The sequence below is a fragment of the Betta splendens genome, chromosome 22, assembly GCF_900634795.4.
Source record: "Betta splendens chromosome 22, fBetSpl5.4, whole genome shotgun sequence".
Lineage (NCBI taxonomy): Eukaryota > Metazoa > Chordata > Actinopteri > Anabantiformes > Osphronemidae > Betta > Betta splendens.
The window spans coordinates 16,386,657-16,515,557 of record NC_040900.2 but is presented as its reverse complement, the minus strand read 5'-3'; the positions used below and the strand labels follow the sequence as shown (position 1 = coordinate 16,515,557).

At 41.3% G+C, this 128,901-nt stretch overlaps 2 protein-coding genes and 4 long non-coding RNA genes across 13 annotated transcripts; 1 reads left to right on the top strand and 5 right to left on the bottom strand.

Moving 5' to 3' along the window:
• Window positions 1-8,465: 8,465 nt before the first annotated feature.
• On the bottom strand, window positions 8,466-19,739 carry LOC114849123 (uncharacterized). The gene is made up of 3 exons (XR_008693588.1): window positions 9,053-19,739; window positions 8,929-8,973; window positions 8,466-8,843 (listed from the first exon to the last, which is right to left on the bottom strand). It is a non-coding gene; the product is annotated as an uncharacterized LOC114849123 (long non-coding RNA).
• Window positions 19,740-23,224: 3,485 nt separating this feature from the next.
• Window positions 23,225-30,226, bottom strand: LOC129603569 (uncharacterized). Its single transcript, XR_008693591.1, has 4 exons — window positions 27,041-30,226; window positions 26,278-26,453; window positions 26,134-26,185; window positions 23,225-25,965 (listed from the first exon to the last, which is right to left on the bottom strand). It is a non-coding gene; the product is annotated as an uncharacterized LOC129603569 (long non-coding RNA).
• Window positions 30,227-34,759: 4,533 nt separating this feature from the next.
• On the bottom strand, window positions 34,760-70,701 carry pals1a (protein associated with LIN7 1, MAGUK p55 family member a). The gene is made up of 17 exons (XM_029138955.3): window positions 70,491-70,701; window positions 64,891-65,183; window positions 64,526-64,697; window positions 64,229-64,329; window positions 45,129-45,236; window positions 44,934-45,011; window positions 44,302-44,442; window positions 43,523-43,684; window positions 39,881-39,958; window positions 39,481-39,664; window positions 39,314-39,385; window positions 39,165-39,239; window positions 37,406-37,573; window positions 37,211-37,300; window positions 36,955-37,067; window positions 36,775-36,885; window positions 34,760-36,682 (listed from the first exon to the last, which is right to left on the bottom strand). The coding sequence occupies exons 2-17, from the start codon at window positions 65,059-65,061 to the stop codon at window positions 36,506-36,508; spliced, it is 2,001 nt and encodes a 666-aa protein (XP_028994788.1). The 5' UTR covers window positions 65,062-65,183; window positions 70,491-70,701; the 3' UTR covers window positions 34,760-36,505.
• An 8,322-nt stretch (window positions 70,702-79,023) lies between these two features.
• Window positions 79,024-113,765, bottom strand: gphna (gephyrin a). Of its 8 annotated transcripts, none has more exons than XM_055505515.1 (24): window positions 113,480-113,765; window positions 110,637-110,715; window positions 110,492-110,549; window positions 109,252-109,365; window positions 109,045-109,139; window positions 108,893-108,959; window positions 108,504-108,794; window positions 107,855-107,956; window positions 104,399-104,536; window positions 101,440-101,482; window positions 99,714-99,851; window positions 99,456-99,548; window positions 98,977-99,032; window positions 91,158-91,277; window positions 91,006-91,064; window positions 90,746-90,899; window positions 90,448-90,569; window positions 89,928-90,015; window positions 89,713-89,786; window positions 88,171-88,235; window positions 85,434-85,537; window positions 85,131-85,227; window positions 84,240-84,378; window positions 79,024-81,032 (listed from the first exon to the last, which is right to left on the bottom strand). In XM_055505515.1, exons 1-23 carry the CDS (start codon window positions 113,763-113,765, stop codon window positions 84,245-84,247), a joined length of 2,577 nt encoding a protein of 858 aa, XP_055361490.1. In that variant the 3' UTR covers window positions 79,024-81,032; window positions 84,240-84,244. The 8 variants fall into 8 exon arrangements, 7 of the variants coding, with proteins under 7 accessions (XP_055361490.1, XP_055361488.1, XP_055361489.1 ...); XM_055505513.1 differs by lacking the exon at window positions 79,024-81,032 and adding an exon at window positions 81,198-84,158; XM_055505514.1 differs by lacking the exon at window positions 79,024-81,032 and adding an exon at window positions 81,198-81,877.
• On the bottom strand, window positions 91,341-98,970 carry LOC129603570 (uncharacterized). The gene is made up of 2 exons (XR_008693592.1): window positions 95,389-98,970; window positions 91,341-95,302 (listed from the first exon to the last, which is right to left on the bottom strand). It is a non-coding gene; the product is annotated as an uncharacterized LOC129603570 (long non-coding RNA).
• Window positions 113,766-113,887: 122 nt separating the features above from the next.
• On the top strand, window positions 113,888-116,935 carry LOC129603567 (uncharacterized). Its single transcript, XR_008693587.1, has 2 exons — window positions 113,888-114,665; window positions 115,059-116,935. It is a non-coding gene; the product is annotated as an uncharacterized LOC129603567 (long non-coding RNA).
• The last annotated feature ends 11,966 nt before the right edge of the window (window positions 116,936-128,901 follow it).

Genomic DNA, 128,901 nt, shown 5'->3' with positions numbered 1-128,901 from the left:
TTCTTGTACTTTTATAATAATCTTGACGTAATCTGAGTATTTTAGTGCATTTTTTGTGACGACGTGTCTGCACTGTAATTAGGAGTGGTCAAGCTGGTCACGGTGTGTAAAGACCGCGGCTGCTTTGTTTATTAAAAAATAAAAAAGGGGGGAGTTGTGAATTGAGGCGCGGTCTCTGAATTGGGTGTGGAGGCGTCAGCCGTGTGCCTCTTCTGTTGTTTACGCTCCAGAGAGAGAGAAGAGTGTGTGTGTATGTGTTTTACTGCTCAGAGCATTAAGCTCAAGGGTGTGTGTGTGAGTGTGCATTGGAGAGACATAGACACATAGTTGGCAGACTGAAGTAAAGCCTTATTCTTGCTCCTATTATTACTATTAGTGTAATGGACAGCAGCTAAACTTCAAAACGTTTACTACGTTGGTTGAAGGGGAAGGAATTTTACTGTAACGCTAACGCTTCTAAATTGGCTCAGTCGTCAGCCGTGTGCTTCTCTAAGAGCAGAATCAGACTGGAAGTACAAAGACAAACAGAGTACTTACGAGCCTCCATCTGTCTGAGGCTCCTCCTCACCCCTCCCCTGAGTTTTCACCAACTTTTCAGATCAGATGTATGTATGTATAGACTATTGGTGCCTGGTTAGTATTAGGTGAGAATAAATGTTAGTAATACACCAGGTGAGAATAGAACCACAGAAGGGGTTTTTGCGACGTACATGCTAGTGGACTAGTAGTGGTCTGCAGCGTGTTGGTTATACTTTATGTCAGTGTGTATTGGTGGGATTTAGCTTCTACCTTTTCATTTTCAGTTTCCATTTTTGTCTGGTTCTAGGTTAACTAGATTATTTGGGCAAAGTTAATAAACATTCCTCCATTTATATAAAAGGTCTTTCTGCTCACGCGTCTGTAGCACCTGCATTCTCATGAGCAAGACCACCAATTGTGACCTAATGAGGGTTAGGCACAGCATGTGACATCACTATCACGTTAAATCAAGTGTTTCAATTATGCTGATTTTGTGTAAACCTAGTAATATAAACAAAGCACATGATCAACTCCAATAAGACGCTTATAATTTTTCTTCAGTAGTTGCTCTGAAGTGGGCGTTTCTGCAGTGGTTTGGTTTATCTTTGCATCAGACTTACTCTTTTATTCAGAACAAATCAAAACTTATCAGCTCAACAGTCACTAGGAATGATTATCGGGCCAGTTGCTTAAAACAGAGGTAAAACCAAGATACCCAGAAAGGAAGAGCGTCTAATTACAATTTAACTGGTTAATATTTATGTTGCTTTTCACTAACTATGGGTTGTAAAGACAGGGAACTTACTTCAGTTATGAACACTGATTGAGAGTAGTTCAGTTACAAGTATAATTAGGTGTAATTAGGAGTTGAAATAATATCTTCAGTAAAGATACATATTTAATAATGAGATCTGTGGATGGGAACATGTCTTCAGTCGAGGTGTTGATGAAAGAAATTCAGAAATGCTCAGACAAATGGAGCAAGCGGACACATGAATCCACGTCGCCCTGGCCTTCAGAGGGGACATTTGATCTGAGGCAGTGTGCAGAGATGCAGGGTTTTATAAAAACCTATAAGATAAAAGACAAATCTGTAAAGCGAGGCCTTAAACGGGAAAGAGAAAATGCAGTGTTGCAATTGTTTATTAACTGTGCAAAAATGATGAGCAAAAAGACGACTCAATGTGGGGATAATCAATTTAATCAGATCTCTAAAACTAAGTCTCTTTCAGATGCATCCCAGATGAATGCAGAAGAATCAAAACCTTTACGGACGAAGAAGCCAGTTCACCCTGTAGCTGATCTAGAAGGGACAGACAGGGCAGTGAAAAGGGATGAGTTGTTAGAACTGCCCGACATTTATTTAAAAACAGAGAAAATCTCAATTGGAAATTCCTGCAGTGAAAGTGATCTGCGTGACAGAGCAGGTAGATCACTGTGGGCTGAGTCAGATGAGGAATCAGTGTGTGTGGGTGACGAACGGGTAAATGAGGTTTCTGATGGATTTCCTCTGCTGGTCGAAGAGGCAAAGCGTCAAAATCTGCCCTGGCCTTCAAGACCAGATCAGAATGATCTGACTGAAACTGTTGGACTTTGCAACTTGTCACTAGACCAAATAACTGAGCATGTGATTCATGCTGTTGAGCTGCGTCAGAAGCAGGCAAAGGAGGCAGTGAAAGAAGCAACACGCCAGCAGCAGCGAAAAGAGGGGGAGAAAAGAGAGAGGAGGATGGTGTCTGCTCAACCAGCCAGCGTGCCTCAGACCCCACCTACACCACCAGGCATGGCCACACCTCAGGTGATGTACATTCTACCAGGAGGGTGGACAAGACGACCTCCTATAAGGAGAGGAGGGTTCCCTGCAGACAAAGGCAGAGGAACAGGAGGCAGCCACAAAGGAGGCGTGAGATGCTACTGCTGTGGGAAGACTGGTCACGTAAGAAGCCACTGCTTTGATTGGCTACGAGGCTCACGAGGAGTGCCCAGACCAAAGGGGTCCGCTGATCAATGTGGAGTCCACTCAACTGGGTACTAGAGAGGACCAGACACCTGCAGGATTCATGAACTTTGTTGATGGGCTCCATCAAAAGCCAAAAAGCCAGATGCCTCTGAATCTGTGACTTCACCTTGATGCACACTTTAGTACTTTGAGACTCAGACAAATATCTAAAATTGGGAAACAAAATAAACAAGTCGGGCTGGTCAAAATAGCTCAGTCCTTAAACCTGCCAAAAGAGTCAAAAATGAAAAATATGCCAATTTTACTAGGCAAGGGAAAGACAAAGGTATAGAGAATATTTCAAGATAAAGTTCCCAATTCAATCACTCTGCTGACAAATGCTCCGTCTGATGCTCAGTGGTTGACGGTGTTAAAAACAATGTGAATGTGAAGTATGTGGATGAAGACACTGTGTGCACCAGACTTTGAGACATGCCTCAGTCCATCTCTCCAACTAACACTAACTGTAGACAGTTGTCTCATGGTATTGGTAAAGACTCATTCACATTAGTGAGGTAAGAAAGTTTCACTAGACAAGCCGCAACACTGTAGGAAGTGCCTCCCACATACCATAAAGTGAGTGAAGTATCTGAGGAGGTCAATCAGCTAAAAAGGGAATTTGAGGAGAGTGTAAATGTTTCCATCATACAGTAAACAGCAGTTTGATCCCTACAGTACGTAAGCTAGCATAACGCATCATGCTCTCGTGTGTTACAGAAAACATCAAACTTTAAAGTGACTAAAACCAGACGTGCATTTTACTGCTACTGTGCCAGTTCTCCAATAGACAGAAAAACCAAACCATTCAGAACCTGCAAGGTGTAACTGTTGCAACAATGCTTAGTCTTCTATAGTACAGTATTGTGATGCTATGGATTGTGGTGCTGCAAGCAGCTACAGTTCACTACACTACACTTAGTATTTGCACAGTCCGTCTACTGTTTAAGCGAGGCTGCAGTTTTAATGATCACCTTGACATGTTTTGATGAGGTTCCACTTAGTTCTTATCATCGCTATCATTAATATATTCCAACAGAGCAGAAGACACATTTAGCAAATGTGTAAACCAGGTCTCAGTTAATTTTTTCTTTCCATTCTTTTGCTAAACAGTTGACATAGATGTCATCAGTCTGCAGGCCTTAAACAAATGTTACAGGGCTGTGGTGTTCTTTACGGCATAGAAGGAGGAGGTCTGGGGAAGAGACTGAGCAGCAACAGTGACGGTGCTTTATCCTCCAAGAGGGGTGACTGTATATGGGTTTATAGGGACTTTCTTTAATAGGTTACAATACTTCAGTTATCGTCCACAGCTATTTTGTTATCACTACAAATTCTGACAGTCACAGGGGAATTATAATTAGATGTAACAATAATTGTGGGGTTGTTTGAATTTCTAGGGTATAGCTTTGCGTTTCCAACAGTTAAGTAGGTTGTGTTATGTCCATGTGTCATTTCTGATAGTTTGTGAGGATTCAGCTTATTTAGTCTTTACGTTAATTTTGTCATAAAGTCACTTAATGCATGCATTCGCAATGCGTCTTGAATTTAAAAAGGTTTCCTACAACGCAATGATTCTGTGTTCATAATGAGATTAGTTCGTGTTGATGTTATAGTTATTAAGGTCTAAACATGAGGAACATAAGGTCTTGTTTCTCCTATTGACATTGTCCTTAAGTTCACTCAGTTTATTCAGGGATTGATGATGATCCCTGGTAAGGATAAATACGTAGGATAAATAAGAGTAGGAAATTACTTTTAAGGGTTTTGCTAGTGTTCTTTTATCCATCCATCTTAATTTAATGATTTAATCGGCTTCAAATTCAATTGACAGTTATCTGTCTATTGAGGGGGGAAAATGTATTGTAAAAAATTGTTTTGATTATTGCTTTATGACGGTCCCTAGTAACTGGGGAACTTGTGTGTGTGGCATCTGCTGTGAGAATGGACTATTCTGTTTCTGTTGTGTTTTATCCCAAGTTGGTGAACTTAATCCATGGGAGAAAGGTTGTGGTCGAGTTGGCACAAAATTTGATTTGTTATATACTGTAAATAGCTTACGCTATAGAGGAGTATGATCTCACAGCGGGACTCATTGTGGAGTGATAGGAAAAGTGACAGGAGCAGGGTATGTCAGGAAGGAAAGGAGTTAAGGGAAGTCGAAGAGTGAATGAAAAGGGAAGTGTAAATGTGATAATGACAATAGAGGGATGAAAAAGTACTGTGAACATTGCATTTTAGTGTGTAGCTTGTAAAAATATGCCGAACGCATAGACTAATATTGCACGAAGCTTTGCTTGACGAAATGGTGTTTAATGCATCAACCAAGTTTCTATGTGAAACAGATGATTAATATACGCAGGAAAGCTGTGTTGTTCCATTGCAGGAAAGAAGAGGACAAAGAAGATCAAACTCCGGATCACTGATGGGCCCTGAGTGACACTGCTGACTCCTTTAGCAGAACAAGGTCACAGGCTAGCCTTTCTAAATTATAGTTCTCATAGAGCAAGAGTCACTCTCTTAGCTCACGTGCACGACAAAAACCCTGAGCTCATGACATGACTGACAGATACTGTATATGCTCTGCGGACTGACTATGACACATGTCGATGATGTTTCTTGTTGTTGATTTTATATAATGAGGGTTTAACAATTTTCATTCTGCATCTCAGTGTGTTGTTGTCCACAGGAAGCTCACATTAACAACTTCAACCCTTCCCTCTACACAGAGCAGCAATGGAGAAAATGTGTCAACTAATTTTCTAAACTAATTTTTTTCCCTAACCAACTTCTCTCCTACTCTTAACCTCCATCCACAGGTTACTTCAGTATCAGAGGAGGGTGTGTCTTATGATCTGCTACAACTGTGGGTTTTTATATTCTCTGATCTTTTGATTTCTACAGCGACGACCTGGAACAAAAGCAAACTATATGTTCTGTTCAGCCTAACCCTAACCCTAGCTCTGTAGGATGGTTTATGCTGCACTATAGTGCAGATCTTTCTTCCTCTCAGCTATCAGCTCTCAGGTCACAGCTGGAGCACCAGTCTGAGGGGGACAGAGGATGGTGCAGCAGAAGTGTGCTGGAGCCCTGAACGGTCCAGAAATGAGGGACTCTGTGTTCAACGTGAAGGCAAGCTGGGCCAACTGGGTCGCTAGCAGAAAGGCAGGGCATCAGATGAGGTCCTAGGACAACGCAGAGGGTGCAGTGCCACAGCTTCCAGTACAACCGTGACGGACGAAGGAGGAGTCGATGGAGCCGAAGGAGCTGATGGAGAGTCCAATATATTGCAATTCCAGCTACACCAACAATCCTCACCCACCTAACATTGTGGGGCTGCGCTGACCAACACGGCTATAGGGTGTGGGCGGAGCGCCGCCCTTAGCTGCATCGTTGATATACACTGATGTTTGAATTTGCCCGTGCATGAGCTGAATTGCAGATGCTGGACGAAGTGAGAGCACAGACCTTCATGATTAACTGTGGTCGGTGTGGAGTCTGTGAAGAATCTGTTGTGATAAAGAGGACACTTATGTAGAAGGAGAACTGTGAGGTTTGTTACTGAATGTACTTGTTTACAGGCAGCGTGGGAGGATCACCTGTTGGAGCTGAAAGAAGAGCTTAGGTGTTCTATTCACCACAGATTTTGTGAATCTTTAACTTTGCTGTGTCATCTTAATGTTGAAGTTCATGTCTATTTAATATAATGCAGCATGATGAGTCAAAGAGGAGCTTTCTTGGCCGCTCGCTTTCAAGATTGATGGGCATTAAAATGCCCATGAGGAGGGGATTTGTAGTATATTTATGTATCATATCATATATTATTATATAGGTAGTGAACAATCTGTTCGGGTCAGGTTAAGATGCAGTGACTGTTCCTCAACCCTTGCAGTTTGGCAGGGTCGTTGTCTGGGGAGCATCTGGGATAGACTCCAGGAAACAGACATTTACATTTACTTTTAGCAGTAAAATTGATCATTGCTTATGAGAGAAGTACAGAGAGTAGATGGGTTCGTGTGGGGTGGGGTGAAAGAGTTTGCTTAAACTGGGTTCGCAGAATCTGTTGCGTAAACTGTTTATTCGAGCTGTTCCTAAGGAAATATTCAAAATGTCACGCCGACCTGGGAAAGGAACTGGGAGGTTGATGGTGGGCCAGATGCAGCTGGAGCTGGACAGATAACACGGCCCAGCGCCAGGACTTTCCAAGTAGCCGAGAAAAACATCTACACGTCCTTATTTGGACATGTGGAAAGACTTTAGGTGGTGGTTAAAAGCAGGCCTTCACAGGCTGGGGTTTTCAGAGCGCTTCGCAGAGGGTCCGCTGGTAGCACACAGCGGACCTTTTCCGACCTCTCGGTTCTCTCTGCAGAGGAACAAGCAGGTGAATTCGGTCTCTGCCTCTCTTGCTATTACTCTTTTGTAATCATTATCTGATTGTTTTAATTTGTCATGTATAATAAATTTGTATGCTATTGATTTAAACTTCTAAGTTGAGTTCTTGTGAAATCTCTGTCGTGGTCTAAGAGAAGAGAAAATACACGACAAAAGTGCAGGCATTCTTTAGACCGTAATAATGATTCTCGAGAAGAAACATGTATAAAGGTTTACCAGGCCGCTGCTTTGCAGTGTGAAACGTGTTGAGGTGCTTCAAATCTGTTCTGTAAAAGATTACAATCCGACGCTGAACAAGCTCTTCAAACTTCTCCACGTCCGTGAAACACACCGGCGTCTGCGCGGTTAAACCGGCCCGTTGCTGAAGATCGCTCCCCCTCCTTTCAGCCTCGGCGTCTGTGATTCCTGGATAGAGCAGATGCGCCAGGTTGATGGCAAAACAGAGCTCATTATTCCGATTGTTGACAATGTACATGAACCTCTGCTTCTTTTGAACAATTTCGCAGTCTAGGGTCTTTGCCAACAGCCTTTTACCACCCCCTCGGGGGTTGCGCACCACCTGAATCACCAGCTCCAAGCTGCCGTCCGTCAACACTTCCATATTGGACTGAACAGCGCCGTCCAGCAGGTCCTGAAATTGGGAAAAATCCACGCCGTCCGCGACTGACACAACAGCGGCCGCTTGTGATCGCAGCATGCCCCCCCTGAGCTCGAGCTGGATAACGTCGCCTTGCTGAGTCTGATTTAAAGCCTGCTGCACCAGCTCGGCAACATTCCCCATAACAGTCCCGTAAAAGTGTCCGTAATCAACCTTGTCCGTCTGCCCGACATTAAGCAGTCATCTTATTTCAAAGTTATTGAAACTGTTTCTGGTTACAATCCTGGTTTCATCGGAGGCCCCGCTTCCCCTCTGCGCCGCGACACGCGTCGGGGGTCCGTTGGGGGGTGCTTCCGGGTTGCCGCTCTGCTCGGAGGGGCTCCTTCCATAGCATCGTCATTGTCTCCGCACTCGGGTGCGCCCTCCTCTGACGGGAGTTCATTATTTCTCTGGCTGGGATTTTGCAGTCTTTCAATGAAGAGGTTTACAGACTGTTCTAATCGATCAAAATCAGAAACATACTCATCACCCCCGCTAGGAAAGTCATAGTCGCGATTCGGGGAGTAGACCGGAGACACACTTCCGACTCTTGCCACCAAATCATTGACCAATTCATCCAACCGATCAAAATGCTCGGTGGTTATGTTCACACCCCGAAACCCTCTTTGGCCATTGGATATCAAAGTTAACACATCCTCTAATTCGGCTTGTAAATCATTGAGATCAGAGTTTTCATCAGCCATCTTGTTGTTTAATATTTAAATGAGTGACAGCACAGTTTTCACATCAGCGTGCGGAGCAAATCATTCATCATCAGACTCCTCTCAATAACATTCCAGACGACGCTCTCAAATCTGTGCTCAACTGCCCTATTGAAGAGCAGCCTCGATCCTCGGAACCGCCTCCTCCCTCGTAGTCCCGGACGAGCGGAATCTGATTGAAAACACTCTCGAGTTAGTCACAGGCCATAGAAACAACCCTCTTTAAAAAAAAAAAAAGAAAGAAACTTACCGGAACGACCCCTTGGAAGAGGAGTCCCCGGACGACGCACGGGGGTTCGCCTCGCCTGTTCCAGGACGCGCTGCTCAGCTAGAAGCACAGGGGCCCCGCTCTCGGAAGTTGAAGGCTCCACGCTCGGCTGTCTGGACAGCACGTGCTCCAGCTCGCCGATTAGACACTCCTCTTCAGGGCTCCGCGGTTCTTGTTGTTGTTGTTCTTTTTGTTCTTGCGGTTGCTGCGGCGGCTCCGCGGTGGATGGCGGCGCATTGACGACGCACTCGCCGGCAGTAAATATCTCTCCGGGGTCCGGTGACACCTCCAGAAGAGCGTCGTCTAATACTGCGTGAATAAAAAGGAGAGTTTATTTCAACAGAACCGGCGGAATAAAAACGATATAATCATGCTTCACAATATCCATACTCACCGTCGAGACTGTGATCGGTCCGTGGCGGCTGATGGATCTCAGCGTCTTTTTTCAGAAAAAATAAAACAGCCGTTATGGTCAGCACGCTCAAATGTTAATCGGCTTATATTATGTAATAACTGACCGACGAATCTAAGGGCCTCTCCGGTTGGGAAGGCGTTGAATGCTTGTTGAGCCGCCTGGTGCCTATACTGCAGTTGGAATTGTTGGCTCTGGCGACGCTGTGGCTTGAGATGCAGGAGCTGACGCGGACGAAATTTGTTAGCGCATATTTTCAGGAGAATCAAAGAAATGAGAGTCTTCGGAGCTTTACCTCGAATCATACCGCTGCTTCAACGTCCGACGAGGATCTAGCGTGAAGGCCTGGGTTCGATTCTGACGCTTCAACTCCGCCTATATTTATACCAGGTTTCTCCGTAAAAGTCACCCAGAAACTGATCAAATGGTTTTACAACAGCCCCTGGGGACACCCTCACACCTCTTGTTTCGCATAACAAATCAACATAGTGTTACAACATAATATTTCCAAGGAGGGCTCCCCCCGAACACTCCTGCGGTGTAACGGGTTAAAGCGGTATTTTTGTATTATCATGTTTCGATCGGTATTATAACGCTGTGTTTTTTAACTGTTCTCCCGGCGCCTGGTGGAATCGCCTTATTGCACCGGGGGTGAAGATGTTTACATTCTCACTCCTACATGCGAGGGAGCCATGCTGTCAGAAGGGATGGGGCATCGAGTTTCAAAGACGTGATGCATTAGCTTTATGACTTTAGGGGTTGTGGGATCAGATAGGGTAAAAAGCAGATGCGGACCATAAATAATTGGTCAGTCAAACACAACATTAAATGTCGGCGCTTAATGGGCGTCAGAATCTTAAGGGGAATATTTCCAAGGAGGGCTCCCCCGAACACTCCTGCGGTGTAACGGGTTAAAGCGGTATTTTTGTATAATCATGTTTCGATCAGTATTATAGCGCTGTGTTTTTTAACCGTTCTCCCGGCGCCTGGTGGAATTGTCTTATTGCACCGGGGGTGAAGATGTTTACATTCTCACTCCTACATGTGAGGGTGCCATGCTGTCAGAAGGGATGTGGCACCGAGTTTCAAAGACGTGATGCATTAGCTTTATGACTTTAGGGGTTGTGGGATCAGATAGGGTAAAAAGCAGATGCGGACCATAAATAATTGGTCAGTCAAACACAACATTAAATGTCGGCGCTTAAGGGGCGACAGAATCTTAAGGGGGGTGAGAGGTTGTTTGTTGAGTTAAGTTGAATGATCTCTTTCCCTCTATTACAGCGTGTGTGTGTGTGTGTGTGTGTGTGTGTGTGTGTGTGTGTGTGTGTGTGTGTGTGTGTGTGTGTGTGCGCACGTGCGTGCGTTTGTGTGTGTGTGTGTGTGTGTGTGTGTGTGTGTGTGTGTGTGTGTGTGTGTGTGTGTGCCGAAAATGCCGTATGACTGCAGACCGAGAGGACTCCTCTGACCAACAGCACAGAGGACTATCATCGATGTAAGGGTATATGCTTTGCAAGTTGCAGATGTTGCTGTTGTACACCAGCAGCGCACTCTAATACTGCATATGCATTTGTTTCAAAATCTGTACTTTCTAAAACAACGCAGGCCCACTTGAGGCCTAATCAGGTTTATGACTTTGAGTCTGTTGAGGGATCATATAGGAAATAGCCAGAGACCGGGGGTAAAAGGCAGACGCGGACCATAAACAATTGGTCGGTCAAACACAACATTAAATGTCGGCGCTTAATGTGCGACCGAACCTTAAGGGGGTGAGAATGATTTTTTCCCCTATTACACCGCGTGTGTGTGTGTGTGTGTGTGTGTGCTTCATTGCATACATGTGGCGGATGTTGCTGTTGTACACCAGCAGTGCACTCTAATACTGCATATGCATTTGTTTCAAAACCTGTTCTTTCTAAAACAACGCAGGGCCGACTTGACGCATAAATCCAGACGGGGGAAGGAGGACTGTAGAAGGATACCAGGCCACCGCAGGCCTGTGAACTCAGATACACACGCAGAGGAATGCGACACCCCAGTGATACAGAGAGCACAGTCTAAAGAAGGATACACAGAAAGCACCACTGGCTCATATATATAATATATCTGCATACATACTGGCGTTCGATGATCACATCGCCCTTTAACACGGTGGATTAAAGTTCAGCGGACCTATGACTCTCGGGTTCAAAGAACAGGTACACTTTGACTTTCGGTGTTAAAGTTCAAGTGCACTTTAACATTCGAGGTTGAAGATCAAGTGCACTCTAACATGGCAAGTTCAACGGTGAAAAGATCAAGTGACCTTTGACCTAGAGCTGTCAAAAACAAAGTTGATCGAAAGTGGGGTATATAATCTCTCACAGGTCTTTGTCCTGTATGTTGATGCGCCCACCCCCACAGTCAGCGCTTACCTTTACAACGGGACTGATAGCCCCGCCCACTTTTATTTATCAGACAGATATAAAAGTGGGAATAACGAAACAAACGGGATGTAAAGTAAAACGCTTTGAAGAGTTTTGTCTACATCAAAGCGGGCAAATCACATGTGAACATTTTATTTTTTTTTTTGTAAATAAAAATAATGTTTGCCCTGTTCAAACCTGGGGAATAAAAACGATTCTGATTGTGAAAGCGGCTGATCAACTTCGTAGGAACACATTTCATATGGTACAGGTGAAAGGGAGACTAACAACCCAACGCAGCCGAGGCTGTAGCAGCAGAGAAACGCAGATCTTTGTCCTGCGTGTTGATGTGTGTTTCCCCTTCCCCCAGTGTCCCTGCTCTGGGACGTGAAATACCATAAGAAGAGCGTTTTAAAAAAAGTCCAGTGAAAGGTTTTGGCGTCTCACAGCTACGTAGGTGCAGTGATCACGCGCCCGATCTCCCATGGAGCTTTTCTTTGTCTCGGTATTTTACACCTATTGACCGAGTGGAGACAATATTTTAATGTCTCTGTGCCAATATGTAGTAGGGGATGGGGTTCGAAGTTTGCTTTTGGAACTGAATCAGCATCAGACGCCGTAACTTGCGCGAAGCGAGTTCCAAATGCACTGTATTGCCTGTGTAATAAAACACTGTTTTTCTGCAGATATTGTGGTAAATGTCATTACGGTAAAGTATAATAATGCAGCTTCCAACTGGGATCAGATCAGGGGACTCTGCCGGTGTGCGCACGCAGCTGATTCATTCCGCCTCCAGACAGGCTCTTGCAGCGACAAGTTTGGGGTCATTGTCCTGGAAAAAACGATGTCGTGTTTCAAAATACTTTCTAATATATGGACCCACTGTGCGTTTGATTATGGACTCCTCGAAAAACTGTCTATCCATAATCCCCTCGAAAATAATCATCGGTCCTGGTGCCCACCTAGAAATCATTCCCCAAACGTGGCGTTTGAGGGGATGATTAGGTCGTGGTTTGGAAACCAAGTGTCCTTTCTCTGCAAAGCTCATTCTGGCAAAATGCTCCAATGCCACAGTCGATTCGTTTTTCCCCAAAACGAGAAAAAAGGAAACGACTTTAAATCCATTAATGTGTCTGGTTTTGAAAACACCGTTTTCAGCTCGTTTATTCGTTTTTAACACGCTGCTTTGAATAAATGCCGTTTGTCCTTTTTAAACGAGATGCTGGGGGTTTCTCGTTACAACACGAAGTTACTGGACTTACTGGGAGCGTGTCCACACACATTAACAGGTCCTCCGGGTTCAAAATGTTCTACAACAACGTGTTTTCTCGTCTTCCCAGCTTTTATTCTGGAGGGGAAAATCAAACCGTTAAAACGTACACGGACCCGACACTTAAACACAAGGACATACTGTATAAAGACAGCAGCGACATCAGCAACTGACAACAAACACTAGCGCGTATTGACAACTTGATCCAAGTCATCTGCCTATGAATAAGCGGCTCCTCAGCACCATCGTTGGAACGTCACATCACTGTCATACATTTCCGGTTAAGCTCTACCTGGACACATCATCTGTCATTCAGGCTCTTACGTTTTATTCAGAATCAGAGCAAACTATAGGTCATTATAGAATTAGTTTTTCGTTGTCTGCTTTTTTCTCAAAACGAAAAATCAGCTTTAAATCCAACTCCGTGCGTTGTGTCGAAAAAAACAACACTTGAATTCCCTTAATTAATAATACGAGCTGAAACGAAAACCAAGTTTGTTTTTTATTTTTTCCTCATGATCAACAAACCAGAAGACGAGTATAAATATACATATAAAATACATTTATAACACAGATTGATGAATAAATATAGATTCCTATTTTATGTTATTATACTTATATTATTCTATTGGATTGGCTGAAGGAGGGACTGTGTCTCTCGGCCGGCCTGGAAACTGTAAAAACATCAGCAGCTTCGGCAATTGACAACAAACACTAGCCCACACTAGCGAGCAAAGACGCATAATAATCTATAATATTTAAAAATGAACTACTCTATATTTAATGATACAATTCCATGACATCGTTTTTTGTGCTTAATGTGCAGACACAGATAGGAATTAACAATTGGACCTCCCATCTTTGCGCCAACTGGTGGTTAACACGAGACTAGCACCCTGATTTTTTTCAGGTGGCTGCAGGATTAAAAATCCTTAGTCGGGGACGCACCCGTGGCGCGCTGGCGACGCGCACGTACTGCGGTAAAAAAGGTGGTCGCTTTGAAGTGCTACGACTGTACAACTGAGTTTTACATCTTGCTGTTGCCCTACTTGTGATTTGAACCTGAGACTTTATGCTTCAGAGTTAAGGCCCTTATCCACTGAGCCAAGTAGCTACTGATGGGTTTACATGGCTACATTACACATCCTAGCGTCAATGGAAAAAATCTAGTTTGTTTTAATAGAGAGAAGAAAAAGCTTCATATTTCCAAAAGTATAAAAGATATGACTAAGAAAACTAATAGCACACTTCTCCTTGAAGTAGTGGAGGAAGTGAGGAATTGAATGCATAGCTGCATATATCTAAATATCTGTTTTGCATATATGCATAATACTTTCATGCAATATATATAATTTTGTGATTTTTCTACTGCCTTACCAGAGTCTGCAATATCAGAGTCAAATACTCATGACAACAGTGGTTTAAATCTTTCTTCTGAAGAAGTAAGATTCAAGACAGGTTTCGAACCATGAACGCCAACATTATGGGCCATGCCGTCTTGCCACTGGGCCAAACTGTCTGCTTAATTTTCTGTTAAGAGTGGCTGTGTAGATCCTACCTCAAAAACTAAAACTTTCTAAAAGTTCTTCATTTATGATATTGATTACTAATACAGCAATACAGATAAAACTCACTTTATCTGGGAAATGCAGGTATTGAATCTCCCACTCCAGAGTCAAGGACTTAATCCATTGAGCTACTGGACATAACAGCTGCAGCATGACTTGGCTGAAGAGTGTCCTCTAGATGAAAAGAACTCCTTTGTCTTTTTCACGTGTTTATTTTATTAAACAAAGACTTGAGAGTTGCAACAGTCAGTTTCAAATGGAGGAAACTTGCTGAAATTAAAGAACTGCTGAAAATCAAGGAAGTGTGTAAAGGTTTGCTTCGTTAGTTGAAATACAGCCAACTGTATCAAAATAGCTAAATATTGTAAGTAAATAGTTTTGATTTTCAGGAGCTGAATAAGTAGCTTAACGTTTTGAAAATATTTACAACAGCTGAAATTTGATTCAGAACAAATATTTGAATTTAAATTGTTAAAATTTAAAGGTTTGAAGTAAATGTGTGCAGGTAATTGCTGAACAGTAAAATAGTTTCAGTAACTAGTCATAATTAACTAGTCAAATGCAGAAAAGTGATATTTAGGCTAAAGATTTAGATTGGTGCTTTTATTTTGAAAGGAATTTGAGCATATAACTAATTTGAGCATTAAGCATATAGCTCACTTTATCTGGGAAATACAAATATTTATATAATTGTGTGATTGCATAAACATGCCAAACATATTGCCGAATTGCTGAAAGCAGCATAAGCACTGAAAACAGCTGAAAGCGGCTGAGGAATTTAATGCATAGCTGCATATATCTAAAAATCTGTTTTGCATATATTCTTCATCATTTCAAGCAAAGTTTTTAATTTCACTGGTGCCTTAGTCAGGACTTGAACCAGAGTCTTCACAGGGAGAGTCAAACACTTGACCACTGAGCCACAGTAATTGCAGGCAAAACAAGTCTAAGCAGCACTATACATACTATTTGAAAAACTACTAAACTTAATGTTTTGCTGAAGGATTGCTGAAAGTGTCTGAAACATTGAAAACATACTTTGAAATAGCTAAAAAGCTGAATTCATAGATAAATATATCTAACGATTTGTTTTTCAAGGAGAACTGTATGTGCACAAAGGAAAAAAATGGTGAAATTTAAGGTAAAAAACTAATATTTATTACTACACAAGCTTTACATTTGAGGTTTATGTTGTGAACAACTTAGTTTCACATCTTGCAGTTGCCCCAATTGGGAATTGAACCTGAGACTGCAGTCTTAAAAGTCAAGTACCTTATCTACTGAGCCAAAGGAGCTACTTCCATTTTTGTCATGGCGGCATTACACATCCTACAGTCAATGGTAGAAATCCTGTTTGTTTTCATAGCGAGAAGAAAAAGCTTAATATTTCCAAAAGTAAAAAAGTTATGACTAAGAAAACTAATGGCACACTTCTCCTCAAAAAGCTGAACACTTTGATATATGAACAGTTTCTGTAGCTCAAAGCATGTAGGAGGAGTTAGGTGCCAACGATTGTAGAAAGGACGTAAAAAGAAAATATCAATGCTAACACTAGATAAAGCATTTCCATAGGAAAATGCACAGTGAATGCTTCCATGCTGAATGTATTCCTGAAGAATTGCTGAAAGTAGCTTAAGCACTTAAAACAGCTAGAAGCAGCTGAGGAATTGAATGCATAGCTGCATATATCTAAAAAACTGTTTTGCATATATTCTTAATTATTTCATGTAATACATATGATTTCCCCGCTGCCTTAGTCAGGAACCAGAGTCTTCAAAGTCAGATTCAATGCCACAGTAACTGCTGACAGTACAACTAAGCAGTTTGATTTGAAAAACTACTAAACTGAATGTTTTGCTGAAGGATTGCTGAAAGTAGCTGAAACATTAAAAACATTGTTTGAAATAGCAGAAAAGTTGAATTCATAGTAAATATATCTAACGATTAGTTTTTTTGAAAAGAGCTGTTTGTGCACAAAAAACATAAATTTAATATAAGCAATTACTATTTACTTCTACTACTTTACAACCATTACATTAGAGGTGTGTGTTTCTGTAAACAACTAAGTTTTACATCTTGCTGTTGTCCTAAGTGGGACTTGAACATGGGACTGTCGGCTTCAGAGTCAAGCACCTCATCCACTGAGCCAAAGGAGCTACTGCATCCATCGCAAATGGCTACATTACACATCCTAGTGTCAATACAATTCATGCAATACATACAAATTCACAGCTGCCTTAGGCTGGACTTGAACCAGCATCTACCACATCAGAGTCAAGCACTTAACCAACTTACTTTCACATCTTGCAGTTGCCTCAATTGGGAGTTGAACCTGAGACTGCACGCGTCAGAGTCATATATTCTACTTTACAACCATTACATTAGAGGTGTGTTGTTCAGTAAACATTTAAGTTTTACATCTTGATGTTGCCCTAAGTGGGACTTGAACATGGAACTGTAGGCTTCAGAGTGAAGCACCTTATCCACTGAGCCAAAGGAGCTACTGCAAGTAGATTACATGGCTACATTACATTTAATAACAATAATAATTTCATGAACAACATATGATTTCACTGATGCCTTAGTCAGGATTTGAACCAGAGTCTAAAAGATAAGAGTGAAACACTTAACCACTGAGCTACAGTAGCTGCTGACAATGCATGTCTGAAACATTGAAAACATAGTTTGAAATAGCTGAAAAGTTCAATGCATAGATTAATATATCTAAAGATTAGTTTTTCAAGAAGAGCTGTATGTGCACCAAGGAAACAAAAATGGTTGAATTTAAGGTAAAGAAATACTATTTACTTCTACTGCTTTACAACCATTACATTAAAGGTTTATGTTGCAATAAGTTAGTTTCACACCTTGTGATTGCCCTAAAGCACTGGAACAGCTGGAAGCTCCTGAGGAATTTAATGCACAGCTGCATATATCTATAGAACTTTTTTCCAAATATTTTCATGCAAAATATATGACTTTGTGAATTTAGTGCTGCCTCGAAAACGACTCGAACCAGAGTATTCAAGGTCGGAGTCAAACACTCAACCACTGAGCCACAGTAACTGTTGAGAGTAGAACTCTAAGCATCACTATACATACTATATGAAAAACTACTAAACTGAATGTTTTGCTGAAGAATTGCTGAAAGTAGCTGAAACATTGAAAACATAGTTTGAAATAGCTGAAAAGTTGAATGCAAAAATAAATATATCTAAAGTTTTTTTTTTTTTTAAAGAGCTGTATGTGCACAAAGGAAACAAAAACGCTTGAATTTAAGCCATTATTATTTCCTTCTAATGCTTTACATTCGAGGTGTATGTTTCTGTAAATAAATTCACCTACATGGGATTTGAACCTGAGATGGTAGGCTTTAGAGTCAAGGCTTTTATCCACTGAGCCAAAGGACCAACTGAGATCATCTTACATGGCAACATTACACATCCTAGTGTCAATGGTAAAAATCTACTTTGTTTTATTGGGAAAAGAAAAAGCTTCATATTTCCAAAAGTATAAAACATATGACTAAGAAAACTAATAGCACACTTCTCCTTGAAAAGCTGAACATTTTGATATTTGAACGGTTTCTGTAGCTCAAAGCATGTAGGAGGAGTTAGGTACCAACGACGATCAATCGTTGCAATTTCAAGTTTAACATATTGTAGTGGCTCACAGCAGTTAGTCCCACCCTAAGCCGCTAAGGCTTCTGGGTAAAACAAACTTTCTTGTGTTTGTACTCTTATAGTTAAAGTTAGGATTCAGAAAATTTTATAACTTTGGTAAAATTAATTTAGCATCTCGTTCATGTATGGTTGTAATGTGTTCTTTTTGTTTTTGTTCTTTTTTGTGTGGAGTGAGGGGATTGCGTGTGGGAGTTACCATCAACAAGAAAGTTTGTTAGATGTGTGAAAAACAAATGTGGCTTGCTTTATACAAAGGGAGCTTACCTAGAGTTGCAATTGTTCTTTGTCTAATCTGAGCAACTGAGACATGAATGATTTAACCTATAGATAAGTATCGGATTTAACTATACATATAGTTAGTTGGCCTTGCTTGCTTCTTGTCTGGCAAGAGGAACTCTTACATTATTGTTTTTTTTTTTTCAATGTTGCTGTAGTAAAGTAAATTAAGGTTTACCCTGGGTCAAATGTGCATAGTTTAATACAAAATATTGCAATAATGCTTTTCTGCTATATTAGCAGAAGGACGAAGCATAACATCAGTCTGTGATTAAAAAATAATTTAATTAAAATATAAAACAAATTAAAAAAAATATTGCATTTAAATTTAAAGATTACTCTCTTGTGTCAGTATGAAGAGCCTAATCCAAAGATTGTCCATTATTTATTGCAATGGTCACTCCTATTAACACCACGTTCTGTCATGGTGCATCACCCACAATGCATTGTGCTATAAATATGCATATATTGTTGAATGCTTGTTGAATGCTGCCCCATAACTATATGAAAGACCAGATAGTTTGAAAAAGCTTAATGTCTACAACTGCTCTTATGGGGAATCAACAGTGCAATGAACTCATCAGTTCACTGAGCATAGAGAGTGTGACTTGTAAGGGCTCCACAGGCAGGAACCTCCACTGCTCAGCACAAAGAGCTGGAGTAAGGCTGATTTCCAAACCAGGTTAACAGGCTTGTTACACCAAAACCATAAAGATTATCACAAAAATAACTTCACTTTATGAATCCCAAGGCTCTAGCTGTGAAATCTCCCACTCAACTAGATGCAATACACACCAATGGAAAAGCCGAGAATTCCTAAAAAAACACCCTATGCTTAAACTGCTATAACTCAGAATCTGTTAAAGATATCGAGAAGCTAAACAAGACATTAATAGTTGAATAGTTGAAGATTGTTTTGCAGTTTAAATGGTGTCTGTAGCTTTAAGTGTGTTGAAGTAGTTAAAGCTGAAAGTAGACAAAGTTGAAGAGGATTTGAAATCCCTCTTCCATTCATTTCAATGGGGAAAAAAAGTTGAAAAAAGTTTAATAACTTGAAAAATATGAAACTTATGAATGAGAAAAATAATAGCACACTTAAAAAGCTGAACATTTTGATATTGGAATGTTTTTTGTAGCTCAAAGGATGCAGGAGTAGTTAGGTGCGGATAAACGTACGGAAGAACTAAAATAATAACTAGATAAAGCATTTCCATAGAAAATGCACAGTGAATGCTTCCATGCTAAATGTATTGCTGAAGAATTACTGAAAGTAGCTTAAGCACTTGAGACAGCTGAAGCAATCTTTCTTCTGAATAATGTTTAAAGACTTGCTTGAGCCGGGTTTCGAACCAGAAATTCCTGTAGTACTTTCTCGCCATTGGGCCAAACTATCTGCTTAAGTCACTGCTTAAAGTGGCTGTATAGACCTTACTTTGAAAAGTAAAACTTTCTAAAAGTTCTTCATTTATGATATAGATTACTAAGATGTAATGTAACACTAGTGTTACATTAAGGATATAACTCACTTCATCTGGGAAATACAAATATTTATGCAATAAGGTGATTGCATAAACATGCCTCAGACAGGAATGGAACCCAGACCTCCCACTCTAGAGTCAAGGACTTAAACCATTGAGCTACTGGACATGACAGCTGCAGGACGACTTGGCTTGAGAGTTGCAACAATCCTAAAACGCTAAAGCTAAAGCGAATGAGAATATTTTAATACAAAATCATGCATCAATCATTGCAATTTCAATTTTAACATATTGTAGTGGCTCACAGCAGTTAGTCCCGCCTTGACTAAGGTTTCTGGGTAAAACAACCTTTCTTGTGTTTGTAGTCTTATAGTTTAAAGTTAGGATTCAAAAAATTTTATAACTTTGGTAAAATTAATTTAGCATCTCGTTCATTTATGGTTGTAATGTGTTTTTTTTTTTGTTTTTGTTATTTTTCATGTGGCACACCGTGAGTGAGGGGATTGTGAGTGGGAGTGACCATCAACGAGCACTGATTTGTTTAATGTGTGTAAAACAAACGTGCCTAGCGCTATACAAAGTGAGCTCACAAAGAGGGGCTGTTGTTGAGTGTCTCTCTGCCTGCAAAGTCTAATTTGTTTAATTGCGACATGAAGGATTTTTTCTACAGATAAATACAGGTATTACTGGACAGTCATCAATTGGCCCTGCTTCTTGCCTGATATGAGGGACTCTTAGATTATTTTTTTTGAATGTTGCTGTAGTCTTGTATAGTGTTACCCTGAGCAAACTGTGCATAGTTTTATACAATATATTGCAATAATGCTTTTTCTACTGTATAAGCAGAAGGATAAAGCAGAAAATGATTGTGATTAAAAAAATAATTTAATTAAAAAAAAAATTAAAAATAATCTATGTAAATATAAAGATTACTCTCTTATGTCAATATGAAGAGCCTAATCCAATAATTGTTCATTATTCATTGCAAGGGTCACTCCTATTAACACCACGTTCTGTTATGGTGCATTACCCACAATGCATTGAAACACTTTTCCATTCATTTCAATGGGATAAAAAAGTTGAAAAAAGCTTAATAACTTGAAAATTATGAAACATATGAATGAGAAAAATAATAGCACACTTCTCCTTAAAAAGCTGAACATTTTGATATTCGAATGGTTTCTGTAGCTCGAACGATGCGAGCGGAGTTAGATGCAGAAAAACGTACGGAAGAACTAAAGATACTAATAATAATAATAACTAGATAAAGCATTTCCATAAGAAAATGCACAGTGAATGCTTCCAAGCTGAAAATATTCCTAAGGAGTTGCTGAAAGTAGCTGAAACATTTAAAACAGATGAAAATAGCTCAAGCATGTAAAGCATAGTTAAATGTATCTAAGGAGAAATAGGAATTGATTAAACAGTGCTGAATATTTGCAGAAGAAGCTGAAGTAGTTGAATTTCATATGGAGGAAACGCAACAAAGATTTGTTGAAATTAACGAATTTCTGAAAATCAAGGAAGTGTGTAAAGGTCTGCTTAATTTGTTGCAATATAGCCAAATGTATCAAAATGGCTAAGTATTGTAATTAAATAGTTTTGATTTCAAGAGCTGAATGAGTAGCTAAACATTTTGGAAATATTTAATACGGCTTAAATTTGCTCCAGAACAAGTATTTGAAGTTAAATTGATAAAAGCTGAAGCTTTGAAGGAAGTGTGTGCAGATAATTGCAAAAAAAAATAGTTTCATTAACTAGTTATAATTAACTAGTCAAATGAACAAAAGCGATATTTAGGCTAAAGAATTAGATTGGTGCTTTTATTTTGAAAGTAATTTGAGGAAGTTTCCATTAAGTAGTCCTACATACCAAAAAAAACCGTCAAAAGCAGTAATCAAAAAGGTTTCGAGCTTAGTCACACTAAAACTTTAGTACTCTTATTTTGAAATGATTTACAGGAAGCTTGTGTGAGTAACTGTTAAATTGTTTCATTAGCTAGTAATAATAAACCAGTAATTACTTATTAACTCATTGCCAATTAATAATTGACCATTTAAAAGCAAAAATTATTCTATTAAAGCTAAAAAATTTGGTTTAATGCTTTTATTTTAAAATGATTAAGAGATGTGTGTGTTTATAGCTAAACTTTAAAATAGTCTCATTACTTTCATTCAAAAACAGAATTTATGCTTTTAAAGCTAAAAATTTGTATTGGTACTTTTATTTTAAAAGGATATTGAGGACACCTGTGCAGGTAATTTCTAAACATTAAGATTGTCTTATCATCTAGTCACAATACAGCAGCTAAACGCAGAAATATTGCCATTTTAGCTAAAAATCTGGAATGGGGCTTTTATTTTGAAAGGATTTGGAGAAGCTGTGTGTATTAGTCTAAATAACTAGTCATAATAAACCTGTTGAAAGCAGAAATATTGCTATCTTTAGCTAAAAATTCAGGATTGGGGCTTTTATTTTAAAAGGATGTGGAGAAGCTGTGTGTGCTTAATAGCTAAACTGTAAAACAGTCACAATAACCAGTCACAATTACCCATTCAAAAGCATAAATAGTCCTGTTAAAGCTAAAAATTTAGATTGGTGCTTTTATTTTGAAAGAATATGGAAAAGGCCAGTGCAGGTATTTGCTAAACATTATTTTAGTCTAAATAACTAGTCATAATAAACCTGTTGAAAGCAGAACTATTGTTATCTTTAGCGAAAGATCAGGATTGGGGCTTTTATTTTGAAAGGATGTAGAGGGGCTGTGTGTGCTTAATAACTAAACTGTATAACAGTTACACTAACCAGTCATGATTACCAATTCAAAAGCACAAATAGTGCTATTAAAGCTAAAAATCTGGATTGGTGCTTTTATTTTGAAAGGATATGGAAAAGGCCTTTGCAGGTATTTGTTAAACAGTATATTAGTCTAATTAACTAGTCATAATAAACCTGTTCAAAGCAGAATTATTACTATCTTTACCGAAAGAGCAGGATTGGGGCTTTTATTTTGAAAGGATGTGGAGAAGCTGTGTGTGCTTAATAGCTAAAATATAAAATACTCTCATTAACTAGTCACAATTGTCCATTCAAAAGCATAAATAGTCCTATTAAAGCTAAAAGTTGGAATAGTGATTTTATTTTGAAAGATTCAGAGGAAGTGTCTGATTACTAAATTTAATACGTTACGTTTTATTTACTAAAAAATCAAACAGTGTAATGAAGTAATCAATAATATGCATAGAGCTGAGTAAAAACTGTGTCTGTAGTGAAGAGTTAAAGACAAAACTTCTATCTTTAAAAAGCGTGCCCTCGCACTCTAGCTGTGACATAACGCACTCTAGCTCACGTAATACACACTAATGGACAAGCTGAGAAACAAACCAGTTGAAATCAGAAATATTGCTATATTATATCTAATTAACAATTTGTAATAATCAGTTGAAACATTACTTAAACAAGCTAATAAGTTGAATGTAAAGCTGATTGGATCTGCAAAACAAAAGGTGCAAGCCAAGGACTGAAGCCATTGAACCACAGTATATACTGTACTTGAAAAAGGACCCACTGTAGCTGAAGAGCTGTCTCCACATGGAGAGAGATGTGTGTGTGTGTGTGTGTGTGTGTGTGTGTGTGTGTGTGTGTGTGTGTGTGTGTGTGTGTGTGTGTGTGTGTGTGTGTGTGTGAATATAACATATTTATTGGTTCAGTAAACGACTTGAGAGTTGCAACAGTCCCAAAACGGTGGACCTAAAGCAAATGAGAAAATTTTATTACAAACTCATGCATCAATCATTGCAATTTCAAGTTTACCATATTGTAGTGGCTCACAGCTATAAGTCCCGCCCTGTTTTACCCATAAGGCTTATGGGTAAAACAACCGTTCTTGTGTTTGTAGTGTTTAAGCTAAAGTTAGGATTCAAAAAATGTTATGACTTTGGTGAAATTAATTCAGTATTTTGTTAATTTATGCTTGTAATGTGTTCTTTTTGTTTTTGTTTGTTTTTGTCTGGTACACCGTGAGTGAGGGAGTGACCATCAATGAGCAGTGCTTTGTTGGGTGCATGAAAAAAAAAAAGGCTCTCTACTAAGAAAGCACATCAAGAGGTGGTATTGTTTCAAGTCTCTTTGTCTGCACAGTCTAATCTGAGCACCTGCAACATGAACGTTTCCCCCTGTAGAATAAATGTAGGAATTAACTGGACAGCCAGTTAATTGGTCGCGCTTGCTGTATGAAAAGAAGGACTGATACATTAATTGGTTGAATGTTGCTGTAGTCTAAAAAGTGTAAACTCAGTCTATTGTGCATAGTTTAATACAAAATGACGCATCAGTGAATTTTCTGCTGTATAAGCAAAAGTTCAAAGCTAAAGAGCATTCTGTGACTAAAACAAAAATTTAATGATAATTTTTAAATTATTGAAAAGCCTAGAATAATGTAATTAAACATAATATTATAATATTATAAATTAAATATAAATTAAATTACAATAACATTAAACATCATTGCAATGGCCACTTCAATTACCATCAGTTTCTGTCATGGTGCATTACCCACCATGCATTGTGCTATAAATTTGCATATATTGTTAAATGCTGTAATGTTGAAATAATTCCTTAAAAACACCCCCTCAACTATATGAAAAACCAGGTAGTTAAAAAAAGCTTAATGTCTACAACTGCTTTTATGGGAAATCAACAGTGCAATGAACTCATCAGTTCACTGAGCATAAGGAGTTTGACTTGTAAATCAAAGTGCTAATGAGCTCAATCCCTTATCTGCTGCAGCTGCGCCGTTGTCATGGGGACCGCGCTCCAAAGGCAGAGACCTGCACTGCTCAGCACAGAGAGCTGGAGTGAGGCTGATTTCCACCCCAGCTTAACAGGCTTGTTACACCAAAACCATAAAGATTATCACAAAAATAACTTCACTTTATGAATACCAAGGCTTCAATGATCACCTGGTGTGCGTTTTATGCTTGAAGATTGAAAATTGTGGCCACATTCGCGATTTAAAAATACCTGTCCCTCTGTGGTTTTACCCAGATGTTAGAGAGTATTTTCCATTGGCGTGAATGGGAGGATTTCTGGAACTCTATGTGCTTTGAGGCAGATACAGACTAAAGTATAGTTTTGATGGCTTAGCCAGGCACATCGTTGGTAAGAAGACAAGTATGACTACAAACGAGTGAAGAAAATACGTTGATAGAGTGAAAACTGTGGCTGTAGTGATGAGTTAAAGAGAAAAGTTCTGGCGTAAGAAAGCATCTTTCTACACTCTAGCTGTGAAATCTCCCACTCAATTAGAGCCAACACACACTAATGGAAAAGCTGAGAATTCCTAAAAAACATATGAATGAGAAAAGCAATATCACACTTCTAAACCTACAGCAAATGAGAATATTTTAATACAAAATCATGCATCAATCATTGCAATTTCAATTTTAACATTGTAGTGGCTCGCAGCAGACCATCAACGAGCAATGATTACTTGGGTGTGTGAAAAACAAATGTGGCTTGCTTTCTACAAAGGAAGCTCACCAAGCTATTGCTTAGTGTCCCCTTGCCTGCACAGTCTAAATTGAGCACATGAATGATTTCACTCAAACACATAATGGATTTAATTTCCTGCTTAATGGTGCAGTAGTGAGGACAGAATTAACCTAAACCAAACATGTGTATTTTAATATAAAAAAAGCAAACAATGCAAAAAAGATTATTCTACTGTATTGAAAAGAAAAAAGCTGAAGAGTATTCTGTGATTAAAAAAGCAATTTAAATTAAATAAGTAAATGTTGTAATTTAACATAAAGATTTGTCTCTTATGTCAACATGTAGAGCCTAATCCAAAGATTGTCCATTATTTATTGCAACGGTCACTCCTATTAACACCACGTTCTGTCAAGGTGCATCACCCACAATGCATTGTGCTATAAATTTGCATATATTGTTGAATGCTGCCCCATAACTATATGAAAAACCAGGTTGTTTAAAAAAGCTTAATGTCTACAACTGCGCTTATGGGGAATCAACAGTGCAATGAACTCATCAGTTCACTGAGCATAGAGAGTGTGACTTGTAAGTCAAAGTGCTAATGAGCTCAATCCCTTATCTGCTGCAGCTGCGCCGTTGTCATTGGGACAGGGCTCCACAGGCAGGAACGTCCACTGCTCAGAGCAGTGGACGTTCCTGTTCAGAGCAGTGGACGTTCCTTTATAGTTAGAAGACATAGTTCCTCATTACTCTTACAGAATGGAACTCTGGCATCACTGAACATCACTGAACTGTGTGCATCTGTGCAGCAGAATGTGACGGACCCTCCTCCTGCTGTTCTTCCACACTCTGGGGCAGAGGGGAGATAATAAAGTCAGTATACTTGGAGATCAAGTTACATCATTTAGGCTACACAACACAAGCATCAGATATCATGTGCTGTGTATAAACTGTATTAATATTACACTTTATAATACTGCTTATCATAATTTAAGCTTTATTTAATAGTATACTTACAACATCCTGGGTTTCTGTTGTGACAGGCGGATTTATATATTACCATCAGAATCTGTTAAGACCAACAAAAAACCGAAAGTCTAAGAAATGGATATATCAAAAGTAGCCTATGTAAAAAATCAAATGTATAGGTAGGCCTCTTACATTTTACAAATGCACTTGTATCCTGGGGAGTGACTGGTTCTGATGAACTCCCTCCAGGAATTCCTTCACCCCCTGCTTTCCAGTGTTCATGCTGAGGGCCTTCTCCTCTGCATGCGTCAGTGGTGGAGGTGCAGGTCCTCCACCAGTTGTTCTAGCCTCTGCCTACTTTCTGTTGGCTGAGTAGAGGTCAAATGATTTAACTGTGTGAAAACATTACACCCAAGTTAAAAAAGGTTGCTGCACTGCTATACTCTGCATGCTATTTAGTTATTTAATATGTAAAATGTTGTAAAGTCAGGTAGTCTACACACATGATATGATGGTGCCTTATACCTGTTTGAATTATGTTTTTACATTAATAACATAATACATAATTTTTAGCCACGTTCTTTTATGTCTGGAGGATTGCGCCTACATAAAAACTGAAATTAAATTCTTATAATATTACGTGTTTTGGGTAACTTTTAAAAACCTAATTAGATTAATGTAATAATTGCTCTCCATAAAACGTATTGCATTATTGAATTATCATTACTTTACAAATCTCACATCAACCACAACAGGAATTTTAAAAATGCATAGACATAACACTGCACTTTTAATTTATACAAACATCGGCATTTTATGCAACTACTGAAGAAACTTCTTAGATGAGTAAACAATTACTTTAAAAGTCCTTACTTTACGAGTGAAATATAACAACAATACTAAAATTATTTAGTAATTAGTTACGCTGAACACTATGATTAAAATGTAAACTTACGCATTTTCTCGAGCAGCTATTTTCTTCCAAGCTAATTCTTTCTCTTTTGCCGCTGCAGCCGTGTTGCTTTTTCTACCGAATATAGGCTCGTAGTCGCTATATGCTTGAGGTCATATCCATTTCCGGCCGTCTTTTGTTTTCCTGTTGCCATGGTGACTCGTAATATCTTCACTCCATTGATCAGGGCTTTGTATCGTCGCGGTGCACGCGCTTAACTCTGAGTCATTCAACTCAGAGTTGCTTAAACCAACTCTTTTCAGCTGTTCTGAAACCGAAAACGCCAGGTTTGCAAACTCAGAGTAAATCAACTCAGAGTTTCGTTTAAACTTAGAGTTTGTTAAACCTCCTTCTTGAAACGGGCCCCAGATCTGCAAAGAAGTTGCAGAGCTGAAAGTGCACAAATAAAACAAAAGCAGTTTGATTTCAATAAAAACTATAAAATGTTTCACACATGACTACATTGCTGTAATTGCTTCTTCTGAATTTTGTTGGAAGACTTGTTCCAGCCAGGTTTTGAAACAGGAATTCCTGCATCAGAGTCACATTCTTTTGCCACTCAGCCACAGTGCTTACATCACTGCTCAGAGGAGTTGTATACATCCTACTCGAAACACTGAAATTTTCTAAAAGTTCTTCATCTCTGATGCAGATTACTAATTGTCATAGTTTGGGGTTTCAGTTCCGGTTTTACTTTGAAGGACTTTCTGCTACACTCACACCACAGCTATTTTCATGTCATCACCGGTCCTCATCATGCACACCTGACAATAATTAGTAATCAGCACCAGTACTTAGTCTCCACCTCACACACCAGCCAGTTGCCAGATTGTTGCGTGCATTTCACCACTTTCCAGCGTTCCTGTTGTTGTCCTGCCTCATGATCCTGACCTTGTTCTGACCACAGTTACCGATTCCTGCCTACTCCTTGTCTGCCTTGTCAACCGATCCTGTCTGGTAACGACTCAGCCGGTTTTTTGACCACGAGACTGTCTCATCCTGTTCTGTACCGCAATCCGAGCCCGTATGTTATCTAACCCTGCCAGGTCCACGGACATGAGACTGCCTGACCCTTTGTACTTTAGTCCAGCGCTTACCTGTGTATGACCTCACCTGAACCTGACCTTGTCTTTGTCCAATAAACCCTTTTCTACCATCACCTACAGTTGTCTGTGCCGTGCATGTGGGTCCGTCATTTAAATTGACAGCAACAGTGGAGAGGAAAAACTCCCTCTCTAACGAGAAAGAAACCTCCAGCAGAACCAGGCTGGATGTGGGCAGCCATCTGCCTCGACCGGTTGGGGTGAGGGGATAGAGAGAAAAGTACAGCAACAGCAACAAGCAACAACAAAGCACAGGCAGGGCAGTTGGACCAGGGACTGGATACAGGCAGAATGTTTGGATCCGCAGCTGCCCATCACAGACACCCAACTTTGAGTCCAATAATACCTGTAGGTGAGGACAGAGTGGAGGAAAGAGAGAGTGAGAGAGCGAGAGAAAAGCACAACTACTGGAGAGAAAGAGACAAGGTTAGTTAAACATAGAACAATTATGGGAGGTGTTCTGCTGGGAGCATAAGGAACTATGAGGTCTTTAAGATAAGAAGAAGCTTTATCATTGAGTACTTTGTAGGTGAGTAGGAGAATTTTAAATTCTATCCTACATTATACAGGCAGCCAGTGCAGAGAAGCTAATGTAGGAGAAATGAGATCTCTCTTTCTAAGTCCAGTTTAGAGGTAACAAATGCATGGATCAGTTTCTCTGCATCGCTCTGAGAGGATGCTTCTGATTTTAGCTATATTTCTAAGATGAAAGTAGGCGGTTCTGGAGATTTGTTTAATGTATGGTGTAAAAGAGAGATCCTGGTCAAAGATGACACCAAGGTTCCTCACAGTAGAATCTGAAGCTAATGTTATGTGTGGGAAATTCTGTGTTTGTCATGAGATGCTGTGCCTCTGGCTGAGGGTTGTTCCTGGGGGGTTATCAAGCATTTGGTTATCAAATGGTGGGGGTTTCACTGTAGTGACCATGGGAACATTGTTAAAGGAAGTAAAGGGGGGTTTACTGCACTCATGTATATCAAAGACCAGTCAACAGCTCATGTGGGGGTTTGTAACAGGGTATAAATACAAGTCTTGTCTCCTCAGTCCTTCAGTGGATACTTTGTACAATGTGAGATGTGGCTTACGTCTTAGATGTAATTGTGATCCACTCCGTGTCGACATGAGAGTAAACTTTGAGATGGTTTATCACACTGATGATCTTTATAAGAAGATTTCCACAACAATTTGGTGTCAGAAGTGGGATGGATGTTCCGTTGATCGACGCCTGGCCCAGACTGAAGGTAAACCACCGGTGGGAATCTCATAGGAGATTCAGGGAAATTTCCGCTCCAACAAATGGAGCGTTGGAATCCCGCCTGATGCTGGGTCCGGGTGGCGGACAGCGGACGCCCCATTCAGATTGTGAGTACAGTGTTATGAACCATCTCTGTTTACGGAAACACTTTGGGTGTTGTAGCGCTTGGTATTGGTTAAGTCACGTTCGTGTTTAAATTCTGTAATACCTTGATGGTGAGTGAGAGCCCATTAGTCTGTGAAGGACTTTGTGAGTAGCAGACACCAGTGTGGAGAAAAAAAAAATACAAACAAACAGGGAAAGGTAACTGATTGATCACTGGTAGGATTACGAAGAATTTGTGAAGCCATGAGGGCTTATAAGGGAAACCCCCGTACGAGTAAAAATTAAGCAAGATTGTGAACCACTTTAAGCTCAGCTTGTGTGTTATATGTCACTTTGTGTCAGATGTGGCTTGTTTGTTTTTTGTTGTTGGTTTTTAAGTCTAGATTAATTATAACTGTTATATAAGATAACTATTAATTATACTTAATTATGGAGATAGTAGATCTATGGATGTCCCACTGGAGTAAAAGGGTCATATGATTGATCTAATAATATATATAATGCTATAAGCTTGTGATGACTCCTTCAGTGTCCGTGTGCAGCATGATAAACACACCACAGGGTACGTTGCTCTGAACGAATGTGTCGTACAAACTACCTGGCTGAAAGAAGTAATCATAAGGTAATTGTGTGAATGCTAATGTCTAACCATGCTGTGGTATGGGAAGATCAGAATGAGTGGAGACTTGTGTGTTTGAAAAAATCCAGTTAAAGTCTAAGCATCTGCCCAAGTGAGTCTAGGAACAAAACCAAAGAAATGACTATTTAGTTCTTTCAGGCTCTGATTAACAGGCTGCAAACAATGGAAAACTGGGTGAGGATGTTCAACTTTGGCACCAGGTAAACTATAGAACAAATAACATTTTATTATGTAGTCAGTGTCACTCAATTAGCAAAAGGTTGAACCAAGAGAAGAGAAAGTTGGCAGGTAGGAAGAAGAAGGTAGGGGAAGTTAAGAGTAGATGGAAATCTGTAAGATTTATTTTGAGAAAGAAAGTCTTGTGAAAGTGAACAATGGGGATAAATTAGCAAGTAGGGGAGAAATCAGGGATCTGTACCCTGCTGTCTGTGTGTGGAGCTTTGACCCATCACCAGCAGCAGAAGACCCACAGTGGGGGAGAAAGGACACTCTCTGACCTCTCTCAGGTGTGTCTGTGCAGGACACAGACCAAGACTCTGACTAACTGCTCCTTCCAGGAAGAAAAAGGATTTTCTTCCAGTAGGTGTTTGCTGATTACAGGCACCAGAATCAGAACAAAAGAGAAGATGCAACAAATGCTCAGGAGTGAAGACGGGAAGGTGTTAGTGACTGGGAGATGAAGAACAGCTGCTGACTCTTCAAAGGACTGAAGGTGATGGAAGTTTACACCAGCCCGTGTGAGAAAGGTCCAAGACAAAGAATGAAGGAGAAGACAACAGCGCTGACAGAGCGATCAGAATCATAATGACTGTTCTAATTAAGAAGAACCAGATCTAGTAACATCCAGAGCAAAGGATTTTCATCAAAATCAGCTAAACCACAGAGACAGTAGAGGACAACAGGTACTAAATTTCAACAGTAAATTTAGAATGAGTAGTTTTTATATCCAGACTATTTATACTCCACAAGTTTTTAAAAAGAAATCAGTAGGATTGAATTGTATTTTTAAAAGATTTTATAGGGAAAGTATATATGTCAGATTGATAGAAAAATAGATGAATAACCAAGTTTTTCTATAGTGCATTTTCATCCCTGAGTGATGATAATGTAATAATGATAATGATAAAACGGGATAGTAATTATGACCAGATACTGGTTGATGTGGATGTTTACTGAAACAGATAACATCTGAATAGATTTTACTTGAGTATCTGAGCCAAGGTTCCATTGTTTGACATCTCACCCCCACTTTGTCTGTCCTCACACCAAAGGGTTAATTAACTTTAGAACCATATGGAGCTGTTTTCACCCAGACAGTCCTGGTGGTTTATCAGTGATTACTAACTGAATGTGAATCTAGCGTATTCATGTTATCTCTGACTCACGTTATTGGGATTTGCTATAACTTTACAGGGTTAATTTGTGTTATGTGGCCAGATTATTTCCTCCGGAAGGTTTACTAGACAAGTTGATTCTATTCGTAATTTTCCTAGAAATATTGGATTATTGGAGATGCAAAATTTACAAACAAAACATTTAATAGAATCACTAAGCTATATCTTAATTGAAGTTTTTAGAAGTGTATTAGTGTCCCTGGATTTGTGATTTTGAAGAGATCTCTCCCATATAACAATTTACATGGGATTATTTTTTGTGACTATACATGACTTTTTGACTTGGACTTCTGACTGCAACACAGACTTGATTTTTATTTTGTTTCTTCCTAAGAATTATAGAAGGTGTTACTGAATTCAGCGTACATACAGTATATAGTTTTGTTTTTGCTTGTTTGGAGATTTTTGATTGTTTTATATGCTTGTGTTTGTTTTTAATCTTAGATTATCTGCAGTTTTCCTTATAAGATGCTTTAAACAGATGTTTGAAGGACCACGGTATACAATTATTTCTGTTCTTGTCATTTTCAATCCATATCATCTTTGTGAAATCAGGTTTTGATGAAGGGTGAACCTGGGTTAATCCAAGTACACATGCTAACATCTCTTTTCTTTTTAGCACAATTGACTCATGGGTTAAACCCATGTATCAAAAGGGAGGAGGTCTAAATATTTGTTTGTGATTTTTACATTTTTTGTGTTTTGAAAGTGGTTCTGATTTCTCCAATATTAAGAGTTGAAAGAGTCTGAATACCATTGATGATAACCTTTTCTGAGAATGATAGTGTTGGTTTCTAGATGACAATCAAAACTGGATTAAAAATACATTCAAATTAAATTAAATCTTAAAATTTGTGACCAATGACACAAATGCAAGGATAAGAAGCCAAATTGTCAATCAGTAAAAACATAAAATAAAATACATAAAAGTCTTAAGTACTATTTACCGGGAACTATTTAACAGCTGTAACCTCCAAAACTAATGTTTGAAAAGGTGAATGATTAGATCCTTCAAAATGATTGGTTTTGAACTAAACAGGAGTCTATTGTTTATTGATGTTCATTTTATTCAAATTCCTTAAAAATGCATCAGCTACTGTTTTATTATGTTCACAAACAAACATCTAAAATGATTCTGTCTTATATAATTGTCATTGGAGCCATAGTAAGACCTCACAGTGAAGCCTATGATACTGCTAACTTCTGCTTCACATTTTTATAATGTTTGACTACAGTAACAACATGGTTACTGAGACTATTCCACAATAGTTTTTCGAACAGTTTTTGCTTTTACTTTGAACATGTTTTCAATTTAATGAAATGTTTCCTGTTTTCACACTGTAAGAAACTGTTCTTCTATTTCTATTTTTCTAATACTAACACTTACTAACACTAACATCTAACTAACTTTTATCAGCATTAGCTGCTACTGCTTTGTGTCATTGATGATGTCATTTATGTGCAGGGTGTAACTGCTTTTAGTTTTATACTTTTAAGCTTCCCTTAATGATTCTCCCCCTGAAAGCAGGAGCTGACCTGACCTACTGTTTTGGACCACCGATGACTAGAAATTTGATGAAAGCGTCATCAACGATGCTTCTGCTAGGGAATTGCTGATTGTGGAAGATTCAGTGGAACATCAACTTCAACTGTTTGAATGTCTTCAGATTGCAAAACAAATCAACATTAGGAAAAAGAAAAAACGAAGGACAACAGAGATGGAATCAACAGAAGAGCAACATCGGAAACTCCTTAAACAGAACAGGTTTAAGGAATCTTCTGTGAGTAGGGAAACCATGTTTCCTTCTATGAATGTGGACAAGCCAATATCACAATATCAATATCAAGGACTTAAAAGGGAGACAGACAGTAAATGGACAATAACTTCAAATGTTGACAATAATTTCCCTTGTTTGTATGTTTGACACTTAGTGTCAAAAAGGGAGGAATGTGGGAAATTTTGTGCTTGTCATGAGATGCTGTGCCTCTGGCTGAGGGTTGTTCCTGGGGGGTTATAAAGCATTTGGTTTATTAAATGGTGGGGGTTTCACTGTAGTGACCACAGGAACATTGTTAAAGGAAGTAAAGGGGGGTTTACTATATCAAAGACCATTCAACAGCTCATGTGGGGGTTTGTAACAGGGTATAAATTTAAGTCTTGTCTCCTCAGTCCTTCAGTGGATACTTTGTACATAGTGAGATGTGCCTTACGTCTTAGATGTAATTGTGATCCACTCCGTGTCGACATGAGAGTAAACTTTGAGATGGTTTATCACACTGATGATCTCCGGTTGATTTCTTTATAAGAAGATTTCCACAACATATGCCATCCAGGGTGGCTATCTGACTCAATAGTGTCGCTCTCAGTTTTATCTGAATTTAGTTGAAGGAAGTTATGGGACATCCAGGATTTGATGTCTTTTAAACTGAATTTTGACTAGCTGATCTGTTTCATTTGGTTCCAAAGACATATATAGCTGAGTATCATCTGCATACCAATGAAAATCTGGTTGGGATTGGATCTAAAAGACAAGTGGACGACTTGTAAGAGTTGATTATTGAGGTTAACTCCATATGAGTTATGGGGAAGAAGCTGTCTAGGTAAGACTGAGGACTTGATAAATTTAAAGTTGTTTGATCTAGACAGTGCTTTCTGTCATTTGGAGAAAGTTGCTGCTGAATGTCTTCTCTAATGATGATAATTTTATTAGTAAAGTAATTCATAAAGTAATTGCTGCTGAGATTTAAGGGAGCTCAACACAGCTATGACTCTTAGTCAGCCTGGCTACAGTGCTGAAAAGAAACCTGGGGTTGTTTTTGTTTTCCTCAATTAAGGAGGAATAATATGTTTTCCTAGCAGCACACAGTGCTTTTTTATATATTATTAGACTGCCCTTCCATGCGATGCAGTTTACATTTATTTTGTTGGAACGCCACTGTTTTTCTAGTTGTCTGGTCCTGTGCTTTAGGCTGCGGATCTCAGTTATACTATGGAGCTAACCTCCTCTGATTCACTGCCTTTTGACTGTGATACTGTGATACTGTTCTCCTCTGTGCAAAAAAGAGGACAAAAAACAAAAAAACCAACAGAAGAAAAATAATAAACTATAAAGATACAGTGAATTCTGGAAGCCAGCTCTCCCACTAATAAAGACCAACGAACCTTAGAGTTGAAAAACCAACAGGACAGTAGCTCTCAAGGACCAGGGTTGGACACCCCTGATGTAAAGGGGACATAGAGGGTTTTTATTCACTGTTGATGACGCTTGAAGTGTAGTTAAAGCACAGTTAAGGTCATAGATATATATAAAAAAAACACAAGTTAGACTTTCCTAACCATCATCTATTATTTATTCATTGAGTTTACATAAAAAAGCTGATTTCTGAGAGTATGTGATGTGAAACCCACAATTCTATTGTTGGCTCCTGGATTTTATAAACCAATTTTCCATTAAAAAATAATTCTCTACACTTCTGCACATCTGCATGAGCACAAACGCAAACATTAATTCATACAGTACACTCATGTACACACTTGCTAAATATATAATTGAGTATCATGTGTCAATCAGGACAATGATTAAAATCTACAACTCTTTTCATCTGCTTATCCCTCAGGGTTTAGAGGCCTACATTAATATGATCAGACAGAAGAGCTAGTCACATGATAAAGTACCTGTCATAAGTCAATCAGAAAAAATAGGCAGAAAGCAAAATAGACAGTTTAAAAAATATCAGGTTCTGTGTCCTTTTTCATGGCAACAGTGTGCAGCCAGGTAGTACAGTAGGTCAGTAAAGGTCCATAATGGACCATCAGTAGCCTCACATGCCAAGACAATCATTGACTTTTGTAATATAATGTGTGTAATTATGTATATGTTGTTCTCTGAAATGAAAGTGAATAAATGCGGTGTCTTAATGAGTGTTGAATTATGTACTTCATGTTAGCATGTGTTTGAATTTCTCATTTTATCTTTACCAAGAGCCTCAAAGTTGTGTGACAGAGAAGCATAGCATTTAGGAGGATCAAATGATGACGGCACAAAGTGAGTGCTTTAAAGAAAGAGGCAAAGCATGTGCATAGAAAAAACAAAAACACATTTTAAAAAAATAAATCCAGGTCCATTTTGGTGTAATCTGAATTGTGAAGACAGAGAACAAAAAAAAAAAATATATATATATATATACCACTTAGTGCTTAAGATTTACTGTCAAAGTTAAGTCAAAACTATGTAAGATTATGAGAATTTATTTAGTTAGGAGAATATATTTAGAACTAGGTATTTTTATGCACTGTTCATTGAATACATATTTATATATAACATCATTTGCTAAATAGTCATAGTATTGATAGAAAAGGCTTTTATTTTGTTAAAAGGATAAAAATAAAGTTTTTTAAAATTAAATAAAATCTCTGCTTGATCAATAATTAATCAAGTACCTGTTGATTGATTTGATTGACAATAAAGTGGTAGAGAGATGTCATAATACTGCAGGTCACACAATTACAAAAAACCCCAAAAATGTATAAAGTAAAAAAGTAGAAAGTTGCAATAATTTAAACATAAAATAGTACAACCACCAGAAATGCCAAAACAAGTAATTCTTATTAAAACTACATTTGTAGAACAATTATTTTTTGTTGTGAAAATAGAAACCGTGTCTCAAATTATTACAAATGTTTCTTATATAATTACATGTAATAGTGTGACACATGATATAATACTGCAATATTAGGACATTAATAATTTTATACTTTAATCCCCCAATGTTTTAGCTTGTTCCTTAAAATAATTCTCAAAATCTTACACCAGTCTTTGCCTTTAATCAACACAATTATTTTATAAGACACACCACAAAATGCTGTGGAAAAAACACATTTACCAGGTCTGTAGATGTGTAGTTCAAAATCTGTGTTGGTTTCTACTCAGTGAATAGTATGTAATTTGGCGTGTTTATGTATGTGTGGCTTCAGCGCAGCCAGGAGCAGGGTACCCACTGAGGTTCAGTATCCAATTTATTGATGACTCTTAGCAGCTCGCTGTAGGCTTTGTCCAAGTCTTGGTTGACGATGATCACGTCAAACAGATGACCACAAGTCTGTTCCATTTCTCGGGCTTTCTCTATGATGTCCCGCAGTTCATCGGGCTGCACACAACACAGACACACATTTTAGACATGGACAACACCACTAATGTTTTGTGACAAACCACAGAGGTCTATTATAGACAGACAGGCACCTTGGGATTTTTGCTGTCCTTAGACAATAAGGCTCTGAGTCTTTCCTGTGATGGTGGAGCTATGAAGATGATGTAAGGCTTTAAGTCTGAACTTCTTAGCACCTTTAAAGCCTGAGGAGTAAACATATACATATAAATTCATCTGGATTTAGAATCTAAATATTGTGTGTAAGTACCAACCTGTGTGTGCAGACAGAGCACACAGATTTTTCCAGTGTTGATGACCTGTCTGACTGAGTCTGTGCTAGTCCCATACAAGTTTTTCTCAAACTCTCCAGATTCGATCAGCTTCCCTAAAATAAAGAAATATGTTTTTTTTAATCAATGAATTGTCCACATGACACAATAAAAGATACTTGTGAATAAAAGTTACAATATGTTTTTATTAGAGTTGTCTGTCATTGTGCAACTCCAACTGACCAACATAAAACCTTACCAGCTGCCAACTCTGCTTCAAAGGTCTGACGAGACACAAAGTGATAGTCTCGACTACTCACTTCACCTTCACGACGACTCCTTGTTGTGTCTGCAACACAGACGCACATGTGCAGTCCACATGAAATAACAGAAAACCAAAAGGCACAAGTTCATATAAAACACATTCAAAAAACCCTTTGTGTCTGTGTCTTACGGGGGACAGCGCCAGCAAATCGTTCAGGTTGGTAACTAAGTAGCCTCTGTCGAAGTTCTGCCTGTCCGCAGCTGGCTGGACCAATTAATGCAATTGGTCGCTTCCTATTGGCTGGCTGATGGTACAGCGCCATCTCCTCATAAGTGAGAATCTCTTCAGTATCAAGATCTGGATTAGTGGAGAGAACAGATAAACAAAAAACAGGTTGTAATATAATCATATTTATAATAATATATTTATATATATTTACATTTATACAATCAATATTTTTATTCAATTAAAAAAGTCAACTCCTTTTATATAGATCCATCAAACACACCAATATAGTTTAACTACTAATACCTTTTGATCATTATGGGTTCTAGCCAATGAAAACCCTAACTTCCTTATCTCAGTAAATTTAGATTATTATAAAAAACGCTGCAGTCTCATCGTCTCACACTCTTATCAGATAATTACTCAAAATACCTGCAAAGGTTTTCTGAGCCTTTTTAGTGTAGTTCCGTAGGCTACACAATTATGGCAATGACACAAAAGGTCTCTAAAAGCTGGATGTATCCAATCATATTTATATAAAGTTGGCTGACTACAGCTTTAAGAAGACTGCAAAACAAAGCCTATTGTTTTTGGGCAGGATTCACATGAAATAGACTGTGGCTAGAGTCAGACCTTTAGGAGCCATTACAGATGTATCCAGTAAAATGGAATTTGGCTACAAATCTTGAATTCCTTGCATCACTCTTAAACTAGATACAATGTCAGAAGAATCATATCTTGGCTAAGAAGGAAAAATGATTAGACTGTTGCTCAGTGGTCCAAAGTCCTCTTTTCAGATGAAGGTAAATCTTGCATTTTATAAGAAAATCAAAGTCTCAAAATGTAGGGATGAGTGAAGTGGCTTAGAATCAAGCTACTCGCCAGTGTGACAAATACCTATCTTAATGGCTATGTAATTAATTGGCCAGCCACTTGATCTAAACCTCATTAAGAAACACCAGAACCGTGAATGCAGGTCAGCTACCAAAGCAACCTAGGTCTCCATAACACCCAAGCAGTGCCACAGGCTGATTGCCTTGATGCTGGGGTGTCAAACTGCAGCCCTAGAGGGCTGGTGCCCCTGCTGGTTTTCCAAATCCCCGCTGATTACCTTGAACAGGTGCTCATTCACCCGCTGATTGACTGAACACACCTGATCAAGGTAATCAGCAGGCTCTGGGGAAGGAAGAGTTGGAAAACCAAAAACTGGTCTGAGTTTGACACCCCTGCCTTAACGCCATACCAAAGTTCATGACAAATGAACCCCAACCACCAGTTACTGGATGCATACTGTAGATGGACATGCTTTTAGCTAACATTTCGGTATAAAAGTCCTTTTTATTGGTCTTACGTACAGTAATTGGCTAATTTTCTGAGACAGTGAATGTTGGGTTTATTAGCTGTAGACCATAATCACTCTGAATAATCAAAATGTGCTAGCTATGTATACAATGCATCTCGTTTTTAGGCAAGTTAATAATAATAATAATAATAATAATAATAATAATAATAATAATAATAATAATAATAATCTGCTGCTGCATTGTTATATACTTTTCCTTCCCTAGGCATTCCATAGAATGACTAGTACTATTCTTCGCGTGTGTGTAAATGCGTGAAATGTTCAGATTGGAAAGTTTTTAAGAAAATGTCTATCTACGTTTTGAATTGAAGTACATAAGTAAGTTAAGTTTTAATGATATTGTAATTTGTTAGGATGTACCTGTAACCCTTTCTATGTCTCTATACAAAATCTTCTTTCTCTTCTTCTTAGTCTTCTTAACACATAACAGCTTCCCTGTAAAACAAACAGATATCAGACATGCTTTGATTTTAATAAGCTGTATATTTGTACACTGTGAAAAAACCAACCAGGCTTCTCAGACCCCTTGTCTTCCTCTATGTTTTGTTTCATGGCTTCTCTTTGTTGCTGGAAACTTTTTCCTGTGTAACCCCCCCCCCCAGATAAAATAGAAATTCACTAAATAAAACACAGAATGTTGGAGACAAAATATTGCAGCTCAGACAAACAGTGGTACCTGGTACTAGTCCAGCCAGTGGCTGGTTATCCTCATCTCCATCCCTGGAAGCCTGCCACCAGTTGGGGTCTGACTGACTGATAATATGGAGGATATCTCCTTTCTGGAAACACAAGCCAAGCTCTCTACACGGCACATAGGGGTCATCTGAGGGGTCATAGTCAAAATGCGCCTTCACATGGATCTAATAGAGAAGAAAAGCAGAAAATATGGTGCAAGATTCTCAGGCATAAAAAATATTTAAATTTGGCAGCTAGATTACTTATAACAGTTATATTTCTCATCCAACAAATACTCTTTAGTTGGAAATATTGTTTTAGAAAAAAATTTATTGTAATTTACTAATTTTGCAGTTTATTTGTCTTTTCAATAATGCTCTTGTTGGAGAAAAGGCACTCACCACAGTCTCTTTGACAGGAGGTGCTTTGCTCTGACTGCTGGGAATCAGGACAAAGGTCAATAGGCCGTGCATTTCAGCCTGAGACATGCAAACAAAAAAAACATATATCAGCTTGTCTTCATTCACATTCACATCACATATCAGTTATCATTTCAGACATACAAATACTGCTTGAATAATTTTTTTTTTTTTTTTTTTTTATGTCACCGATTCCATTCAAAAAGTGAAACTTGCACACACACACACACACACACACACACACACACACACACACACACACACACACACACACACACACACATATATACACATATGTATATGTGTATATATATATGTATGTATATATATATGTGTATATATGTATACATATATATGTATATATACATATATATGTATATACACACACACACACACATATATATATATATACACATACATACATACATATACATACATATATGCATATATATACATATATATATACACATTAATATATGTGTATATATACACACATATATACACACACACATATATACATATATACATATATACATACATACAAACGCAATAACAGACTTTAACGCAATAACAGACTGTGTAACGGACTACATAAACTTACATACATACATACATACATACATACATACATACATACATACACATACATACACACACACACACACACACACACACACACACACACACACACACACACACACACATACATACATACATACATACACACACACACACACACATACATACATATATACACACACGTGTGTGTGTGTGTGTGTGTGTGTGTGTGTGTGTGTGTGTGTGTGTGTGTGTGTGTGTGTGTGTGTGTATAGAAGTTTCACTTTTTGAATGGAATCGGTGTGTGATGTGAGAACAGAGAACTGTTGGAATGCTACTACTCAAGTAACCCTAGTCAGAGGGGTTACATGCAAAGAATGTGCGGTGAATGGGAACGGAGAAACCCACATTCAAGACTAACGGCGAAGCAACTAGTAGCTCAGTGTTCCAACATCCACACGGCAACTGCTATTACAACTTGAGATTGACGAGATACAACACAAATGCTACGGCAAGGGGGAGCCAGGACGCCAGGTCAGAGGGGAGGTTTCACCATCTCCCCAACCGGAAATTGGGTACGAAGCCCCAATGAGCACAGATACGCTGAGCGAGGCAGCGACTGACATGAAAGATAAGATCATGGCGAGATTGAACAGGCAACCCCGAACCCCACTACAACGACTAAGTGAAGTACCATCAGAAAGTCTCATGGAAGATGTGAATGCAGCATTGAGAGCGATCCCTACCACAACAATCACAGAAACCAATGAGCTGATATACGCTTCAGCATCAGTGATCCTAGAGGTGCTTGGCTATAAGAGCAACCATGGGAGCCATGAGAAACAATACCCACCATGGAAACGAAGGTTGGAGGCAAAAATCAAGGCAGCTCGGAGGGAAGTGAGCCAAATGACAGAGGCCCAGAGAGGTGCAATGAAAAGACCGATGCCTAAGAGGTACAGCCAGATGCCCATACCCGAAGCACTCGAAACTGCCAAGCAAAGGCTACAAGTCTTGGCCAGCCGCCTAAAGAGATACACCAGAGATAACAAAGCCAGACGAATAAACCGGCTGTTCGCAACATGACCTGCGAAAGTGTACTCTCAATGGCAGGGTAATAACAGCAGAGCAGACCCACCAAGGCTGGAAACTGATCAGTACTGGAAAGGGATATGGGAGAGGGAGGCATCACACAACAGCGATGCACAGTGGCTGGTGGATCTGAGGGAAGACCACAGCAACCTCCCTGAACAGAATCCAGTAACTATCACAGTGGCAGACATCCAACAAAGAGTCTCAGGTATGAAAAACTGGACAGCACCTGGCCCTGACATGATCCACGCCTACTGGCTAAAGAAGCTCACTGCAATCCATGAGCGCCTGGCAGCACAAATGAACCAGCTGCTAAGGTCACCCTTAGCTCACTCTGAATGGCTAACCGAAGGGCGAACGATCCTGATAATGAAGGATCTCTCAAAGGTCCCATCCAACTACTGGCCAATAACCTGTCTCTCCACAACATGGAAGCTCATGTCAGGCATCATCGCAGCTAGGATAAATGGGCACATGGGTCAATACATGAGCGAAGCACAGAAGGGCATTGGTAAGGATACCAGAGGAGCCAAACACCAACTCCTGGTTGACAGAACAGTCGCCCAAGACTGCAGAGTGCGACACACCAACCTGTGCACAGCCTGGATTGACTACAAGAAATTCAATGATGATGATTCAATGCCACACACATGAATCACTGAATGCTTGGAGCTGTACAACATCAACAGAACAGAAAGGAGATGCACTGTCCCCACTGGTGTTCTGCATAGGTCTGAACCCCCTCAGCCAAATAATAAACAAGACTGGCTATGGATACCAACTCCGGAATGGGGCCACCATAAGTCACCTCCTCTACATGGATGACGTCAAGCTGTACGCCAAGAGTGAGCGAGACATCGACTCGCTGATCCACACCACCAGGATCTACAGCTCGGACATCGGGATGTCATTCGGGCTCGAGAAATGTGGGAGGATGGTGAAAAAGAGAGGCAAGGTAATCCACATAGAAGGGGTCTCACTCCCAGAAGGAACAATAGCAGACATTGAGGACAATTACAAGTACCTTGGAATACCACAGGCGAATGGCAACCTTGAACAGGCAACAAGGAATGCGGCAACAGCCAAATACCCCCAACGAGTAAGGCAAGTCCTAAGAAGCCAGCTCAATGGCAAGAACAAATTCCGGGCAATAAACAGCTACGCCCTGCCAGTGATCAGATACCCTGCGGGAATAATAAGGTGGCCAAAGGAAGAGATACAGACCACAGATGTTAAGACACGAAAGCTCCTCACCATGCATGGAGGGTACCACCCCAAATCCAGCACCCTGAGACTGTACGCTAGCCGCAAGGAAGGAGGCCGAGGACTAGTGAACGTGAGAGCCACTATCCAGGATGAAACATCCAAGATCCATAAGTACATCAAGGATAAGGCCCCGACAGATGACGTGCTGAGTGAATGTCTCAGGCAGTGGAGAACAGAGGATGAGATGCTGGATGAGGGACCATCATGGGAGGACAAGCCCTTACACGGGATGTACCACCGGAACATAACTGAAGTGGCTGATCTCAACAAATCCTACCAATGGCTTGAAAGGGCCGGGCTGAAGGACAGCACAGAGGCACTCTTCCTGGCCGCACAGTAGCAGGCCCTGAGCACCAGAGCCATAGAGCCCCAGATCTACCACACCAGACAAGAACCAAGGTGCGCTTTTCTTTTACCAACTCTATTCCTTTCTTTTGTAATTTTTCTATATGCATATGCAGAAAAAAAACCCACAGACAACTTTTTGAATTCTTCTTTTCATTGAGTTGTCAGAAGCTCTCGTGGTATTTTTTTTAACAGCCTTTGTAGATATTTTGAGTTAAATAGCTGATTAGAGTAATTAGTCTGTGTGTAATGAATATATATAATATACAAGATTTACTTTTTGAAAGGAATTAATTAAATAAATCAACTTTTTGATTATATTTTAAGTATATGACAAATACCTGTATATAGGGACATACTTACAAGAATGTCAGAGACTTGGTTCACATCCTTTCCTCTGATCTCAATGCCATTAATTTCTAAAATTTCATCCCCTTCCGATAGAAGTCCACTTCGCTCAGCTGCCCCACCACGAACAATACGACTGATCACAACACTGTCCATTTCATTACGAACTGTTGCTCCCTATATAGAAAACACAAATACAGACATAATTTGATCATTCTGTGACTTCCATAATTATAATAGGTAAATAATGATAAATAATTAAATATTCCTAATTTTGCTACCCTAATCGATAAAGGCATATATGTTCCAAGTCAGAGGTCCCCAACCACAGGCCATAGACCAGTCTTTTGAGGCCATTGGAAAGGCTGAATAATTTTTTGTATTGATTTATTTATCAATGTCCGAAAAATCTTATTTAAAAAAAAATTCAATTTTCAATTTCAATTGAGACATCAGGTCTTTCACAAATCTTTAAGCTGTCAGGTTGTTTTTCTAAAATTACACTGGGCAGGTCCTCCAGGTATTCATCATTATACTTTAAGAACATGACAGGCCTAATATAGTTTTTATTAAAACACGTTTTTTTCATCGTAAAAATCTACTACACAAATTGCAACCTCACTGCCAACAGCACATTTGAAAATTATGGTGTGTTATGCTACCTGTAGCCTTGAGGACATCTTACAGATGCCACTGGAAACACAAATGTGTTAACTAATTTTATACAGAAGTGCAGCAACATATAAAGCTTTAAAATTTAAATCTCAATATGACTCTGCATGCATTCATCTTACCAATGGTATGTCTCGAGCCTTTTCAATGCGAACTATCTTTACAGTTTCTCCTCCCCACTGGGTCAGGGTCTCTCCTTCAGCAGGTAGTGGTTCAAGCTGCATTTCCCTCTCTGCTATACTGTCATGGGCTAGAAGCAATGACTGCAAACACACAGACCACAGGTTTGATCGCAGACACAACAGGAATCTTTTCTTTACCAGTACAGCCATCCTGCCTGTGTGTGTGTGTGTGTGTGTGTGTGTGTGTGTGTGTGTGTGTGTGTGTGTGTGTGTGTGTGTGTGTGTGTGTGTGTGTGTGTACTTGCATTAAAGTGAGAACCAAAAAATGTATTTTCCTACCAAAGTGAGGACATTTTGACAAAGTGATTTATAAGATGTGATTTTAGGGCTGAGGTTAGAATTCATTTTTGGTTCGGATTAGAGTAAAGACTGGACGTCTGCCTTTAGTTCTGATGGTTAGGGTTAGGGTAAGGGGCTAGGGAAGGCATTATGTCAATAGAGGTCCTCCCTTTGAGTAAGTACAAGAATGCGTGTGTGCGTGCGTGTGTGTGTGTGTGTGTGTGTGTGTGTGTGTGTGTGTGTGTGTGTGTGTGTGTGTGTGTGTGTGTGTGTGTGTGTGTGTCTTTTGTTACCTGAACGTGTATGTCTGACAGCAGGCCTTGGAGTTCAAGCCCCTCTTTGTTCTGAATAGACTGGATAAGACTCCTGACCTGAAACCAAAGCAACAACAAGCAATATTAGTCATGAGGGGAAAAAAGGTTCTGATATCTTCTGTTATATTAATATAACGCAACAATTTAATTTAAATTGAGAAAAGCATGTATTACATCTCTGGTTAGGTGAAGTGCCTCAAGTGTTTGTGGGTATGGAGGAGAGGGTCGATTCATGCTGGTAGCCACTGCATTATGTATCTTCAGTGCTGCCTGGAAGTCAGCCTAAAATGGAAAACCACAAAAGTTAGCAGTTCAATCAGTATCTACTGAACTGGAGTGCCTACATATTACTAAAGATTATACTATACATATTCAATTTTCCAAAAATCTGTATTTGCTTTAGTTTCTTTTCTTTTTCCCCCACTTGGCCTTGAGATATTTTTTTGTTACCGATTGGTGTTATATAAATTAGCTGAATTGAACAGTGACCATCTTCAGTTATTCAAACCCGGTGAATTTTGTGCTGTCTCAAAAAAAAAGCTCAAGATAGTTTTTATGTCTCACAATACAGCATGTCTCCAGCACACAGACCCTTTCTGTACTGTATATACCGATCTAGTAAAAGTCAATTATAACTAAATAACAATGAGAGATGGTAGCAAGGAAAGCCATGTTGATCAGACAATAGCAACAAAAACGTTATTGGGATTCTATATGTATTACATTACATAAACATACTTTGAATTGATTTGAACACATTGTGTGTTAATTTGAACATGGCAGGTAAATGGTATGCCGAGTAAGAAGATACTGATACTGCTGTGGACCAAAGTTACAGCAAGTCATAAACTTACTGTATGCTGAACAGACTTTTTTATTGTACTTCACATTTGACAAAGAAAAATTAATTTCTTAAGAAATTACGTAGGAGAGCTGTTCTGTTGTCGAAAAGATGCCAAACGCTGACTAAGCTGCTGACGTCAGAAAGTTGACTACGTCAAAATGACGAAAATGGCAAAATGTTGACAAAGATTAAAACGATGACAGTGATTAAAAAGATGACGATTAAAAAGATGACCAAGGTCAAGCTATGACCAGATTAAATAACATGACAACGATTCACAAGTTGACCAAGGTAAAAAGATGTCAAAGATTAAAAAGTTGATCAATGTGTATTAATGACAATCATTAAAAAGCTGACTAGCTTTTTAATTTGAAAGGATTTGAAGAAAGCATTTGAAATTAATTGCTTAACTGTGTAATAGTTTAATAATATATATATCATAATTAACCAGTCAGAACCATAAATCTTGCCATTTAAGGTAATAAATTGCATTGGTGCTTTTATTTTGAAAGGCCTTAGAGGAAGTATGTGTGGGTGATTACTAAACTGTTAATCGATCTTCAAATGGTCATAATTACCCAGCCAAAAGAAATATTGCTATTAAAGCTAATTATTTGGCTTGGTGCTTTTATTTTGAAAGGATTTAGAGGAAGTTTGTGCTTAATTACTAAACAATCCAATTGTGTAGTAGACTAATCGGTAATAAGATTTAGCAAGGAGGTGAGAAAGGTTAAATCAGCCCATGGTGAGAGACTGGAACAGCAGTTTTCAGCCAACGACTCTGCTTCTGTCTGGAAAGGGCTCAAGACAATCACAAGCCCAGAGCTCCCCATTGTCTGACCAACAACCCGAATACATTCTAATACCGCTTTGAGCAGGCAGCAGACAGTCCTAACACCTTCCCCCCCAGCCACTGTTCAGCAACAACCCTTCCCCCCACAGTCCTACCTGATCCATCAACACAGCTTCACACCTCAGCGTCCCCAACACCCAGTCCATCAAGACCAGGACCTCACGCCACAAAAACAGCTTCTTACCAACTGCAGTAGGTCTATTGAACAGTGCCCCAATCCCCCCAGTTGACCCCCCCCAACCAAAGGACTATCGCTGCCACTTACAGGTCCCACTATCCCAGACCACTTGCGCATCCACTTCACTCCACTGTATATAGTCTGCTGTTAACTTCATTTTAATTTATCCTTAATTGCACTATTCAAGTACCATGTCATGCTGTATGTTGTACTGTTACCATGCCATGTTGTATGTTGTACAGTCACCATGTCATGTTGTATGTTGTACAGTCACCATGTCATGTTGTATGTTGTACAGTCACAATGTCATGTTGTACTGTTTTTTTTTTTTTTTCCGGCGCCGGTCGAGCTGGCTGCTGGTCACAACAGCTCCTGTCCTCTTACTTCTATTTATTACTTTCTTCACTTATTTAAGTTTACCTTTCTAGTGTGTTGTTAGTAACATTAGTGTACACAACCTGTACACAGCTTTTTTATAGTTTTTCTAAGTTTGGCGCAGTACAAACGCTGTTTTTAAAGCTACGATGTGCGTCGGGGTCAGAGCGCGCATTGTTTACACCGCAGAGCAGCTGATCGCGCTGCGCAGCGCCGTAGTTCTGCCCAGAGACAGACACGAGATCACCGCTGAGGTGCTGGTGAAGACCCGACGTGGGCGCCGCGCTGGAAAACTACGACGGGAGAAAACGAGACGCTTCAGGCCCGCTGTCCCCTCCGTTATCATGGGGAACGTGAGATCTCTCGCCAACAAGATCGACGAGCTCGCGGCGCTCACACGGTACCAGCCAGAGTACAGAACGAGCAGCGTCCTGCTGTTCACGGAGACCTGGCTGACATCACTCATCCCGGACTCGACTGTCGCACTGGACAATTTTCATCTGCTACGTGCGGACAGAACGGAGAACAGCGGTAAGAGGAAGGGAGGGGGTCTGGCTGTGTTTGTGAACATGAGGTGGTGTATGCCAGGACATTGCACTGTCAAAATGAAGCTGTGTAACAAAGATATTGAACTGTTAGCGGTGGGCATGAGGCCATTCTACCTGCCACGGGAGTTCACACACGTTATAATAATTGCTGTGTACGTCCCACCCTCCGCTAACGCTGACACAGCTTCTGAGACCCTGCTCTCAGTCACCAGCAGGCTGCAAACACAGCACCCACAGGCCCTCTTCCTGATCTCTGGGGACTTTAACCATGCACCTCCTTCAGCTGCTCTGCCTACATACACCCAGTATGTGACCTGCCCCACCAGAGACAATAAAACACTGGACTTATTCTATGCCAACACCAAAGAGGCCTACGCTGCATCCTCCCTCCCACCGCTGGGCAGAGCTGACCACAACATCCTGCATCTCCTGCCTGTGTATAAACCTGTTGTACACAGGCAGCCGGTGGTGCCCCGCACAGTGAAGAGGTGGACAGCTGAGAGCGAGGAGGCTCTCAGGGACTGTTTTAACACCACTGTGTGGACGGAGCTCTGTGACCCACATGGGGAGGACATTAACGCAATAACAGACTGTGTAACGGACTACATAAACTTCTGCTGTGAAAACACTGTTCCCACCAGGCGGGTTCGGTGTTTCACCAACAGCAAACCATGGGTCACCCCTGATATTAAAGCTCTGCTAAAGGAGAAGAAGAGAGCATTTAAATCAGGGGACAGGGAGGAGCTGAGGAGGGCGCAGAAGGAGCTGAGGAGGAAAATCCGTGAGGGGAAGTCCAGCTACAGGAGGAAGATGGAGGAGCAGCTGCAGCAGAACAATGTCAGTGAGGTGTGGAGGAGCCTGAAAACCATCTCAGGCTTCAAAGCTCCACACCCACAGGCTGAGGGGGACCTGAGCTGGGTCAACGAGCTGAACTCACACTTTAATAGGTTTGACCAAGCACCCACTCACACCTCCCAGCAGCTGCCTCCGAACCTCTTGTCACCTCATACCACTGGTTTACCAGCCCCCACAGCCCTTCACACCTTTACACAAAGCCCTCTACCCTCAGCCCTGACGACTGGTGACTCATCCCAACCACACCCCCTCACTTCACACCACACTGAGTCACTTCCTCAACCCCTCACTTCACACCACACTAAGACACTCCCTCCACCCCTATCCTTCTCCAGCACCCAGGTGAGAAGTGAGCTCAGGAAGATCAAGGCCAGGAAAGCAGCTGGACCAGACGGCATCAGCTCCAGACTCCTTAAGTCCTGTGCAGGCGAACTGTGTGGAGTTATGGAGCATGTCTTCAACCTGAGCCTCAAGCTGAGGGTGGTACCACAGCTCTGGAAGACCTCCTGCGTGGTACCAGTGCCCAAGACACCGCACGCCAAAGACCCCAGCAGCTTCAGACCAGTGGCTCTGACATCACACCTGATGAAGACACTGGAGAGACTGGTCCTGGGTCACCTCCGCTCTGCGGTGGGAACCTACCTGGACCCGCTGCAGTTCATAGGAGTAGACGACGCTGTCATCTTCCTCCTACATCGAGCCCTTTCCCACCTAGAGAAGCCCGGCAGCACTGTGAGGATCATGTTCTTTGACTTCTCCAGTGCCTTCAACACCATCCAGCCGATGCTTCTGAAACACAAACTGGAGGAGGCTGGTGTGGACCTTCATCTGACGGAGTGGATTATGGACTTTCTCACAAACAGGCCTCAGTTTGTGAGAGCCAGGGACTGTGTGTCTGACACTCTGACCTGCAGTGTGGGGGCCCCACAGGGGACTGTACTGGCCCCCTTCCTTTTCACCCTCTACACGTCAGACTTCAGACACAACACGGACAGCTGTGTTCTGCAGAAGTTCTCTGATGACTCTGCGATCGTCGGACTGATCACCGATGATGACGATGCAGAGTACAGAGGACTCACTCAGAACTTTGTGGACTGGTGCCAGCGGAACCACCTCCTGATCAATGTAGGGAAAACGAAGGAGATGGTGGTGGATTTCCGCAGACAGCAGCCTGCTCTCATCCCACCGATGCACATCCAGGGAAGGGACATTGAGAGAGTGGACTCTTACAAGTACCTGGGAATGCATCTGAACAATAAACTGGACTGGACTCATAACACGGATGCACTGTACAGGAAGGGTCAGAGCAGACTCTACCTGCTGAGGAGACTGCGGTCTTTTGGAGTGAAGGGGCCACTCCTGAAGACCTTCTATGACTCTGTGGTGGCATCAGCCATCCTGTACGGTGTGGTCTGCTGGGGCAGCAGCATCACAGCGAGGGACAGGAAGAGACTGGACAGGATCATCAGAAAGTCCAGCTCTGTCCTGGGCTGCACTCTGGACACGGTGCAGGAGGTGGGTGAGAGAAGGGTCCTGGCTAAACTGACATCCATCATGGACCAGGTCTCTCACCCACTGGAGGACTCACTGTGTGCTCTGGAGAGCAGCTTCAGTAGCAGACTGATCCACCCTCGCTGTGTGAAGGAGAGATATCGTAGATCCTTCCTACCTGCTGCTGTCAGACTGTACAATCAGAACTGTTGACCACATCCCACCACAGTCACTCACCCACTGCATCAGTGGTTTATATAGCAACCTGCTCTGCACAATATTTGTGTAAATCTGTGAACAATCATGTATATTGTTACCGGTACAAATCTTATACCCATTACTGTGCAATAACCCTGCAATGACCTCATACTCACTCTAACTGTACTGTACTGCTTTGTACTGTGCCAACACAAACTGTTCTGTACCTGTATTCTTGCTCATCTGTACTGCTGTTGTGAGAGGTAATTTCCCCACTGCGGGACTATTAAAGGTTTTCTTATTCTTATTCTTATTCTTATTCTTGTACTTTTTTATGCTGAGATACACCACCAAGTCAAATTCCTCATTCTGTAAAGTGCACTCTACAGGACCTGGCAATAAAGCTTTTCTGATTTCTGATAAGCAAGGAACTTCTGTCTACACTGAGCATCAGGAGTTTGACCTGTCAGTCAAATCTGCAGCTGCGCTGTTGCCATGGAGACGAAAGGAGAGCTCCAACGCTAATAAATAGGCTTAGTCCAGCAAAACCATAATCGTTATGTCAGAAATCCCAGGATTCAATGAACAACTGGTGTGTACTTTATGTTTGAGGACTAAAGATTGTACCCATAGTCGCGATTTAAAAATGTATCCCCTTCTGCGTTTCTCCAAGACGTCTGGTAAAATTGATCATTAGAGTCTATGGGGGAAAATCAGGATCTCTCTGCGCTTTGAGGTCGATTGCGATTAAAGTATAGGTCTGAGGGCTTAGCCAGACACATAATTAGAAAGAAGAAAAGTATGACTACAAACTTGAGTAAAAATCACGTTGATAGAGTGAAAACTGTGGCTATAGTGACATGTTAAAAAAACAATACTAGCTTAAAAAAGGCTGTGATATCATGGACCCTAGCTCCCGCAATATACACTAATTGGAAACGCTAAAAAATTACTAAAAGCCACACGATATTTAGATGCTCACAAGTCGAAAACTATAAAAGATACGAGGACGCTGATTTACAAGGACAAAGTTGAACGATGATAGACGCTTTTGAAGTTTAAATGGCGTTTCTATGCCAGAGTATGACAATGACAGAAGCTAATGAAAAGAGGGAAATTGACGAAAAGTTGAACAATGATTCCCATAGAAGACAATTATAAAAAAAACAATGAAATTTATTAAATACCTAGTGTACAGCAGAAATGTTGCTATTAAAGCTAATTATATGGCTTGGTGCTTTTATTTTGAAAGGATTTAGAGGAAGAGACAGTGTAATTACTTTTTTATGAATCCCAAGGCTTCAATGAACAACTGGTGTGAACTTTGTTTAAGGACAAAAAATTGTACCCACAGTCGCGATTTAAAAAAAGGTATCCCTTTCTGCATTTCTCCAAGATGTGTGGTAAAAATTATCTTTAGTCCATGGAGAAAATTCAGGATTTGTCTGCATTTTGAGGTCAATAGTGACTAAATTATAGATCTGACAGCTTAGCCAGACACATCATTTAAAAAAAACACTAATGACTACGATTTAGTGAAGAAATTACATTGATAGAGTGAAAATTGTGGCTGTAGTCATGAGTTAAAGACCAAAATTCTGTCTTAAAAAAACAAGCCCTCGCACTTTTGCTGTGACATCACGCACTCCAGCTGTGGCATTGTGCACTCTAGCTCACGCAGTACACTAGTCACCCTTTTATAATATAGCTGAAAGTTGCTGATATATTAAATATATAACTCATAATATATATATAAATAAATTTTAGGATAGTAATGGACATGTGAGCTTAACTGCTAAAGTTAAAACAGTGTCAGTAACTATTCAGTGAAAAGCAGAAAACATGCTAATAAGCAATTGGATTGCTTTTACTGTGAAAAGATTTCAAGGGAGGGAGTGTGGGATTTTTTATACTCTAAAATGTTCTAATTAACTATTTGTAATTAATCAGTTGAAACATTACTGAAACCACCTGATGAGTTGAATGTATAGCTGATCAGATCTGCAAAGAAAAAGTTGCAGAGCTGAATGTGCACAAATAAAACAAAAGCAGTTGGATTTCTGTTTGTTTTGCACATGACTACAGTCCTGTAAATCCTTCTTCTGAACTTTGTTAAAAGACTTGATCTAGTCAAATTTAAAACCAGAATCTCGTGCATCAGAGTCATGCTCTTTAGCCTCTCAGCCACACTAGCTGCTTAAAGTGCTGCTCAGAGGGGCGGTATACATACTACTGGAAAAACTGAAAATTTCTAATCTATAACCTATAATATTGCTGAAGCATATAACTCAATGCACCCAACCACCATTCACTCACACATGCACACCTACGGGTGATTGGTCACAGTGGAGAGTGGCCAATCAACCTAATGCATGCTTTTGGGCCATGGGAGAAGGCCGGAGAATCCGGAGAGAAGCCACGCAATCACAGGGAGAACATGCAAACATGCAAACGCCACACACTGTGAGGAGACTGCACCACCGTGCCACCCTATAACTCAATTTATCTGGGAAATACATATATTTATATTTTAATGTGATTGCATGAACATGACTCAGATGGGAATGGGACGACATAGGTGATGAGCTTCCTCCAGATAGAAGGAAATGATTAGTAATTTTAACATTTATTTTATTTAATGAAGACTCGAGTGTTGCAACAGTCTCAAAGGTGTAAGCCAAAGACAAATGTGAATATTTTTATACAGAACCATGCATCAATGATTTCGATGGTCACTCCTCCTTACACCAGCTTATGTTAAGGTGCCAGAAATACTCACTATTAATACTACAATACGAGTATGGCTAAATATAACTATATAAAAGAGATCAGGTAGTTTAACAAAGCTGAATGTGTACACCTGCTCTGATCAGGAATGGACAGTGTATGCATAGAGCTGCTGTGGACACTGAGCAGTAAAGAGTTTAACAGCAGAGTTTGACCTGTCAATCAGGAGTGGAGTGAAAATTGTGGCCACAGTCACGATTTAAAAAATGTCAGTCCTCTGCATTTTAAGAATAACTAGAAAAAGTAATTTCTCGAGAAATTACGTGGGAGAGCTGATCTGCTGCCGCAACGATGACAAACGCTGATTAAGCTGCTGACGTCAAAAAGTTGACTACGACAAAAAGATGAAAACGATGAAAACGAGAAAACGTTGAAAAAGAATAAAACGATGACAAAAGATGGCGATTTAAAAAAATTCCTAATTTGACCAAGCTGAAAAGATGTCAAAGATTAAAAAGTTGACCAAGGTGCATTGTTGACAATCATAAATAAGCTGACTAGCTTTTTGATTTGAAGAAAGTATTTGTAAATAATTACCTAACTATGTAATAGTTTAATAACTATTAAAAATTTACCAGTCAAACTAAAATCTTGCCATTTAGGGTAATAAATTACATTGGTGCTTTTATTTTGAAAGGGTTTAGAGGTTGTGTGTGAGTGATTACTAAACTATAAAATAGTCATTAGATAGTCATAATATTTCATTCAATAGCAAGAATAGCCCTATTAAAGCAAAATATTTAGATTAAGCCCTTTCAGAATAAAAGCACCCTAATAAGTGTGAGTGGTTATTTACTGAACTCCAAAGTAGTCTCATTAACGATTGGTAAGTATTCAGAACCAGAAATGTTCTAATCAGTCTTGCCATTAAAGGTAATAAATTGTAATTGGTGCTTTTATTTTGAAAGGATTTAGAGGAAATGTGTGGGGGTAATAGCGTAACTGTCAATTAGTCTTTAAATAATCACAATTACCCATTCAAAGGCAAAACAGTGCAGTTAAAGCTAATAATTGGCATTGGTGTTTTTATTTTGAAAGGATGTAGAGGAAGCATGTGTGGGTAATTACTAAATTGTTAATCTATCTTTAAATAGTCATAATTACCCATCTAAAAGCAGAAATATTGCTATTAAAGCTAATTATTTGGCTTGGTGCTTTTATTTTGAAAGGATTTAGAGGAAGTGTGTGCTTAATTACTACACAATCCAATAGTGTAGTTGAGTAATCAGTAATGAGCATGGAACTGCTGTCTACACTGAGCATCAGGAGTTTGACCTGTCAGTGACATCTGCAGCTGCGCCGTCGCCATGGAGACGAAAGGCGGGAAAATCAGGCTCACTCTGCTCTGTAAAAGCAGAGAGAGTTTCACCCTGTATAAACAGGCTTGTTCCAGCTAAACCATGATAGTTATCACAACAATTATTTCATTTTACGAGTTCCAAGGCTTCAATGAGCAAATGGTGTGAATTTTATGTTTAAGGACAAAAGCTTGTAGCCACAGTCGCAATTTCAAAATATGTCTCCTCTGTTTTTCTCCCCAGACGTCTGCCGAAAATTATCATTAGAGTCAATGGGAGAATTTCAGGATGTCTCTGCGCTTTGAGGTTGATAGCGACTAAAAGTATAGGTCTGAGGGTATATCCAGACACATCATTAGAAAGAAGACAATTATGACTACGATTTAGTGAAGTAATTACGTTGATAGAGTAAAAATTGTGGCTGTAGTGACAAGTTAGAGACAGAAGTTCTGTCTTAAAAAAGCGCACCTTCTCACTGTAGCTGTGACATCACGCACTCTAGCAGACGCAACACACACTAATGGAAAAGCTGAAAATTTAACAAAAACCACACGATATTTAAACGCTCACAAGTCGAAAAGTATAGAAGATACGAAGACGCTGATTTACACTGATAAAGTTGAAAGATGATAGACGCTTTGGAAGTTGAAATGACGTTTCTACGCCAAAGTATGACGATGATAGACGCTGATGAAAAGAGGAAAGTTGACAAAAAGTTGAACGATGATTCCCATAGACGACCATTATAAAAAAAACGACGGAAAAAGTTGAATAACGTTAAAAGTTGAAAAGCTGAAAACGTGAAAAGTAATAGCCCCCATCTCCTAAAGACGACACACGTTTAGAAAGTTGAACGGCGATTCTACGACAAAGCGTTGAGACGATGAAAGCGACCGAAAAACGTGTTGTTCAGCTCTCCCACTAATAAAAACGCTGTTCAGCTCTCCCACTAATAAGAATAAGAAAACCTTTAATAGTCCCGCAGTGGGGAAATTACTTCTCACAACAGCAGTACAGATGAGCAAGAATACAGGTACAGAACAGTTTGTGTTGGCACAGTACAAAGCAGTACAGTTAGAGCAAATAAATCAGGAGTGACTGTACAGCAGTACAGGACTCACTGAAACCTGGCTGGAGCAGGATAAATATGTTAGTCTTAGTTAGGTATGTTACCTCCCCCTTCTCCATATTCAGAGTTCTTAACTGAATTCTCTGAATTATTATCTGACTTAGTTCTTAGCACAGACAAAGTCATTGTAGTCAGAGACTTTAATATTCATGTAGATGTTGACAGCAACTGTCTCAGCACTGCTTTTAACTTTTTAATAGACACTATTGGTTTTACTCAGCGAGTAAATGAACCCACTCATTGTTTTAATCATACCCTTGATTTTGTCCTGACTTATGGGAAATCGGTTGAAATTGATAATTTAATAGTCCTTCCCAAAAACCCTCTGTTATCTGACCATTTCCTATTAACGTTTGAATTTACCATAATTTACCTTGCAGCAGCTAGAAATAAATTTTGCTATAGAAGATGTTTATCAGACAATGCTGTTGTCAGATTCAAGCAGATGATTCCGTCATCTTTTGCCTTAATGTCTTGTAGATACACAGAGGAGAACAGTCACCTTAATCCTTATGAACAGGTTGACTGTCTAGTAGATGATGCTGCAGCTTCTCTACGTACAATGTTAGACACAATGGCTCCTCTGAAGAAGCAGGCAGTGAATCAGAGGAGGCTAGCTCCATGGTATAACTCAGAGATTCGCAGTCTAAAGCACAGGACCCAACAACTAGAAAGGCAGTGGCGTTCCACCAAAATAAATGTAAACTGCATCGCATGGAAGGAACAGTCTAATAATATATAAAACGCACTTTGTGCTGCTAGAAAAACAAAAACAATCCCAGGTTTCTTTTCACCACTGTAGCCAGGCTGACTAAGAGTCATAGCGGTGTTAAGCCTACTACCCGCTTAAATCTCAGTAGCAATGATTTTGTGAACTACTTTACTAATGAAATTATCACCATTAGAGAAAACATTCAGCAACTTCCTCCAAATGACAGAAATCACCCTCTAGATATATCAACTTTAAATTACCAAGACAGCTTCTTTCCTATAACTTATATGAAGGGAACCTCAATAATCAACTCCTCCAAGTCATCAACATGTCTCTTAAACCCAATCCCAACTAGATTACTTAAAGAAGTTTTGCCTTTATTCAGTTCGTCCATATTTAATCAAATCAACCAATTTTTATGTACCACAGGCTTTTAACGTGGCTGTGATCAAACCTTTATTGAAAAAAACCTACTCTGGACCCTGGAGAACTAGCCAACTATAAGACAACTTCAAATTTACCATTTATCTTTCCAAAAAATCATAGCTAAACAATTATCTGACCACCTTAGTAGGATTAACCTGTATGAAATTTTTCAGTCAGGATTTAGAAAACATCATAGCACAGAAACAGCTCTGGTTTGTTTAGAGTCACCAATGACATTCTCTTAGCTTCAGACAATGGTCTAGTTTCTGTCCTTGTCATGTTAGATCTTAGTGCTGCATTTGATATCATTGATCACAACATTTTATTACAGAGACTAGAACATAGCATTGGAATTAAAAGAACAGTACTGGGATGGTTTAAATCCTATTTGTTGAACAGATTACATGTTGTTCATGTTAATGACAATTCCTCCACATGCACAAGGATTAGCTATGGAGTACCGCAGGGTTCTGGGTTTGTGAAGGTTCGATGTGTTTTTCGACAGAGCTTTCAGCCAAGGTGAGAATATATTATCATACGAAGACGCCTGTCTATGGGGGGAAGAGACGTGATGAACTCATCGAAACATCTCACCACTTACAACTGGGTAACAAACTCCAGCACATAAAATTGCGAGCTGAACTGAGCGCAGTGTAAATACTTGTACCAATGTACAACTGCACGTGGGAACACAGCCATAGAGACCTGTGTGTTTGGTAGGAAAATGGCTCAGATTTATTTGCAACATCTGATTCTCCCACAGGAATAATTCATTTTTAAAAGCCTTCAATGCAGCGGAGCCTTCTTTAATGACATGCTCTAGCTTTAGCGTATTCAGTTGTCTCTGAATGGCCCACAGAAACAACAGCTTTAAAAGAAACTCTCTTTAATTAAAATACTAACACATTTCCTCACACAGCTCAAAGGATTTATTTATTTATCATTTGTTATCATCTCATGGGCGAAATAATAATAATAAAATAATAATAATAATAATAATATAAACTGGAAAAGTTTAGAGGAGGAAACGTGCGAGAAATCAGAGAATAATATAAATAAATAAATAAATAAATAATATAAAATAAATAAATAATAATATAAACTGGAAAGGTTTAGTAATTAGGCACATATCCTTTCAAAATAAAAGCCCCAATCCAAAATTGCACTTATAGCCTAAAGAGCACTTATGCCGATAATTATTTCTGCTGGTTAATTATGATTACTGAGTCTTTTTCATTGTTTAGCAATTACTTGTGCATGCTTCCTCCAATGCTCCAACTTTTCTCAATTTCAATTCAACTACTTCTTCTGCAGCTACCATCAGCTGTTTTAAATGTTTCAACTATTCTTTCAGAACTCTGTTTAGCTGTTTTGATACATTCAGCTATGTTTTATCATGTTCAGCAAACCTTTACACACTTCACAATCTCTTAAATTTCAACAAGTATTTTTCAAGTTCCTCAATTTGAAATGCAACTACTTAAGCTTGTTCTGAAATATTCAACTCTGTTTAAACAACTCCTGAATCTCTTTCAGCTAAGTTTAAACCACCTCTTCAGATATATACAGCTCTACACTCAATTCATCAGCTACTTTCAGCAATACATTTAGCATGGAAGCATTCACTGTGCATTTTCTTATTAAAATGCTTTTTCTAGTCAGTGAATGCTTCCAGCAAGTCTTCTTCCTAATGATGTGTCTGGTTAAGCCCTCAGAGCTATGCTTTAGTCTGTATCTGCCTCAAAGCGCAGAGAGTTCCAGAAATAGACTTCAGTGACTTCTGCTGAGAGTCACAGATGATTGGCATTTTTAAATCGCAACTGTGGCCACAATTTTCACTCCTGAAACATAAAACTCAATGACTGATGAATGACCTTTGCATTAAACACTCCACATTTACATCAGAATTGCTCCCTAAAATATGTTGTAAATATTAGCTTTTAAGTAACTAAGTAATTAAGTATTTTAAATAAGTATGTTTTTAATCAGAGAAGGCTCTTCAGCTTTGTCCTTTCGACTTATAAATACAATGATTGAGATTTGAGGTTGAGACTTAAGATTTTGTAATAAAATATTAACATTTGCGTTAGGTTTACACATTTGAAACTGTTTCAACATTCAAGTCTTCCCACTAATATAAAAAAACCTATAAGTGAGAATGTCTGTGTCTCGTACTCTGCACAACCTGAGATATTTCTGTTAATGTGGACAGGCAAGAAGAGATTGTCTCTTGTTGGGTGCTTTCTTAGCAGAGAGCAAACCCCATTTATTTTTCACACATCCAATGTATCGCCCTTAAGGGGTCACTCCCACGCACACTCTCTTCCCTCAGGGTGCAGCACATAAAACAACAAGAACACATTACAAACACACAAATTAATTTCACTAAAGTTATAATATTACTTAAATCCTAAATTTAACTCTAACACTATAAACACAAGAACGGCTTCTTTACCCATAAGCCTTAGTGGCTCAGGGCGGGAATAACCCCCCGGGCCACTATAACGTGCTAAAATAATAATAAAATGCTCATTGAAGCCTTTGGATTCATAAAGTGAAGTTATTTTTGTGATAACCCCTATGATTTTGCTATAACAAGCCTGTTAAGCAGGGGTGAAAATCAGCTTCAGTACTACTGATTTACAGATACAACTGAATTGATCTGTGGAGTTTCCTGCCTTTGGAGAACCATCTTCTTGACAACGGCGCAGCTGCAGTAGATGAGTAATTGAGCTCTGAGCACTAGGAGTTGGACCTCCCATTCAAACTGTTCTATGTTGATTCCTGATCAGAGCAGGTGTACACATTCAACTTTTTTAAAATACATGATCTTTCTTATATAGGTATATTTAGCCATACTTATATTGTAGCATTAATAGTGAGTACTCCTCCTTGAACCGCCGCCTTATCGTGGTGGAGGAGTTTGTGTGCCCTAATGACCCCGGGAGCTATGTTTCCAGAGGCTAAATGCCCCTGGTAGGGTCTCCCAAGGCAAACAGGTCCTGGGCGACGGGCCAGACTAAGAGCGGTTCACAAACCCCCTATGAAAGGCAGATGACCAAGGCTAGAGACATCGCCCGGTATGGCGCAGCCGGGGCCCCACCCTGGAGCCAGGCCCGGGGTTGGGGCTCGTATGCGAGCGCCTGGTGGCCGGGCCTGGCACAGCCCGAAAGAGTTACGTGGGGCCGTCCTCAAGTGGACCCACCATCCGCAGGAGGAACCGTAGGGGGCCGGTGCAAAGTGGATTGGGCAGCAGTCGAAGGCGGGAGCCTAGGCGACCCAATCCCTGGATAACCAATCTGGCTATTGGGACATGGAATGTCACGTCACTGGGGGGAAAGGAGCCTGAGCTTGTGCAGCTAGTTTCTAGCGGTACCGGCTAGAAATAGTCAGGCTCACCTCCACACAGCCTGGGCTCTGGAACCCAACTCCTTGAGAGGGGCTGGACCCTCTTCTACTCTGGAGTTGCCTGCGGTGAGAGGCGGCGGGCTGGTGGGGGCTTGCTTATAGCTCCCCAGCTTAGTCGCCATGTGTTGGAGTTTTCCCCGGTGGACGAGAGGGTCGCTTCCCTGCGCCTTCGGGTGGGGGATAGGTCACTCACTGTCATTTGTGCTTACGGGCCAAATGGTAGTGTGGAGTACCCGGCCTTCTTGGGGTCTCTGGAGGGAGTGTTGGAAGGCGCTCCAACTGGGGACCCCATCGTTCTTCTGGGAGATTTCAATGCCCACGTAGGTAACAACAGTGATACCTGGAGAGGCGTGATTGGGAGGAACGGCCTCCCTGATCTGAACCCGAATGGGGTTATGTTATTGGACGTCTGTGCTAGGCACAGTTTGGCCATAACAAACACCATGTTTGAACAGAAGGGTGTCCATCAGTGCACATGGCACCAGGACACCCTAGGCCGGAGGTCGATGATTGACTTTGTAGTCGTTTCACCTGACCTTCGGACATATGTTTTGGACACTCGGGTGAAGAGAGGGGTTGAGCTGTCAACTGATCACCACCTGGTGGTGAGTAGGATCCGCTGGCAGAGAAGGAGGCTGGAACGACTTGGCAGGCCCAAACGTATTGTGAGGGTCTGTTAGGAACGCCTGGCTGAACCCTCTGTCAGACGGACCTTTAACTCACACCTCCGGGAGAGCTTCAACCAGATTCCGAGGGAGGTTGGATGGTTGTCTTGGGTGACACGCCTTTGCAACATCGCGTGGACGAGGGGGACAGTTACTCTGGACTGGACAACCGGGGTGGTTGTCCCTCTTCACAAAAAGGGGACAGGGGAGTGTGTTCCAACTACAGGGGGATCACACTTCTCAGCATCCCTGGGAAAGTCTATTCCAGGGTACTGGAGAGGAGAATTCGGCCGATAGTCGAACCTCGGATACAGGAGGAACAATGTAGTTTTCGGCCTGGTCGTGGAACGCTGGACCAGCTTTATACCCTCAGCAGGGTGCTTGAGGGTTTTTGTGGGAGTTTGCCCAACCAGTCTACATGTGCTTACACACACACACACACACACACACACACACACACACACACACACACACACACACACACACACACACACACACACACACACACACACAATGCCCTTTATTCAAACATTTAGTCAAGATCCACATGGATATTTTATTTGTTCTAATTATATTATGTATTACTGGCATTAAATTTACTGGCATTTTTTTTCAACCGGCCAGGAATAAATGACAACTGACAAAGACCAAAAGCCTTTTCAGTCTGAGGGAAGTTCCATATTATTCTCCAGTTTTGCTTTACTTCACACTTGCAAAGAACTGGCTCGTTTCGTGAACAAAAGACACAAAAGTGAGTAGGTGTGATGAACCCTTCCGCAAAAAGAACACAAAATGTAGAAGTTTGCATTGTAGAAGCTCCAGACTGAAAGACTTGACATGACTCAACTTTTACACAACTTCACCTGAGCCATGAAAACTAGATATATTTGTAAACCTCTTAACAAGAAAATTCTTTGTGGATCCATAACTTTAAAGATTCCGCTCAAATCAAGACTTTGCTAACATAATGCTGTATCAAGGAATTTAGTGTCTGTCCATACAGTAGGTCACCCTCAAAGGAACAACAGCCTAGTAGTTAAGGCACAGAAGCTCCCAGCTAGAGACTCCTGGTGTAAACTTGCGTCTGGTGTCTTTTGTTTACCACACAAATTCAAGTGACACAAAATACAGGGATCTGTTCACGCCATTTTCTGTTGACGAAGCGAGAAGAATCAGACAGGGCAAAGCGCATCAGTGCCTCAAGAATGGAGAGACGGGCCTGGTTGTACAGCAGGAAATCAGCCCCATCATCCACCATATCCAGTAATAAAGTGACATCTGAGCTCAGCTTAAATCACATCAGGTAACAGTACTGTAGGACTCTGATGTTTTGGGGAGAAGGGCGTGGTGTGAAACCAGTCTAACTAGTGCTGTGAATTGGTCGTTCTGTCTGAAAAGAGGCTCTCTATTGTTATCATCTAAGCAGCTAAGCTATCAAATGCTCCTTTTTTAATTTAAAACAGCTCCTGAAACAGGCAGACTGACACACACTACATCCAAGTGAGTACAGCCAAATATATAGAATGTGAATTTCACTAGGTACATTTTTAAAGTTCAATTCAACCTAATACAGCCAGTAACTGATAAACCCCCAGAAGGTAGTTTGGCAGCTGTGGCAGTGTGAGCTGCAGATGCTTATCTATGATTAAAAAAAGTAAGTACAACATTCAACTCTGACATGAAGTCAACTTTTCAGGTTTTCTCAATTGTTTAGTTGACTATTTAGACAGTCTATTGTTTTTTCTGTCTGCCCTAGAAAACAGTGTAGAACTGACATTATCAGATCTATGTCCTGTTCTCAGAACTGTGGCATTACTTGGTGTTTGACCCTAAGTATATACAGCTCAGATACTAAAGTTCCACCTTTTGGTTTTACCTTGGAATTGCGTCTTTGGTGCTAAAATGGGGGTGACCACATTGACATTTTTAACACCTTCATACTTGTCTTCTTTCTAATGATGTGCCTGGCTAAGCCCTCAGACATATATTTTAGTCACTATCGGCATCAAAGCACAGAGAGATCCTGAATTTCCCCCATAGACTCTAATGCTAATTTTCGACAAACGTTTGGGAGAAACGCAGAGACACATTTTGAAATCGCTACTGTTGGCACAATCTTTAGTCCTCAAACAAAAAATCCACACCAGTTGTTCATTCCTTGGGATGCACAAAATGAAGTTATCTTTGTGATAACTATAAGGGTTTAGCTGGAACAAGCCGATTTATCAGCAGTGAAACTCTGCTTTCACAGAGCAAAGTGAGCCTGATTTTCCTGCCTTTCATCTCCATGACAACATCAACTGAAACAGTTTGAATGACAAGTCAAGCTCTTGATGCTCAGTGTCCACAGCTGTCCCATGCTTATTACTGATTACTCAATTACACTATTGGATTATGAGTAATTTAGAACATATTTCCTCTGAACCCTTTAAAAAAACACACCAAATCAATTTATTAGCTTTAATAGCAATATTTCTGCTTTCGACTGGTTAATTATTACTATTTAAAGGCTAATTAACAGTTACGCAATTACCCACACATGCTTCCTCTAAATCCTTTCAAAATAAAAGCACCAAATCAAGTTATTAGCTTTAATAGCACTGATTAAGCAATTTAAGCATAGGGTGGTTTTTGAGGAACTCTCAGCTTTTCCATGTGTGTATTGCATGAGCTAGAGTTTATGATGTCACAGCTAGAGTGTGAGGACACTATTTTTAAGAAAGAACCTTTCACTTTAACTCACCACTACAGCCAGTTTTTATGTATGAAAAAACTCTATGAACGTATTTTTTTCACTTAGTCGTAGTCATATGTGTCTTCTTTCTAATGATGTGCCTGGTTAAGCCCTCAGACCTACACCTTAGACTGTATCTGCCTCAAAGCACAGAGAGTTCCAGAAATCTTCCAATAGAGACTAACGCAATTACCTGTAAGACTCTGGAAAAATGAAGGAGGATTGGAATTTTTATATCGCGACTGTGGCCACAATTTTCACTCCTCAAACATAAAACTCACACCAGTTGCTCGTTGAAGCCTTAGGATTTATAAAGTAAAGTTATTTTGTGATAACCCTTATGGTTTTGCTGCAACAAGCCTGTTAAGTAGGTGTGGAAATCAGCTTCACTACAGCTCATTGAGCTGATCTGTGGAGTTTCCTGGCTTTGAAGAGCTGTCCACAACAGCTCTGTGTATATTACTGATGAGCAAATCATATATATGCAAATTTATAGCACAATGCCTTGTGGGTAAGGCACCATAACGATAATATGAACAATAATAATAACGATGCACCCTTGGTCATCTTTTTAATCTGTTATCGTTTTACCTTGGTCAACTTTTTAATCGTTATCTTTTTAATTGTGGCCAATGTTTTAATCGTGGTGATTTTTATCAATTTGTCGTAAGCAACTTATCAGTGTTTGGCATCTTTGCAGCAGCAGATCAGCTCTCCCACATAATTTCTGAGAAATTACTTTTTCCAGTTCCACCAAAGTCCCTTTAAATTACCTTGTTTAGTAGAGCAAGAACCAGTTCTATGTCATTCTGGCTTTGCTGGTCAGATAGGCAGCCCCGGACATGCTTCAGTGACAAGACCAACTCTTCCAATTCTGTAAGAGGCAACACATACACCAGATTCAAACACTTTAATTTTTGCACATAAAAATAGAGATTTTTTTTAATCAGGGAAAACAAACCATCCAAAAAAAATCCAGTTTGTCAGACACACATTTTAAGCGTGTTTCAAATGGTTTTTATACTTCACTTTAGATCTCAAATTTTCTACTCGATGACTGAATGTTTTACCTAACAGTGTTGTCTGGCTGCTGAGTGCTGAGTGCTGTGATATGCAGGTGTCTTGCAGGAATGTGGGGTTATCTATGCCAACATGAGGATTCTGAGAAAGTTTTCGAAGCCGGAGGGAAGCATTAAGATCTAGGTGCCGACCCTCCTCTTCTCTCCGACGTCGAAGGTCCTCCTAATAAACACAAGTGATTGTATGACAGTTTTGAATAATCAAGTAGTGAGTGGCTCCCCACAAAATAACACCTTGAACATTGAATGTATTTAATAAAACTGGTTCAGAGGCCTTAGAAGTTTTAAACAAGGCACTGTAAAGAATTACGATAAACACAGGATTTGATAATTAATCACTGTGCAAATTTACAAACCTGGTGTTGTCGTATCCTTTCCAGCTGCGCAGATCGTCGGAGAGGGAGCGTCCGACCCCCGAGTTCTCCTGGACAATCAACGGCCATTTCTCTGTGCTGCTGTCCTCCCTTCAACTCTTCATCTCCTCCTCCCTCCCCAGAGACATGACCATTCAAATGGGAGGTTGTCATCCCTCATACACACCAACTGTAGAAATTGTGCGTGTGTCTGTTGACTGCAGGGAATTTTAGTATGTGTGGATTTGTTTAACTAAGCTCTATGAAGGTAGCTTAGTAAACAAAGCAGCCATGACCTACGGAAAAAGCAGAACAATTATGTAAATATTCTAGCCTAATTTGTGTTGTTAAGCAATATTTTTCTAACACAAGCGGTAGACACCTTAATAGTCACAAAGTGGTAGTTTATGTATTTACACATTAAACCCATAAATTAAAAATTATGGAAACCTAATCGAGTCTACATTTGATTTACCCAAGACAAACAGCTGGACAAGACAAACTCAAGTTAAAAATTTTAGTGCTTGTGGATTTTATAAAATAAACTTTTATTTAATCTGCAGTGGAGACATTTTACAGCAGAAAGGAAAAAAGCAACAGCAGTAATGACACCACTCAAAACTAGAACAATACAAAATAGACTATATTTGTATATGTATAGTATATTATAGTCTATTCACAGCTCTGAGCATGTGAACACAATGTTCGCACATCTTAAGACGGGTGTAAAACTCAAAGCAGTCCCTTGCTGGTTTTCCAACTCTCCCTTCCCCAAAGCATGATTATCTTGATCACCCCGAGTGTTTGGTTCTGTGAAGGCTGATTGTGTGAAATCTGATTATTAACTTAAATTATATCTATCATCTTTGTTATTTTTTCCCTGAGTAAGTGTAACTAAGGAGCTCAACAAGTGTCCCTAATACTACAATGTAAAAGATGAGCTAAACACAATTGCTATACGCCACTTAGCAAAATCAAAAATGCAAAAACCCTTGACAAAAAAGACATGCATTTTAGAAGGGAATAAAATTAATTTGAGAGCACAATTCAGCTGTATAGGCAAGGGCAAATGGTAAGTGTCCTTATCCTTCTAGGTTAACTCTAGGAAAGGTTTGTAGGCCAAAGTTACACATAACTGTCTTATCTATCCTATAGTCCGACTGTTTGCTTTAACTGTCTGGTGACACCTAACAGAGCCCAGCACACTAGCTTTGTAACTGCTTTCAGTAGGTCTGTAACATGACTGTCAGGTGACCAAATATAACAGCACACCACAATGTGCAACACTGGCACAATCTAATGGAGTCTTGCTTTAGTAATGACATGGTAGCTAATCACTATGTACACAGACCCATGACCTGAACATCTTTGTAAGCAGCCATATGGTCCCTATGTTACACACATACTCATAGTTGTTGTACGTAACACTGTAAAGAGAGGTGATAATGAACAAATAATAAAATAGAGGGCATGTAAAAATAAATGGACAGTAAAAGATAAGCTAAAAACAAATCAGTGAAAGACTGATGGATGAATTACTACTTCTTCTATCTTTCAGTGCCACAATAGCAACAACATGCTTGATATGTTATCTCTTAGCAGCAGTACTGCAAACAAACAGAGGAAAAGTCCCATGATGCAGCATTGAGGAATGCCAGCCAGTCCTGGGAACACAATTCCACTGACAGGGGGAAGGGATTGTGAAGTTACAGTCACTTCAGATTTACTATATTGAATACTGTAAGCAGGACAAACTGTTCCGCTGTTTATTTATTTCTCCTCTTTCAACCATGCGTAAAAGGGATTGTGATTAACTTGCATGTGAAGTAACTATGTATGTGCAGAAGGACTAAAGCAGCTCCTTTGGAGGGCTAGACTCCACAGGCCTTGTCTTATGAAGAAAGTAATTGCATCTGTGTGCCATAACACACCTAAAAAGTAGCCAATATGTGCCATTAGGTGTCACCCTAGCATTCAGAACTAACACGCCTGAGTCGTGTCATACAAATATAATTATCCAACTCTGCATCTTTAAACAGAAAAACCCTTAAAAATAAAAATCAAACAATAGCCATAATGACTTGTGCCTGATGTTACAGTATGATTATTTAACTGAGAAATTTGTTTATATATGCTTAGTGTAGTACTATTAATGTGGTTCAAAAGTTCATCAGTAATTCAAATTATGTTTTTCCATTAAAATTTATTCAATTAGAACAGTTAACAAAAAAATAATTAGCATTGTTACAGAAGAATGCATAGGTAAGTATACGTATAATGTATTATACAACAGTATTTCTGATGAAGTTCAGAAGAGACTACGGTATTTACTCTATTTTCATTCATTTGAGTCTGGTAAACATATAGAGAATGATAGAGATACATAGTCTAGAGGAAAACTGATAAAGCAGATTTAAAGCAAGAAACTGAATATGTCTTCGTCCCATATACAACTTCTATGTTCACTAATAGCATAGCCCTAGAACACCATGATATGTTTGGAATAATACTCCAACCTTAAAAAGGTAGTGGAAACCCTATTCCACATCCTTGGAACAGCACTCCATTTCAAACAAAATTACAGTGAACTTTAAAGCTTAACTCGACTGCTATCGACTGCAATTAAAATAATATAAAATACTAGTCTAAATAAGTAATAACTCATTAAACTTTGATCATACAGTTAAACTGCTCAGTGTATACATTTGAGATACAAAGACAGTTAGTCTCCATATATTGTGTTATAGGGAGCAGAAGCCAAGCCCACCCTTATCTTTCATTTAACAGTATGTGCACATACATGTGCATGTGCGCACCCACTCTCTCTTAAAAAGGGGTGGTACCACTCTGTACCAGGCAAAAGTCAAAAGAGGGTATACACTTTTAAATAGGAGGAGGAACTACAGAAATAAATTGAGCACTAGTTTTGATTTGTGTGAATTAGAAAATGGAGATGCCAGATTTGTTTTCAGAATCTTAAAAAATCTGACACACTGTAAAATAGGAAAGATACTGACTATGATGGAGCAGTCATTTGTAACTAAAACAAGTTTGTGGAATTTTTGATGAAACATTATTTAAACCGCTGAACCGCTGATGTTATACAGTATATTTGGTCTGTATGTCAATGTTTTAAATGCCATTGAGGAGGTTACATTGACTGATAACCTAAAACTACTTAGCAAATAATCAAACACCTTACTAAAACTACTTAAAGTATATAAACCATCAAAGTCCAAAGAGTGGCCAAGGCGGAGAACATAGACTGAGTGACTATTGATCACAGTCCAAGTCTAATTCTGATTTGGTGGCCCACTGATTTGACAATAACATAACTGGGTCAGAGAGCCTAAGTGAGACAGAGAATGAGTGGGAGAGTTCCAGAGAACAGAGCACTTTTGTATTTCACTGGCCTGTGGCCCAAATGTGCCTGCACTTCCTTTCCATGAGCTGACCATGTGTGTGTGTGTGTGTGTGTGCGTTCTTACAAGTTCATCCTGACCTTGCCGCCATAGCACCTGCATTGTTGTTTAAATACATTTCTAGTTTAGCTTTGTACAGCTGTGGACTAATTACAGAATGCAGTCTATTACTGAAATGATCATCAATGAGCACCATGATCATTTGGTACATTGACTTTTTCTGTGATGGAGATTTTAAGTAAACACATGCAAACCAACTGGACAAAAAGTATTTTTATCCAGTCTGATTTATCCTATTTATAAAAGTATACTGCTACCTATATAATGAGAATGCTGCATTTACTGAGCTTGCCACACTCCCTCCAATGTCCACATTTAAAAACAAATTTATAACATGCAGAAATGTATAATGTATATATATTGACTTGTAAGTAGGTATAATGCAATATTTATAAACAGGAAAAAAACTGTGTGTTTAAAAGGTCTGATTTCACAAACCAAGGTTAGATAGGGAACCTTCAGGTGTTAGTCACTACAAGACCAGATATGCAAACCACCTAATTCTGGACCAAATACGAGCAATTATTAAATTTCCATTTCAAATATTTCACCCTTATTTGTCTGCTGAAATGGTTTGTACATAAACCTGACATAAATACTGAACAAACGTTTCTTTGTTTTGCTCTGACATTCTGCTTTTTGAAAAGACTATAAAACCTTTCAGTCAGTGATACTGACCAAATTCGTTTCTTACCCGAAGGCACCTCAAACATGTGCACGCTTCATAGCATACCTTCCTACCTGGCTACACAAGCAGCAAAGCGATGTGTTAGGCAACCTTAATAGAGAAGCACAGTGCTGTTGTCAGAATCTGCGGAAAGCAAAGACTATGAGTAGCAAATATTTAATTGTATTAAGTAGTTTTACTTTGAGTGCTGTTTAAGACTCTGTCTCAGCAGTTATTAGTTCACACGTATTTTTGTGTACTGTAAGAGACATAAGACAAGTAACTGTTTCTTTATGACTTTATGTAGGTAGAAAGCAGAAGTTTTTTTACATCCTTTTTTTAAAAGGATGTAAAACATCACTCAGAGAGTGTCTACAAAGTGCTAGACAGAGTGATTTATGAGAATCTGGCCAGATAGAATATTTCTTCTCCAAGCAGAATGTCTAATGAAAATCAAACACTGCTCATCACCTGCTAATACAATTTCAATAGTGATTCATGGTGGAGGCAATATTGTGCTATGGGTGTGGTGCTCAGTTGCAGTGAATGGTAGATAGGTTGGAAATTAACCTGTTTCAAACTGCTTAAAATATAAAACTGGGGGCATGGTTTACCTATCAGCTCAGCAGTAACCTGAACCAACAAATAAAGACAATATTGGAGTGACTTACACTGTCCCAGCTAAATTCCAGACTTAAACCCACTAAAACTTTTGTGGAAAAACGGATACTTACACTTTCAATCAAACCTGATAGAGGTTGACAGGATGAGAAAGAGTGTGTGAGAGATTCCTGTTGACCTAAATAAGAATATTCAAACTGCAATGCAATTTGTTCCAAAAGCACCTTTTATAAAATACTGTCTGAATACTCAATATTATATTAATTATACATGTCTAAATATATATTTGGTATTCCGAGATGTATCTATTAAAAAAAATTATATAGCACAGCGTAGTATAGTCGTGTTACAAAAGTCACTAAAAGTGGTGTAGATTGTGTGCATGACTTCAAAAGGATTGAAACCTTTAAAGATTACGTATTTAAAGAACCACATAGTTCAAACAGCATCAAGCAGACGAACAGATTGAAACCATAAAATTCAGGTCTTTTGAGTCAGAAGCTAAATAAGTCATATTAGCCAAAATACATATTTTGATTAGCCAGTTCCACTGTCAAATTAAGCCACAACTAGCTGAGCTATAGACCAATTAGCTTCACTTTCCAATGAAACACTGCGTATTAGTAGCATTTCGTAGTTTATTCGAACGTCACTCTGACAATAACGTACTTCAATTTACACTAGAATCTGTGGGTTAGTTTGAACTAACCCAGCTACATTACGTTATCTGGGTAATGTTAGCAGCTAGTTTACTAGCTAGCCTTTCCCTTCCTGCAGCACCTGTTGATAACAAAGCCACTTCAGACCACACCGAAAACAGTGGAAACACTCACTCCGTCGATGAGCCGTCCATATACTCCCTTAGCTGTTATATCCAAACAGGCACTGGTAATAAGGCGTTAATGTTCCAATCCAAGTATTTAGTAGTTCGGATTTAATTTCCAATTCACAGTTTCACTCTTCGTTTGTCGTAACGTTAACCAACAACGTAGGGCTCTCTCTCCTACTTCTTCAGACTGTCAATTCTAACTCCAGACAGGGGAGGAGACAGTACGCCATCAGTTACATACAACACATTTTATGATTGGATACAGCTTTAGTAGGAATCTCGTGTAAGCCAATAAAATGAGTTGTTACATGAATAGACTGTCAAACGCGAACAACAAATATTATCATCGAACACAAATAATGAAATTATTTATATGTATGAATTTGTATCAGTCAAAAGTTAACCACAAAGACAAAAATAAATTGTATCAAAATGTTTAACTCAAACAAATAACATTTATATTAATATAAAGAGCAAATGTTGAACCAGTTAATACATTTTCATTTTAGCCCTATTAAATTAGATTGTGAATTTGCAGTGAATGTATGACGATAAATGTAATGTACAGTAGGATGTAGTTTGTATGATTTACATTGAGAGCAGCATGTACAGTGTGTACAAAAGTGCAACAGAATTGCAGTTGTGCAAACATGTGCAAAGGTAACAGTGCATAAGTGAGGTCAGTGCAGTGACAGCAATGGGAAAAAACCTGTTTTTCAGTCTGTTTGTCCAAACCCTTAGGCACTTGTAGCATCTGCCTTATTGGAAAAGTGTGGATATTCTGTGGTTGGGTTGAGAGGTGTCTTTGATTATGCGCTTCACCCCCCCAGTGTACGTCACTTGCTGAAGATGTTCTTCAAGGAGGGGAGCTGAGTTCCGAAGACTGCTGACCAGTTTTCACCACCCTCTGAAGGGCTTTATAGTCTGAAGAAGTGCAGCCCTTTTACCACACTGGAATGCAGTTCTTGAGGATGCTCTCAAAGGCACAGCAATAGAAGTTCTCCAGTGTCCTGTGGGACAGTATTCAGATGCAGTTGAGCCTTCCTGTCTAGGATGAAAGCGTTCAGAGAGCACGTTAGATCCTTATAGGTGTGGTCTCTGGGTACATGCTCAGCAGCAGCTCTGTTGATGTGAATGTTAGCGTGAGTTTATCTGCCAGCTCACCTAAAATAAACAATGATCTCTTTTGTCTTCTTGGTGATCATTTCCAGATTATTGTCCTAACACCATGCCATTGGTGATAAAGCTCCTCTCTAGGGGGTAAGTTAAATGCAGACCAATTTCTTGTTCCATTGTAAACAGATGTGATAATGACCAATAAAGGCTTTCTTTCTTTCTTTCTTTCTTTCTTTCTTTCTTTCTTTCTTTCTTTCTTTCTTTCTTTCTTTCTTTCTTTCTTTCTTTCTTTCTTTCTTTCTTTCTTTCTTTCTTTCTTTCTTTCTTTCTTTCTTTCTTTCTTTCTTTCTTTCTTTCTTTCTTTCTTAATTGACTGCCAGCAAACATGACTGTATTGAATTTAATTTTTTTTAAAACATGGTGTATTTCATAACTCTTACTCTTAACATTACACGCGGTGAAAATGTGACCTAAATTTATTAATTTGCAATAATTAAAATGTTTTTCAAAGTTATTTTTTTTTTAATTAACACATTTACAGAACTTGGAATTTGACTTGGTGTTGGCAGGTGGTGCATCTCATCATAAAAAAGTAGTAACAGTACAACATACAACATGACACAGTTTCAATGATAGTGCCCAGGAAGCGGAAGGACAAAATTCACTGTGGTGTCACAGAGGATTACAGGGGGGAAGTGGGGCTGGGTCCTTCCTGAAGTCCAATTTCATCGTCACTGTCTTCACAGTGTTGAGCTCCAGGTTGTTGTGAGGTGTTGAAAATGCCTGAGAAAACTGGAGACAGTTGGTTGACAGAGTGCTTCGGGGTGGAGGGGGAGACAAAGTCCGGGCCCGCAGCCTTCCGGGGTTCAGCCATTTAAAGGGTCTGTTCACATCTCCCTCTTTAATGGGAGTGGAGTGAGGGTGGTGGGGGACACAAAGGTGTGAAGCTGTGTGGGTGAATCAGGTGGGGCCATTGGGCTGGGGAGGGAGGGTGTTAGGACTTACCCATTGTTTATCAAAGTGGCAGTAGAAGTCATTCAGGTCATTGGCCAGACGCAGGTCGTTCAGAGCCTAGGGGGCTCTAGGCTTGTAGCTGGTGATTGTCTTGAGCCCTTTCTGTGATTTAGTTTTTCTCACCTCCTTGCTAAATCTGTGCTTAGCATCTTTGTATTTGTCTCTGCTCTAACTTCTGAATGCACCTTCTTTCCTCACAACCGGCTTGCAGAGATTTAATTTCTACCTGTAAGATGGAATCAGGTGCACCATGATGTGGTGCAAGACCTCTGAACAAACTTAAATAAATGAATAAACATGCATTTTAGCCATATAAAAAAGACTATAGTCTGTCTGGAGTATAAAAAGTTAAACTTAAACACAATATATAACTGTTTAACTAAAGTGGCTGAGTGCATTATATAAGGCAGAGTTGTCCAATCCTCCTCTTTGAGGTCCACTGTCCTGATTGTTTTTTAACCGTCCTTGCACTTACAGTACAGCTTTTGACTGGCTGAATACACCTAATTCAAGTGATCAGCAGTGGGTAGGACAGGAAGCAATTGAAAACAAGCAGGACCTACAGGAGCAGGAGTTGACACCACTGAATTTAAGTGTACATGAATGACCAAGGTTAGACTTTATGAATAAAAAACAGAAAGTGACAGACTGAATGACTTGGTCATTGACTAGGTGAACATGTAAATAATAGACTCACTGTGATAGTGAATGATTATCCAAAAAACAAACTTACTTGAGTGCATGGCTAACATGAAACAGAGAATATAGATGTGTGACTTATATAAAGTCTTATTCAAAGTCCATTAATTTCTTTAATAGACTGGAGACACGAGGTGTTGACTGAAGTAATCTTTTCCTGGATGACCTTTCCTGCTCTTTTAGATAAAAATTTGTCTCGTGTAGCTATAAGTACCCCTCTCAGCATTGATCCCAATGAACTATCTAAAATACAATTGTGTGTTAAGAGTATAGTTTATACAGTTTCATTGCACACTGACATACTAATAATGACATAAATCATTTACATTTTCTTTCCGTAAGAGGGTGCCTGGATCCTAAAAACTCTCACACAGTAAACACACAAAACCAGACTAAAGGGATATAGGCATATAACCTTTGAATGAATTCCATTATGCAAGTATATTGGTGGAGGAGTTTGTTTGCCTGAATGCCCCCGGAAGCTATGTTGCCGGGTGTATTCTCACGGGGCCCGGCTGGGCACAGCCCAAAGGAGCGACGTGGGACCGTCCTCAGATGGACCCACCATCTGTAGGAGGAACCGTAGGGGGCCAGTGCATAGTGGATTGGGCAGCAGTCAAAGGCGGGAGCCTAGGCGACCTTATGCCTGGATAACCAATCTGGCTATTGGGACATGGAATGTTACGTCCTTGAGGGGGGGCGGGGGGCTGAGCTTGTGCAGGAGATTGACCGGTACTGGCTAGAAATAGTTGGGCTTGCCTCCACACATAGCTCTGGAACCCAACTCTTTGAGAGGGGCTGGACCCTCTTCTACTCTGGAGTTGCCTGTGGCAAGAGGCGGCAGGCTGGTATGGGCTTGCTATTAGCTCCCCAGCTTAGCCGCCATGTGTTGGAATTTTTGTGATTGGGAGGAACGGCCTCCCTAATCTGAACCCGAACAGTGTTATGTTATGTGCTAGGCACAGTTTGGCCATAACAAACACCGTGTTCAAACATAAGGGTGTCCATCGGTGCACATGGCACCAGGACACCCTAGGCCGAAGGTCAATGATAGACTTTGTAGTCGTTTCACCTGACCTTCGGCCATATCTTTTGGACACTCGGGTGAAGAGAAGGCTGAGCTGTCAACTGATCACCACTTGGTGGTAAGTAGGATCCGCTGGCAGGGAAGAAGGCTGGAACGACTTGGCAGGCCCATATGTATCGTGAGGGTCTGTTGGGAACGTCTGACTGAACCCTCTGTCAGACCGACCTTTAAGTCACACCTCTGGGATCGTTTGGCCTCAAAGAGATTCTGGCAAACCGTTCAACGCCTCAGGAGGGGGAAACATCCTTCACCAACTCTGTTTTCAGTGGAGGTGGGGAGCTGTTTCCCTCTACTGGGGATGTTATCGGACGGTGGAAGGAGTACTTTGAGGATCTCCTTAAACCCTTCGACATGCCTTCTGCTGAGAAAGCAGAGTCAGGGAACTCAGAGATGTACTTTCCCATCACCCAGGCTGACCAAGGTAGTTTGTAAGCTCCTTGATGGCAGGGCAGCGGGGGCGTATGAGATCCGTCTTGAGTACGTCAAGTCTCTGGATGTTGTGGGGCTGTCTTGGGTGACACGCCTCTGCAACATCGCCTGGCCGAGGGGGACAGTTCCTCTAGAATGGACAACTGGGGTGGTTGTCCCTCTTCACAAAAAGGGGGACAGGAGAGTGTGTTGTAACTATAGGGGGGATCACTCTTCTCAGCTTCCCTGGGAAAGTCTATGCCAGGGTACTGGAGAGGAGAATTCGGCCGATAGTGAAACCTCGGATACACAATGTGGTTTTCGGCCTGGTCGTGGAACGCTGGACCAGCTTTATACCCTCAGCAGGGTGCTTCAGGGTTTGTGGGACATGGAGAAGGCATTCGGCCACGTGCCTCGTGGCATCCTGTGGGGGGTGCTCCTGGAGTATGGAGTCCAAGGCTCTTTGCTAAGGGCTGTTCGACAACTCTATAGCTCTGTACAACTAGAGCAGGAGCTTGGTTCGCATTGCCGGCAATAAGTCAGACCTGTTCCCGGTGCACGTCGGACTTCGGCAGGGCTGCCCTTTGTCACCGGTTCTGTTCCTTTTTTTATGGACAGAATTTCTAGGCACAGCCAGGGACGGGAGGGGGTCTGGCTTTATCGGGCCAGGACCTTCAGCGTGCGCTTGTGAGGTTTGCAGCTGAGTGTAAAGCAGCTGGGATGAGAATCAGTTCCTCCAAATCTGAGGCCATGGTTCTCGACCGGAAAAAGGTGGTTTGCTCTCTCCAGGTTGGAGGAAAGTTCCTGCCCCAAGTGCAGAAGTATCTTGGGGTCTTGTTCACGAGTGAGGGAAGGGAGGGGCGTGTGAATGACAGACGGATCGGTGCGGCGGCTGCAGTAATGCGGTCGGTGTACCGGTCCATCGTGGTGAAGAGGGAGCTGAGCCGAAAGGCAAAGCTCTCAATTTACAAGTCAATCTAAGTTCCTACCCTTACCTATGGGCATGAGCTTTGGGTCATGACCGAAAGGGCAAGATCACGGATACAAGCTGTGACATTTAACCACCGCGCCGCTAGAGGCTGTCTTGGTTTTTCGGTGGGGGTCATCAACTGAACTTCATTTCCTGACTGTGTAATTAGTTGACCCACCTGGTGTATTTAAGTTGTGCTGTTCATGTTTTCCTTTGTTGGTGTGTTCTGTTACAAACTCGCCCCGTCGGTTCTGAACCGGCAGGGTTTGACAGGGGGCTTGACGGAGCCCTGGGGGCAGGAGAGGAGATGCGGTGGAGATGGAGGACGAATGGCACCCGCTCCCAGCGGGGAAGCTGCAGCTCTCACAGAGCTGGGAGAAGAAATGCGCTCTCACTGAGCGGAGGATTTTGGCACTACGTCCAACGTGCATCCAGCACAACACGCCGCGGACACGCCGCGCTGATTAAACACTCAGTAACCCTTCACGCTCACCTGGCCGCAACCCGCTGACCAGGTCGCAGGGAAAGAGGGAAAAGGAAGACCCCAAATGCATGACTCACACAGGAAATAACAGTTGACATAAAAGGGTTTATTTAAATACAACATAAGCTCACTGCAGGGCAGGATTAAGTTCAAACAACAAAATGCAAGAACTAAAAATCACTGCAATGCAGGAAAACTGGGCACTTCTATTCTAACAAACGTAAAACTCCCTAAGACACCCACAAACCTCAACAGGGAACAAGACATCAAAGGAAACCAAAAGGAACTCCACTTCTTTTACTCCTCTCTTTAACAAGTAACTTGGTGTAGCATCCAGCTGCGACCGCGTACACACCAACAAAGGATGACATGATCAGCACAACTTAAATACACCTGGTGGGTCAACTAATTACACAGACAAGAAAATGAAACTCAGGTGATGACCCACACCAAAAACCCAGAAGCGCCTCTAGCGGCACGGTGGCTGAATGTCACACAAGTGGCCGAAATGAGCTTCCTCCATAGGGTGGCTGGGTGCTCTTTTAGAGATAAGGTGAGGAGCTCTGTCACTCAGAGTAAAGTCGCTGCTCCTTCACATCGAGAGGAGCCAGTTGAGGTGACTCGGGCATGTAGTTCCGATGCCTTCTGGATGCCTCCCTGGGGAGGTGTTCCGGGCATGTCCCACCGGTAGGAGGCCCAGAGGAAGACCCAGGACACGCTGGAGAGACTATGTCTCTCGGCTGGCCTGGGAACACCTTGGGGTCCCACCTGAAGAGCTGGAGGAAGTGTCCGAGGAGGGGGAAAGTCTGGAACTCTCTGCTAAGCCTGCTGCCCCAGCGACCCAGCCCCGGATAAGTGGTAGAAAATGGATGGATGAATGGATGCAGAGTCATCTACATCATCTCGATATTGAAGATTGAAGATGTAATAAGTAGAAAACACAGCAGAAAGCCCAGACAAAAAAGTTGTCTGGATGCCCTCACAAATGACATGTCCCCCATGTTGACCATACAGCCATGAATACAGCTGCCTAGTGTTTCACCTGAAACTTAGCAAAAAATGCAATTTTACCATTAAACATTCATTTACAGATTAGCTGTAGATGTTATGTAAAATGTAGACTTTGTAGACTAGACTAGAACCATTGAGATTTAGATGTACCATGATAATCAAACCTATCACGGTTCCAATAATGTTTTCCTGACAAATACCACAAAGGTAAATCTTTATACTGTAAATACCAAGGTGTGTCAGACAAGAAGCTACAGATAGCGTGGAGCACTTTCTATCAACTGCTTTGTCACATGCCTATGTACAAATTGTGAATTTCTTTTTATTAGTAGTAGGCTGACAGCATAAACAGTGGCAAAAAAGTTGAATAAGCTCAGTGAGCTGTTATTTATAATTTTACTGTCTGCATGTCATTTTTTACAATTGTAATAGAGTAGGCATTGTAATGATGATTGTGACATAATTAAAAACCCAAAAATAACTTGCATATACACTTTATATGCACAGTATTGGCATAATCTCTGCTCCTTTACTGGCACTTTGTGGTGTCTGTGAATATGTGATTTACAATCTGCAAATGTTCTGAAGGACCTTTCGCAGTTGGAGGTGCAACATTGCAGAACTAGGTTAGGGATATTATTTTAATTTTAATTTTGTTTATTGTGACACAGAGGTCGCTACAGCATTACACAAATGTCCACAGATCTGACAGGGAAACCTTCCGAGATTGTTCAGTTTTCAAACTGAACAATTTTTAATATAAACAGGATGTTAACACAGTTTTGGTGTTTTTTCTAGCAGTCAAGCTAATTGTAGCAAATAAGCTCAGCAACATACACAAATAGCTATGCTCATTCAAATTATCATCATCGTGCACAATATGCCTTTCTTAGAAAGGTCATGTACTTTGCTAATGCCAACAAGCAAAAAAAAAAGCCACTTACATATATATACCTATGAAGAATGAATATTGATGAATATTAAAACTGGACTGTCTCAATATGGGCTAGTGGCTTCAGTTGCTATGGCCATATTCCAATCATGCATTGCAAAGAATATTTTAAAGTACTGTTTTGTCTCCTTAAAAAATAAAGAATAAATAACAGCAATGTACTGCATTTGAAAATTACAGAAATATACTGTTGAGGTTTTTAAGTAAATTATCAGCAAAGTCTAAGAGTGTAGATAGGTCATGGGTAAACAGGGAGTACAGGAAGGAGAGGAAAAACGCATCCCTGTGAAACCACAGTGCCAAGGGGGAGACTGGAGGAGGTGGTTTTATGCAGTCTGACAGGCGTTATACTTATCATGGTATTATATATCTAAATTAAAAATAGGACCTGTTTAGGGGAACATTTTGAATCTCAGCTTGGTTTGTATCTGCCTTATGGTATGCACTTCAGGAGCCACCGGAGAAGAACCAGCAGACTGAGGAACAGCTGAATCCCCCGAGGTGTCTCTATTATACTCTGCTGCACATTAATTTGCGCTGCCCTCCTCAAGAATGGTTTAATGCACCTCAAACTTACAACCTGAATAAACTGGCGGTTAAGGAAAGCAAAGAAACCACCTAATGAACTCCAATCCATCTGTCATTCTCGTTTATTATCATTGTGCAGTAGATTTGTTTACCTTATATATGTAAATTCCAAAGATAAAAAAACTTATTGACTTTTGATTTGATTGTTTCAATTACAATGTCACATATATAACATTGTTAACAAAAATTAACTTGGCCAAACAACAGATACGGAATAATTATTATTTTTATTAATTTATCTTCAGTTTCAATATCATTACAGAATAAAACATCCTTCTGATTATGTTTATACGGTAGTTGTAGAATGCTGTGTCATTGCTTCATTACAAGTGCTGGTCATAGTTTATAGTGTGTGCAATGTGACTGAGCTCAGTCCAGTGTTACCAATAACTCAATACAAAGGCAGTTTATCAACAAGCCTGCTTCTTCCTTGATGAATCTATCCAAATTAGATATGTCCTCTTTGGGCAGGTGGCATGCTCTGATGCTGTGTTCATGTCACAGTGTGCCAACTATAAATACTGTATGAGCTGCCAAATCTTTGAGGAAAAAGTGATTGTCTTAGTTTACTCAATTTAAATGTAGTTCTGCTATCTAAATTACCTTAATAACTATTAAAACCCCTATTAAATATAACCTTGTTTTTCTTTGTCCTGACATGAACCCAGCCTGAGCCGTATGATGTATCTGAGGTAAATGGGAAGATTCTGAGCTAGGTAAAAGTAAAAAATGAAAAATTAACAATGCCACCAGAGCTTAAACTCTGTTAAACACTCCAGTAATTACAATAAATAACTATCATACCTCACTATCATAAATGAAAAAATGAAGATGAAAATGGGGAAATATGAGTGGTGAAGACTGTGACAGCCTAAAAGGAGAAAACCAGATGCAGCAGCTGCTGCCGTATTTGTGTAAGAGGTATGACCTTGCCCTTGCGGAGAATTGATATTCATGTCACAATTCTTAATGTATAAATAAGGACCTCAACAGTAACTGACTAGTCCACTAAAACCATCCCTAATTATTTGGAAATATTTAGTACCATTAAAGTTTTGACAGGTCCACAGCTTTGTCACAAATCTTCAGATGAAACCTGAATGCAGCAATAGGCCTTAGGTCATGAGGATTTGTTTGACACTGAACACAATGATAGTAAGAATCAGGCAATACTAGAGATATTTAGCATTACCGTAGGTAATTTTATTAGGTAAAGCAAATTAAGCATATTCCTGCTAAATCCAGTAATAAATGCTGCTTTAATAGTGGACTAAATATCAGGTTTTTGTTGTATGGAAAACATACCGTGTGAGCGTGTGAGTGCGTGTGTTTGTATATACACACTTGTACTTACATCAAAGTGAGAACCAAAAAGCCTATTTTCCTACCAAAGTGAGGACATTTTGGCAAATCTAGACTTTAAAGGCCTGTTTGATGGTTAGGATGTGATTTTAGGGCTGAGGTTAGAGTTGAGTTGTGGTTCGGATTACACCAAGGGCTAGGCGTCTACCTTTAGTTGTGATGGTTAGGGTTTGGGTAAAGGGATAGGGAAGGCAATGTACTGTAGGTCCACTATTTATGTCAATGCAGGTCCTCACTTCGATGTAGGTTCAAGGATATGTATGTGTGTGTGTGTGTGTGTGTGTGTGTGTGTGTGTGAGCACATATTTTACCTAAGCCAGCACCTTAATACTGTCACCCAGGGGCTTCATGTACAAAGGGTACTTACGCACTGAAACCCGGCGTAAGCACGAATATACGCCTAAGGTCAGATGTATCAAAAAACGCAACGTGCGCAAATCTATGTTAGGTCGCTGACTGGCTTCTTCTCTTCTTAGTTCTTTTCTACAGCTATTGGTCCATTAGTGTCACCAAGAGGTGAAACTGGGAAACTATTCATCATGTGAAAATGATCATTAGTCACACCAGAAAAAAAAAAACATAATTAAAAATATAATTAATATACAGCCACACGTCTGCAATTAGATAAGACGATATAAAAATGTGAGCAAAACAGTGCAAACATATATTCTACAGCTCTGTTAGATGATCTTTTAGAATCTGGTAGAGGTGCCGTTCTTGGATCGAGACGCAGCGAGAAGCTGGGCAGCCAGCGCACATCCAGCTGTTGATCACACTAGGGTCCCAGCCATGGGGGGATCCAGAGGAGGCTGCAGGCTTGTCGGGTGGTGGACCCTGAGCCGAGCCATGCCAGCTCTGTGGGACGCAATTACCCATATCTCAGCAAGGCATTAAGTTTCCACGATTGATGAGGGCAACATTAAAGTGTTGTTTTTTATCAACAGCAGAGTTACCTGATGTGATAGGACTTATCGACTGGACACATCAATTAAAAAGCACTGTCACAGGATGAAACATGAGTCAACAGGAAATATTTTTATTTCATCAGTGTACAAATAATAAGTAATGCACAAATGTAGCTACAGTCAGCAACATTGTTGCGAGTTGCCTGGTTTAACGATGATCCATTCATTGTATCAGATTTGAAGCTGGTACCAGATCGGTGGCTCCTTGGTCAGTAAATAATTTAACGGCCTTAATATTAATTCCTGTTGCGCATAGAACCTGTGCGCAACCAAAGTACATCCTGTCTTCAGCATCAGTATTAGTCGGTGGTTTAATGTAGAGAATTCATATTACTAGCTGAACACAGTGTCTTCTCCTTCACTTCTGCCTGTTTTAGTGACGCTTTGGTGCGGAACCTGCAGCATTAACACACGACGCTCGCTGTGTCTGTATTTAAAAGAATTAACATATTTATACGGAGGCATGTCACAGGCAGAACCTGCTACTTATTCACTTGTGCTCAATTATCCTTTGATTGGTAAGTACAAAGGAAACATGTGTATATCTCTACTTAGGGGACGTTGATACATCTGTACTTAGGCAGTTTTCTGGATTTGAATTTAAGTCAAATTTAGTATAAAATCTACGCAAGTCTTTGTACATTAGGCCCCAGTTGTTTTATGAGCACCTGACTGTGAGACATTGCTTTCAAATGACAAAACGTTCAGCTTCTTTCCTTCATGTACATACATAACCTGGAAAAAATAAGAAGGGGGCTTCTTATTGGGGCTCCACATTTGATGACAATATTTTAAAATAAAAAAAAATTCCATGAAAAGACCAAAACCAACCAAAAACAGACCGGACTAACAAATACAACATACTGTATGACCAGCTTGTGCATGTGTACTGTATGTATTTTTAATTACTATATGCCAATCAATATGCAATATATCAAAACAGTTGTGAGCTAAAATTACATATCCATGCACTCTCCTATACACCATACACCTGCCAACATACTCATTAATTAATTGAACTTTATTGATCCCACATTAGGGAAATTCATCTCTGCATTTTTACCCATGCCGAGCAGAGCAGTGGGCAGCCACAGTGCGGCGCCCTGGGAGCTTGGAAATGTCTTGTTCAAGGACACACCTGGTGCCACAAGTGGGGCCTGGAACCTTCTACTTCCCAGGCCAATGCTCTACCGACCGAGCTACCAGGCCACATTAGAGCAACAAATAAGGCGTAGTACTTTACTAAATATTTTTATTATTATTATTTACTTTTGAAATATCAAACTATTTTAAACATTTCCAGCTTAAATAAACCACATTGCTTATGGTTGAGAGACACAAAAAGGATAAGTAAGTCTTTGGTTGGCTTTGGTCTGTTGATGGCTGTAAAATCTTTTGCTATGAACAACATGAAAAACATGAAACTAAAGTCGGTCTTATTTTTAATAGATTTAGCAATATGAAAAACACATTTAAACACTATTTCAATGCAGGTCTGGCTAATACTCTGAAGCATGCCTGATACTGCCATATCAAAAGGAGGTTTTCCTTATCACTACAGATAATAAAAGGCATTACAGAACATAATATAATGGTATGGTTATGAAATCCAGCAGATTACGATTTTATTCCTGCCTCATCTTGCTCTGCTACAGACTCACCTACATAACTTTCATGGTTTTCACAGAGGTCCATTATGACTTTTAGTGTAATATACAAGTGTTGTATCAGAATAAAAAAAAATACAAATACTTCTATCTTTTAAATTCTTTTGGCAGAAACTCATATTTACTGGCACAATCTATTTCAGCAACTGTGATCAAACAATGTCCTCCAAGGCTTTTGTTTTATATATCTGTTGACGCTGATGTTAGGGGCCAGTGTATATACAGTATGTCACAAAGGTTAGCACACCCTTCACATCTCTGCAACTATTTATTTATATCTTTTTATAGGACAACACTGAATAAATTAATCTTTAACACAATGAAAGGTAGTCAGTGTAAAGTTTGTATAGCAGTGTAAATTTATTGTCCCCCCCAAAATAACTAGAAATACAGCCAATAATACCTGAACCCCTGGCAACGAAAAAGAATGCAACGCTAAGTCAAAATGTACAAATTGAGCACAATTAGTCATTTTCCTTCCCCTTTTAGTGTCAAGTGTCACCAGATAGCAGGTGAGTTAAATTTGGTATAAAAGCTCTTCCACTCTCACACTCAACCTGGTTAGTGAAAGTTTAAAGCTGGGAAATGATGGTGGCCACATAAAATATTGACATTTCACAATTTTACTTAGGGGTGTACTCACTTTTATTGCCAGGGGTTCAGCTATTATTGGCTGTACTTTTAGTTATTTTGAGGGGACAAAAAAATAATTTACACTGCTATGCAAACTTTACACTGACTACTTTTCATTGTGTCAAAGAGTGATTTATGCAGTGTTGTCGTAAGAAAAGATATAACTAAATATTTGCAGAGATGTCAGACATTGTGACATACTGTAAGTGGTAAGGGATGGAGGGGTTAGGAGAATCTACATTTGTCAGAGACGATAAAGCAATGGAAAGAGAGCAAGATTAAGGAAGGGGGGGATAAGGCTATGGTGTTATGGAGTGGGTAGAGCAGTGGGAATCTTTACATCTTTATGTATCTAATTGGGAAGGATGTCAAACACACAAAGCAAATGAACAGGACAGAGGAGGTCATGACTACTACGAAGATGTGAATATTTAATTTATATTGTTATAATAATTTGAATAATAATTAAGAATATGAATAATATTTTTATTAGGATAATAATATTACAGAATAAATCTAATTTTTTTACATATTTTCTCTCTATTGAAATACAGTGATCTCCTCAAAGCAGACCAAGAAGGATTCAGCCTGTGCTGGCTCCGATTGACTGTTGCATATGACATCACAGCTAATGGCGACCAGGTCCCCGCCTGATTTCTATCCGGACAGGAAGTTCTAGCACTGCCATGGTAATTGGCAATGAGTGACACAGATGTCTGGGGAAAAATACATTTTACTCTCTTTATAACACAGAAGATTACATGGATAGGAGAATCAGACAGATGAGTGTGATGTACCTGCATCATAATCGTCCAATGACCATGACATCCACAACTTCACCCTTATGCAGTTCGACATACTGCTCTGTTTTTGGAGGTAACATCAACAGGCCATTGGCACTACGCATTGACATTAACCTGCTGGATACCTGGTTTCCTGGAGAAGGAGGGGCACATGGGTCAGTAAAATTGTCTGTATGTGTTTTACATCCATGGCTCAAAGGACAAATGAGGACTTTATTGTCCGTTCTAGCATCCTTAAAGGACTATTCATGGGTTATAATTTGTTAAAAATACTGTAGAAAGACGCTGCAGAAAGTATTACACAAATTCTTACAAAGATATTATAAGTAAAAACTTTGTCAGAAAAAAAATGCAACTCCATAATCAACCATGCCTACCGCTGTATATATATAAAAAGTGTCATGTTAAGAAATTTAATTCCAGGCATTTCTGTGACACTGTGTTGCTGTGATTGAGACATAATGGTCCTAGCAAACTTTGACCATTATATGATTGTTATAGTCTTGAATAGGATAAAGTTGCATTGAAATATTTCTGAAATATCACATTCACATCAACATCACACACATATAGACCACTGAACCATAAAACAGCGCAAAAAAAGTCAGTTAGCTATTGATGACAATCCTACTTCGATGTCATATTTCACAATGGTATAATGTGTGTTTTTGGCTCTGACAGAAGTTAGTTTTTGTTTTCACTTAAAATATTCTTCACTTTTCATTTTCAATTTGATAAATTAATGAACATGGGCAGCATAACCGTTTGGTCAAGTCATGGTCAATAGAATACAGTAACTTGTTAAATATTAAACTAGTCAGGGTTTAATATTTGAATGTGCTAATTTCCGAATGAAATACACACACAAGAATACTTTGTACAGACCTGTGCTCTGTGCCCAGGGTAGTGGCTCCTGGTGATGCCAGGTGAGAATACAGCGGTGATACTCTGGTCTGGGATCCAGCTTAACATCACAGGAAAGCTGAAATGTAAACACACACATGCATGAATGAACAATAAGGTCACTGGCACCTGCTATATATTTGTTACTGCCATACCCCCAAAAGATACAGACACTACACTGGAATACTCAGTGTTCCTAAAATTTCTACTACTACTGTATGTGATTGCGAGAGGGCTTGCTACAGATCACATTCTTCAATATTCTTGTGTGTGTGTGTTTCCTACCCGAGCTTTAATAATAGTAGGTCTTGGGTCCAGTATGCCTTGCATCTTCCTCAGAGCAGGAATCACAAACAGGTTACATGTCACCACTGCGGACACAGGGTTACCTAAAAAGTTACACAAAGCAAAGCTGGGTTACTAAAGTGGCAAACCTGCAATTGAAAACGAATGTTCTGAATAGTAGTTGTCTTCTTAGATTTGAATATAAGCTAGAAGAAAATGAGCGAAAGAGTTTAGAAAGCAAAATTACTGAATATTTCGAATCACCCAACATCTTTCTGGAAGTCTTATGAAATCATCTTATGAAACAACAATTAAACACAAATAACCTTTAAAGACACCACAGATATGCCACGATATTTATTTATTTTAGGCAAGTTATCCCAAAAAAACTCACATTCATTGGAAGTTGGCAAATCCCTTTCAATGCCCATGAATAAAGTTAGTGGGCCTGGATCCAAATAGATTAGATTAGATAAAATTTTATTGTCATTACATTTATACGAGTACAATCAAATGCAGTTTCGGTCTAACCAGAAGTGCTATAAGCAGTAAGTGCAAGATATGGACATGTGCAGGAGAGAAAATGGTTACAGACTGTTTTGGGGTGGACAGATATCAGGAGTTTACAGTAGATGAACATCAATTAGCATATATGCTGTTGCTTTAGTAATCAGGGGTATGCAAATATATATGAAAATAATATAAATATAAATGTGGCTGATAACTATCATCAGAATTCTACAAGTAGATAAAGATCGGTTGCTATAGTAATTGGGAATATGCAAGTAAATATGAATATGTTGCTATTACTATATAGATAGATATATACAAATATCTACTGTATTTCTAAATATCTACTGTACAGTTGCTATATATTTTTTTCCTACTTCCAACTCTTAAGAAGTGCAGGCAGAAGTTCTGTCTCTGTTCCCACTCTTCTTTTGCTTGCAGTGTCCTTGTCTTGTCTCTTCTGAGCACCCTGATATGCTATTCTGGAATAACTATATTTGGACATGGAGCTAATCAACTGGTCACTCAGCGCATTGGATAAAATTTTCCTCACAAAGACTCTTGCCTCCAGTTTCTAGCGGGATGTGTGGGATTCCTGGTGTCCCCTGTGTCTGGAGCCACTGTTCATCGAGAATGCAGAGAATTTATTCATATTTTGGACTTTACAAACAGGGCTTCTGATGATTGGCTTTGGCGGTGCTGCTTTATCGGAAGATTGGAAAATCTGCGGCTGGCTCATTGGCACGTCCACCAGCCGTGGTGTTGCAAATGCCCCTGGGGTCCAGGGATACGCGGCTGACGGAATTGCACAGGGGATGGCCCAGATTAATGGAGTGACGAGTAACATCTCAGCTCCTTCGGACGAATTACATCAGAGGATGACCCGAATTGAAGGACTGATCAGTAACATCTCAGCCCGCTTGGAGGAGGAGAAGAGACAGACGGATAACATCTGCAGATAGACTAAACACGTGGTTACTATGGTGACAGCCTAATCTGATAGCCTTGAGATGTCACGGGTACCCCATGGACCCACAAGAGGCGATGAAGCCCTGAGTCCTGACCGTTTGGACTATTAATCTAGACAATTAGTCATGGATCTATAAAATGCTATTAGAATTGGCTGTGTATTATTTTGTCCCTTCTCCCATACCCCTCCTTTTAATATAGCTCTCCAGCTGTACCTCTATATTCTTTCCCTTATTGTGTCTCCCTTCAAGAACAACTGTTGGACTGACCTGTAAACATCTTTGTCAGCCTCAGTCATATAATTAAGAACAACATTTTACTATACTGATGCAGTCTCACCGTCTGCTCTCTGACCTTATCTATCTACCCTGATGTATCCATGAAAAAATCCCAGCAAGGTTCCCACTGTGTGCTACTGTGTGTCCTCTGTATTGTATTGTATTGTATTGTATTGTGACTTGCTTCCACTGCGAGAGGGCTTGCTACAGGGGTGGAACAGATGGTCTGACGGTCAGAAAGTCCATAATCCAATAGCAAAGTGAAGTGTTAATGTCCACGTCTCTAAGTTTGACAAGTAACTTTGAATGCTGAGCTGAAGTCCACAAATAGCATTCATGCATAATTGTTCTTATTGTCCAGGTGTGTGAGTAGAGTGCAGATGGTCTACACTTAACCATGAGAAACTCTAGGTTAGCCGAACCTACTAACAGTAACAGTTTGTGCACCAAGCTTTGTTAACATAAATGCACAGTCCTCCTCCTCTGGTCTTACCGGAGTCATCTGCCATTTTGTTCGCACGGAACGTGTGTTGTTCTGTTAGAGCAATAGCGTTGTCTTGTATGCCACTATTTAGCAATGTTTCAATAAAGATGATCATGTTGCAGTTCCGCTGCCTTCAAGCTCTTCCTCCCAGTTGGGTAGGGTGCACAGTCTTGTTTGTTCCAGCGATCTCATGGACAAGTAGAATATTGTCGATAAAACTAAAACACACAAACCAAAATCCAAAATCTACTGTTGGGTGTAAGCTGTAAATGCACTGCTGTTCTGCGAACAGACCCGAAATGAGGAATAGAAAAGAATACTGCAAATTTGCAAAAACTGACTGAGAGACACAGAGCCTTGCAATGTGTATGCACCGCTATCTTGATCTTTAGACACTGATCAGAAAAGACCTGGAGACTGGACATTAAGAAACACAAGTACAAGTAGCATGTGCAAACATACACACAGATACATACTTAAGAAAGAAATACAGTACCTGGGAGAGCAAAGATGAGTTTCCGTGCTCCATCAATGTCAACTGTGGCAAAAGTAGTAGGAAGACTAAACAGAAACACATTTTTTTCAAAAGCAGCTCAGACCCAATTTTCAGACTGCCATTTTAGCTGTGATAGTGTATAATATTGCTCTTTGTATGTCTGTTTTGATCCTATATTATAGAGTACTTTGTGATTTTTACTATAGAAAAGTGCTATATAAAGAAATTTACTTACTGAAAGTACAGTACTGTAATACTAACTTTAGTAGTAGTAGTAAAAGCAGTAGAACACCAGGGGCCTTATGTACAAAGAGTACTTATGCACGAAAACCTGGCATAAGCACAAATCCACGCCTATGGTCAGATGTATCAATAAGTACTTGAAGTAGAGTGCAAACATATATACTATAACAACGACTCTAGTCCTGTTAGAGGATCCATTAGAGGATCAGTTAGAGGTGCCTGATCTTGGATGTGGCCGCGCAGCCAGCCACATCTAGCTGCTGATAACACTACGGTTCTAGCCACGGGGGTATCCAGAGAAAGGTGCAGACCGATTGGGCAGTGAACCCTTAGCTGAGCCATGCCAGCTGTGTGGAACGCAGTCATAAACTGGTTGATTGGGGCAACATTAAAGCGCAGTTTGCATCGAAAGCTGGTTTACCTGATGTGATCGGACCCATCGACTGGACACACATCGGTATAAAAAAGCACCATCACAGCATGAAGTGACACATGTAGCAGAAAACAAATGCAGCTACAGTCAGCAACGTTGTGTTGAGGTGCCTGATTCAACGCAGGATCCATTAATTTTAACAAACAGCGTGGTTAAAAACAGGTTTAAAGCTGGTACCAGATCGGTGGCTGGTACCAGGGACAACACTGTTCGTTAAAATTAATGGATCATGAGTTGAAAAAGGCACCTCGACACAATGTTGGTGACTATAGGTGCATTTTGGCAAAGCACATTAGTACATTAATGAAATAAAAATGTTTTCTGTTGACATGTGTCAATTGATCCTGTGACGGTTTATAGCGTTGTGTCCAGTTCGGTCCGATTACATCAGGTAAACTTGCTGCAAACTGCGCTTTAATGTTGCCCTGGTCTACCGCATTAATAGATCCTCTAACAGAACCACTAACAGATCATCTAAGAAGGCTATTGAATGTATGTTTGCACCATTTTGCTCATATTTTTATATCCTCTCATTTAATTGCACAACGCATGTCTGTATTCATTGTTAATCATTTTCTCCAGTGTGTTTCACCTTAGGGTCGCCAACAGACCAACAGCTGTAGAAAAGTCTTTACGTTAACCAGGAAGCTACCATAAACTTTTGCAAATTTCTACTTTCCGTAGTTATTGATACATCTGACCGTAGGCATAGATTCATACGTACACCAGGTATAGCAGCAGTAGCAGCTAGAGTAGTAAAATTGACAGTAGTAGATATAGTCATTTTTAGCAGTTGTAGACTAGTGTGTATATAAATTAACAACAAAATTAAAGTAATCTCCCTAAAATTTTCTCCCCCATTTTACCCTGGTTTCATAAAGACTCGTCCGAAGTGAATCTGAGCATGAAGGTCAATATCCAGCACCTGCTTTAGGTAGTCCTAATAGAAACACAAATGGACACACAAAATCATCTATAGAAGACACATTTACCTGTTTTCTCATAAAGCAAAACATTAGCTCAAACCCGCAGTGGAATTACTGGTTAATTAAAGGGCTTTGGATGAAATGTAGGCAATTACCTTCTCTCCCATTGACACACCACCTGATGTAATGATAACATCAGCACGACTAATTCCTTCATGAAGAGCAGACAGCAGGTCGTCAGGGCTGATAACAGAAAAATTACACATGAAAGTCACTTTACTAGTCAACATTGCAGAAAGTGTGGGTGGTAGCCTGTAAAACAAAGCATGCAATACTAAGATGGGCAGTTTAAAGAAGTCAGGATTTATGTCAGAATGTTAGGATCTGTCGCTTACACTGAAGTTAGAAAAGTTGCTTTTCAAATAGGTATATTTTACATGCAATAGGTAGTCAGCGTATCACTGAGTACAAGCTTGTTTTTAAAATGAATTAAAATTTTGTGCCCTGTTAGTCACTGGTACTACTAGTCAAACTGGATAAGACACATTACTGCCAGCAGTAACTGCACCTTTTGTATTTAAAATATTGTTAAACATTTTCTGAACATGTCTAAGAAAAACATGAAAGAAGTTTCTTTCTATGAAGCTAAATATTATTATTATATGTTGTTATTACTTGTCTCCAACAATTCCCAGGTTGATTGTGGGATATCCATGTTCCTGGATGGTTGCCAGAAGGGTGGAGCGGTTGGAGTCTCGAATCTTCCCTGGATGAAGGTCATCTTCTGGATTCAACAGCTACACACACACACACACACACACACACACACACACACACACACACACACACACACACACACACACACACACACACACACACACACACACACACACACACACACACACACACACACACACACACACACCTGAGCATGTCAGAAGATAGGTCTAAGGCTATTTGTTTGTGTGTTTACCTCATTTCCAGTGGACATAACAGCCACCACAGGAAACTTGTGCACGCTGACTTCTGTGACTCCTACTGTGGCCAGCAGGCCTATTTCTGATGGGCCCATGTGTGTTCCTTTAGCTAACACACACTCCCCTCGCCTGATGTCATGACCTATTGGCCTGCACAGACACAAAAAAATATTACACTTCTTATTATTGGGAGGGTTTATTAAACCATTACAATGAGCCTCCACTAAACACTAATTTAACCCCCTTTTTCTTTTACCTGATGTCTTGTCCGGGCCGAGCCTGCACCATAATCCTCACCTCCAATTCCTCTGTGCCCTGAAGACACAGAGACACATACTGTATTGCCTATTCATACATGCACAAAGTATAACATTCACAAGAATAAAAAAGTAGAGCAGTTCAGCATACATCTTCAGACTCCCTCAGCAGCTCTGTATCTTCTACTTGGACCACAGCATCAGCTCCACAAGGAATGGGAGCCCCAGTCGTCACCCTCATCACCTGGCCTGGCATAACGGTATGAGTGGGCTGTGTATGCAACATAAATACACATGCACAGATTTAATGTTTATATACATGTATATGTATATGCACACACACACACACACACACACACACACACACACACACACACACACACACACACACACACACACACACACACACACACACACACACACACACACACACACACACACACACACACACACACACACACACACACTCCTTCCTTCCGCTTGACGTACAGTCTCAGGGTGGTGGTTTTGGGGGGAAACCCCCCATGCATTGTAAGGAGCTTCCTTGTCTTGATATCAGTGGCTTCCATCTTGGTGATGATCTGGCCCCCTGATGATCAGGGGGTTTGGTAATATGCAGAACAGCAGCAGGGACAGAGCATCTCCTTAGTATATGCAGCAGTTGATGTTGACTTGGGCAATCAGCTTGAAGTTTGCCTCTAGGGTTGTTTTCCACTTTCCCATTGAGTTCTAGATGAAGGTTCTTAGGGTCCTGTTGATCTTGTATAGTTTCAAGCATTCCATGATCCATGTGAAAGGCATTGAGTTATAGGCTTTCTTGTAGTCCATCCAGGCAGTGCTTCGGTTGACATGTCTGGTCTTACAGTCTTAGGTGACTGCTTTGTCTACCAGTAGCTGGTGTTTTGCTGCCCTGGTGTTACTACCAATTTCTTTCTGGGCACTGCTCATGTATTGGTCCATGTGTCTGCTCATCCTGGCTGCTATGATGCCTGACAGGAGCTTACATGTTGTCCGATATAGAGCCACTGCTTCTCCAAAAAGGATCTTGGCGAAACTTTAAGTCGGTAAAACCCATAGGAAAAGTAGAGGAACTTTTTTTTGCTTTTAGCTCTATATTTTATGACATAAGGCAGACTTTATTAATCCCCTTGGGGAAATTATTTCACTGCATTTAACCCATACATGCACAAGTGGTCACACAGAAGGAGCATGGGGAGGTTGTGTGAAGTGGCTCAAGTGAAGTGGCTCAAGAACACATCTGATGCTGAAACAGGGATTGAACTGCGGACCTTTGCCTTCCGAGGCCAAGGTTCTATCAACTGAGTCACAGTCATCCGCCAAAATCTCTTCAAACATGGACTACACTCCCACTCACTGGCTTCCAATCCTCCTGACTCGTAGACTATAGTCTGTTAGACTTAAAAGTAGAAGATGAGCCATTACTACATGAATACTGGCATCCCCACAAAGGTGTGTTCTCAGTTTCATCCTCTAAACACTGGTCATACATGACTGTATCGCATCCCAAAAAACACCATCCTGAAGTTTGCCAACATTACCGCAGTGATGGGATAGATCACTGTTGAGAATGAGCCTTAAGGAGGGAGGTGAGCAGTCTGGTGAGAGAGTGCAAGGACCTCACCCTTAACATGGGAAAGACAAAGGAAATGATAGTAGACATGAGTAAAATAAGGAGAACTCATTAATGTTTATTCAGGAGCTTGAAGTGAAGACATTGCGCAGCTTTAATTACCTGGGGGTCCATATAAGTAAAGACCTCACTTGAATACAAAGCAGATGCACTTCCTAAGGAGACTGATGAAATTGTCACCAAAGATTGTCAGTAACTTTTAAACATGCACTATTTAAAGCATCCTTGAGCTGTATCACCATATGGCACAGCAGCACTACTGTAATGGTTCAATTCAAATATTTTTTTTATATAGCTCCAAAGGTTATCTCAAGACTTTACACAACTAAACACAACAGATCCCACATACAGCAAGCCTTTTTGGATGGAAGAGATAGAAGAAAACAGAGGAGCTCAGTGTATAAATTAAGTCCCCCAACAGTGTATGTCTATTGCAGCTTAACTAAGAGATGGTCCCTGTGACTAACAATCATGGACAGTGACCTGAACCATCTCTAACAATAAGCTTTATCAAAAAGGAAAGTTTTAAGCCTGATCTGGTCAAAGATGACACCTAGGTTCCTCACAGTAGACAGTTATGCTATCCAGGGTGGCTTTGTAACACAATAGTGTCTTTGATTTTTACGATAAGAATTTCGGTTTTATCTGAATTTAGTTGAAGGAAGTTTTGGGACATCCAGGAATTGACTTTTAAACAACTCAGAATTTTGACTATTTGATCTGTTTCATTTGGTTCCAAAGACATATATAGCTGAGTATCATCTGCATAACAATGAAAATGTATAGATTGTCCTAATATCGTTCCTAATAATCTCACCTAGAGTAGACATGTATAGACTGAATAGTATTGAACCAAGCACAGAACCCGCCGGTACTCCAAAGTTAATCCTTGTGCATATGGAGGATTTGTCGTTAACATGAACAAAGTGGAACCTGTTCAACAAATAGGATTTAAACCATCCCAGTGCTGTACTTTTAAGTCTGATGCTGTTCCAGTCTCGACTCTAATAAAATGTTATGATCAACTGTATCAAATGCAGCACTAAGATGTAACAGGACAAGGACAGAAACTAGAACATTGTCTGAAGCTAAGAGAAGATCATTAGTGACTCTAACCAGAGCTTTTTCTGTGCTATGATGTTTTCTAAATTCAGACTGAAAATCTTCGTACAGGTTATTCCCACTAAGGTGGTTAGATAATTGTTTGGTCACAATTTTTTCAAGAACCTTAGAAATAAAAGGTAAATTTGAAATGGGCCCATAGTTGGCTAGTTCCCCTGGGTTCAGAGTAGGTTTATTCAATAAAGGTTTGACCACAGCCACCTTGCTATGGTACATAAGCTTTTGTCCTGTGCTTTAGGCTGTGGATTTCTGAGTTATACCATGGAGCTAACCTCCTCTGATTCACTGCCTTCTTCTTCAGAGAAGCCACTGTGTTCAACAAGACAGCCAACCTCTTCATAAAGTGCTGACAGTTACTGTCAACATCTACAGGAATGTTAAACGTCTACCACTACAATGACTTTAACTGGGCTAATAACCAAGCCAGATAAGAATTCAGAGAATTTAGTTAAGAACTCTGAATATGGAACAGGAGGACGATAAACAAATACAAAAAAGAGTCTGGGTTAGGACTCAGAGTGAGGCTCTCAAATAAATTATAACTATGTTTGGGTTTAGGAGTAATTAGTAAATCTGAGTCATAAATTACTGCTACTCCTCCACCTCGACCTGTACTTCTAGGAACATGATAGTTGATGTGACTCTATGGAGTTGACTCATTTAAATTAACATATTCATCCTGCTGCAGCCAGGCTTCAGTGGGACAGAACAGATGGTCACTTATCAAGTAATTTAATAAAAAGGATTCAGATGAGGGAGATCTGATATTTATGAAAACACTTTATTAGCTTACTGTTACTTTGTTCTGTAATAGGAACCGTTTTGATTTTTATTAAATTCTGGTAAGTCACTCCTCTTTGATTTTTAAGTGATTTGTATAGTTTAGGGGGTTGGGGAGCAGACACAGTCTCTATGCGATAACTACGACTAAGAGGGGGTGGTGTCTGTAGAGAACATGCAGAGAGGCATGTAAGACTGTGACTTTGCGTCCTGGGCTCCACTCTAGTAACATGACCATGTTGCTTAGCCTCCCTACTCCATGTCAACTCAGAGCAGAGAAGATCCGTCCAACGTGGGATGATGCAATCTATTCTAATCAGCCCAGGTTTTCCCCAAAAACTGCTCCAATTAGCCACAAAGCCCACGTCGTTTGCAGGACACCACCTAGACAACCAGCGGTGAAGCGATGACAGCCACCAATACATGTCATCGCTGGTCATATTGGGGAGGGGTCCAGAGAAAACTACGGAGACTGACATTTTTTTGGAAAACGAACACACCGACTCATTGTTAGTTTTAGTGACTTCCGATTGGCGTAACCAGGCGTCATTAGCTCCTGCGTGTATTACGATCTTACCATACTTACGCTTATCCTTAGACAGGAGCTTAAGATAAGACTCAATGTTGCCCGCTCTGGCCCCAGGCAAACATTTAACTATGACCGCTGGATTCTCTAACTTCCCCTTTCGGACATTGGAGTCACCAGTGGTCTCCCAGCAGGTGTGTTGCTGAGTGGGGAAAATCTGTTTGAAACATGAAGCGGTTGGTGGTGAATCATGGGCGCCTGTCTAAAGTTACGTTTCTTACTAGTGGTCACCCAGTCACTCACATTGTAAGAGGACACAGGTTTCCTTCCAGTCTTTCGGTTTGGTAGAAAGGACAGTAAATACCTGCAGATAGTGAAGACAGTGCTGAGAACATCAACATGACTCCCCTATCCTTTCTGGAGGGTGTCTACTACAGCAGAGGCCACAGCACTGCCAGTGCTGCCCCCATCATGGATCACACTGTCCTCCAACATGGACTCCTACCTTTAGGTTGTAAGTAATGCAGTGTCAAATGTAGGACTACCAGTCTAAGGAACTCAGTCCTAATATGCACACAAAACACATTTGCACAGACTGTACTATTGTTACAGTGTCTACAACCACTGCTTTAACATTTCTGTCTATATTATGCCATTTTTGTGCACTTACTTTGCACATACAGTCATAAGAGAGAGAAACCATACTGTACCTACCATACGAACACACATCCATAACAGCACACATATCCATAAACAGAGCAAATGCAGTTACCAGTCCTGACTGTAGAGTCTGATAGCAGCAGGAAAAAAAGATCTGCGATACCTCTCCACAGCGAGGGTGGGTCAGTCTACTACTGAAGCTGCTCTCCAGAGGAGATAGTGAGTCCCCAAGTTGGTGAGAGTCCTGGTTCAGGATGGATGTCAGTTTAGCAAGGATCCTTCTCTCACCCACCTCCTGCAACGTGTCCAGAGGGCAGCCCAGGACAGAGCTGGACTTTTTGATGACCCTGTCCAGTCTCTTCCTGTGCCTCAATGTGATGCTGCTGCTCCAACAGACCACACTGTACAGGATGGCTGATGCCACTACAGAGTCATAGAAAGTCTTCAGGAGTGGCCCCCTTACCCCAAAAGACCGCAGACTCCTCAGCAGGTAGAGCCTGCTCTGACCCTTCCTGTACAGTGCATCTGTGTTATGAGTCCAGTCCAGTTTATTGTTCAGATGTGAGGTATTCCACAATCCACTCAGTCAGGTGGAAGTCCACACCAGCCTCCTCCTGTTTGTGTTTAAGAAGTACTGGCTGTATAGTGTTAAAAGCTAAAAGTGTTTTCTTTGTCAAACCTATTGAAGTGTGAGTTCAGGTTGTTGACCCAGCTCAGGTCCCCCTCAGCTTGTGGGTGTGAAACTTTGAGATGGTTTTCAGGCTTCTCCACACCTCACTGAAGTTGTTCCGCTGCAGCTGCTTCTCCGTGTTCCTCCTGTAGCTGGCCTTCCCCTCACAAAAAATCCTCCTGAACTTCTTCTGCACCCTCCTCAGCTCCCCCCTGTTCCTTGTAGATCAGTGAACAGGGAGGTGTACCACAGTTTTATACACAGGCAGGAGATGCAGGGTGTTGTGGTCAGCTTTGGCCAGGGATGGCAGAAAGGATGCACTGTAAGCCACTTTGGTGTTGGCGTAGAATAAGTGCAACTCCCCAGAAATCAGGAAGAGGGCCTGTGGGTGCTGTTTTTGGGTCTCAGAGGCTGTGTCAGCGTTAGCTGACCCCGGGTGGGATGTACACAACAATTATTATAACGTGTGTAAACTCCTGTGGCAGGCAGAATGGCCTCATGACCACAGCTAACAGCTCAATGTCTCTGTTACAGTTTCATTTTGCTAGTGCAATGTCCTGGTTTACACCATCTCATTCACAAACACAGCCAGCCCCCTCCATTCCTCTTACCGCTGTCCTCTGTTCTGTCCGCACGCAGTAGATGAAAATTATCCGGTGCAACAGTCAAGTCCAGGATGAATGAAATCAGCCAGGTCTCCGTTAACAGCAGGACGCTGCACGTCCTGTACTCCACCTGATGCTGTGAGCGCCGCAAGCTCGTCCATCTTGTTTGGGAGAGATCTCACGTTATCCATGATGACGGACAGGAGAGCGGGTTTGAAGCGTCTCGTTTTATCTTGACGTAGTTTTCTGGCGCGGCACCCACTGTGGGTCTTCACTACGAGTTCAGCGGGATTATTGTGTCTGTCCCTGGTGAGAGCTGCGGCGCTGCGCGATCAGCTGCTCCGTGGTGTGAGCAATGCGTGCTCTGGTCCAGCACATCATCGCTTTTAACAGCGTTTGTACTACTCAAATTTAGAAAAAAGCTATACAAGCTGTGTACAGTTATGCACAGTAATATACCTAACAAAAACGAGAGAGAATTGTGTTGATAAGAGTAATATTATCAGTACGTGTAGGAGGCGGTACTTGGCAAAGCTAGCGCTAGACAGTACAAAGGGTAGAGAAGTCAACAAAACGTGGTGGTATCCTGTAAAACTAGGCTGAAGACAGTTGATTAAAACCTTGCTACTACCCACGTCTTATTTTTATATTTTATGGAAAACATAACAAGAATAAGCTTAAATGAGTAAAGAAAGTATTAAGTAGAACGAAGAGGACAGGAGCTGTTGTAAACGGATGCCAGCTTGACCAGGGCCGTAAAAAAACGATATAGACTTACAAACATGGACGTACATAGTCTGTAATGGAAAAAATTTACCTTGTGCTATTTCTTATCCAACACACTCGTCATGTGCTGGTTAGGTGCAATACTGAACATTCTTACACAAACAACTAATCTCTTGCGCCCTGTTGTACATCAAGTCTAAACATCTGATGTTCCATTTGACTGACTAGTAATTTATGATATATGTTTGCTAGTCATCCTATCTGACTCCCCACCAGACCCAAGGCTGTTAAAGCAAATGTATCTTCTCTTGTAAGCTCGGTGTTCCTTCCTTTGGATAACAAAACATTACGATGCAGAAGTGAGAAAGCAAACATTCTCACTCACAGCGAGATAAGGTGGCGCAAACAATTCCATTGCTGCAGAGAGACAATCCACCAGAGCCAGATAAAGGGGATAAAAGGCAGAAGCAACTTGAGGATCGTAGGCTCTTTGCATCACACCTTCGTGGTGTGTGCACTGATCTCCCCAGCTGGTTTTTGGTTTGTTGATGTCCACGATCAACATCCATGCTTTTTATTTGCTTTCCCCATTATTTTTATTTTCTTTATTATTTCAATAAATCGCACAAAAGGACAACTCTCTCATCTGCTTCTTTATGGAAAATTTCCACCACAAGTCCATATTACTATTAAACATGTTAAAAATAAACTTTTTAACATTTATCAGTAGTTTATATCACTTTCCTTTTGGGATTAACTGTACATGGAACATTCTCACTGTGCACATGACAAACATTAAATTTTGAATCTAAAACATTTATAGTAAATATGGAGGAATGTGCTAAAAAGATAATAACCTATATAATAATAATAATAAAGTTCAGTCCATTGGTCAGATTTTTAAACAAACCAGCAAATTAAACCTTATTTTGGTCTGATGAAACAACATGCTCTGCCTGTCATCATCAATGGCTTTACAAGGTGAGCCATTCCCTCTAGACTCAAAACCTTGGCTTGCTTCTTTAAATTAGGGTCCCCCTAGTAATACTTAATCATCAATCATAGTGCTACTTACAGTACTAGTATTTAGCCATATACACTATTGGTTGGAATAACAGTTAACTAAACTGGTTAATAAAGGTGTTAACAGTGTGTGAAATTGATAAACTAATGCAATGAGGAGTCATTCAGAATTTATCTTCTATAGTACGTTAACATATATGAGCTGACCTGTTTTCCTGCTTGTGATTCTCCCACGATGAAGCGATCTCCTGGGCCATCAGCAGCTACAGATCAATAATAATGATAGTAACAAATTTTATTATATATTAAACTATGGCTATTGGTTGCGTACGAATCCAAAATTACAGGTTAATTGTAGTAACCTTGACAGACAGTTTTCTTACACAATGACAATAATAGTGATAATACACAATTCAATTCAATTTTATTCATATAGTGGCAAATCACAATATAATTATCTCAAGTGCAAACCTTTAATTTTAATTATTACAATTTGTAAGGAGGAAAAACTCTCTCTAATGATGAAGAAACCTCCAGCAGAACCAGGCTAAATGTGGGCAGCCATTTGCCTTAACCGGTTGGGGTGAAAAGTACAAGCAGAGCAGAATAACAACCAAAAGACACACAGATGTTCAATATAATGTTGTTATTCACATTTTAAAAAGTGTACCTTTTACTGGTCTCACCTCGTACAGCATAACCATCTTTAACAGAGGCAGGAAATGGAGGAAGGTTGTCTTTGGCATAGATGTCCTGAGCTAGCACTCGACCTAAGCCATCTGCAGAGAACAGTCCAATACAGGTCACCATCATCGCAGAGTAACAACACATTTTTCATTAGAAATAACATAGTTATGACCACCAGCTTTTCACTTTACCTACCAATAAGCAAAAATATAGCAGACAAATGTACATTCTACACACACATACGTCTTAATACTTACCTCTGTAATTAATGACTTCAATACCCAGAATAGGGGTCATCTCTAGGACTGTAATGAAGGCCTTGTCCATTGACGTCAGTGGAAAGGGTGACATGCGATGACGACGGGCCACTTTACTAATGTCCACAGCACTGTGGCCTACACACACAAATACAAAATACAAAACAAATTACAATGTTTTAAAGGAATACTTTAATGAATACCAATTTTCAATGGGGGGTGACCAAAACTCCCACCAGTATTTAAAAATGAAGGGACCCTGAAATTCTCTATGCAAAGAAATGATCATTTATTCCTTTGTGTCAAATCACCAAGGCAGCTAAAGATGATGTAAAAAAAACATTGTCATTCTCAACTGCCCTGGTGGATTGCAGTGTGCCCACAGACTACAACTAGTGCTTCCTGGTTTGGTTTTCTATATACACATAGCGCACTAATACAGCCGGAGGACCTGCTCTGGAGTATTTAGAATACAGAGAGTTCTACAAAGTATTAGCACATATTCATGGTTACTTTTAAGGGCCAGGTGTGGTGAAGATGAGTTACGCTGTATGGAGGACGAGCAGCCCACAACAGAGAGCCAGCTGTATGGTGTCTCTGCACCGTGCACCAATAGAAACACAACTGAATATCCCAGTGCTGCAATGAATGTCGGTTTCTCTTAGATGAAGTTGCGGAATCTACTGCTGACAGGGGAACGTGTATGTGTTACGGATCAATATTTTTGCATGCATGTAGGCAAAGTAGCATTCGAAACTAGCATCAGGATGCCAAGAGAATACCAGAAAAAAACAGCCAGGACAGAACAGTCAAATGAGCACTGAGTAAGTAATATATTCAGCCTTTTATTGTTTCGGCTTGTGCTGTGAAGTTTGAGGACAGCCACAGATGCTGCTTGTTGTGTTTTAGACAGTTGGGAGTAGCGCTAGTGTATGTTGCTAACGTTGGCTTAGGCATTAGTTTTGTAGGCAATATCGGCCAGCCGCATATCGGCACAGAAACTCTTGAAAGGGACAACCATCTTGTTTTGCCAGCCTGACAGCTGATGAAGAACAGGGTTTTGGCTAAATGAAGAAATTATAGCTTTCAAACAACTTTCTGCTTTGGTCCAAAGTAAAAGGCTGCTAAATGAGACAGAAACTAAATGTCTTTTTCAAAAACACAGTTAAAATATAACCTTTGATTAAAAACGTAAAGCAATGTCCCGACGTTTTTTTTCCTGTAAATCGGAAGAGTAACATGCCCCGCAGTTGGTGGATCAGGTTTGTCCAACCGCTGCAGGTTTTGAGGTTTGTCGGAGCGCAGTGCATTCTGGGTGTTGTAACATATAACTATTTACAGCCACACACACACACACACACACACACACACACACACACACACACACACACACACACACACACACACACACACACACACACACACACACACACACACACACACACACACACACACACACACACACACACACACACACACACACACACACACACACACACACACACACACACAATACTGCCACTTTTTCCTGTTGTGTCTGGACACAGACCATCAATAGTAAACATTCATGCGCATTTTGGCTAATAAAATGTCCAATATTTATAACGCAACTTGCTTTCCAGCAGTGAACTATCCCTTGGATAATGGTTAATAGGCCACTAGAGTACATACACAACACCATACAGATATGTTAATTAAACATTACACACACAAAAAAAATACTTACTGGCTCTCAGAATATTTTCATTACTCCCACATCGGGACTGAACCTGCAGAGATACAGAAAGATATTTTATTTTTTGTTCAGTCTTATTGATGTAAATGCACTGTGTAGGAAATTGCAGTCAAAACATGAAACACAAGTACTGTATGCTCAAAGCTGACACAGCTACAGCTCTTAGCCTAATTCTGATTGGTGAACTTTGATCAGGAAGAGGAATAAGTCACCTCAGTCACCTCCCCACCCAGGTGAGCATAGCACTGGACCTGCTGCAGTTTACTTATCCACCTGGCATCGAGCTGGATGATGCAATCATCTACCTGCACTCACCTGGATTCCTCTGGAAGCACTGTGAGCATCATGTTTTTTGATTTCTCCAGTGCTTTCAATACCATCCAGTCATCACTGCTGAGGCGGAAGTTGGAGGTGGCAGGTGTGGACCAACTTCTGGCTGCTTGGACCATCAACTACCTCACAGACAGACCACAGGTTATGGCAGTCTGCAGCACAGGGGCAGCACAGAGGCACCTCAGGAAACGGTGCTCTCCGATGTTCTGTATACTCTGTACACATCGGACTTCAAGCACAACTCCTACCACTGTCACCTCCAGAGGTGTACTGGAGGGAAATGAGCAGGAGTACTGGGGGGTCATCTTTGATTTTGTGGGCTAGTGTGAAGATAACAACCTGTAACAAAGTAACAAATGCTGTATATCCATCCCTTGAGGACTCTTCATTAAGTCCTGCTGTGTTAAAAGTTACTTTGTTACTTAATCTGTTCTGTCACAAGCATCAGCTGGCTGCGCAATCATCTCTTTCACTACATAGTGATGACGCTGCTAAAAAGTGGGGCAGCTGATCTGCTAGTGAAGACCTGCCGTGGACGCCGCGCTGGAAAACTACGTCGGGAAAAGAAGAAGTGCTTCAGACCCGCTGTCCCCTCCATCATCATGGGCAACATGAGATCTCTCCCTTGCGGGACTCACAAGGCACTAGCTGGAGTACAGATTGAGCAGCGTCCTTTGCGCAACCATTGCGGAAAAACTGTAACAGAGACATTGAGCTGCTGGTGGTGGGAATGAGGCCATTCTACCTGCCATGGGAGTTCCCACCCCTGGGCAGAGCTGACTATAACATCCTGCATCTCCTGCCTGTGTATAAACCTGTAGTACACAGGCAGCCGGTGGTGTCCCGTATAGTGAAGAGGTGGACAGCTGAGAGCGAGAAGGCTCTCGAGGACTTTAACACCACTGTGTGGACGAAGCTCTGCGACCCACATGGAGATGACAATAATGCAATCACAGACTGTGTAACAGACTACATCAACTTTTGCTGTGAAAACACCGTTCCCTCCAGGCTGGTACGGTGTTTCACCAACAACAAGCCATGGGTCACCCCTGATATTAAAGCTCTAATAAAAGGAGAAGAAGAGAGCATCTAAAACAGGGGACAGGGAGGAGCTGAGGAGGGTGCAAACGGAGCTGAGGAGGAAAATCCATGAGGGGAAGGCCAACTACAGGAGGAAGACGGAGGAGCAGCTGCAGCAGAACAATGACAGTGAGGTGTGGAGAAGCCTGAAAACCATCTCTGGCTTCAAAGCTTCACACCCACAGGCTGAGTGGGACCTGAGCTGGGCACTCCTTCAACACCGGTCCTTGTCTAGCACCCACGTGAGAAAAGAGCTCAAGAAGATCAAAGCCAGGAAAGCAGCCAGAACACATGGCATCAGCTCCAGACTCCTAAAGTCCTGCGCAGGCAAACTGTGTGGAGTTATGGAGCGTGTCTTTAATCTGAGCTTCAAACCACTGCTCTGGAAGACCTCCTGTGTGGTACCAGTGCCTAAGACACCACATGCCAAGACCTCAGCCGCTTCAGACCAGTGGCCCTGACATCACATATTGGCCCCCTTCCTCCACCCTTTATACGTCAGACTTCAGACACAACACGGACAGCTGTGTTCTGCAGAGGTTCTCTGATGACTGCGATTGTCGGACTGATGATGTCAATGCAGAGTACGGAAGACTCACTCAGAACTTTGTGGACTGGTGTCAGTGGAACCACATCCTGATCAACGCAGTGAAAACGAGGGAGATGGTGGTGGATTTCCGCAGATGGCAACCTGCTGTCATCTCATCGATGCACATCCAGGGAATGTACATACAGTGAGAGACCCAGATACTCAAGTACTTGGGTGTGCATCTGAACAATAAACTGGACTGGACTCAGGATGCACTGTACAGGAGGGGTCAGAGCAAACTCTACCTGCTGAGGAGACTGCGGTCTTTTGGAGCCGGCATGCTAGTAAACGTTGAGATGCTATATGACACTGATAATCTCCTGCAGCAAGTGTTCCATGACAAGCATCAGCAACATTAGGGAGGTCTTTTTTAAATGTTAAGATTAAGTCAGCTACCATTTACTTGATGGCATCACAATAAATACTTAAATTAAATTTAGTTTAATTATTCTTTATTTGAAAAGTCAACAGTTTCATTTTGTTCTGTATGTATTCAGCTATTTAACCACCACATTTCCAGCAATTCTTGGAGAATAAATACTTGAGGAAAGGCAGTCTAGTTTTTACTGCATTTTAAAATATTCTGGAAATTAAACTTGTACATTTGTAATCAAAAATAATGATGCAACAGGCTCATCCAGCCACTTACTTAGAGTGATTTAGTTTTTTACCAGGCCAAAATAAATCTGAAATGGTTAAAAGAAAGTTAGGGCGTCAAACCTCTTTCCTGAATGTAGAATAAATAAATTGAGCAAAACACTGTTTTTGAATCATCAAGCTTTCTACAATTACCTGCAATGGTGGTACTTGTGTTATATGAAATACTGCAAGGCATATTTCATATTTCATGCATAATGCTATATTATAAATGAATGCTATATTAAATGATTGGTTGCAAGAGATTTTATTCTTTTGTGTGTGTGCGCATAAACGAAAGTTTGTGTCTACCTTGGGTGTCGGGCATGAGGCGGTGGAAAGGCGGGAGGTTGCCTGTGTCGCCCGTGGTGACTCAGAAGGGGTGGAGCTTAAAGAAGCAGAATCTCGAGGAAGAACCTGAACGCCTCGAGAAATGATCGAATCCGGTATCTACACACACACACACACACACACACACACACACACACACACACACACACACACACACACACACACACACACACACACACACACACACACACACACACACACACACACAAAGAGCTAAGTTTGTGAATTCAAAATGCTTGGATATTTGGAATGCAATCAAACTAATTTTAATAACAAACATGGGTTATGCACGTTATTTTTTTATGATGAGTACACTTATCTCATTATACTCATCATCCAACAAGAACACTTGTGTTTTCAATTCAGGATTTTAAGTGTCATGTGATGTTAAGTGAGTAATGCTTTAAGTATGTATATAATGCAGTATTGGGATACACAAGCCTCTTTGTCAAAAAATTGAAAAACACACACACACACACACACACACACACGCACACACGCACAGGTCTAACAAGGTCTGCGTCAGGTGCTGGGGAACGAGAGCACTTTGGCGAGAAGTGGGCTACTGGAACAAGAAAGGAATGGCTAACGTGCAAGAACAAGGCTCTGTTGGAATGCTACTACTCAAGTAACCCTAGTCAGAAGGTTTACATGCAAAGAATGTGCGGTAAATGGGAATGAAGAAACCCACATTCAAGGCTGACGACAAAGCAACTAGTAGCTCAGTGTTCCAACATTTACAAACGGCAACTGTTATCACAACTTAAGACTGACGATGTACAACTCAAATGCGGCAAGGGGGAGCCAGGACGCCAGGTCAGAGGGGAGACTTCACCATCTCCCCAACCGGAAATTGGGTACGACGCCCCAATGTGGACAGACACACTGAGCAAGGCAGCGACTAACGTTAAAGATAGGATCATGGCGAGATTGAGCAGGCAACCCCGAAGACAACTACAACAGCTAAGTGAAGTACCATCAGAAAGTCTCATGGAAGATGTGAATGTAGCATTGAGAACGATCCCTACCACAACAATCACAGAAACCAATGAGCTGATATACGCTTCAGCATCAGTGATCCTAGAGGTGCTTGGCTATAAGAGCAAACATGGGAGCCATGAAAAACAATACCCACCACGGAAACGAATGTTGGAGGCAAAAATCAAGGCAGCTCAAAGGGAAGTGAGCCAAATGACAGAGGCCCAGAGAGGTGCAATGAAAAGACCGATGCCCAAGAGGTACAGCCAGATGCCCATACCTGAAGCACTCGAAACTGCCAAGCAGAGACTAGAAGCTTTGGCCAGCCGCCTAAAGAGATACACCAGAGACAACGAAGCCAGACAAATAAACCGGCTGTTCGAACACAACACAACCTGCAAAAGTGTACTCTCAATGGCAGGTTAATAACAGCAGAGCAGACCCACCAAGGCTGGAAACTGAACAGTACTGGAAAGGTATATGGGGAGGCCTCACACAACAGCGATGCACAGTGGTTGGTGGATCTGAGGGAAGACCACAGCAACCTCCTGAACCGAATCTGACTATCACAGTGGCAGACATCCAACAAAGTGTCTCAGGCATGAAAAACGGGACAGCACCCGGCCAGGACTCTCACCAACATCAAAGGAACTCTAAGGGCCTTCATTGCAAACTCGATGAGGTTGTGGAGAACCACCCTTGAAGCCAATGGGAAGCCACTTGCCCAAGTATCCATCAAATGTGGCATATAACAAGGAGATGCACTGTCCCCAGTGCTGTTGAGCATAGGTCTGAACCCCCTCAAATAATAAACAAGACTGGCTATGGATACCGACTCCGGAACGGGGCCACCATAAGTCACCTCCTCTACATGTATGACATCAAGCTGTACGCCAAGAATGAGCGAGACATCGACTCACTGATCCACACCACCAAGATCTACAGTTCGGACATTGGGATGTCATACGGGCTCAAGAAATGTGGGAGGACGTTGACAAAGAGAGGCAAGGTAATCCACACAGAAGGGGTCTCACTCCCAGAAGGAACAATAGCAGACATTGAGGACAATTACAAGGACCTTGAAATACCACAGGCGAATGGCAACCTTAAACAGGCAACAAGGAAAGTAGCAACAGCCAAATACTTCCAACGAGTAAGGCAAGTCCTAAGAAGCCAGCTCAATGGCAAGAACAAATCCCGGGCAATAAACAGCTATGCTCTGCCGGTGATTAGATACCCTGCGGGAATAATACAGTGGCCAAAGGAAAAGATACAAACCACAGATGTTCCTCCACAGAAAGCTCCTCACCATGCATGGACAGTTCCACCCCAAATCCAGCACCCTGAGACTGGACGCTAGCCGCAAGGAAAGAGGCCGAGGACTAGTGAGTGTGAGAGCCACTATCCAGGATGAAACATCCAAGAACCATGAGTACATCAAGGACAAGGCCCCGACAGATGACGTGATGAGTGAACGTCTCAGGCAGCGGAGAACAGAGGATGAGATGCTGGAAGAGGGACCATCATGGGAAGACAAGCCCTCGCGCGGGATGTACCACCGGAACATAACTGAAGTGGCTGATCTCAACAAATCCTACCAATGGCTTGAAAGGGCTGGGCTGAAGGACAGCACAGAGGCACTCATCCTGGCTGCACAGGAGCAGGACCTGAGCACCACAGCCATACAGGCCCAGGTCTCCCACACCAGACAAGACCCAAGGTGTAGACTGTGCAAAGAGGCCCCTGAGACGATCCAGCACATAACCGCAGGGTGTAAGATGCTGGCAGGGATCGGAGCACTGGGGGCAGTGACCCCAAATTAGAGGAGCGGCAAACATCCCTGGAATAACATCTGACATCTCAGTCCAGAAAGTGCAGTCCTAGGAACAGCAAGGATACTGCGCAGAACACTCAAGCTTCCTGGCCCGAGGATCCGAGCTTGGAAAAGCGGATGAGACCACCCGCGTAGGGTGAGAAGGGAGTTTTTATTTATATATATAAAGTTTTAATTAATTTAAATAACTTTTTTTAATTATTTGTAATAATTTTACAGCAACAGTGGAGAGGAAAAAACTGATCTGGATCAGATCTGGAATTAGCTGGACTCCCTTTACATTTGTGAGGGATTAGATAAAGTCTGATGACACATGTGAGACTGACTAAAACTATAAAACTGACTATAAAAAAAGTAATAACTATATATTATAATATAACAATATATTCATGCTATTAACTGAAATCAGCATCAATTTATTAGTTGATGATCATATTTGAATTGGCATGTTTGTGCTCTAGATGAATCTACATAGAAATAGGAAAAATATTCCAGCCAAAGGGTAAACCATCAACAATCAAATAACCTATTGTAACGTGAAGAACATGATACACCAACGTGACACAATCAAGTGGACAATGTAAAGGTAAGTGAGACCATCTCACCTGGTGGTCATGGGTACAGGAACAAGCAAAATGAGTAGGAGGGGCAGGTGTGTTTCCTAGTTGATAGGGACCCCCCTTAGCCATGACCACAGTATGGTTTGTCTAATAGGCACGCACGCACGCACGCACGCGCGCACACGCGCACACGCGCACACGCGCACACACACACACACACACACACACACACACACAAACACACACACACACACACAGACAGAAAAATGCACATCGGTACAAACAAAGGTATGAGATGAAATGGAGTATGAAGTAAGAAATACCAGCTGCTGTAAAAGAAGCTTGTAGATATGTAGATAGTGTATTCAGTTAACTGTATGTACTTTTCCCTTTTCCCCAATATTGAGTGTAGACGGATGAACAACAATGGCTAGTTCATTCATTTTAAATTTAAGTTTAGTTATTGGGCCAATCCCTCATCTTTTATGTTAAAGCAATTCTATGGTACTGTATGTGTACATCTTACCCACCTATTTTATGCAAATGTAAAAGAGGTCCAGAGGTCATGTCATGTGATTTAATAAATACATCCACCAAATAATTACTTAATAATTACCTAGGCTCACTTTAGACATAGTTTTTATATTAGTTTTCTTAAAAAGTATCTATCAGTCTTGTCTTATCAGCTGGTTACCTTGGCAGCAATGGCAGCTGCAGTGATGTGGGAAGAGCCATGCTGGTGATGGTGGTGGTTGTGCACATGTCGTCCTGTCCGCCGATCATCATCTTCATCCTCTTCTTCACACTGGGTGCCACGTTCAATGGTGTGTGTGTTGATGTGAGTGTTGCTGTTAGTGTTGGCCAGCAGAGAGGAAGGGGAGGGTAGCTGCTCCAGGGCAGCATGTGTAGATTTAACCCTGACAGTGGCCTCTCGTAGCAGGTCAATGGCATGAGGAAGAGCAGGCAGGATGAACTGAAAACACTCCTAAAAACAAGCACCAGTGTAGAACTACTGTAATAATATTAAATAAGCAATAAGTGCAATTTTAATAACATTTCCACAGTCCACAGTAATTTCAGTACCTGAGACCCCTTCTTGCTCCCTGGCAGATTAATTATAAGAGTTTTGCCACGAATGCCACACACTGGCCTGAAATCAGTAAGGTGGAAATTTAATAGGAGCATTAAAGGAGACCATAAACCACTAATCTGGTTAGAATATAACCAATTGGCACCTAGAAAGCATGCCTAGCGGTGTAACATTAAGGGATCCCATCAACATGGCCAGAGCCATTCCTGGGGCCTCTCGCTCTATCACCTCTCTGGTGGCCTAGAGAATAATCACAAGTACTCAAATAGTTAAAATATTTTAACCACATATTCACTGTAAATTGCTGTTTATTTTAATTTAAATATTAAACATTCTTAAAGTAATATTTAACTAAATGTCTGCATGTGTGTACTTCAGGTGTAACATCTCGTGGGGCAAATCCAGTTCCTCCAGTAGTTAGAATGAGATTCAACTCCTGTTCATCACACCACTCCAGAAGTGTTTCCTGAAAACACGTGAACAGAAATACACAAAGTAAAGTATGTGTCCCCCTCTCTATATATACTTTGTTGCCTCCTCCCTGTCCAATAACAAGGATGACATTATTGATGTTCATACAATATCATATTCAAAATTATGAAAGATCATCAGTCAAGGGATATATTGAGTTAACTGTATGTACTTTTCCAAAAAAAGTTAAATCTGTCCATCGCAATACCACATTTAACCCTGCCCCAAACAGAAAGTACTATGAGAACTGAACTTCAGAACGGAACTTCAGCAGCTAAAAGAGTTATTACCGTAATTTTATGGACTATAGAGCGCACCCAAATCTAAGCCGCACCCATTCTTAATTTAAAAAAGGTTTTTTGTCATGTATAAGCCACACCTCTCTATAAGCTGCAGGTGTCCACATTGTAAAATGAGATATTTACGCAAAAAGATTTTTATAACTTTTAATTAAATATGGTAAATGTTCTTCTTCTTCCCCAAACAGTGCCTGTAACACAGCAAAAGAATACAAAAAAAATGTAAAGCAGCATCATAGCACAAAAGTAACTGATCACTTCACGAAAAGAAGAATCCGCTCTGTTGGCTCTGTCCATCCGACATGTCAATTACATATGGATGCATAAAAAAATAGAAAAGAGCTGTGTTACACTGGTAGCAGGAGGACACTTAAGGTTATGAACTGTACCCAAGCCTCAACAGCTTTCAGTCGGATCTGCACGGCGTAAACGTCTCGTACGTGTTTGGTGGCATGAAGCTTGTAAGCAAGTACAAATCCACAAATAATCCAATGTTTAAGCCCCAGGGCAAAGTGTTCAAAGCAGGTTGAAAAAAAGTAGCAGCTTATTCAGGAAATTATCGTCACTATAAAAAGATGATCATCTAATATCTACTTGTACATGTAATTGTTAGATTATAGGCAAGGTGGTCTTCCAAATTGCTAATAATGTGTGAGCCAGACAAGAAATTGTTCAGGATGTATGCAGGGAATTGTTTACAATCTTTCTTAAAGTCAGAGTTTAAGTACCAAATTTTACATATCCTTTCCTGGAATATTAGTATGCACTAATTTATCTAGTGGGTAATGTGGTTAACAGTGACCTGAAATTAAGGACACTTACCTTAATTTCATCAATCTCATCCGGAACAATTTTGTAGGCTGCTATGACTCCACCTAGCCTACAGAAGATGACAGTCACAATTAGTGTAATTTGGTGATATAAAGTACAATATTTGTATGCACGATAGACTTGTGTGTAGACTGACAGTGAAGGATCATGGACCAGGTCTTTCAGGTTCACACCACTTCTGTCCTCAGCCAAGTTCTTGAAACAGCTGTCACTGACTAAAAAGATGAGAGGATCAAATCACAGAATATGATGCATTTCCACTTATGACACACAAACATGATGCCTAGTATGTATAATGGGTCAATACCTGTAGTGAATTACCTTGTGACAATTACTGTAAAATGACTTTTTTTTACATTCCAGTGTCTCAAAGTAAAGTAAAAACATTCAATCCCGTGCTGATTTGGTACATATGCCCACTGCCTTTATAGAGGGCACCTGTCCACAGAAGCAATCCAACTGATTCTAAAGTCTTCAATGTGACCAAGACCAAAGAGCTGTCCAAGGATGTCAGGGACAACATTGTAAACCTAAATAAGGCTGGAATGGGCTACAACAAAACCGCCAAGCAGCTATGAAAAGGTTACAACTTTTGGTGCAAATGGGGGAAACACAACAAATCAATCAATCTCCCTCAGTGTGGGGCTCCATGCAAGTTCCCACCTTCTGGAATTTCAGTGATCATGAAAACTGTCAGGAATCAGTTCAGAACTACACAGTAGGATGTTTTCAATGATGTCAAGGCAGCTGAGGCTGGGGACTGTAGTCACCAAGAAGACAATTGGAACAATGTTCCCATGCTTAAGACAGCACTTTTACAGGCATGTCTGAAGTTTTCCAAAGAACATCTTAATCATTTATATTACAGGCTTAGTTAGTCAGTGCACAAACATACAAAATCAGCAGGATCAAATATTTTTGGCGTTATCAATTTGTGTTTTGTTGTATTTGAGATCTTCAATTTAAAGTGTATTGCAAGATTAACAGGTCTTAGGTCTAAGTAACAATGACATCTTGCAGTCTTCGTGCCTGTCTCTATAAGATTCTCACAGCTGGATTTAGGCTGTTTAACGTATTCTTTGTGACAGACTCTCTCAAATGGGGATCATTAATAAACTGTCAGCTTCAGGTCTCTCTATTCATCTTCTACGAAAGATATATCTGGGACACTCAAGGACAGTTAAATAATTATCTAGAAACCACTCCAGCCCCATAGAATGGCCGTTCAGTTCCTTTTTAATTAATGGAAAGATACGTTCGGCAAAAGGGGAGCTAATTCTATTGTGACTTGTGAGATACTTGTAATTACTATGTCAAAGTGATCTACCAGACCCACTGTACTGTATATCTAAAATATATGTTGGGACACCCTACTGCATCTTATTAAATTGAACTTGACGTTCAATTTAATTAACCATAGATTGCAGACTAACACATAAAACATTGCACTGTATTATCAACCAAAACTACATTCACGTAAAGTATTGGGCGCCTCTGCTCTAACAAAACCATGATCAGGATGTTGCCATTTCTATTGACCAGTTTGAGGACAAGAAAAAAAGACACTGGTTGGTTGGTTGGCAGGGCCCACGTTTACCAAATACAGCAATGACGTAAGCTTTTAACTCAAAGTATATCTATCCCCTTTCAAAAAAGACCTTATATACAATAATGGATCAAGAAGGTTCTCAAAGCTGTATTATGTGGTGCTGGTTATGGTACATATATTGCATATACTTTTAAAAGGAGCAAAGTACATGGTGTTTGTTCTGTTTTGGTTCATCTGGGCCATCTGAATCTATTAAGATGCAAAACTACTAAACCTGACACAAAAAAATGTAGGATGTAATGTAAGTTTGATCTATGTTTAACAGTATTATTCCCTTCTGTAGGAGACGTCTAGCCTACTCTGCAGAGGCTTACAAAATGCACTTATACCAAATTCATCCTCATTCCAGTTTTTGCCTAGGGTCCCCAAATTGCAAAATCTGCACCTGGAACACGAATAAATGTGACAGAAGGTTGTGGTTGTCAGCTGGGTGCACAGCAGTGTTCGCTACAGTTAGCCAAGATGCTAGCTCCTCAAACTATCAGTCTTGGTCAGGTCCTGGCTCGCATTCTTTTAACATTATTCTCACGTCTTTCCCTGCCTGTGCTGTCACACAACTGTATACTAGTGCAGGACCTCCTCCTTACGACTCATAGACCAACATCAAGGAATCTGCTCAAACAATCCACAGAACATAAACAATCCGGCTTTGACGCTGCGCCTTGTCTTGAAAAGGAACAAATTTTGATTCATGATTCATGATACATGTAATCTGTACTTTAAACGAATACACAAAAAGCCCGCATTAACAGGCTGCCCTCTGTGGCGTACAACAATCGTTAATAAAAAAGCGTCCATAATATCAACCAAAGTATATAATTTGCAGAGACACACGAATAATGCAGCTGACCGAGCCTTGATTACATTGCTAAAAATATAACGTTTAGGTTGCCTTGTGTCAAAATTGCTACAAAAATCACAACGTTGGAAAAATGTTTTGGTTTCAAAATAAAAGTACATAAATTTAAAGGTAAATAATGTACCTCATGGGTCGACTACGGTAGCCGATCAATTTTGAAAGTCCTGGACGGACGTGCTTTTATATTTTGTCTCGCTTGACATTACAGAAAAATAGCTTACAATATTGTCGCGCCTACATAAAAACAGGAAAGCCAGTATCTATATATAGATAAGGCACAATATTGCAGATATCCCTGAATTTAACATCTGTACAGCTAACGTTAACGTTACTGTAATAATAGCCCACACAACCGGTTAGCTTTCTGGCTAACGTTAAGCTAACTCGTTCTGCAGCGAAGACGGCTCGTACCGTGACATTGATATGTACAACAGCGACAACTGAGAGTAGAACCTTGCCGATAAGCGTTTAAGAAAATTGTGTATTGCATTTAATCAAACTGTTTTCCTACCCGTCAGAATTCCCACTCGGGTCTGATGGTCGTGGTTGGTAAGCACCATCCCGTCCGCCGCCATGTTTACAACCTCTGCCTGCCTGCACTGTGACTGCACGTACGTAGAAACAGTGTGGCGGTGTGCTGGCTGCTGATGGCCTTCTGGAGGACGGCTCCCTCTCTGTATATTCGTGCACGCTCGTGACTGTTTTTGCGTGAACGTGTGTCCTTCAGAGTTAACGTCCAAAGTGAAGATTTGGAGAGGAGACATGCACAGTATATTTAAAATATACCACTTTGGCATAGCATCACTATATTAGCTGTTTCAACTATAATTGGACCAAAAATGTAACAAATATGTTCATAAGATGGCCAAATCACAAAAAACAAGGCAAAGTGTCATCTAAGATGTGTGACACAATAGGACAACTGGCTCTAAAATCAGAGTTTGATGCAACATGCTGTAGCACTGCAGTGTATCTCAGACATCCCACCCCACCTGTGAGATGTAACACATCCCCCTATATGAGAATATATGTTGCTGTATTTAGTTTAAGGTTGTAAGGTGATTTGGTAAGTAAATGACTGGCTGCAGGTCTGCTACAAACAGGGGACAACAGATGACCAGGGTTAACTTAATTATATAATACTCCACCACAAAATAGAATAAGTCTGTGGTAGTGGTATTAAGGTTTCAAGGAGCACAGAAGGGTGGCGCGCAAAATTGTTTACATTTTAATGATGACTAATACAGCAACAAAATGCCTTAAAGGTCACTAATCATACAGCTTTTCACTCGAGAATACTGGACTTCAATGTCTCAATAAGGTATAAGTTTTCATTCCGTAAAACTCTGAAGATAGTCCACACAACCCCTGTCAATGTGCGGTTTTCAGTCACACTCAGTGAACAAGCTGTTTTTAGGGGCGTGTTGCAAGCGGAGCTGTTGTCACACCTCTGTGCAGAAGTAAATGCTTTTTTTTGACCCGTCACATGGTTTAGGATACGATGGTGCAACATTGAGCATGTAATCCACCTTAATTCTCCAAAGAAGACGACAACTCAACACGGACCTCAAGAGAGCAATAATAGCTTCAGTTCTTTCGGTAGTGGAGTCCAAGCACATTTGTTTGATCCAGAATCTGACCCTGAAGGAAGCTGCTGAAGTCATTACACTTCGACTGGTGCAAAATGTGTGTCAATGGTAAAGTCGCATTTACTTCAATTTATTTGATTTATATAATTTGCTAAGCAACTACTGGTTGGCAATGCTAACGCTTACGCTGAATGGCCTTTGCAACTTCAATATTCATAACACAATTTACCTGGAAAACTCTGGTGATAGAAAACACTGCTTTAGCTTACATTATAGAAATATATAAACATTTGAGAGCACACCCGAAATAATATAAATACATTTTACACTGTTTTTGTCTTGCTTGTGCTGCTGCTCTGACATAATTTTATTAAATTGTGCATTTTCAGAGCAATTACCGCATGGAATACCTGTGAACAAACCACACATTTTTAAATGTTTTTTGATCATTCTTGAAAAACCTGACAGTGATATGTCTCTGTATGTCTTTGATTTCTCCAGTGCCTTCAACACCATCCAGCCAGTGCTTCTGAAACAAAAACTGGAGGAGGCTGGTGTGGACCTCCATCTGATGGAGTGGATTATGGACTACCTCACAAACAGGCCTCAGTTTGTGAGAGCCAGGGAATGTGTGTCTGACACTCTGTCCTGCAGTGTGGGGGGCCCCACAGGGGACTGTACTGGCCCTTTTCCTCTCAGACTTCAGACACAACACAGATAGCTGTGTTCTTCAGAAGTTCTCTAATGACTCTCTGATCGTCGGACTGATCACCGATGATGACAATGCAGAGTACAGAGGACTTACTTAGAACAGGACTTTGCGGAACCACTTCTTGATCAATGCAGGAGATGGTGGTGGATTTCCGCAGACGGCTGCCTCATCAGCCATCCTATATGGTGTGGTCTGCTGGAGGAGCAGCATCACAGTGAGGGTCAGGAAGAGACTGTGCAATATGTAGATTAATTATGACATTTTTGCATACCCACTCTGACCACTGTATTATACTATGCCAACTCAACCCAGTTTCACTGATCTGTTCTGTATTTCCTACTTGCTGCTATATTTTTCTTCTTCTGCATCACTCTGAGCTGTTGTGAGACGAAATTTCCCCATTGTGGGACTATTAAAGGTTTTCTTATTCTTATCCTTATTCTTATTCTTATCTTAAGTTGTTACAGGTATCTAGTCTACAGAGGCTAGTGAGCTGGTGCTGGGGATTCCTGGGATGAAGAATCTGAGTTGTCATCTCTTCATGCGCGGGTTGTAGATCAAGGCATATTTTTCTGATAAAACACTCACTGTATGTTAGATTTAGACCACCTGTGTAATAACTCATTTACCATTTAAGTAGAAATGTGTTGTTTATGTCTGCAATACTTACCATGTACCATATGGCGAACACAGTAAACATTCCTTATGTAAAATTTTTTTACCTTTGAAATGTTTTAGAGTTGAGACGTGTATTTTATTTCTCATTTAGTTTTTACAGTGTTAAGATGCTCAACATTGAGGGAATAAATGTTGACACGACCATCAGTAAAAAACGTGGTGTCCCTCTATATAGTGAAAACTACGGTAGTTACAATACTCATTAAGATCAATTGAATTGAATTTTTAACTTATATTTCCACATGCTTTTTTTCTTACGGTTGGTTCACCTTTATAACTTACCTTATTAGAAAGAGAAAAATATGTAATTTCAATACTATGATTCCTGAATTAAAGTGTTTTCCTCTTATAAAAACAGAGTTCAGTGAAATATGTAATAGTCAAAGCCGATTTTATTGTCAACCAGAAAATGCACCAGTACTCCAAAGCTAAAAGAAACTGTTATCTTTACACCCCAATGTGCAATGTATAGGTTACTCAGTGAGTTGAGAATTCTAGGGGTTTGAGGACAGAAGCTCTTGCAGGGCCTTGTGGTGGAAGTAGGGTAAACAGACCATGTCCTGGGGATCTAACAGTTTCAGCATTATTGTCTGGCTTCTGCCTGTCCCTTCCTGTTTAGTTCCTGGTCTGCTCTGGTTTTCTCCTGTTTTACTTTCCAGTCACATGATTCATCAGCTGTAGTCAATCGGTAATCTAGTCAGGCATTTAAACCTCAGTTCTCCTCACGTTCTCTGCCAGATTGTTGACCACTTTACCGGTATCAACTCATTCCTGTCTCGTAAGTCCTTTGTGTACCAGTCCTGGATTTTGTTTTTGATCATATCCTGTCTGCTCCCTGTCTCTATCGTTTTGGACTCTGCCTGATTACTGGACCTTTGCTTGGAGAACTGATTACCTTTTGCCTGTTCCCTGTCTGTACCTGCCTTCATGTTTATCCGTGTACCGACTTCTGCCTGTCTGACCAAGCATTAAACCACCACAAATCATATCTGCGTGTTGTGCTGTGCATTTGGCTCTTTGTGACAGGGGAGGTGGTAAACTTGGTTATGTTGTAGATTTGTTTCTCCAGCAGGACAGATGTAGTTGTAGACAGATGACCGGGGAAAAAATAATAGGTATCTCAGGATCCCGAGATAAGATATGATATATACAGATGGAGCGGCAAATTTTCGTTGCCTCGTTGCTGCAGGAATTCTCACTGATCTTGTCTATGACATTAGCATGACTTAGGTATCATTCCACCAAGCCCCCCTACACCAGTCATGACCCCCCACTGTGATATACTTAATGCGTGGCTGCCTTCTTGTTAACGCCCCCTAAACCTTTTTTAAGAAATGACCTGCAATTGCACATTCATGCACCAGGTGGAGCAGTGATGTGTAATCCAGGCCCACAGGCAGATTGGAAGTGCATGAGGTTTGTGTACTATATATATATATATATATATATATATATATATATATATATATATATATATATATATATATATATATATATATATATATATATATATATATATACACACACACACTCTATTCTCACCCTCCGCGGGTGGTCTCATCCACTTTCCAAGCTCGGGTCCTCTACCAGAGGCCAGGGAGCTTGAGGGTTCTGCGCAGTATCCTTGCTGTTCCTAGGACTGCACTTTTCTGGACTGAGATTTCGGATGTTTTTCCAGGGATCTGTCGTAGCCACTCCTCCAGTTTGGGGGTCACAGCCCCTAGTGCTCCGATCACCACAGGCACCACTGTGGCCTTCACCTTCCAAGCCTTCTCCAGTTCTTCTCTGAGCCCTTGGTATTTCTCTAGTTTCTCATGTTCCTTTTTCCTGATGTTGCCATCGCTTGGTATTGCCACATCCACCACTACAGCTTTCCTCTGCTCTTTATTCACCACCACAATGTCTGGTTGGTTCGCCATTACCATTCTGTCTGTCTGTATCTGGAAGTCCCACAGGATTTTGGCTCGCTCGTTCTCTACCACCTTGGGAGGTGTTTCCCACTTTGACCTTGGGGATTCCAGTCCATACTCCGCGCAGATGTTCCTGTATACTATGCCAGCCACTTGGTTATGGCGTTCCATGTATGCTTTGCCTGCCAGCATCTTACACCCTGCAGTTATGTGCTGGACCGTCTCTGGGGCCTCTTTGCACAGTCTACACCTTGGGTCTTGTCTGGTGTGGTAAATCTGGGCCTCTATGGCTCTGGTGCTCAGGGCCTGCTCCTGTGCGGCCAGGATGAGTGCCTCTGTGCTGTCCTTCAGCCCAGCCCTTTCAAGCCATTGGTAGGATTTGTTGAGATCAGCCACTTCAGTTATGTTCCGGTGGTACATCCCGTGCAAGGGCTTGTCCTCCCATGATGGTCCCTCTTCCAGCATCTCATCCTCTGTTCTCCACTGCCTGAGACATTCACTCAGCACGTCATCTGTCGGGGCCTTATCCTTGATGTACTTATGGATCTTGCATGTTTCATCCCGGATAGTGGCTCTCACGCTCACTAGTCCTCGGCCTCCTTCCTTGCGGCTAGCGTACAGTCTCAGGGTGCTGGATTTGGGGTGGAACCCTCCATGCATGGTGAGGAGCTTTCGTGTCTTAACATCTGTGGTCTGTATCTCTTCCTTTGGCCACCTTATTATTCCCGCAGGGTATCTGATCACTGGCAGAGTGTAGCTCTTCATTATCAGGATCGTTCGCCCTTCGGTTAGCCATTCAGGGTGAGTCCCATCCCTTAGCAGCTGGTTCATTTGTGCTGCCAGGCGCTCATGGATTGCAGTGAGCTTCTTTAGCCAGTAGGCGTGGATCATGTCAGGGCCAGGTGCTGTCCAGTTTTTCATACCTGAGACTCTATGTTGGATGTCTGCCACTGTGATAGTCACTGGATTCTGTTCAGGGAGGTTGCTGTGGTCTTCCCTCAGATCCACCAGCCACTGTGCATCACTGTTGTGTGATGCCTCCCTTTCCCATATACCCTTCCAGTACTGTTCAGTTTGGTGGGTCTGTTCTGTTGTTATTACCCTGCCATTGAGAGTACACTTACGCAGGTTGTGTTGCGAACAGCCGGTTTATTCGTCTGGCTTCGTTATCTCTGGTGTATCTCTTTAGGCGGCTGGCCCAGGCTTGTAGCCTTTGCTTGGCAGTTTCGAGTGCTTCAGGTATGGTCATCTGGCTGTACCTCTTAGGCATTGGTCTTTTCATTGCACCTCTCTGGGCCTCTGTCATTTGGCTCACTTCCCTCCGAGCTGCCTTGATTTTTGCCTCCAACCTTCGTTTCCATGGTGGGTATTGTTTCTCATGGCTCCCATGGTTGCTCTTATAGCCAAGCACCTCTAGGATCACTGATGCTGAAGCGTATATCAGCTAATTGGTTTCTGTGATTGTTGTGGTAGGGATCGCTCTCAATGCTGCATTCACATCTTCCATGAGACTTTCTGATGGTACTTCACTTTGCCGTTGTAGTGGGGTTCGGGGTTGCCTGTTCAATCTCGCCATGATCTTATCTTTCAGGTCAGTTGCTGCCTCGCTCAGCGTATCTGTGCTTATTGGGGCTTCGTACCCAATTTCCGGTTGGGGAGATGGTGAAACCTCCCCTCTGACCTGGCGTCCTGGCTCCCCCTTGCCGTAGCATTTGTGTTGTATCTCGTCAATCTCAAGTTGTGATAGCAGTTGCCGTTTGTGGATGTTGGAACACTGAGCTACTAGTTGCTTCGCCGTAAGCCTTGAATGTGGGTTTCTCCATTCCCATTCACCGCACATTCTTTGCATGTAACCCCTCTGACTAGGGTTACTTGAGTAGTAGCATTCCAACAGAGCCTTGTTCTCGCATCTCAGCCATTTCTTTCTTGTTCCAGTAGCCCACTTCTCGCCAAAGTACTCTCGTTCCCCAACACCTGACACAGACCTTGTTAGACCGGGCGACGTCTGAGCCGGTATCTCATGTGGTTCATTGTCTCTCATGATATGAGGTAGGCGGTAGCTATCCAGCGAGCCATATATATATATATATATATATATATATATATATATATATATATATATATATATATATATATATAGAGAGAGAGAGAGAGAGAGAGAGAGACAGAGAGAGAGAGAGAGAACAGAAATGAGCGTCTTAAATGTAAAGTAGCTTATAACTGAACTTAAAGTTATTTATGTCTAAGCACGTAGAAAATTACAGCTGTTAATGAATACAATGCCCTTTAGTCAAACATTCAGTCAACATCCACATGGATATTTCATTTGTTTTAATTATACTGTATTGTATGTATTACTGTATTGTAATGTTTAGCTCTAAATTTACTGGCATTTTTTGACAACTGACAAAGACCAAAAGCTGCCTCAGTCTGAGGGAAGTTCCATACTATCCTCCAGTTTGGCTTCACTTTACACTTTCAAAGAACTGTCTCGTTACGTGAACAAAAGACACAAAAGTGACTAGGTGTGATAAACCCTCCCCCCAAGAAGACACCAGACTGAAAGAGTTGACATGACTCAACTTCCACACAACTTCACCGGAATTTCCCCGCTGTGGGACTAATAAAGGCATTCTTATCCTCTATTTACAATAGACTTCACTTCACACCTGTAAAGAACTGGCTCATCAGTTGAACAAAGGACTGTGAGAAGGTGTGAAGACCATGTCCCCCATGAAGGACATATAATGTAGAAGCTCCTTCAGAAACATTTCTGCTCTAAAAGAATGTAGTGACCCAACTTTCAGACAACTTGGTTTAAAAAATGGTCAAATGAACTGGACGTTTATAAAATCTGTAAATAAAACTTGTTAAAAAGAAAGTGTTAAGTCTATTGCTTTAGGATATAAAAGTTTCTTATTTTAAACCACCAACTAACAAAAACAGTTTAGTTAAAAACTGTGGGTGAGAAGTTGTGTGCTTTAACCACTAGGCTCTTATAAGTGATGGATGGATGAAGTAGTTCACAAATGTATCTGGTTACATCACATCAGGTAACAGCACTGCAGGACTCTGGTGCTTTGGGGAGAAGGGGGTGGTGTGAAACCAGTCTAACTAGTGCTGTGGATTGGTCGTTTTGTCTGAAAAGAGGCTCTCTATTGTTATGTTCATCTAAACTTGATTAGAACATTGAAATGTTCTTTTTTTTAATTTAAAACAGCTCCTGAAGTGGACAGACTGACACACACTACATTCAAGTGAATAAGAATAATATATAGAATGAGAATTTAATAATTTCATTTGTGAAGTCCAACTCAACCTAATACAGCCAGTAACTGATAAACCTCCAGAAGGTAGTTTGGCAGCTGTGGCAGTGTGAGCTGCCGATGCTTATCTACGATTAAAAAAAAGTTAGTACAACATTCAATTCTGAAATGAAGTCAACTTTTCAAGTTTTCTCAACTTTTTAGTTAACTGCTTAGACAGACTATTGTCTGTCTGTCTGTTTGTCTGTCTGCCCTAGCAAACAGTGTAGAACTGACATTATCAGATCTATGTCCTGTTCTCAGAACTGTGCCTATACTTGCTGTTTGACCCTAACTCTACGGGTCAGATACTAAAGCTCCACCTTTTGGTTTTACTCTGAAATTGCGCCTTTGATGCTAAAATGGGGGTGGCCTCATTAACATTTTTAACGCCTTCCCCAGACAGACCAAGGAGGGGGGCTGCTGACAGTCGGCTGATGAGGGTGTGATAAGTGTGTGATCAGCGTCAGAAAGGTGACTGACAGTCAACTGAAATCAGCGAAAATGAACCACTCCATCTGTAAGCTTCTTCTCTTTCTGCTTTTCCCATCAGGGGTCGCCACAGCAAATCATCCCTTTCCATCTATGTTTATCCTGGGCATCTACACTCACACCAGCCAACCTCATATCCTCTGTTAGCACATCCATATATCTCCTTGGTCACCCTCTTGCCTGGTAGCTCCATCTCCAACATCCTTCTACCAATATATTCACTATCTGTCTACACAAGTCCAAACTATCTCAGTCTGGCCTCTCTGACCTTGTTGCTAATGCAGGCAACGTGAGCCATCCCTCTGATGAGCTTGTTTCTGATTCTGTCCACCCTCGTCACTCCTAAGGAGAACCTCAACATCTTCATCTCTGCTGCCTCCATCTCAACCTCTTGTCTCTTCCTCACTGCTACCGTCTCTAACCCATAGAGCAGAGCTGGTCTCACTACTGTCTTGTACAACTTTCCTTTGAGTCGTGCTGACACTCTTCTGTCACACATCACTCCTGACACTTTTCTCCACCCGCTCCAACCCGCCTGCACACGCCATCACACTGAACTGTTGACCGCAAGTACTTAAACTGCTGCACCTTCTTCACCTCAGCCCCCTTTAGCCTCACTGTTCTACCTTGACCCCTATCGTTTACACACATGTATTCTGTCTTCCTACGGCTGACTTTCATGCCTCTTCTTTTCACAGCAAACCTCCACCTTTCCAGCTGTTCCTCCACGTGCTTTCTACTCTCACTGCAGATTAACAATGTCATCTGCAAACATCAATGTCCAGGGAGACTCCTGTCTGACCACGTCTGTCAGCACTGTCTATCAGGAAAGGAAGCAAACAAGAAGGGACTCTTGTTGCTGATCCTTGGTGTAGTCCCACCTCGAACTCCTCTCTCTGACCTACAGCACATCTCACCACGTCATACTCCTCTTATACATGTCTTTGACTACTCTGACGTACATCCGACAATATTATAAAGTGCCACAGTTCTTCCCTCTGCACCCTGTCATATGCCTTCTCTAAATCCACAAAGATATAATGCAGTTCCTTCTAACCATCTCTGCACTTTTCCATCAACATTTTTAAAGAAAAAATGGCATCAGTGGCGCTATTACAGGGCATGAAACTATACTACTGCTCACAAATCTCCACTCTTCTTTCCACTCTCTTCCTAAGCCTGGCTTCCACTACTTTCCCACAGCTTCATTGTGTGGCTCAACTTTACCTTTGTCACCCTTGTTCTTAAATATTGGCAGCAGAATGCTTTTCCTCCATTCCTCAGGCATCTTCTCACTCTGAATCCTGTTTAAAAAGCTAGTTAGAAACTACTACCACTGTTGTTTCTCCTAGACACTTCCACACCTCCTGTAATATAGTGATTGTGTATATGTTGGTGCATTCCCATCAGTTCATCACTAGATGGAGATGGTGATCTCCGTGATAGGAACTGGGCATCTTTGGGGTGGACAGCAGAATAAGAGAGAGAACCAAGATGGAGACCTTGTAAGGAACGTTGAGATGCCGTGTCATTTCTAGTAAAGTTATAAACTAGAGGACGTTGTCTACGTTGTGTTATTAGCCACCTCACGATACCACATATATTGGCGACGAGGATAAACTTTTTGCAAGTGTAGGCGTTGCTGGAACAAACTTTTGTTTTGTTTTGTTTTTTCCTTTGCTACGGGGTGACGGACATTCGCCTGTTGAGTCAACGCGGAGGTCTGCTAGATTTTGGCGGGTTAAGGCTCAAGCAGGAGAACGAAGAGAGAGCTGCAAAAAGGCAAATATAAGAACAGTAACTCCATTTGATGCTAAACAGCAAATCTATGATTAGTATTGTGAAATTCTTGAGCAGTTTTTTGCAGCTAACAACATTGCTGATGCAGACAGGCAGAGAGCCATTTTAATCAGTGTGGTAGGAGCACAAAACTATAGTTTAATGGTTGCTGAAAGATCACTTTGATCCAAAACCCAGTGAAATTGTGCAGAGATTTAAGTTTGATTCTTGCACCAGGAAGTCAAATGAATCAGTAACGGAGTTTGTGACATCTTGCACAAAACTGCAATTACAGAGGGACGCTACAGCAGATGCTGAGGGATCGTATCGTGTGTGGAATTAAGGATAAAAGAATCCAGAGACGCTTATTGGCAGAAAATAACCTGACTTTTGAAAAGGCACTCTCCATCGCAGTTTCAGTGGAAGCGGCTAGCAAAAATGCCCAAGATCTGCAGAACCCTAGTACCAGTGCAAAGTGTTTTAATGTGAATAAATCGGTTGGGGCGGATTGGGCAGATGGAGAAGCAACTCCATCCTGTCATCGATGCAGAGGCTCGAAGCATGATGCAGCTGACTGTAAATTCAAATACGAGAAGTGTAATGTTTGTGGAAAAGTAGGCCACATAGCTAGAGTCTATCGTAACAAGTAAAAGACAGTCAAACCTGATAGAAGAAGGCTAGAAAAAAAGCGTACATGGATGAAGGGTTCAAGACACAGGTTGACATAGACATATGTCAGGATGTCTGACATATAGATTGGGAAAGATGAGTGATGCACACCTGAGAATTGTCGATCCTTATACTGTGGGTATGAACGTAGATGAAAAAAAGTAAAGTTTGAAATAGACACAGGGTGCAGCCTTTCCATTATGAACCTAAATTAACTTACAAGACAGTGTGGGGTAGAACGAAGAGGTCTGTATTGGAACCAGTAAAAATGAAACTTGAGACTTTTACAGGACAACCAGTTGCAGTTGTAGGGGTAGCTAAGGTAAAAGTGAAATACCAAGGGCAGAAAAAGAGGTTACCACTAATGGTTGTACAAGGGAATGGTCCTACTTTGCTAGGCAGAGGTTGGAAGTCTTAAATCTAGACTGGGCAGACATTAAAACTGTACCTGCCTGCTCTGTGTATTGACCTTCGTTTGCCTGACCACGAATTAAGTAAACTGCGTTACCACTCAAGCCTTGTCTTCGCTGTGCATGTGGGTCCGCTACCTTGAGCCCGTGACAGTACAATCTGGCCAGACTCGGACCCAGCCGGCGTCTTGCATCGGTTTAAGAGCTGCAAGGGATTTTGTTTTGTGTACTCAGAAGACGCAGAGTCGCTATGGTGTTTACCTGCTCGAGGCTGCCGGAGGACCTCCGCTGGTGCTTCGGGGAGCTTGCGAGGAATTACGCGGAAGCACCCAGTCTGAAGGCGCGGCTCCGCGTCATAAAACAGGCGATTGCTATCCTGGAGGAGGAATTTTGGTGGCTTGACTACCCGGGAGTACAGACGCTTTTTGAGAAACTCCAGGCAATGCGGAAGGATTTGGCACGCGCTCTGCGCGCGGCGCCCGCCAGCGTCTCATCAGCTGTTCCTGCTGCACCGGAAAGCGCTCCCGTCGTCGCTCAGTCAAGCCAAGCTCACGTTCCTGTCACCGCTCAGTCAAGCCAAGCTCACGTTCCTGTCACCGCTCAGTCAAGCCAAGCTCACGTTCCTGTCATCGTTCAGTCAAGTCAAGATCACGTTCCTGTCACCGCTCAGTCAAGCCAAGCTCACGTTCCTGTCGCTACTCAGTCGAACCAAGCTCACGTTCCTGTCGCTACTCAGCCGAACCAAGCTCACGTTCCTGTCACTGCTCAGTCGAACCCAGCTCACGTTCCTGTCGCTACTCAGTCGAACCAAGCTCTCGTTCCTGTCGCTGCTCAGTCAAACCCAGCTCACGTTCCTGTCACGGCTCAGTCGAGTCAAGCTCACTCCCCTGTTGCCACTCAGGCAGATCCAGTCCCTGCTCCAGACGCCGCTCAGGCAGATCCAGCTCCCGTTCCAGACACCAGCTCATCGGCCCAAGTCCATGCCCACGTTACCGCCATAGTTCCCCAGTCCAATCCAGTCCGTACCGTGGTCCCGGCTCCTGCTTCTCCCTCCCGGAGGAGGTCGGTCCAGCTCCGCCTTCTGCCGACCTCCCGGAGGAGGAGGTCGGCCCAGATCCGTCTCCTGCCGACCTCCCGGAGGAGGTGGTCGGCCCAGCTCTGTCTCCTGCCGCCCTCCCGGAGGAGGTGGTCGGCCCGCTCCTGGTCCCTGTGGTTTTTGTGCCAATGTGTGCAGGTGCAGCTCCCGGTGGTCCGGTCCCGGCCACGCTCGTCGCAGCTCCCGGTGGTCCGGTCCCGGACACGCTCGTCTCAGCTCCCGGTGGTCCGGTCCCGGCCTCGCTCGTCTCTGCTCCCGGTGGTCCGGTCCCGGCCTCGCTCGTCTCTGCTCCTGGTGGTCCGGTCCCGGACTCGCTCGTCTCAGCTCCTGGAGGTCCGGTCCCGGACTCGCTCGTCTTAGCTCCTGGAGGTCCGGTCCCGGACACGTTCGCCTCAGCTCCTGGTGGTCCGGCCCCGGACACGTTCGCCTCAGCTCCTGGTGGTCCGGCCCCGGACACGTTCGCCTCAGCTCCTGGTGGTCCGGCCCCGGACACGTTCGCCTCTGCTCGTGGTGGGCCGGTCCCGGCCACGTCTGTCTCCGCTCCTGGAGGTCCGGTGCCGGTCACGTCTGCAGCGGTTCCTGGTGGTCCGGCTCCGGCCACGTCTCGACGTCTGTCTTCGCCTCTGGTTCCTGCCTCGTCTCGACGTCTGTCTTCGCCTCTGGTTCCTGCCTCGTCTCGACGTCTGTCTTCGCCTCTGGTTCCTGCCTCGTCTCGACGTCTGTCTTCGCCTCTGGTTCCTGCCTCGTCTCCACGTCCGTCTTCGCCTCTGGTCCCAGCCTCGTCTCCACGTCTGTCCTCATCTCAGGTCCCAGCCTCGTCTCCACGTCTGTCCTCGTCTCTGGTCCCAGCCTCGCCTCCACGTCTGTCCTCGTCTCTGGTCCCAGCCTCGTCTCCACGTCTGTCCCCGTCGCCGTTCCCGGCTTCCCGCCGGCTCTCGCCTCACCTGCCCGACGGAGGGCCAGGTCCTTGGCGAATCCTGTGGCAGGGATGGCGCTGCCTCCTGCGTCGTCGGCCACCTCGGCTGGCCGGTTCCGGAGGCGACCACCTACCGGGAGGTCGCTGTTTCCTGCCCCGACGATGGCGCGGTCTCTGCCATTGCCGACCGCCGCGTCTTCTCAGTTCCCTGGAGCACCCCCGGTCTGGAGAGCACCAGCGCATGTGTTTGGCCACTGGAGGCGTCTTGTTCCGACGCCGGCCTCCTAGGACTCCAGCCTTGCCCTCGGGCACAAGATGTGCCGTCTCGGCCTGGCGGCTGCCCGGCCGGGACTCTCCTCGCATCCACCCTCCTTGAGGTGGTTTCTGGACTTTGTATTTTCCCCGTCATGGACTCATTATTCATTGACTCACCTCATGGACTTGGTTCTGTTCCCTGCCACTCAGTGCCTTGATCATCATGTGTTTGTTCTGGTCCGTTGCCATCGTGTTTAGTTGTGCTTAATCCCCTCATTTTCTGTTCCAGCCTGTCGCCCCCCTTGCGTGGTTGTGTTTTGTTTTTGGTCGTCTTGGAATCCGCCCTAGACGGGGGGGTTCTGTCACAGATCATGTCATTTAGCCACTGCACTCAGTCGTTTCCGGTTTTATTTTGTCACCACTTCCTGTCTCAGTCATTGTTAGTTTCAGTCAGCCTTGCTTCCGATTCTAATCTACTCACCTGCCTGTCATTTAGTCATCATCACTTAGTATTTAAGCACCACCTCTAAGCCCAGCACCTTGCCAGATTGTCTCTTTATGTTACTGCCATCAATCCAGCGTTTTGAATCCATGATCGTGACACCCGTGTATGACCTTGCTTCTCCTGACCCTGATTCTTGTCTCGTCTACGATCCTGCCTTGCCGTGAGTTGACCCTAGCCTGCCTTGTGACCACCGCTTGTCTAACCCTGCCTGCACTGTACCTGCCTGCTCTGTGTATTGACCTTCGTTTGCCTGACCACGAATTAAGTAAACTGCGTTACCACTCAAGCCTTGTCTTCGCTGTGCATGTGGGTCCGCTACCTTGAGCCCGTGACAGCCGTTGAAGGAAGGAATAATTATACCAGTCAAGTATTCTGAATGGGCAGCTCAAATAGTTCCTATTCTTAAACCTGAAGGTTCAGTCAGGTTATATGGAGATTACAAATTAACAGTTAACTAAGTGTCTTCCTTAGAGCAGTATACAATCCCTAGGGTGGAGGACCCGTTTTTCGTGTTGTCAGGATGGAAGCTGTTTTCTAAGTTGGATATGAGCCATGCTTATCAAAAGTTACTCCTGGATGACCACTCGAAGAAATATTTAACGATTAACACCCACCGAGGACTCTTCACTTACAATCCCTTACCATTTTGAGCGGCTTCAGCACCTGCTATATTTCAAAGGACTATGGAGAGTTTATTGCAAAACATACCCATGGTAACAGTATACTTGGATGACAGTATTTGGGGCACAGAGTCGATGCGGAAGGTTTGCGACCTGTGGGAAAAAAGTGAAAGCTGTTAATGGCGCTCCATCTCTTATAACATCAAATGTAACAGAGCTCAGATCATATTTGGGAATACTGAACTACTATAATAACTTCCTGCTAAATCTTTCAACATTGTTGCGCCCCCCTCATAAGCTTTTGAGACAAAATGTTCAAGGACAATGTCACCTGCAGAAAAGAGGTACTCACAGCTTGATAAAGAGGGCCTAGTTGTCATGTTTGGCATTGAGCGGTTGCACAAATACTTATATGGACATGTGTTCACCGTCCAAACCGATCATAAGCCACTCATAAGCTTACCTTACCCAAAGAAGCCTATTCCGCAAATGGGTTGGGCTGTACGTTTAAGTGCATTTGAGTATGACATTGAATGTAAACCTGGTAAGAAACATGAAAATGCAGATGGCTTAAGCAGACTGCCTGTTCCTGAGGAAGTGAAAGACGAGGACGGAGAGTTAGTCTTGATGATGGATGTGATGGATAAGGCGCTAAATGAATCAAACGCTGGACAGCACGAGATGTTGTATTGTGCAGGATTACGTGCTACAATGCTGTCCTCATAAGACAGAACCTCCACTGAGTCCCTACCATCAGCGTCGAATGGAACTGAGTGTGAAAGATGGCTGCGTCTTATTGGGTTTGCGTGTGGTGATTCCTAAAAGAGGGAGGAAGTATGTGTTAAACTTGCTGCATCAGGCCACAGTAAGCTAGGTCATATGTGTGGTGGCCGGGGATGGACCAGGATGTAGAGAAGGAAGTTCAAAAATGTGAGGAGTGTCAAAAACATAGTAAAACTCCCCCTACAGTTCCATTACATCCCTGGGAGTGGCCTGA

Bases quoted from the DNA above. Each gene is read 5' to 3' on its own strand.
- pals1a (XM_029138955.3), bottom strand. From the start codon at position 65,061: ATGACAACCTCCCATTTGAATGGTCATGTCTCTGGGGAGGGAGGAGGA. The intron at 45,012-45,128 runs GTAATACATGCT...CTTTGGTTTCAG, and splicing joins CACTTCACCTAACCAGAGAT to GTCAGGAGTCTTATCCAGTC. The intron at 39,386-39,480 runs GTACCACTGTTT...GGGGTTACACAG, and splicing joins ACTGGCTGGACTAGTACCAG to GAAAAAGTTTCCAGCAACAA.
- gphna (XM_055505515.1), bottom strand. From the start codon at position 113,765: ATGCCAAAGTGGTATATTTTAAATATACTGTGCATGTCTCCTCTCCAA. The intron at 107,957-108,503 runs GTAACCAGCTGA...CGTGCCTATTAG, and splicing joins CAGCTGCCATTGCTGCCAAG to ACAAACCATACTGTGGTCAT. The intron at 104,537-107,854 runs GTGAGATGGTCT...GTGTGTGTGTAG, and splicing joins CCTGTACCCATGACCACCAG to ATACCGGATTCGATCATTTC.